We start from the raw sequence: 121,896 nt of genomic DNA, 5'->3' as shown, positions 1-121,896 counted from the left end.
TTGGTTTACATTGCTACAATTTTATTGAAGGTCCTACCTCTTGATTTCTTGATTTTCTGGATCGCTCCTGTCGGGAAGCACCACAGGACTCTTTTTCTACGTTTAAAAGCCAAACAACTATTTTCTATAAAAGATGCTTTTCTTTATGAGAGAAATTTCGGCGAAACAGGTCCGAAATTTCCATGAGTTGGATAAAAGAATGAAGCTCAAATCAGTAGTTACCACGAAAGTGACTCGCATTTCGTTTGGCGTTATGCTGTACTTTCTACTGCTTTATCATTATCTGTTCTTGACATTAACTTTTTGGAGCTGCCAGCTCCAAAGGTACATAAACGCATTCTCCCTCGTGCTTCGGATGATCAAATCTTACCATTAGTTATGTTATTATTATTTTGTTCTTTTTCAATGTTCATTGAGAGTCCTAAAACTTATCATGAAAATATAATTTAATCCTAAAACTTGCACGGTGCAATCAAATTCTAAAACTTGTCAAATTGATGCAATCAAGTCCTTTCATTAACTACATCCAATTTGGCTAACTAAATGCTGACCTGACCTTTTTTTAATATTTTTGCTTTCCTATGAGGCTAAAACGACGTCGTTTTGATCCAAATCTATTTTTTGATATGTTTTATTAAAATTTATTTTTTTTAATTTAAAAAAAAAAAAAAAAAAAAAAAAAAGGGGTAGCGACAGTGTGACGATGGTGAGGGCTACCCTTGCCTCCACTCACCACCGCCAAGAACGGTCGGCGGTGGTGGGATACTGGTCGTTGGGGATCACCGAGCCCTAGCAAAGGGCCGGCAACCCTCGCCGCCTCTAAGGGTGGGCCGTGACCCCCGGCGACGATTTTCCCACCACTACAAACCCTTCCCAGCGACGAGGGCTGCCCCTTGCTGCCTGATCCTTGCTACCGCTTCTTCTTCTTTTTTACATTATTTTAACTACGTCATTGCTATGTAGATGAGAGAAAATATGAAAGAAAAATCACGTCGCCTTCTCCTGTTAGCTAAGCTGGACAAAGTTAATAGAAGGATTCGATTGTACCCATTTAATAAGGTTTAGGACTTGATTATACTTTTTGCAAGTTTTAGAACTCAATTGTACTTTCACGATAACTTCAAGAGCCCGAAATTGGGGGTCGAGTTGTTCACCTCAAGCTCGCTCAATGGTCCTACTCTAAGGCTGCGCCTCCCTAAAGGGAGTGATAGATCTATAGAGGTTCATTAATTCGAAGTGTATTCACCTTCTTGAGACTAATTCAAAATCGTCGTTTTCATTCTTTCTTTCTTTCTTTTTTTTGGTTATTATTCTTTTTTCTTGGTTTCTTAGGGTAAGCTGAAAATTAGTCAAATGGCTAAGATAGGTGACTCCAGATTTCGTGGAACCACGTATAACAGAGAAAAATACAGGAAAAAAGAAAGGAAGAGGCCTCAAATTCCATTTCATCATCTTCTTCTCCTTCCGCTGAGAAAACAAGAACGTTTGGAAGGGAAAAGCAGAGACCGGCAGAGGGGACAGGTCACTTGATTGTGGTCCACCCAGCGATCCAAGCACTCTCTGTGGAACGCGTGGGAGCAGTTGCTCAGCTCTCTGACCTCGTCCCTCTCCTCGATGCCGCTCAGGCACACCGCGCACCCTCCTCCATTGTTGCCCTCTCCTTCGTCAGCTCCGTGCCCGCGTCTTTCCAGGAACCTCGCGTACTCGACGACCGGGACTTGGCTCTTGACCATGGCCGTCAGGGTGTGGACTGGGACTAGGACGGGCGACGCCGACGAGCCGTCCGTGATGAGTATGGTCTTGGGGATTTCTTCTACTTCTTCTTCTTCTTCCTCTTCCTCCTCTCGATCATGCGGTTTGAGGAGACCCAGATGAGCGAGAGCTGTGATGAGCACGAGCTTGAGTTGGCACAGGACATCCATGGCGGCACCACGAAACTCCATAACAATGAGAGAGAGAGAGAGAGAGAGACTAGTGTGAAAGAATGCAAAAGAGCTGCTAACGCACCCTAATCCTTAAAAGGGGTGGTTCGGCTTCTAGAAGCTTTTGAAAAAGAAAAATAGCAGTTTATATGTTTTTTTTTAACTGATACTTTCGGTAAAATAATTTAAAGATTTAATATCATACAAAAATGTTAAACTAGTACACCTATGTCACTTTTGACCAAATCAAATTTCGGATGACAAAAATTTTAAATTAGTATACTCGTGCCAAGTTCATCACAAACTAAATTTTTGTATCACAAAAAATCACAAATCGGTATACCCCGTGCCACATTTGCTCCAAACTAATCTTCATGTCATAAAAAAAAAAAAATTAGTGTGGAGTAAATGCAGCATGGGTATACTAGCTTAGAATTTTTTATGACGTGTTGGGTAAATGTGGCATGAATATAGTTTAGATTTTTACAGTATTGACCGAAGAATCTGTAATGACTTTTATACAGTGCATCTAAATGCTTTGTTCTGCAAAGCTGCCTTATTATATATCTTTAGAAATTTAAACTTATCATTTAAATAAAATGCGTAATTCTGTCATTTTAAAAGTGATTTGAAAAGTATTATTTTCTCTTTTAGATAACAAGACCCGTTAGATAGCTGAATTTTCACATCTCTGTCTAAAAAAATTAGACATATCGATATTAATTTATGAAATCCTTAATTTAACGACCCGGTCCGTTTCACATGAGCTAAGCCCAAAAACAGTACTCGGAAAAACTATACAAATTGATCACCTAATCGGAAAAAAAAAACTGCAATAAATGATCACTATTTAGGGATTGGTGTTGATTTGTGAATCATTCGAAATGATTTCTCCCAACCAACGGATCGCAATTGTGGTAAACAATATAACACCACTTTGGCGCATATGAACGGCTTAATTTAGGTCTTAACGATTCTGTGATTTACTATCTTAATTCTAAAAATCAATTATCATATGCAATCCATTGTCTTCTTCGCTGTAAAGTAACCCCATCTTACCCTTACAGTTCGGCCACTGCCCCACTTGACTATAAGACGAAGCAGGCCTGCTGGACAAATTTGTACGGGGAAGTGTCGGCGACGTCACATGATTTTGTGGGGCTCCGCCTAATTATTCTTTGCTCCTCTCTTCTCAATTTTGATGGCAGTTGATTGATGTGTCGATTTGCGCTCGTCCGTACAGCATAGAGCAGCGTGCGATTGGCGAAGCGGACGAAATCAGGTTAGCTGGGGCGTTGAAACGATGCACGAGGAGCTAAATCCCGGAATTGGTTTTTCGGTTATAGAAGCTTTAAGATTCAATCGTGGAGTCCCATTTGAAAGATGCAAAGGGAATTGATACGTAAAACTTGACTAAACATGTATTCTTAAAAAGTTACCTAAATGCATACATATCAAGATCTCGAGATCGCTTACAAAAGATAAAAAAAAAATTTACAGCATTTCTTGCAAGGACTTGCAAAGCTATCGTACTTGTAAATGTCGTGTCCGTTTTGGCAGAAGGCCAAACCATAAACCCGAAACGATTTGACCTCACCTAAACGCTTGTTGTAAATTCAGTCTTTGCAAACAATATTGAAGAAAGAAACCAAGCATTGCTTCATAATCGCCAATGTGGGGGAACGTTGATCTTTGATGCTCGGTTTGTCCTTGGAGAGAGAGAGAGACTACTTTGTCCTTCTTCAGAAGTAGCATCTCCCAAACAGATCGTGGCAAGTGGCAAGTGGCAAGTGGCGCGTGGGGGTTTCCAGAAGGAAACTTTCATTGGATTTCGCACTTCGCTTCCCCATGTTACGAGGTTGCAACCAAATAGCTGTCCGAGGCAACTTTCCAGTTCCACAAAAGCCACCTGGTCGAAGGATCAATCAATATAGAAATCGACAATTTTCCCGAGCGCAAGAGGAAATCCAGTGCACATGTAATTTGCACTGGGATGATTCTGCCAATCGCATTGCAAGAGTTCGGTCGATGGAGCAAATGAAGATTGACTGAGATCACGTAAGATGAAGAGTCCAAAAAAAGATTAATTCATATCTTGTTTCCAAGGAATCGAGATCCGAATAGAATCAGCATTCCTCTCTTTTTCTGGATGAAGTCTCCTATTTTTTTTTTAATCTTCATATGCACCACCTGCTGTCGCGGAAGATTAAAGAGTGTCTAGAAACATACGCTCCTGGCTGAAATGGGACTTGCCATGGTAGCAAAGCACCGGCCAATGACCTCGTACGTACCGAAGAACACGGCGTAGACAACCGACCAATTGTTTGGTATTTGGGCCCATTTTCGAGCACCGGCCGTACGCATGATTGTGGAGAGAAGCAAACTTGGTCGTGGGTGCCATTGGGCCTGGCAAAGCAGGCCTACTCGAAAAGCTCGTCCACATTATCACAAGCATGAAGCTTGTCGAACCCAGCACGAGGAACAAAAACCTTGGTAACGATTAGTGTGAATGAATATCTCGTCGGCTAAGCATTTCATCGAACAGTTGACATACGCAATGCAGCCCACCCCCAGTAGCACAATCTTGGATCGAGCAAAGGAAACAGAAGGACAATTCATGGAAATCAAATGGGGAACAAACCACAGTAACTACATATCAACAGCAGTAATAACATTGAGAAAGCACGTTGACACCGTCATTGTACCCAAAGAAAAGTAACTGCGATTCCTAAAACACTGCATCTGATTTTAACATAACACTAGCAACAACCCAGCTAACAAATCAATCCGCCGTAACTTCACTAGACCTTCAACACATCACAGAAACCTACCCCACCCTTGTCACTATCGAACCCCGAGAAGACCCCACCCTCAGCCTCCGAACCCGTACAGAGTCCGGCCCTGCCTCTTGAGCGCGTACACCACGTCCATGGCCGTCACCGTCTTCCTCCGGGCGTGCTCGGTGTAGGTCACGGCGTCGCGGATCACGTTCTCCAGGAAGATCTTGAGGACTCCCCGGGTCTCCTCGTAGATCAGACCGCTGATGCGCTTGACGCCTCCCCTGCGAGCAAGCCTCCTGATGGCGGGCTTGGTGATCCCCTGGATGTTGTCCCTCAGCACCTTCCTGTGCCTCTTCGCCCCTCCCTTCCCCAGACCCTTCCCTCCCTTTCCTCTTCCTGACATTTTCTCGGGAAAATTGCTTGAGCTTCTCTCTCTCTCTCTCTCTCTCTCTCTTGGCAATGAATGACCTTGGCGATGGTGATGGAGAGAGAGAGAGATATATATAGTGGACGAGATTTGAATGTTTTCAATTTTGGCGCCTACTTTTTTGGAGGTCTTCCATTGCGCGAAGAGCCAGGAGGGAAAATTGGACCGTCGGATGCTTTTGGTATCAACGGCGGGGAAAGTCGATCCGTGTGCTCGAGACAGAGCTCATCTTGGCCGTTCATTGATGCTACCCGACGGTTCCCGATGGATGAGTCGTGATCTAACGATGCCGTCAAAGTTGTGACTGGCACGAGCCATTAACAGACAAAAAAGAACGAAGTGTGAACGTCAAGTTCTATAATGAATTAAGTAATGAACCACCTAAATTTATGAACAAAAAAAAAAATGAAATACGTCTTAAACATACATTAAATTTTTTCTAATGATAAAGCAAATGTCGATAACAATCAATAATTTAAGTTCCTGACATTGAATAATTGTCCTCGATTTTTATTTTTATTTTTATTTTTATTTTAGAAGAAAATTTTTCATTTTATATGAAAAAATGAGTAAATTACTTCAACATAAAGATGCAAATCCCACATACTCGAAATTTCGCCTCTTGCATTATTGTATTACGCTTGCAATGTATTGACTTAGTAATCTCTCGATCACACTATCAAATCCTCGGTTAAGTTTGCGATCGACTTCAAACTTTACGGAATGGGCATCGTAATTACTCGAGTTGATTAATGGATCGCCGAAAATCTTCACGCAATCGAAAGCGTGCACTGTGTCCGGAAATAGCTCGCTATGTTAATCGAAAGCGTACGCGATTTTTGTATTTGCTTCGTGAGAATTACAATGTGCAATCATGTACCGCTAAGCTATGTCTACCTTTCTATTCGGCTGAATAAAATGGTGCCTGGTTCACTATCCTGACGGCCAGAGGACTTCTCACGGCGTGCAGTCCATCAGTCCAAACCAAGCTTCCAAAGTAGTATCCCGTGTTCACCAGTGCGACCGCACGGACCGTGACGCCGAAGGCCATCTTCTTGGTTTTCCGATTGAACGCCAGGACGTGAGGCTTCACCGTCACTATGGTGCCGGAGGGCGGCTTGATCTCGGCCCAGTATATCGATTCCGGGGGTCCAGTGTTCGTGACGGTTCTGGTTACGGTGATGGAGCTCCTAAGGCTCGGTATGGTTATGGAGGGGAGGTTCACGTCGGTGACGGAGGGTCTTCTTGTAGGGCAATGAGTAGGCTTTTTGGTCAGATGAGAAATCTCGGAGTCATTGTAGCCCATCGCGCATAGGTAAACGATGTAGTCGGGCATGCCCGCATCATAGACTAGACCCGGTTCGGCTGCGGAGTTTGGGTTCGCAATGCCGCCTCCCATGTCGAACGGGTCAGCCAGTTTCAGAGGATTTGCCGAGGCAAATATAGGAAAACCCGATGGATTGTTCCTCCAGGCTGCAAAAGGCTTTCTACATCAGCAATGCTTAATCACTTGAATAGTAGTTGAAATTCCCAAGCACATAGTATTCAGATTGATGAACATCATCTATGTTAATGTCTCTGAACGTGTTAGCTGATGCAATATGCTCATTGATCGCGCCACCGACCAAATAGGCGAAACAGAAACGGAACCGGTTGTAGAGTAAGCAGGAAGAGGAGTTTGGTTGAAGTCGATCTTAGGGAACAGTTTTCGCGATTCATTTTCACTCGGTCGAGTTGGATAAATACCGGTAGTTACGAGGGCCGATCTTAGTGCAGCCGGCGACCAACCCGGGTGAAGTGCTTTCAGGAGTGCCACGATGCCCGCCACATGAGGAGTCGACATAGAAGTTCCAGAGTGCATCGCGTATCCATTGTCCTCCAACGGATCGAAGGGACAAGTGGCGGCCAGGATGTTCACCCCAGGTGCTGCTACATCTGGCTGTGTCACAGAACAGCATCAGAAGCGGATGTTCCATCAATTTGACAGTGCAAAAGAGACTAGTTGATGATTTTTTAGTATTCCATGAAACTTCAAACGAGCTAGAATCAGCACATGCTCCGTGCATTTCATGACAGCAAGATCTCCTAGTTTAGCAAAAACAAACAGATTTTCGCATAAGTCGAACCGTGCCAAATGTGGTAAATAGAAGATCAGGGTATGTTTCCAAGAGTCTCGAACCGCCTTTGCAGAACTCCCATGAGTCGAATGTACCTTGAGAACTTACAAGCTGGGCGGCTGATGACTGAAGGCCACAGTTAGAAACCAGATGTACCTTGAGAACTGCCGGGGAAATAGAGCTCGGCCCTCTGGAAGAGAAAAAGGCAACCTTTGCTTGGACTGCTTTGCCAACAGCAGTTATAGTCCGGCTCAATTTCACCACAGGGAATCTGCATAGGATCCATGAAACAGCCATTCAATTCTGTGAAGTGATATAGCTTCACGTTTTGACAAATTGCGACGTAACAAAGATTGTCACGACATACCTTGCGGAGCGGAAGTATAACAGAATTCGGGTTCCAATCTCATAATCCACCTCGACACATGGGAAGTCGTCGCTGCACGGAGCCAACCCGTCACTCGGATTCTTGGCAACAATAACGCCAACTCCCCTAGACGCCTTCACGGCCTCTGCGGCGATTGTCACTGCGAGCCTACGCGACGTGTAGGTGAAGCACAGGACCACTTTCCCAGCCATCAGTGTTGCATTAGGGGAGAGACGTTCACATACCCTGTGATTAATGCAAGAGAAGATTAGCAGCTTTAGCTTTCTTCGTCCACGGTTATCAATGACAGAATCATCGGACAAGCGTGTACCCTGCCAAAGTAGGGTCGAGAGTTGTGCCTTCCGGATATAGCAAACTCGTAAAACCTATTTCCTTTCCTGTGTATATGGCTTCGCCCTTAGAGAGTAAGAAGCAACTCATCACACATTAGATGCAAAATTCCAAGGATACTTTATCAGCTAACCTCAAATAACAGCACATACCGCTAACGTTTCATTGTTTCCGAGGGTTATGAGAGTATGGAAGGCTCGGTCCATGGTACTTGCTCCGACAGTTAGTATCCACGGCGCTGTGTTCTGCACCGTCTGAGCCGCCGGTCCATCATTAGCGGCTCCACAAACTACAGTTATTCCTCGTGCCACAGCATGGAATGCACCGGTAGCAATACCATCTCGGTCATCCACGTCGGAGAAGAGAGGAATCGCAGTCCCAATAGACAGAGATAGCACGTCGACTCCATCATGAATTGCCTCATCAAATGCTTTCAATATGTCTGCAGACGAGCACTGTCCGCCGAGCACGTTCCAGCACACCTTGTATATCGCTAGCCGGGCACGGGGAGCACCGCCTCTCGCCGTTCCATACCCAATTCCTCTATAACTAACATTGCTCACAAAAGAACCGACGGCAGTGCTGGACGTGTGAGTCCCATGTCCATTGGCATCTCTTGGCGACAAGAACTCTAGGTCTCCCGAGGCATTCAATGGTCTTCCATACTCTGCCAGGAATCCATCCACGAACCAACGAGCCCCGATTATCTTTCTGTTGCAGTGTTTGGCTGGATCAAATTGCTCTGCCGGTTCGCAACCACCTTTCCAGCGTGACGGGATTGGTCCGAGGCCTGCATCATTGAATGCCTTTGACTCTGGCCAAATTCCTGCTACATTGTGTGGAGCATAAAGCTAGTGACATGCTTTAATCATGATATAGAGAAAGAGGGCAAAGATGTAGAGAGAAAATCGACCTGAATCTAGCATGCCTACTATGACTCCATCGCCCATTCTGCTTTTATAAAGGAGACTGGTGGGTGAATGAGAAGGAGAGAGACCAAGGAAATCCCAGCTCCTAGTAGTTTGCAGGCGGAAAAGGGTATTAGGCATGACGCGGACGACCCCTGGGAGCTCTGAAACATTTGCAAATGCCAAAGTATAAGTGCATGAAATGATCTTCAGGTCTAGCAAAAGAATGCAAAGTAATTGTTTACCCCAAAATTAACATGAATATGTCAAAAGATTTTGATGTACCGGCGAGTTCTTGTGCCTGAGACTCAGTAAGCTTCGCAGCAAAACCAGAGAAGCCATGCCTATAGCTGTACAAAATCGATTTGGCGGCTGCTTCCTTGCTGAAGCAGTATGTTTGAGAGAACAGATAAAAAAGCAGACGGACACCAGACCACACCATTAGGAAGTAAGTCACAACGCTTGATTTTGTGTTCATCTTTTTCATGAAATTTTTTGAACTCCCTTTACCTCCCAAGTATCGAAGCAAGCATGTCATGATGGGAATCGGTCTCCAACGTGGGACCGTCTTGCTTTCTCGCTCCAAGGTACACAATATGAACCTGTCCATACATGAGTTGCTCAGAAACAGAATCAAGGAGAAACACTTTAAGATCATGAGATTCACACACATTGCTCTTTGCCTCCACCGTTCTTATAATGCCACGTTGCCCAAGAAGAAAACACGTGACCACCAGCAAATTCCCCAAGTTTCTCATTGCGGCGTCTCGCCAATGCTTTGTAATTTTCACAAACGGATGGAGATGAAGTGAATATCCGGATTGCGAGCTGGATCACTTGCTACTTTAGCAACTACCTAATATAGAAACTCAGATGCATTAGAGAACAATGCAATGCCCACTTTAAGAATCCTTGAAGGCGAGCTTGCAAGTTCAGGCACAAAAGTTGTGCAATCCACACCAAGAACTCAAAAAGATGTGGAAACCAAGTAATGGTCAAGCTAGACAATGACCTCACTCTGGATTTACTACGTTTGCTTTGAGATCAAGCCCATAATATACAGACCCTTCTAAAGGGTGGTTCTTGTTAAAGATGCCACTGATTATACAACAGTAAAGGAAGGAAAGAATATGCAGTGAAACAGCGTTTGGTCCTACAAGGACCTACAAGGTAAAGGTCCCTAAAGTTAAAGGGTCACTTACCTTAAAAGGTGATATTTATGGGGTTTTCTTGGCTTCAAGTATCAGGAGTGAAGGCCAGGACAAAGACTTTTACTGTACGTTTATACTTCGAGTATATCTCCTCAGACAGTAGTCACCTTGAAGTATATGAAGATTAACAGCTAATTGAAGAAAAAAGTGCGTGAAACTAACCCCGAGTCCTACATGTCCCTTCAACTCGATCAGCGCCATCCACCTACCACGCCATCCGTAGAACTAGTCTATCTAATGTAACTTTCGAGACGGTTAATCAACTGAATTTTCAAACGGTGTCATGTATACCGAGTTAAATGTGTAAGCTTTATCAGTCTCTGCTCTTCAGGATATCGGTTCCACAGGCCGGGTTCGGACAGTGATTCAGTATGCCGACATTATGACAGTTTTTGTTAAGAGTTGTTTATATTCTTCAAGATACAACCGTAAAAACAAAATGGTTGTTTACAGAAATAGATATGAGAAGCATACTCCTCCAAATGAGATAGCAGGTAGAAACTTAAAACATCATGCTTAACCACAAGTTTTAGCACATTTTGACGTGGCCCAACCGCGTGGAGGCAAGCCACAAGGAGCAAGTAATTTATCTAGAATCTCCTGATGATGCATTCGAGGAAGATCAACAGAGGCAAGACGTCCAGAACTGCAATGCATTTATGTCTAGCTGGTAAGATCGTCATACACATGAGAGGTTCTCGAACGTTCGCAACTTGCAATATGTTGTAACCCCTTTTTGGCATTTGAGCTCAATAAGGACTGTTGAGAACAGTGTTGAACAGCATCATACGAGTTTTGAGGGGGGGTGGTGGGGGGAGGCGGGGTGAGGAGATTTTGCAGTATCGCACTTGTAAACGTAATTCCATTGACCGACTAACCAAAGATTTTTTCTGCAGCTGCTTCAGAAACAGCATGGAGTTGGACCGTAATTAGTATAAATTTCACATACTGGAAGACCAACACTCCACCTCATTGCTGTCATGTATAGCCTGTTTCTATCTCATTGCATACTTGGCAAATGTGTTCGATAGCCAATCATCCGAAGATGCCTCCTTGGGGACAAGATTGACGCCCCGTACCCACAGTTCCATACTTGTGGAAGACCTTGCCTCGAAGTGAACCTCTCTCCCAGTCTCAGTCACCACCCTAAACAGCAAACCATTCTCATCAGCAGTCTTCTTCCTCCGGTTCTTCTGGAAGCTCCCACTAGGCCCTGCCATGGCCTCCTTACACACCACATTTCTCTTACTAGACGTCCCCCACGTTAACAGGCCCGTTTTCAGCATCCTAACAACCTTCAAATGTGGCGAGCCCCTTCCTTCTCTAGTATGCTTGAGTAGCTCCTCGCCCATGAGCACATGAAATCGAGCCAAATGGTCGAAAATTGCTTCCTCTGCCGCCTTGCTTTTACAGTTTTTCCTAGCAAGTAGGAGCGCTGTCTCACCTCTTTGGTTCAGGATTCCACAGTCAGCCCCGTTTTGTAGTAATAGCTTGCAAACTTGGGCATTCCCTTCCTTCGCCGCAAGCATCAAAGGTGAATGCCCGCTCTCTTCCAAGGAGTTCACAGGATAACCCATCTTCAAGAGCTGGCCAACCGCGGGCAAGTTTCCGGTACGTGCGGCAAAGTGAAGGGCCTGGAACTCTGAGTAGCCCTTCAAAGATTGTGACAAGACCGCATCGAGCAATATCTCTTCGAACCGTACCCTCAAACTGGCATAGGTGTGATGCAGAAGGATTGATGCGACCGTCTGTCCATCCCGGCTCTTGACACTGATGTCAGCACCCGACTCGATGAGGTGGCGAAATACCTCAGTGTGGCCGACCTTTGCAGCAGCCAGGATTGGTGTCAAACCTGAACTGTCGTGCTTATCTATATTGTCCATTGAACTTCGAAGGATTTTCTGCAGAATTTCAACATTTCCATATCCCGAGGCAAAATGGAGCGGCGAGAAGATCTCCACGCTGCTGGAGTATATTTTTTCTCGAGCTGTGATTACTTGACCAAATATATTGGGCAAAGAGGAAGCAAAAGCACTTCTCTTTGCCAAAGATACAGCGCTTTCTCCAGTATTATTGACTAGGCCCAGATTAGCGCCGGCAGTAATTAGTTCAAGGAAGCAGTCTGGTTGATCGAATAGGGCAGCGATCATCAATGCTGTGTTCCCAGATTCGTTCCTTGAGTCAACATCACTTCCGTGCTCAACCAATTGCTTTAAAATGGAAGGGCAACCCCCTCTAGCAGCCAAGTGAATCGGACGAGATTCATGTCCCTTCTCTGTCTTTATGGGGAAGTCGGCGTCAGCTCCGGCCTTAAGGAGCAAGGAAACCGCCTCTTGGTTTTGGCAGAGGATAGCATAGGAAAGAAGGGTTCTTCCTTGTAGTTGGCTTGTGAGGAATGAGTTATCGTGATGAAGCAGGAGCTGTAGGATTTGGCCGGTTGCTTCATAGTATTCAACTGCACACCATGCTTCGTTGTAGGGCTCCCCCAAGCACGCACCAACTCTCAATTCCTCACCAGAGAAGATGTCCCAAGACCAAGCACTGAGCCTAATGTGTCGACCGGTCTTTGCATCTGCCTAAAGGTTGTAGACATGATTAGCTGTTAGAAGACAGCTTTCTCATCAGCACAGAACCGCCAAATTAAGACCTCTAAACTTGAAAAGCAAGCCAAATGGGTTGATGAATATGCACTAAACATGGGAAGGAGCATTCTCCATGTGAGATTGGTGACTTACAATTTCGCATTGAGCATTTGGAAGCAATGACGAGAAACAAAAGATAGGTTACATGAACGAAGACTGACAGTGACAATGTACTCCAGTCCAGCGAAGGCAACGTATATCACCACTATGTCAAGAGAAACACCGACGACAAAAGTATTGCAAATTAAGTAAAATGTTACCTCCAATAGATATTGAACCGTAGGTACTTGCCGGCTCACAATTGCAGCCACTAACGGTGAACAGTCAACATTAGCATGCAATGAAGGCTTCAGGGAGCGCAAGAGAACCCTATCAGTGCAATCAATGTTAACCCCATTCTGTAGGAGAAAGCTCGTCAATTCGTTAGTAACATGTCGTTGAACCCAAATGACTAGTGAGAGTAAATTAATGCATACCTTGATTAAATTAGAAACCACATCAACAAAGCCTCTGCAGCTTGCAGATACAAGTGCATGTTGAGCCACATCAGGTCCAATCATCTCAGAGCATATTAGCAGCTCAGCAGCTTCGGCCTGACCAGATAGGCAAGCTTCCATCAACGCACATTCACATGCCAATTGAGATGCCCCTGCCTTGAGGAGCATGTCGAGGAGAGCACAATGACCTTCGCGAGCAGCGGCAGTGGTTGCATAGCCTCGAAAAAGTTCCACATTAACATCGGCTCCAGCTGACTACAGAAAAAAGACAGATTACAAAGTGGCTCAAGAAGAAAATCTACATGACACAAATTCTCTCCCTGTGAGACCAGGCAGTCACAAAGCAATGATGAAGATGCTTTGCTCATCACTTCACCAAAGTTTCATTGCTCTATTTTTAGTGATCAGAAAATTCTGCTAAAGTGAAAAACCGACCAGCATCTCCAACTATAAAACACTCAGTAGACCTTCAGTATCCAAATGATTCTTAGAGGACATCCATAACGAATGTGCCCTTTCAGTAAAGCAAGCTAGCATTAATTCGATCAGTCTGAAAACTTGTCCTTTTACACATGCTTGCTAGCTCAAATTATTTCTCATCTTATGTTAGCAACGCAAAGAAGCTCAAAAAGAAAAATCATTGAAAGCCCGAATTGGCAAATGAAAACGAATGCCGCATAATCTGCAAGTGAGGACCACACTTTGTCCAACTTCATCCTCAATCTGATGTTTAACTTTCAAAGACAGCAAAAGGCAAGAACTTCTATACGGTTCAGTTCGTAATAGCTACTTTTCCCATATCCATAGTTATGCTCACGCGTTTATGATGACTACCCTGGGATTGTGAGTTGCAGAACAATGTCTATGAACTTGAGGAACAGCGCCAGGGAAAGGAAAATCTCGATAGAACCACAAGCACATACCACACGAACAGTAAAACAAACAAACAGGAGCAGAGCAAGGCAAGGAGAGATTCTGGAAATCTTACCAGGAGCTTCCTCGCAATGTCCAGATGACCAGAGTGAGCAGCCGCAAACAGGGGAGTGACATCGGTCACAAAGTCCCTAACCTCGATCTCCAACTCATCTGCCTCTTCTTCCCTCAGCAAGCTCTCGGTGCACTTCACGCTCAGCCTCACCGTCCCTATGTAGTTCACATCCACAGCCTCACTTTCCAAGCACTCGCTCACAGTCCCGGCATCACCATTCAGCGCAGCCCCTATCAGCCTCTCCGAAACCAATGCGAGCCCGTCTCTATCTCTCGCGCTCACGAATCCGTGCCTCCCCATTTCCGATCTCTCCCTCCCTCCCTCTCTCTCTCTCTCTCTCATGGAAACACCGACTCTTACAAGAAACCCACCACAGAGAACGAAAAAGATCACATCTTTATTGTCGAATCTGGATCAAGATCAGGGGAATAATTAAACGGGGTCAATAGGGTAGTCCAGAAAGTGTCGCGCTTGCTTGTGCATATTTTTGCTGACAACGTATCGTGTATGGCTGCATTATTATATGGTCGCAGCAATTATGACAGCCATTAAATACTCCAACGAGGGAAACAAAAAAAAGAAGATAAATTTATGAATGTAGATTCATTACTCACCGTATGCGAGCTTCCTCCGACGTTCTAATGCAAGAGAAAAGCAAAGAAAGAACTGGGAAACAAAACAAAAGGAAACAAAAAAAGCATTTCTTGACTCGACATGACACGGCTTTTGCATTATCGGAATCTGCGTGTGCGTATGAACTGCATGATTACTTCCATTTTCGGTTCGCATGTCCTAATCCCCGCGTTATCATCCTGTTCAGTCTCGTCTCTTTGCATGGCGGGACCTTTGGGGGGAGCACAAGACGAGAACGGTCAACAATCAGCAGGGCATATTTAGAACGGCAAGTGGAAGTGGTACCCAGCCAAAAAGCCTAAAATAAAAAAAAAAAAAAACTGCATAAAATAAAAATTATAATTTCAAAGTGATACTTCTTTTTTTCGTGTTATGCATAATCATTGGTGAATCGAAAATGAAAAGGAAAGGGAGTTTGAATTTTGACGCCAAAAGGAGGGTGGGTTGAGCATGTCGAGGGATTAGATCGAGGGACGAAAAGTCAAACGAGGTGGTTGTTTGTGATGCGTGGCATTGAGAGAAGAGAAACGACAAGATCGTTTCGGATGTAATCGGATCGAGCAACTAGGAACAGTCGGCAGTAATTTACAAATGCGGATGTAGGAAAAGCTTTTCTCGTTCTTTGGTTCTTCTTTAGTTATTACACCATCACCAAGCTTGAGCGTCCTAACTATTACTACAAGTCTCGCATCTTATAAGCGAGACCTTTGGGATCATACCACGAGAAAGAAAACCCGCCAATGACCACCACCTCATGCGATTACTCAAAAGTGTTTTTTTTTTAAGAGAGTGTGGTCCCCCCAGAGCAGACGAGTCGAGTCGGGTTAGAAGAACTTCTTCTCTTGTAGAAACCCTCGCCAGGCTTGTGATGAGGCTGGCTAGCCCTAGGCAAGTCACCGATGAGGGCCAACCACCCTTGCTATGACCCTGGCAAGCATTGCTAGCCCTTATCAATGAAGGGACGAGCGGACGTTGCCCTAGGGCATGCCCCCCTCACCATAAACCCGCTATCTCCCTCTCTTGATCCTTTTACTTTTCTTAGTTTTCATATTTGTATGTTCAACTTTTTTTATGACATGATAAGGTAAAATGACGTCGTTTTGTATTTGAGAAAGCTCCATTTCCGAGTTAATAGCCACGTAGGATCGAAAAATGATGAGGGAAAAAAAAAGTCATGTGAAACTTTTCGTCTATAAGAATAGACAAACTTAAATGAAGTCCTCAAATGCATCGAAGTTCGCAAATTTAAGTACTTAAGCATAAAAAAAAAAATAAGTTTTAGAACTTTTGATGTTACCATGTCAAAAGGTAATTTTAAGCTACAATTTGGCCTTCAAAGCAAACGAAAATCTCGCCGTGTCACTCGTAATCGCACTTCCCAAAGTAGTGATTAAGCATACATCCGTACGGATGGACTTCTACATTTTACCTTTTGATTTTTGCTTAACCTAAATCTCGCCGCCTACGCACATCGACTATCTTTAAATCGATCCAAAGCTTTCATATCACTCAAATACTAACTTGTAAATTACGTATAAAATTTTCACAATCTCTTGAAATTTCATCCGAAGAAATGAAAAGCGCTCTTTATTTTCCTTTAGTTCCCTTGTTTTAAAGCATTGTACTTTCCAAAATAGTGATTCCACATCACATGACACGAGAATGGTCCGCATGTTAAAAAGTTCTGAAATTTCTCGAATTCGTCAATTAACAAACGTCTCGAGAGCACTCGTTAAGAAAATCCGTTTTCGATATAAGCCCAGTGGAGAGCAAACAAGACATGAACGAGTGGATGTTGGGCTCTTGCAGACTTTTATGGTGGGCTAGACTTTTGACAGGTGTGTTGTTGAGCTTGTGATCCATTCACATAGAGGAGCGGAGAAAGAGGATTTGGGGTGTTTATATGATCTTAATCCAGTGCTTAATCATGATTTATTACAATGATTAGTGAGTCCCGATTGATTTCCCCTCCTTCCTCTTTAGAAGTCTTCTCTAAAAATTCTAAGAATTCCACATCACTTGTGTTGAGTCGTCCTTGGCTCTGGGTCGGATGTCAAATGTCCACGGTCACCCTTTGGGGAGATCAATCTTCATCTCTTGGTCAAAATGGTATTTATTAGGATGACTTAGCTCGAGTCAATATTCATTTTTTTCGCCTTCAAGGAAATCAACAACTTGAATTTCGGCAGGATTGTACAAACACAGACCGAGCCGAGAATTTAAATCGATAACAAGACATGAAAAAATAGAAGCTTTACAACGGGGTTAACGCAACATAAGTTGCGTTGAAATTTACTCGACAGTGAATCCAAAAATCGTGATAGAATTTAATCAAAGGGGCGGATCTGAAAATTAATGTTAAGAAACACGTTGGAATTTAATCGACGAAATCATATCAGAATGTCAAAAGTATCTACCTAACTTTTTTCTTTCTTGTTGATTTTTGTTGGGAGGATTTTCAAATGTGAAATTCATTTCTCCTTTCAACGGTGTTGGGTGGGGGGGACACTTTTGACCCGGGAGGGGAGGGGAGGGGAGGGGAGGGGAGGGGGACCAGCCAAGCGTTTCCTAGGTCAAACTTTTGAAAATAGCGAGAGTCCTTGTGGTCTTAATTTATGCATTCGTTGCATCGCATAGTAAATTCATCTTCAACTTTACTCCTCATATCCTATACTTTTCCAATGCATCGAAAGCCAAAAATATCGTCCAATATCGTTCGTGGTAGGCTAACTAGCTGGCTGCAACGACCTTTTGAGATTGAGGTTGGGGCGAGGTCTACGGCAATACTAGTTGGCCCAAACATATCATCGAGTTACTAGTGAGTAACGAGTCAAGTCGTCTGTCGAGTTACCCATCTCTTTTCTTCTGATGTCGAGTTGAAATCCGAGTGTCTTTAATCGTTTAAATTAAAAGAGAAAGTTTATATTCGAGAATACTTTAGTTGAGCAATGCGTGAGAATTATTTTAAAAATGGTTAAAATTGCAACGTCTCTATAATTGTATAAGCAAGTATAGTATTGTCCGAGCTCAAACTCGAATCAACCCGTGATATTGAAATCGAAAGATAAAATCGGGACTCGCGCTTATGGACACAACCTCAAATCTAATTCGATTTCATATGAGCAAAGTCAGGTCGAACATAAAACGGCAAAACTATACCATATCGTAAGCACTTCGATGCGACTCGACTCGATTTCTAGCTCATCGAGTTTCGCAAAATCACCAAAAGCTAACCCTCTTTCCTCATCTGGACAGGCACGGATGCAGTGGCAATTTTAAAGAGTTCCGCCCGAGTGTGACTCACGAGATAATTAGAAAAAAGAAGTAACACGTGATTTCAGCGTGGGAAAAACAAGCCTTGAGTGCATTCGCTCGTACGTTGACACGTGGCATTCCTGGAGCCAGATTCTCATGGCACGTTTCTTTCATTGTACGGCAAAGAAGCAAGAATGGCGGGCGTACACGTGTTTCCTTCCGCTTCTTGTCTAATCTCTTTTCTTTTTTTTTTTCTTTTTTTTGGTGAACGCCATAAAAGAGCATATAAGTAAATAAATAAAACGGCCAAAAATGGAATTATAAATTTCGGAATGGAAGATTTTAATATATTTGTGAAAATCTCGGGTATTTTCTTATAAAATAAGAAGAAATCTAACTTATTCAAAACGTGAATTTCAAAGGGGTCATTAGGAATTTCAATTCACAATTAAAGGCACGCTTGGCAACGATTCAGCATTAATTTTTTTTTATTCAGTTGCATGGACGAGTTTAGAGAGTCAGAATGCGTTTGATAACCGCACAAAATTTATATTTTTGAAAGAGAAATGGGTTTGGCAACCGCACATTGTTTTTGTTCTCAACAATTTTTGTTCCCAATTTTTCTCGCTTAAGTCAAATAATTACATCTTGTCACTACAAATTCAACTTATATATCATCACTAATAAAATGCATATATATATATATATATATATATATATCATGCATAATCCATAATAAGTCTATTTATGTCGCGGAGTATAAAGACATGTGCAAGATCATAAACTCAATAGGCAATTTGCACTTGAATTTTTGCCACGAATTTGCACTTAAACACTTCTATATTTAAACAAACCCATACCGCACCCAACCCGTATTAATTAAACACTTATATATTTAACCAAAGCATGACATATTTGTTTTTTATAATTTGTTAAGAATGTAATACAAATCTAGAGATTTTTTTTAAATTTATATAAAATTATTTTATAAAATTATTTTTAAAAAATTAATTTTAAATTAAATTATTTGATCATTATAAAAAAATTATTTTTAATTAATAAAAAATTATTTTTCTATTTCTTAAAAAGTATTTTTCATTTAATTTTAATTTCCATTTTATTTTCCTTTTTCTCCGTCGGTCGGCGTATGTCGGCGACGAACAACAAGGGGCGTAACAAAGTGAAAAACACTTTGTTCGTCTTGTTTCTCAAAAGTGATTATGGAACAAAGAATCAACTTTTTTTATTTTTGTTTCTACTTCAAAATTATTTTTGAGAACGGAATCGAAAAATTTTAGGATCGAATTATTTACACTTGTCAAACAAGTTCCTCATCTTTTTTTTTTTTTTCGAGAAATAGAATCAGAGCATCATAGCCGTTGCAAAATATGTCCTAAGTGTTGAAGACTAATTTACAATAGGTCGAATCATCTCTCTTCCCGACTCATGGCGACAGTCCACGGAGGAGTTCTGAATCATGGCCACATTGGGTCATTGGGGGCTATGCTCAATAGTAGCTTTTAATTCTCATCCCTGGCCATATCACGATTGACTTCGGATATAAGGCTTGATCATCGTCTCGGGTGACACGACAATAGCGGCTAACGCGCAAGGTCGCACGAACCGCCCCAAGGGACCGAAGGGGCTTTGGCCACCACAACTATGGGCGAGGGCAGCAGCGGAGTTTGGATGCTGGCGACTGCATGAGGGCGTGCGCGATGGCATAATTGGATTCATGAGAAAGGCTATGTATATTTTGGCCTTTTTGAACAACTTTATCGGATAAAATTTCTTTCGCAACTTAATAAGATCTTCAGACATCCCCATCTTCGATCAAAACAAATAGGTCTGCGCGACGCTAGGCAGTAAAAATGTTTCAAATTCCCTTTCCATTTCCATTTTACGGCTGTCAAAGCAAAAGTAGAGGAATGGCAATCGCATGAACCGAAATCAAAACCGGCCACTGGGGAATTCCAACAAGTCAAACGAACGTGATAAACGAGAGACCGCGGCTTCTTTGACTGATGTCAATTCTTTAATCATAAGGACAGAGGGGGCACCGCCCGCACAATCTCAGGACGGTCACACCACCACCAGATCTTCGCTTTGGCTATGGCTTTTTGTTAAATCTTGAAGGTACGACTTGACCTCAATCTCATCGATGGAACCCCGGCGTCCTGGTCTTCCACGCGTTCATACGAAAGACGCCCGCGCACAGAAAGTCGAGTCGTCTTGAGCAGAAAACCTCCCTCTCCCTCGTGAAAGCCCGGTTTGTAAATTACACGGTTTTCCAAGTTCTGCTGTCAATTCAGGATTTTTTTTTATAATCTTTTTGGTTGGCGATAAAACAAAGATACATATATATAAATATTGCCAAATGGTCGAACTGGTATGGACGAAGCGAGCAACTTCACAAGAAGAACCGGGACCTCAGAATCCTTATCCTTTTCATCTCTTGAAGGATTGAAATACTTCTTCCTCCTCCTCCGCCACTCTTGTGCTGCTCTGCAACACCAAGTTTGATTTTTCCTTTTGGGGGTGTTCTTCGCTTTGTTGGGTTGCTCTCAAAATTTCTTTTTTTTCCCACTTTCTCTCTTGCCCAAATCGAGCAGTTTCATTTCTGTTCATCGGGGACCCTTAATTCTTCTTGGGGTTTTTTTCTTTTTCCATTTTTTGGGGGGTCTGTTATGGCTGTTATTCTGGAGATTCTGAGAGGAGCTACGAGCGGGGCGTTGTTTGGTGAGGCCTTCACGTTGTTGGCTTGTATTGGGATTTCGGTGATTCTTGGGGTTCTAGTTGGATGGTCATGGAGACCCAGATGGGCAAATCCGAGTAGCGAGTTTTTGAACGAAGGCAATAATAATGGCTTGAACCGGACATTTTCAAACCTGTCAGCTTCAGCTTCCACGGTTGTGAGTTCGGCTTTGAGCTTGAATTCGCTAAGATTACAGTTGCCGAGCTGGGTTTCCCGATCCGAGGGGGACATATCGGGAGCGCCGACTTTCTCTGACCCTCCAACTGCCACTTCTGACTTCAGGTTTGTGTTGGGATTTTCTTGTGTTAATCGGGCAATAATGTTAGGCACTAGAAATTTGATTGATGGGCGTCTGTTTATTTCAAGAATACTGACGGATTGGCGCTGCAATCTTTGCATTTGGCAGTTCATCGCAGGGCGAGAGAGAGAAATCGAGCCTCGTGAACGGTGACGATTTGGAGCATCTGTGCCGACTTGTGGAGGTCAAAGATGGAGGGCCTGCATGGATTCAGATGATGAACAGGTCGGTGCCCACCATGAGCTATCAAGCTTGGCGAAGAGATCCTGAGGTATTTTCTCGCTTTTCTTGAACTACCAAGTAATTTTATCTTTCTAGAGGAAATTGGAAATCTGATCTATTTAGAAAATCAGAAACTATTAATTGAACTTTGTTGAGTATTCCCAGATATAGGTAAAAGATGTGGTTGAGTTGGCATTTGAAATGGATGATTTGAGTGTTTGTGTTTCGTTGTTCTGTTCTAGACTGGGCCTCCGCAATACCGGAGTAGGACTGTTTTTGAGGACGCGACACCTGAGATGGTGAGGGACTTCTTCTGGGACGATGAGTCCCGGTTGAAGTGGGATGATATGCTTGTTCACGCTTCGATTTTGGAGGAGTGCCCCACTACCGGAACCATGGTTGTGCAATGGGTCCGTAAGGTGAGGACTGAAAGAGATTGATTTTGCTTTCCTTTTCCCTTGTTTTGGCTCGTGTCGGCTGTGCAGATTTCAGTAGCATCTGCTAATTCGTTCCTTTCTGATTTGTGTTTTGGCGCAGTTCCCGTTCTTCTGTAGTGACAGAGAATACATTATAGGCCGACGGATTTGGGAATCAGGACGATCTTACTATTGTGTGACAAAGGTATGAGAATGTGAGCTCTAGTTAAACTGCTGACAATTCTAGGAAATTGTCCACAGTAGATCGACCATTTTCGTGAGATTGTCGGCACTGGTTTTGCCTTTTTGTTACTATAGAATCGATTGAATCGAGCCCTTCTGTTTTATCTTGGTTGTGAGTACTTGTTAGCCTCTGGATTTCCTTGTTAACGATGAACTTCTTTCTGCATTTTTCAGGGAGTGCCTTGCTCCTCTATTCCTAGGCGAAATAAACCAAGACGTGTAGACCTGTACTACTCAAGTTGGTGCATACGTGCAGGTACTGTTGGACTACTTCCTGAACATGCTGCTCGGTTGTCTTGCTTTGCTTCTACTGTGTGCTTTATATTCAAATTCTTCCACAATGCATCTGTGCATTTAGTTTAGAGCATGTTATTGATGGAAGTTTGTCTGCTGTCGGGCATGTTCGCAGTCGAATCTAGAAGAGGCGATGGCCAGCTAACTGCCTGTGAAGTGTTGCTGTTCCATCATGAGGATATGGGCATACCGTGGGAAATAGCGAAGCTCGGAGTACGCCAAGGCATGTGGGGAGCCGTGAAGAAGATCGACCCTGGTCTGCGCGCATATCAGAAGGAACGAGCCTCGGAGGCTCCACGCTCACTTTGTGCTTTCATGGCTCAGATAAATACTAAAGTCAGCGCAGACTATCTTAGGTCTCTAGAGAGTTCCAGTAAAGAAGGCTCATCAGAGATTGAAGCCCGCGACGATGAGCCTAGGAAACCCTTGGCGAGAAACTTGCCGAAGCTCCTGTTCATGGGAGGGGCCATTGTTCTTGCTTGCACTCTCGACCGGGGCCTTTTGCCCAAGGCCGTTATATTTGGAGTAGCTAGAAGGTTGGGAAATGTTGGGAGGAGATTGTGATTGAAACAGCGCTTAATTCCTCGAACTTGACTCGAGGCCGCTGGTAATTGTGCAGTTTAGCTGAGGGAGGAAACCACCCAACTGGTGTAAATTCCTCTTGAGAGAGTGCGATCTATCGTATTTTTTCCGACTCTTTTTTGATCCATTAGACGGGTTCGGATTAGGCTAAAGAGATCGTATTGTTGTAATATACCTTGAAATAACAAAAACGTCATTACTTTACAGTTACCTTAAGCTTGCATGGGCATAGCTAGACTCTCTCTCTCTCTCTCTCTCTCTCTCTTCAAAAGCCTTCAATCCCTGTTCCACTTGCAATGAGATCTCCAGAAACAATCTGTACGAACGTGGTTTTTGTTGTTCTTTGCCACATCAGTAGTTAGATCTCAGTTCCATTTCAAAGTACTGATATGAACGCCATTAGCCATCCTCCAACAGGTCTTCAAAACACTGATAAGACTTATGAAACCATGTTCGGACAGATCTTCGACATAAACAATGTTCTGGCTTTCTATTTTTGGAGGAAGTCACTCGAGGTAACCGCAGTGGAAGTCACTCAGTTCGCTCAGGAAATGGTTTTATATGATTGTCTCCTCTGAAGAGCCACGTCGTCGTTGCAACGGATCTAAGCAACTTCCAATCGAATTCAGGAAAGCCTAGGCAAAATAGAACAGATGTGCTGGCGATAGTTTGCATCAGGTTTTGCAGTTCGGGGGAATTCCTCAGGAAAGCACCTCGAACACTTGTTGCCAAACCCCCTCAGCAACCAAAGCTTCATCCACAAAACTTGGATGCCGCTCGTGTCTGATTTATCGTGTGAAATACGTAAGATTCTGCAGTTTGTTTAGAAGCAAAGACGTTGCTTCTCTCTTTTGGTCGGCAAGTGCGCATAAGAGTCGGACATCCCAGCAGCAAAGATGGTGTTTGATACGACCTTCTAATGCTAAACAAAAGGACTGTGATTCGAAGGTTGGACAGAGACGACCAGTGGACAACTACACTTGCTACTGATGAACAAAATGATGAATACATTCTTGGTGCTGCAACAACTGCACTTGCTAGGGAGTGTGCTTTTCAGACATCTTGAAAGTTGAACAGAGATGCTTCTTGATCAAACACCCAAAAGCCTTACAAAAGTAGCAATGGAGGATCTTTTTTTCCCTCCAATTTTCCGCTCATAGAATCTTGGAAAATTTTCAAGGTTATAGACAGAGAGGTTTCCTCTCTGTGTGAGTGACAAAACCAGTTGATAAACTCAATTTTTTCTTGTCTTCTTCTTTTGACTGGTGAGGTGAGGATGCCTCAGACTTCAGCACCATTTCGTTGCGCACTCTGCCCAAACTCAATAGAAGAACCAATCTGTATAAAGCTATCTAGAAATGCCTTTGTTTTCAGAAACAAATGAAGGGGTAACGAGAGATTCTTGCTTGGACCTAATCCCGAGGATCAGGCGCCGTCACAACCATTATAACGGTTTGAATTGACTCACTTCATCAAATGGACTTGGCAGAGTCTACGCAAAAGCGTGTTCCCCGTTCTAGACCCATCACAAGTGAAAAATGGAAGCCCCAAATGGTGACAATGGCCAAGAAATGTCTTCATGTGACCTGCCTAGAAGTCATACTACCTGGAATTTAGCCCTCATTCGCCTTGTATGGCATCGCCAGTTTGTCTTTATCCATCTTGTATATTCTGAATTACTACGATAGTTCTTGCTGCATTAACAAAGTTGGCTAGCCAAAAAATCAACCTAAAGAAAGCTAATCAGAGATCAGAAGAAACAAAACTTGAAAGAGAGCTAAAATTGGCACTACAGAGCCATAGATTAGCTTAGAAATAGTAAACTTCTACATGAGAATAAACATTTCTTTGCAAATAAAAAGCCCCACGAAAATAGCAGCAAGTAAAATTACTGAACAAGAAAAACAGAAGCAGAAGATTTCAACTGCAATAACTTAATTATTCTTACATCTCTGGCAACAGTTAAAAATATTCAAAAGATTGCAGTAGTACAGGAAGCTGTACTAGTAGAAAAAAATTATCATGCCATACCCCAACCAGGCAGCTACACCTTGGCGGTTCCTTCAGTAAATTTGGGGTCCTCACATCTGTACCTTCCGTCAGGGCCAATACCGAATCCCTTAGGATCTGCAAACACATTCTCCAATAGCTGGCTTCTGCGTGGGGGAGGGCTCGCGTCCGCAAATTCCACAGCATCTTCCACGAGCTCATCGATTTTCTTGTTGATTGCCTTGAGCTCGGCTTCGCTAGCCAGGTTGCTTTCAATCATGTACTTCTTCAAGGCTGTTATGGGATCCCTTGAAGCATACCTGGCCTTCTCAGCTGACAAAACACAGATCATATCAACCAGCCGTTAGTAAGGAATCCAAAGTCGTGCTCATATTTCATGCAATATGTGAGGGGTTTCTAAATATACATATTGCGAACATAAGAGTTCAAATCAACAACATGCCATGACATGAGCGCTAAAAACCTGGTTGATGTTTCCTAGAGAGACATGATACAGTAAAAGTGTCAGCACAGATCTGACATTCTAGCAGCGAAAACTCACGACTACATACTTCCAACCTACTTCGCTGGACCTTCTCGTGCTGGGCTCAATGTCCAACCATCTATCCTAGCATAGCTAACAAACTATTCCACTCTCCACTTCATCTGCAGAAGCATCCATTTATAGCTGGAATGAAAACTACAGCTTTCTCAAACATCTTTCATAATGTCCCCAGACCATGTGAAGAGCTCTATTCTGGTACATACACTTGTTTGCATGTGCAAGCCAGCAGGCATCTTGTAGCCTCCTCTCTAGAAAGCCAACCACATCCTTTCCTCGGGTTACCCACAAAAGTCAATTCTACTGGCAGGAGGCCAAACCATTTTGCAGATGCCACGTATATGGCACCAAAACATAATCAAAAAGTTGCTTAAAAGGGTACTGAAAACCTCTTCCTGCAACTTTAGATATGAATATTATGCTAAAATCCAATAACAGCGTTAACCTCGGTTGTGACAAGTAAGACAATAAGGACCAGGCATCAGACACCACTACAGCAGTCAAAAGAATCACACCTTTTGCAGCAGTAAGTGCATTAAGAAATTAGCATAACAGCCATAGAGGTTATATTATCATCAGCTCTTATTTATTATGTTCAGCCTCGAAGACTGCTCTACACACTTTCCAACTTATCAAAACCAACAAGCTTCACTCTCCAGCAAAGGTGGTGTTTTGGATGTCAACTAGAAAACATGACTCAAAGGCATCAAACAGTTGCAGAACCACCAGGAAGTGAGGAAGAGATGATTAGTAAAAATTGTAGGTAATTAATGTGTCTAGTCCTAAGTCATTACGCGTATCAAAATTGTTGCTGAACCTGGATCCCCAGGAGGGGTGTTAAGCCTATGGATTGATTCACCAATTAACAGAATTAGTTACTTCCTGCTTAACCATGCTCATTAAATATGCATCTTATGAGATAAGCTGCAAAGTTTGGTCAAGAAGAAACAGATCAGTAACATGTACAACTCTTAAAACACAATGCGCGCAGCAAGGCTGAGTGAGCAACAGAATACCATCACAATCCCATCAATGCATACATATATTCTTCTATCTGGCCTTCCAATCAATCCCAGTAACCTACAGGCATCCATAGGCCCATATACCTTTTCCCTTTTTCATGCTTCATGTAGTCTTGTTTAGCCCCAAAGTCCTAGTCGAACTAACACGTGCATAACTAATATTTATACTTCCGAAAAAGTAGGAAGAGTGACTTCTACTTGAATCATAAAGAGGGAGATATATGATAATTTCTCCTTCCCCTAATGTCCATAGTGTTAGTTGGATTTCTTGATCTGCTGAGCTGAGCATGATATATCTCATCTTAGATCTAATTCCGCAAGATTCTAATAAATGTCAGGCTGTAGACATTTTTTCCCACTCTCTGGAAAGGCTTTGCCAATTGTCAAACTATCATATTAGCTTATTCAGTGACACCATGAGGGCAAGTAACAGAGCACTGTCAAACTGGTTTCGATGCTTTCGAGAGAAGTACCTCATTTAGACAGCAGGACCCTTGAATGGTTATCATGACCGTCTGTTCGATTTTCCGAACTCTCTACGGGACAAAAACACGCACCATATGCTTGAACTAGAGAACCCGCGTTCAGACTCCAACTCAAAACGATGCATCCAAAGATACTATGGGGATTATTACCACATATCAAAGTTATATATGAGGTCAAAGCATAACTCTTTCTTCCAAACTATTGTTTCTTCGTGCAACTTCAGATAACCAATATTTCAACTCCCAAGACTAAAAGAATATCTATGCTCATAGTCAATGCTTCATATGTCTCAAAGAATCAAGCAAATCTCTCCCGAAGTCCTGCATGCATAATCTAGGTAACTCCAAAAGCACTCATCTCAGCGGTTAAGAATGGTTACTATAATTAATGCATGAGATTAAAACGCCAGAAATTTAATATCTTAGAGACATGCACCTAAAAACATGATTTATATCTACAAAGAGAGCCAGTGATTAAAGGAAAGACTGAGCAAAACCAATCAAGAATGACAGTCCAAGTTTGTCTTAAAATGCTCACCAGGGTCACGAAGCTCGTCGGGATCAGCCAAAGAGTGTCCTCTAAACCTGTAAGTTTCGCACTCGACCAGAGTAGGTCCCTCTCCTCTCCTTGCTCTTCCAATGGCCTCCTTTGCCACTTCTCTCACCTTCAACACATCCATCCCATCCACATGCACTCCGGGCATCCCAAATGCAGGACCCTTCTTCCAAATCTGAGGATCAGAAGTAGCTCTCAAATGGGACATACCAATTGCCCACAGATTATTCTCCACAACAAAAATGATAGGCAACTTCCACAGCTGAGCCATGTTCAGGCACTCAAAGAACTGTCCATTGTTAGCAGTCCCATCCCCAAAAAACGCCACGGTAACGTGATCACAGCCCTCTTCCTTCAAGACCTCCCTCTTGTACTTGGACGTGAATGCTGCGCCAGTAGCGATTGGAATCCCCTCACCGATGAAAGCGAATCCACCAATCAAATTATGCTCCTTCGAGAACATGTGCATCGAGCCTCCTTGGCCTCTGCAGCAGCCGGTCTCCTTGCCGAACAGCTCGCTCATCACCTGGCGAGCCGGAACACCCTTGCTGAGCGCGTGAACGTGGTCTCTGTAGGTGCTGACCACGGAATCCTCCTGCTTCAAGAGCTTGATGAAACCGGTCGAAACAGCTTCCTGTCCATTGTAGAGATGGACGAAGCCGAACATTTTGCCCCTGTAGTACATTTGAGCGCACATGTCCTCAAAGGCCCTCCCCAAAACCATGTCCTCGTATAACTCCAATCCCTCTTCCTTCGTGATCAACTGCGAATGACAAAAAGAAGCAAATCAAGGACATACCCACGAACTCTAACCTTCCTATTTAGCATAATCAGGACTCTCTTTCGCGAGTCACACACTAGTGGCAATGCCCGAGATCGAATCTTACCAGGTGGGACCCAGAGGGAGAGGATTTGGGCTGCTTCTCTTTGACGACATTGGAGGCGGCGGCGGCGGCGACGACGGAGGACCGGAGACTGGCCGCGGGGCTCGAGAGGGGATTGAAGCGGAGCTTGGCGGTGGATCCGAGGAAAGCAGAGGAGGAGGAGGAGGGCCTGGCGTTGGAAACAAGGGCGGACTTGTCGCTGACGAAGGAGGCGGAGCGAATCACGTTGATGGAAGAAGAGAGAGAAGCGGCGGACATGGTGACGGGAAGGGAAGGAAGAGAGGAGCAATGCGATCGGCGTGCGAGGTGGGTCTGATCGGACTTCGCAAGAAATGGTGGGGGAGGGTTGGATTTAATAGGAGAAGTGGGAGGAAGAGATGGGTCAGAGTGAGGAAGGAGAGAGAGAAACGAGGAGGGGGGGGCCGAGGGCGGAGAAAACAAGAGGAGGAAGCACAGGAACGACCGCCTGGATCGGCCTCTTTGGCAGTTGGCTCTTTTTGAATGATGGTGATGAGCTGAGGACGATGGCGGATCTTGGAGGGGCTTTTAATAAATTTTCACTCCATGAACATATGCGTTGCGATCGCAGGTGGAGAGGGTGGTTTTTGTTTGTTGGCCAAACCAAAGAAGAAGGTTAAAAGGAGAGATCTTTGGTGTGTTTTGCCTTCTCGTGCTTGGAGATTAAAACGACGGAGGATTGATGGTTGTGATGTATTTTGCTCATTGGAAGGGAAAAAGGAAGGATTGCCATGGACTTTGGGGGGTGAATGCTAGAGATATACTCAAACGGGCGGGCTAAAACCGAGCCGCTGTGAAAGATTTTTCTTTTTTATGCCGAGATGATCGGATCGAATCAAGCCGAGTTGGGGATTTGGGCATAGATTCATTTGATGGTTTGAAAATCTTTGAAAGGTAAGTCGATAGCATAATGTCCTAGCAGACCTAATTAGGTCGAGGCAAGACAAACTCATAAAGCATGGTTGCATTCTAGGGAGAGTGCCAAACTGGGTCCTCAATTCTTAGCTGATATTTAGTTTAGTCGTTAAAACTTTGATTTTAACTTTGAACCAATTTGCCCCTTTCGACCTTGCAGCTCACCTCTTGGAACCCAAAATTGCTAACATGTTACGTGCGTACAGACAAGCCAAACAAAAATTCTGAAAAAAAAAAAAAAGGAGGACGGACCAGAAGAACACGCTATAAATCATCACACAATTCTCACGTCTCATAAAATTTACACCCAAACATCATTATCAAAGTATAGTTTTCAAGAGTTGACGAGGTTGTTAGTGTTGGCTCCTATATTGAGTTGCCTTCCAAAAGTGGTGGCTTCACAATCTACTATTATGCATCTAAACAAGATTTAGATTGTGTTCTTATGCAATATAGTAAAATTGTAACCGATGCCTCTAAACAGTTGAAGCCTCATGAGAAAAACAATTCCACTTATGATCCGGAGTTAGCGGCGATTTTATTTGCCTTGAAAATATAGTGGCACTACTTGTAAGGTGAAGAATGTGAAGTCTTGATTAATCACAAGAATTTGAAAGTGTATTTTTACCAAGAAAAGAACTAAACATGAGACAAAGGAGATGATTAAAACTTTTGAAAGATTATGACATTTCTATTAATTACTATCATTACAATCTAAGTAAGGCAAATATAACAACAGATGTTTTGAGTCGTAAATCTTATGGGAACATGACAGCGCTTCTCATTTCCCATAAGCCTATTCTTGATGATATGAGAAAGTTGGACCTAAAGATGTTGATGCATCAGTTGGGTGCTTGGTTGGCAATCTTTGAGTACAACCAACGTTAATTGGTAAAGTTAAAGCTAATAGAATGACAATCCTTAGTTGGGGAAAACTAGAGAAGGCATAGAAGCGAAAAGACAATCGGATTTTAATATCCATGCAGATGGATCGTTGAAGTTTTGCTGTTGGCTATGTGGTCCCGATGATTCAGAGTTGAAAAAAGAGAAATTTCGTTCTCAATTCAAAGCTCGCAGCACCCGACTCTCGATTCATTTGAGAAGCACTAGGGATACAGGACTTGAGAAGAAGGAGGATATTGGTTTGCCGGCACGTGAAAATTGAACATCGGAAATCATGTGGACAACAACACCCACTTGAAATACCTAAATGGAAGTGGGAAATCATAACTCCTATTTTGAAGCTTATATGGTCGAAAGTGCATGACTCCTGTTTTGGGATGATGTTGATGAAAAAAGACCGACCGATCTCGAGTTTATACGGCTATAAGAAAAGAAAATCCAGTTAATTCCAAAGCAAATGAAAACAGTGCTAAAGCGTCGGAAAAAGTTGATTCGAGTTCTCACTAGTCTCTGCGTTACGCGCATCCGGGCGCAATTACGGCGCTCCGAGAGAGGATTGGTCGGTCAAAATCGCCTTCCGTAACTTCTCGTGCGATTAATGCCAGAACAGAGGGCGGCGAGGTGCCGAAAAGTAGTTGGGCATTCATTCAATCTTTTTGCTTTACGAGTAAAAAGGAGGAGACAGTTTCAAACAGTGATGCGATGCTCAACCGCTCTCTGCAAACGAAGCAGCCAGGCCACAATCCTAAAAAACTTTCAAAACATCATCGATTCCGCCGAAGCAAAATCCATCATATAGCTTCGTATTTCCACTTTAAAAAAAAGGCCGAAACGCATCTCGAGAAGAACAACCAAAGAATCAACAATCATTTCCTCGAAGCTGCAGCAGCAACGCATATAGATCTACTGTACAATCTCCACGGCTATGCCCCCCACCCAAAAAAAAAAAAAAAAAAAAACAGATCACTCCTTCATCACCGTCAATAAGAAACCAGGGTCTCGAAGCTGTTCAGGCCATCCAGCTCCGGCGCAAACCTCGGCGCGCTCCTCCGTCCCCTCTCCACCGGAGGAGGCGGCGGCGGCTTAGCTCCGCGGCTCTTGGTCTCGCTATCAGGGGCGTGCTCGTCGCTGGGAGCGCTCCGTCGGCCCGGACGAGGGACGGAGGCGAAATTGGACCCGACGGCGTGGCCCAAGAACTCCGCGCACAAGGCGTCGAAGGAGCTGAACATCGAATTCATTTGGGTCTCTCTGAATCTGAGAAAAAAATTCGAATTTCCGAGAAAGGATAGAACTTGGTGGGGCGGGATGGATGAAGGATGATTGATGAGGCGAGAGTATGGAGAGGCGTGGGTACAAATTTATAGGAGCGACGGGGCTTTGGGAAAGAGCGGCTGAGGGATGAGGAAGGCTCGTGGTGGTGGGCCCGACGGGCGGCGACCCACTTGCGACATTGCGAGAGCAGAGCCGCCACTTGACACAGTCAAGGCTGTCAAGCGTTGCAGAAAGAGCAGGTGACAGCTTTCGGTTACTTTGTCTGAACCGAAGTGGTTGAACTGAGGAGTTCATCAAGTTGCGCACTCGCGGCTCGGGTTTCAATTGGCTTTGTGCTTTACCAAAGAGCGAATCGAGCCAAAGCCGATACAGTTCAATATTCGAGATTTTTACTCGAGTCGGATAACGGAGGATCGATGCCCGATTCGGAATACCTAGTCAAGTTCGATTCGAACACTCTGTTCGGGATTTGGGATATTGGAGTTCTTGACTCATCCAATTTCCATACCAATTCTCTCTCTGAAACATCATGCCCCAAGACGTATGTCTATGTCTCTTATTACTATTGCGGGTGTCTTATATTAATTGTGGCCGCCCGACGGCCGATTCAACGGATGGGACACTAGATAGAGACCAGACCCGATCACAAGAACTACTACAACGACGACTCTACATGATTCTCGGATCATAATCCACGCCGTTGGCCCACGGCACAAAGAGAGAAGCATCGTCAGAAAGGGTCAGAGGGGCATGAATTTAGGGTAGGATTGAGTCGACAGGCCGACAACCCATTGTCGATGAGGTACGTCTCGAGGGGGTTGTGGTCGACACATGGGTCATAATGCAACATTATGCTCGCTTACTTTATCCGGGAAACATGCATCAGTTCCCCACCAGACAGAAACTCAGGTCATGTGCCGTGTTGCACTTTCTATGCTTTCGCTTGTGCTGGTGCTTGTGCTTGTGGCCTCATAGCCTTTAGACCAACAGAAGATGAGTGGGCATAAATCAGTTGGGACAGTCATGAAAACTTCTTTCAATCTTTGTAGACTTCATTCATGCCGCAATTCCGCCTGAGATCAAAGCAGAATCTTCAATCCATTGATATTCGATTACTCTTATTTATCCTGTTGAACAAAAAAAGAACATCCTTAGCCAATTAGCCTGTTCTTTACGTTTGCAGACGATGGGTTGTGGTTTCAGTGAGATGAAATCAAGTCAACCCAGTATTGTTCTGAGGTTAAGGAGTTTGCTGTTAGTTTCTAGATCTGTCGCGAGTCCCATGCCTTGCCGTCCCGATACCGTGAAAGGAAAATCCGAACCCAGGCTCGTATGTGAGCAGTGCTCGTATTTGACCCAAAACAAGATTCACCGTCCCTGGTTCCACTCGCTGAGATGATAAGTCAATGACGCAAGAAGCTCCGAATTCCAAAGCTTCTCAATTCGCAGCATCTTTCAAGAACCCCATTATGTACCGAGTAGCGAGGACCTTTGCCTTTCCAACACGAAGGTTGCTGCTTGTGTTTCTTCAATTTTCTTTTCAGAACCAGTTAAAGTAGATGAGATATTTTCCTTACATGCTCTGGTTCCTGGCCACACGTTGTTGTTTAATCGAAACCTGCAATCGCATTCATTGCTCCGAGTTCCGACTGCGAATCATGTCTCGCCGGATGAACTCTTTTTGAAAGTTTGCTTCACACTAACGGCTTCAAAGTCAAATGGAATCGATAGTTTCGAAGTCATTTGTCCGATCAAAATGAAAGAAAATTCCTCCCGCTTGTTTATGCCCTTTACTTCCTCAAGCCTACGTTCACTTGGCAAATCCAAAAGATAAATCAACCAAGTTTACTTACTTAATGCAGAGAAAATGATCCACATGCTCATTGTCCAGCCTATAACAGCTCGATCACATACATGGTTCAATGTCAACCGAAGCTAAGGAGAAGCTAATGGCAGGGCCCTAAGAAGTAATCAAAGTAGCAAACCTAAGAGCAATCAAAGCGGAAGAGGAGGAGGAGGAGGAGGAGATAATCTAACAAGAAAGAGGAGGAGATAATCTAACAAGGAAAAGGGTCTCATATACCTTTCGCACACGCCGCAACAAGAGGCAAAGAGAACCGACAAATAGTAGAGGCTTAGACGTGGGCAGTCCCTTCTGTGAATTTGGGGTCCTCGCACCGGTACCTTCCATCGGGGCCTATGCCAAAGCCTTTAGGATCAGCAAACACGTTCTCCAGGAGCTGGCTTCTGGGTGGAAGAGGGCTTGCATCCGCAAAATCCACGGAGTCCTCCATAATCTCATCTATCTTCTTTTCAATGGCTTTTAGCTCAGCTTCACTTGCCAGATTGTTTTCAAGAATGTACTTCTTCAAGGCCACAATGGGATCCCTCGCAGCATAGCGAGCCTTCTCAGCTGACAAATCAAGATAACATAAAAGATATATTAGCCAAGCACATCTGAAGTATGTGATTATATGTCTCACTAGAAGAATAAGAAATTCAAGAGGGTGAACATCACTGATGCATTCTGAAAGTAGCACTGTAGCACAGTTGAGTTTGTCCATGAATACAAAAGTTGTCAATGGCCCAAAAAGCACAAGTACCGGAAGTTCCCCATTGAATCACCGACTAGGCATATCGGATTTTAGAGACAAGCATGTAAAACGATCTTATACACAGCTCAAAAGTATGTTGTCATAAGAGCTCGAATCTCATGCTATTGCATCTTCATCCTAGAATGACCTTTACTTTCCAGTAATAAACAGATTCTTGCCTTTAAAACTCCAACTCGACCAAGCTTCTACCACATTTGATTGCTGACCACTCACTCACCGATGGCACCAAGATAGTGAGAGATATGATGACGGTAATCACACCTTCATATGTAGCCAGGCAACAAGAAAGATACTTTTACTTGTAAGAAGAAAGATGCTAAAAAATGAGCACTTTGTCCTTTGTGGTGGGCTGGTGTAGACCACAAATAAACGTCCTTCAAACTTCTTTGTCTATCTAAGCTTTTTATTCCCCTTGCAAACACACTGAACCTGAACGCATTCACTGTAAACCTCAAGATATTTTCAGTTCTGTTGCTTGCTTGCTATCATTCTTCATATTTTCCAGGATCCCATATTTCCTTGTAACTCAACGACTTCGTGTGTACTCAAATCATTCTGAGGTTATACAACAGGGCTAGGACTTCTCTTTCCAGCAAGTCATATTCTTACTAACTTGCTTAATTTAATCAATTCTATGATCACATCGTATCAAAATTAGTTAAGCAAATCCTTAATGCTCCAGTATCTTATACGACAAAGCATATAGGTACTCATTCCAACATTTTTCCGCTTTTTTCCTCCTTTGGGCCAATGACTCATCCATCCCCATTTTGATGCCTAGTTTTAATTCCTATCACTACTTAACATGATCTCTTGACACATTTCTATGACTAAACTATCAAGATTCCCATTTCGATTTAATGAGTGTCTTCCTATGTTAATTTGCTGACACATTGGTGATCGTATATAATATATACACCAATTTCCCCTCTAAAATAGCCTATCCTTTAAAAGCACTTTCCTGATTTTTCTTCAGCCCTCAAGTTTCACTAGCGCCCTTGGTTCCTAGTCTCTTGAACATCATTGTTTACTAACATACAAATTGAAAAACCAACAACCTAGGATGACTAGCTCAACCTCCTCTCGAAACTTCAGTGATCTTTGCAAGAGAATGTCTTATTTCATGAGGAAGAAACGTACAAGTTCAGGTGAAAGAAATGCCAATGAATGCCATCTTAAAGCAACTATTTGCAACTACTAAATCACAAGACATAGAAACGCTCCAAAGTGCCATGGGGTGACAATTCAGTCTTCCACATGATGCTCATTTAGGCCCTCTTGAAATTATCAATGTTCTCCATGTGACCATATAAGTCTTCCCGACTGAAGATCGATTCCTCATTTTAAGTATTTCGTTTAAACAGAACTTTTACAATCAATTGAGCTCAATGCACTCAGCTAGCTCCACCCTGAGGTGCAAGCTCTGAATGCAGTAATTGTCTCGGCCTTCTTCCCCTCAAATCAATTTATCTGATCTTATTCCATATCCTAATGCTACAATCCGTATGTCCAAGCACTCAGGCTGTGCATACTCAAACATTCTCCGTCTAATAAGTTAGTAAATGCATGCAAGCAAAGTTTAACCTTGATATCTATAATAGTCAGTAATGGCAATTGCAAGTTAAATGTGAGCTGACAATGATAATTGGTATACGACTGAAAGGCTTACCAGGATCACGAAGCTCGTCAGGATCAGCCAAAGAGTGTCCCCTAAATCTGTAAGTTTCACATTCGACCAATGTAGGTCCTTCCCCTCTCCTTGCTCTTCCAATAGCCTCCTTAGCAACCTCCCTCACCTTTAACACATCCATACCATCCACATGGACACCGGGCATTCCAAATGCAGGCCCCTTCTTCCATATCTGCGGATCAGAAGTCGCTCTCAGATGAGACATCCCAATCGCCCACAGATTGTTTTCCACCACAAACACGATAGGCAACTTCCACAATGCGGCCATGTTCAAGCACTCATAGAACTGCCCATTGTTACAGGTCCCGTCCCCGAAGAACGCGACCGTGACATGATCACAGTCGGATTCTTTCAAGACCTCCCTCCTGTACTTTGAGGTGAAAGCAGCACCAGTAGCAATTGGAATCCCTTCGCCAATGAAGGCAAACCCGCCGAGCAAATTGTGCTCTTTGCTGAACATGTGCATAGAGCCACCTTGACCTCTGCAGCAGCCGGTCGTCTTTCCGAACAATTCACTCATCACTGCGCGAGCAGGAACCCCTTTGCTCAGCGCATGGACGTGATCTCTGTAGGTACTAACCACGCAATCTTCTTGCTTCAGAAGCTTGATGAACCCAGTGGATACAGCCTCTTGGCCATTGTAGAGGTGGACGAAGCCAAACATTTTGCCTCTGTAGTACATCTGAGCGCACATATCCTCAAAAGTCCTGCCCAAAACCATGTCCTCGTAGAGCTCCAATCCTTCCTCTTTCGTAATAAGCTGCCCATACCAATAAAAAGGGGAAAAAAAAAGAACTCCAGAAATAAACAAAAACTTAACCAGCTCGATTCGATTATTTACAATTGACATCTGTGATCATCAAATCGCAAGCGCCTTTTTACCAAATCCGAAGACGAGGAAGAACGCTTGAGCTTCTTCTCCTTGACGACATCTGAGACCGCGACGACGGAGGACAATCCGCGACGCCGAGCAGAGCGGGGGCGGATGGACACGGAGAGGGCCCCGAATGGAAGCCTCCCGGCGCACCCGAGGAAATCGGAGGCGAACTTGCTGGAGGCCACAGGAGGACTGTGCTTTTCCCCGGCGAAGGAGCCGGGGCGACGAATCGCGCGAACCGAAGAGAAGGCCGCAGACATTTTTGCGACGAGGGTCGAGTTCAGAAAGAGATTAGGGGATTTGAATCGAAATGTTTGCGTGGAAAGGATCGTTGAAGGCGCGACTGTTGCGAGTGGTTTGAATAGCGCGGAGATTTCGACCACACAAACTAGCTGCTGAAGAAGGAGGAGGAGGAGGAGGAGGAGGAGGAGTTCGGGGATGGAGTTCAGCCTTTCATGGAAGTGGCGTGGAAGCGAGAGAGACGAGACGATGATGACAGGTAAGCGGAGTTATCGGCCACATGGAGGGAGGTCGACAGGAAGTTATTTGCCCAGTGCCTTAAATGCACCAAACCGTGCTTGCCGCCAAGTTAGTTGGCTTCACCGGTTACGAGTTCGAGTCCTATCACGAGCGAATCTGTAAATAATATATGTCGTCTCGTGTTGCCTATCATCTTAGCGGCTTAGAGTGACGGGCTCGCCGAGCCTTAATCTCTTCGGCCGCGCTGCTCACAGCAAGCATTCCTTAATCGGCAACGGAATGAACTTTAATGAGCAGAATAACTTCCTAATCTTATCTGGGGTTACGGGAATTTGTCATCGTCCACGTGCTCTTAATAACTTTCGCGTTGTGTTGTTAATAACTTCGTCGACAAGTTCTCGATTTCTTCAAGTCGTCGACCGTCTTGTTCATTGATTACTTTTGTTTTCACCAAACTATACTCCCGTTTACTAAACGTGTCTATTGTCGATAATGATCCAAAATTGGTCATTTTTCAATGGGAACGCTACTATAGAGCTGATGATGTTGGACATGGCCCGAGAGAGAGAGGCGTCATGGAAATTTATAAGTAATAGGATACGGTTATCAATTGTGTCATATATTCGAAAGACCTACCAAAACAACAAATAATAAATAAAAAAAACTACATGACAACGTACATTTAATACGTGCATATAAACTTTAAGTGTAAAAGTGTTTTAAGCAACGTTGACATGTTTGGTATAACTTCTCCTGAGTAGATTCAGCTGTGAAAGGTGCACCGGCAAGCACAATTAGAGTACATCACAGTCATAGTTGTGCTATAGCTATACCAAACTTGTTATAGATATCTTTGGGAAAATTGTCCAAAATTTCTTAAATCTATTGTACTTTTGTTAATTCAGTCATAAACTTTTTAATTTTGCCAATTAAGTCCAACATATTTTCACGTTTTGCCAATTAAGTCCATCCGGTAAATTTAATAAAAAAATTTATTTTCCTTTTTTTAGGTTGGGCGGTCTCTTGCCAGCCCTAACAAAAAAGAATAGAAAACATAGATTTACAAAAATAAAATAAAATAATTGAAAAATCGAAATACGGTAAAATATTATTAACAATTGTTTATGTCGGCGCCGGCCGGTCAAATGGACTGAATCGACATAATTACAAAAGGTTTAGAATTCAATTAATAAAAAAAAATTAAATCCGAATTGATTCGATTGTAATATATTTATGATGATCTTTGATAATTTTTTCGATTCTTCTCTGCATGCGTGGTCCATCGTATCAAGCTCCGCAAAGCACCACACAGACCCAACCCATTTCATGCTCTGAGGAAGCTCCCAATTGGTGCATGCAGTGTCCTAATCTTCTCATTTGCCAAACTGCATCCTCAAAACTTTTGACGAACTTTATCTTGACGTTGACTGCGATGAACGAAAGGCACAAACTGAGAGGGGTTTCTCAGTTTTACTTCTTAGGCAACACACCACTTGAATTTGGAGAAAAATCAGCAAAAACCCTTTTAACACGAGTAATGAACAGTCAGTCGATCAGCCCCGGCACAGAGTACCGACTATAACAACAAAGCAAACCCGGGTCAGGTCGGGTCGGATATACGGGTGTTGCCACGTGGTTGCGCTTGATCACATCTTAAACTTCCCTCCTTGTGAGGGCGATTCTTGATCAACTCAAATGTCCACCTTCGGACAAGGTATGGCTTTAGACACCCCACATGGAAGACAGGGTGGATCCTTTAGCTAGGGAAGAAGCTGAAGTTTTTAGTAAATTTATCCTACTTTCTGTATGATAGGGAATGTCCCTTCATACTTGAGGTTGACCTCCTTACTAAAAAAAGAAAGAAAGATATTTTTGCAATAGTTGATTTTTTTTTTTACCTTCCTTCCGCTTGGAAATTAAGTTTCATTATTGAGTTTCCCCCTCTACAAATGATGGGGTCCAGCTCTCATAAAAGTTGCCTATGAGATCACATTCCATCGATTTTTAGATTTGAAGCAAGAGCTAGCTTTATTCTCAATATTATACCTCGAAGAGGACTCGAACACTCTGTGGCTCGTCATTACCGAGATGTGGTCTAAAGATGCTCTCTCTTGCTTAGCTATTCCTTGAGTTAAGATGCTACTACTTTTAGATGGTTGGCTATGGTCGAGTCTGCGAGACTTTCTTCTTCTCGAAAAAGCCTCGGTAGTTTGAGTTAATAGAAAAGACGGATTAGCACGCACTAAAGGATAAGCTTATAGACTGAAGTTCTCATCCAAAGTAAGTTTATCGTGTTGATTACATGTCCATCCGTTTCTGACGAAGTAGGCAGCAAAGTTTCGACGGGACCAAAGTTATTGACTTTCATATCAGATCATGTGTACGTGCATCAAGTGTTAACAATTTAATGTGAATCCTTTACACGGAAATTCAACATTAACAAATCTTTGATCTTCATGATTTTTATGATAAGAAGGATGAAGGCATACATTGATTCATAGCAATAACATCAAAGACTATAGGAGACAATGAAGAATTTTGATTTCTCTCCCTTAATTCACTTTACCGCTATTGTTTTATTTGATAGAGAATATATACAACCTTATGTCATCATGACTTATGGGTGGAGAGAGGGCCAGATTTTTTTTTAAGGGTATCAACACGTGTCTCTTCAATAGGCGTATTCCATCAAAGCACATAAGAATTGTATTTTCTAAATTGCGTCTTTTCATTCTGACAACAAAAAAAATTAAGTATTTTCATAGTCAATGCGTTTTTCTTTTTAGTATGATAATAATTGTCAAGCCATTATTAATAACATCACACGGGCCATAATTATAATTCCATCAAGTACACACCAGATCTACGGAATACGGTAACAGCTTCGTAGATGGAGCAACCACCAGGATATCATGTCCTGCCTCGGCTCGCTCGATCGCATCACCGGCTCAAATTCGTGATCAGAGTGAGCGAGTTGCTGGTGAGCTGTCCGGCATCAGCCACGTGGGACTGGGTCGAAGTCTTCAACCGGCCATTCTGCAATCCGACCATGTACCCATCGCAGCAAGTGTACGAGTCCTGCTCCGCAGAGTCGACCCAAGTCTTGGCATTGCTCACATGCCACCGGTAGTACTTGCCTTTCGATTCGGCCGCGCTCTGAATCTCCTTCACCGACTTCGTGAGCAGGTTCACGGCGTCGTCCATGTATTGAAAGCATTCTCTTATAGCTCTGTAATCCGTCACCTTCGGGCCCTTAAACTTGTTCGATCTCACCAAGAGGAGCCTGGTGGACCGAGCCCCGGATAAGCTCTCCGCCAAGGGGGACTGGGCCAATTGCAGCGGGCTCTGCTCGATGGCCGAGGCGTGGGCCGTGAGCGACCGCACGCAGAGCGTGGGGTACCGCACAGCGCTGCACAAGGACTCGACGAAGTTCGTGTCGGCGGAAGGGCTCGCGGTAGCATCAGCAGCAGCAGCCACTGTAACGTGAAAATAAGTGGAGAGGAACGATATCAAGAAAAAGGGCAAGCCTCGCCGTCGATTCAGACCGCCAAAAACTTCGCAGGGTGTTAAGAGGAAGTACAGAAGAGATTAAGGATGAAGATGACAGAACTTAGAAGTTCAATTGTGCATTTATAGCATAATCTCCAATGCCTGCAATTCCCGTAATTATTAAAGTAAGGGGGGTTGTTTTTATCTTTCATTTTTACCCTTTTGGCACGTTTTACCCTACTGCTCCAACGTGGGCGGAAAAAAAAGAAGAGCTTTCGTGAAAAAAACAATACCATTGTCAAAGCAATTTACGACAATGTCCTGCCGACACGAGTGCGGTGGACCAACCTTGGGAGAAGCAATCGGTACCCTTTGATTATGCTAAGCAGTAGCAAAATTGCCGTTGTCGAAATAATCTCTTGCGCCGACATAAAAAGACATACTATTTTAGGCGGCCGGACGAAATCATTGGGAGCAAAAGCTATCAAAGGCCTTAAATTATGTCTATAGTCGTGTATTTATCTTAAATTTTTCTTGCGACATAAAAAATCATAAATTTGTACCTATGTTACACGTTACCCTTCATCAAGGTTCCATTGGATAATTTTTCAGTCAAAACAACGTCGCTTTTATTTCATTTAAGTCACGTGGTCCCCATGTCGACATTATTTGCTTTCCGACGCCCATGTAGATGGATTTTTAACGGTCCTCATTGGCGAAATTTTGAAGGAGAGTAAATGTGTCGTACATGTACAAATATGAGGTTTTTGGTGTCATGAAAAAAAAATTAGGGTAAATGTATCACAGACTCACAGTGGACATAATTTGAACTTTTTGTGACTTTTTCCCTTTCTTAGGTCAACTTTCACAAATTAAACTATAAAACACATTTTCAATGGTGACGCCATTAGCTTTCGAGGCTTCGAGGTCATTAACCAACTCGATCGAGCACTTGGAGTTTGGTTCAAGGTGGGGCTTATGTTTGGACAAGAGAGGGTTGGGAGTTAGGGGTGATCGGTTTCCTAGTGGTCTGGTTCCTATTATAGAATCGAGAACCGGACTAGCTAGTCCCGAAACCAGATCGGATCGGTCCATCTGGTTTTCGGGTGGTCCAATAAAACCATGAATTAGATATGTCCAAAGAAAATGAATCCTCCCTCCAAAGGGAATCTCACATAGTACAAAATCTACTATGGCACTACACGTTCGTTAGTTACTAGGGTTAAGTACAGTATAAGTGCTAAAACTTGTGTATGACACTCATTTTAATGTCAAAACTTTCAAAACGATCACTTAAGTGCCAAATTTTTTTTAAAAACATTAACTTCAATGCCAATTCCGATTTGAAGCATACGCGGCTCGCCGGAAAGTCGATGTGGCTTTTTTATATTAAAAATCGAGGACAACGTGACTCACGGGAGGCCGACTCAAGATTGTGGAGAACAAACGACATTGTTCAAGCTTAATTTGCCCAAACATAAACCCTAAATCCCGAATTGAACCCCAACTTTGAAATCCTAACTGCCCAAACCGAAATTGAGTCCTTATTTTGGTGTACATCCCATAGTTCCAAATGGAGGGAAGGTGCTTCAATAGCAACTCAAATTCGTTTCGACCAATCGAACAGAATCGACGGCGGTCGTTACTCGACGATACACGTAACTCCCGAGGAAGGGTTCGGCTACGCGAGCTATGAATGCATCGGGTCAATCTAAGACCATCGACATGAAATTTCTAGGGTTACGAAGTGTCGGCGGTGCGGGTTTTCTAACCCGGGATCGTGTCGGTGGCGACCGCTTGCGCAGAGCCACGATGAGTGGAGAAGGGTGGCCAAGGCCCTAGAGCTCATCGGGGCTCAAGTGCCGGAGGTGCTTGGCTGACGAATTCCCTGCCGCCGGGATGGTCGTCTTCCAAACGTTAACGACAACTCGGCGGAAGTGAGAGGTGCCGGCAAAGTCCCCCGGTGAGAGGGTAGAGAGTATGAGAGAGGCCAAAAAGGAGTAATTATGAGAGAGGGAAAGGGGGGGGAAGAACTAGGGTTTCAGAACAATTAGTGGGGGTGTTACGGATTGCTCAACACATGTTCATGCGGCTATGAGATGGGTGATATTAATAACGTTATTGGGTGATGGTTATCCAGTTAGAGCGGGGATAAAAGAGGAGTGCTAAGAAGAAAGAGAGATGATTTTGAAGTTGAGAGAGAAAATGGGAGGATCATGCGTATCATGATAATGCTCGCTCCCACTCGGGTTTGTCACGCCTAAAGCCTCATGCGAGGTTCCTCGGGTGTAGTGGCCAAGTGGGAGGGGTCGTCAGAGACGAATTTGAATTTTCCCTTCCCTTCCTTTTTAACGGGCAGAGTCGGACAAAGATATAAAATAGATCCTAAAGCTCGGGGCCCACCTAATATGTCGACTCTATTTATGACACCAACGGCTAAACTCAAATCAAACGTCATTCGCAATTCGGCGGTAGCTATTTAAATATGACGTGAAGTTTATCTTTCTCATCATCGACTTCCTAACTAAAGAAAAAAAATAATTTTTCTTCTTCCCTTCATTCCAGAGAATATTCTCGAATTTTACGTCTCGTAGTTCGGACGAAACATTTTAAAGACTTTAACTCAAGTCCAAATATTTTATAAACGGGTCATATCAAAAACTCTCGGGTCTAAGTAAAAGGAAATGAGTCCCTCCTTTTGTTTTTTATTCGTGGGTTTTTTATTATTATTATTATTTACAAATACACATATAAATTTATTGAAAAAAATTAAATTGTGATATTATTTGACTGAATAGTTGACCCAACTCCTCGTTATTTGAAAAAACCTTTTGCTTCGATTGGTATTTTTTTTTTTATGAAGGGTAAACATGAAATAATAAATTCAGTCTTTAACTAAGATTTCGAATAGCCTATAGGTGAATTCAAATAGATATGTTTCTGACTCTTGCTCGGGGAAGGATGATCAAACAGGAAATTCTTCTTCTCTCACGTGAAGAGGAGGTCTTCCCCGCCCTAGCCCCCATCATTGACCATACGTCGCCCTCACATCCTCTCCCTTATCAACATACCAACCCCGGCTTCCGGTGGGACCACCACTTCCCTCGGCCGTCCAGATCTAAAACGTAGCCAGACCAATCACCGTCGACCGGGTAGTGGGTTTTAACATGCATCGGGATCACGTGAGCTTGCTATATCGTCACCGTCCATCCTAATAGATCCCATAAATCGTACTCGTGCAATCGCGGATTCCGTATTACTACTGCTGATTATTTGCCACCGCCCGAGGATTATTTTTTTTGAAATTAATATTCTGCTTTTTCAGCTCCGTTTTTCCTCGCAAAAATTTGTTACTTTTTCTAAAAACGATAAACTACATCGTTTCGAAATAATTTTCAATGAAAAAAATTTCCGTTAAACATTTTCACGAATGATGAAATATTTTTCGTTCATTCATTTCATCTTCAAGAAAATGCTTTTCAATTTATCCGTTTTAGTAAAAAGCGGTCCACCTACTCAACTTAGCCTCATGCAATCAAGGGATAAAATGCACGAGGAAGATTGCTAAGAATTCACGTACGAGCAAATGATTTTTCGGCTCCACCTCTCCTGTATATGATCACTTGAGCTCGCCTAGGCCGGCATTATTCTAAGAATTAAAAGTAAACTTTTCGAATTGTAAGCAAGCGGGGAAATAACTTTTAGGCCCAATATTATCGAAAATAGATAAGGCAAGTTGCCGCGCATCATCATAATTAATAGTGCCACGAAAAAGAAAGACGATTTTCGAAAAATTATTTTTCAAGAAAATGGTTCGTTTTTCTTTGTTTGGTGACATATGACCGAAAACATTTTCTAGTATTTGATTCTCAATTGGAAAATGTTTTCATTCTCATAACTTTATCTTAGAATTTTTTTTTTAAATTTTCAAATATTTTTTTTCCTTTTTTTCTTCTACCTCGTCGCTCGCCCGGTGAGCTCAAGGCCGAGACTCGTCGAGATCTAGCAAGGCTCGAGCTCATCGGTGAGGTCGAGCCCCGCAGGCCAACACTTGTGGCTGGTCACAGATCGAGGGAAAGAAAAAATATAAATAAAAAGAAGAAGGAAATATAATAAAATTTTAAAATGTAAAAAATGAAATAATAATGAAATATTAAAAAATTTGAGAGAAGCAATTTTGGAAAGTGTTTTCACCTCTTCAGATTGTGAAAGTTTCTTAATTTTATGCATGAGTATTTTCCTTGACCGAAAAGCATTTTAAGTTGACTTGTTATTTTCGACAAATCAAACGGGTGAGAATAATTCTCATAAAATATTTTCACTAAAACAAACACACCCTAAACATAAAAATACTGCCTCTGTAAAAAAAAAAAAAGCTGCGACAAGTTTTTTTTTTTTTTTGGTCGGAAGCTGCGACAAGTTGAAAAATTGATTGATGGCATTTCGTTTTCATCGGGCGTAAAACCGTCCGAGGGTTTGGTCGTAGCTTTGAAATTCCGCCAACCCGCCACTCGCCCGCGTGGCGGTTTGCGTAATAGCGCGCTTTTCCTCCCCTCGGAAGCGGGGCAAGTTGCAGGAGGATACCCGGAACCCAAACCCACATTTAATTCCCGCTAAATCAGGACCCCCGAATCCGGGTCGATCTGCGGCCACGAGAATATATACGTATTTCAGCCACGACGGTTACAAAGAACCCCCATCGCAGAATATAGGAGGAGGAGGAGAAGGGAAGACAAGCTTCGGGTCGGATCCGGCGGCGCTCGTCGGGTTTGGTCCATCTTTTAAGACCTGCGGTCCTCTCTCTTTCTGTGGGAGAGATGGCGAGCGCAATGAAGGCTTCGTGCACCTTGGTGGCGTCCGTGCTGGCGGCGTCGACGGCGGCGATCACCTCCGCCCCGGCAGATCGGAGCCGCTCCCTCTGTTCTCGTCCGAATGGGGTGAGTTCGGGTTTCGATTTCCTTCCGGGTTTTGTTGATTTGGTTATGGAGGCTTAATCTGCCGCATTTGCATTTCCGCCGCGCTAAGCGTCAATTCAATTTGGAGATGCGTTGTTTTGCTCTTTTTTTTTTTTTCCCTGCTTCTTCGTGCGTGATTTTGTTTTCGTTCTTGTTATTTCTGTTGCTGTCATTCGATTGAATCTCTGTGTTTCTATGTCTTCCCCACCTTGAAGCGGTGCGAATCGAAGGCGGTTCTTGATTTGTTCTCTATTCATTGCCCGTGCCTGGACCCTTTTGTTTTGTGCATCGATCTCCGAGAGGGAGGTCGGGCAAAATTCGTAATTTTTCCGCTTATCTCTGACATTTTCCCGTTTGAAACTGCTTGTCTACTGTTCTTCTTTCTCTGCTGCGAATTTTTCCTTCTCCTCGCTGAACCTTTCTGATCTCATTTTGTTAGGGATGCTCTTCGTATTCGCACGAGAAGAAGCTGGTGATGGGGTCGAGCTCGTCTTCGGAGGAGGACAAGCTGTTCGCCCCGAGATTCGACGGCTTGAGGTTCATCGAGACTCTGGTGACTGCACACAGATAAAAACTACCCCCTTCGCAAATCCTATCATCTTCTTCCATTTTTCAAACAACGTTTGAGTTATCAAGGAACCCCATTGTTCGTAAGACGTGATTCCAAAAGAGGAGCTGTTTCGAATTTTTTCCCCCCCTTCCCTCTCCGGGATGCGACGGCCTCTGTCATTTTGGGATCATCGTCTTGCGCTCGGCTTTTTGAATTTTCGATTGACGGTTGTGATGTCAACTTCCAAGAGCGTGAAATGTCGCAGCTTTTTTTTTTTTTTTTTCCGGGTCATCTGTCTCGTGATTGTAACGTGGATGATTCTTTGTTTCGGGAACGAGTGTTGAGATTCTGTTTCTCGCTTTTCCTTTGGTTGGTGATGTTGTCGGTTGGGAATTTGGTGTTTTTTTGGGGTCCACGGGAGGTCTGGTTGCGGGCCGACGTTGGCCACATGAAGATCCTGACTGTTTGGTCGGAGTGGGAGGCCAGGGATGTGCGACTGAAGCTGCTCGATCATTGAAGGAAGAGTGATCAGTTATGGTCCTGAGCTGCGGCTTGATTATGAGAAGCAGAGAAGGTGTGGTCTGGTCTGAATCGAATCGGAACTCGAACTCATAGTTTGAGCTTAAACTTGATTTTGGATTGTATAGCTCGATATGATGATTATGGTTATTTTGGGTCAAGTCCAACAACTCGATGGGGTTCATATCGTACTCGAGCAAGAATCGAATTGAGCTTGAGCAATTGTTGGGATCGAGTTGGGATCGAGCAGCCCGGCGAGAGAACGATCCATTTGCATCCAAGCAATTCGTATTTTTTTCTCGCATTGTGTTTTTAGCGGATTAATCAATTGGTTAGGCGGTGCTTAATTGGGGGAAAGCGAAAGGGAAAGAGAGGGGTTAGACTATGAGTTCTTACTGTACATGAATAATTCGTCTTATTGAGAGGTCGATACAATCAAAATGAAGAAATCCGAGAGACAATATTGAAGAAGTTAATTATCTTAATTGGATATTTGTTGTATTGGAGATAAATTAGAAATTGAATTTTGAGTTCTAATTATTCATTCAACAAAGCGAGAGGTTGGATTAGCATAGCGGTCTGTTTTCAATTTTTTTTTATTTAGTGGAGTTTCCAATTGCTTTCCTAATGCTGTGTCGTGTCGTGTTGTGTGTTCAAGCCGAAATTGGAGAGGCTTTGATTAGGTTTCTCACACGGAATTTTGGCCCCTAATTGACTTATGTATCCTTTATTAGACCGGAAAGTGAAGAACCCTTTTGGGCACATCTTTAATTAGGCAAACAATTCCATCTTATAAAGATATATGTAACACTAATCTTGTTCAGCGCGGCTTGGGGTATTCAAAAAGCCTTAGCGCAGATATATCGAGACACTCTTCTAACATTTCCCGAAACGAAGGTCCGGCCATCCTCGCCTTCGTCATTGGCCATCCGATCTTGCAAAGTCGGAATGCCTGAGAAACATCAAGTGCATTGGATGGATTCTCATCGGTCCGTGTCCCCGACCAAATTCAAAGGGCGGAAGATGGCATCGACGCGCGCCTTACCCTGTGTGCCTCAGACATTCTGTCGCGAGGCTTGGAAAAAACCAGTCCTTGTCTTCAAGTTTTCTAGATGTAGATTATGTGATCCACGATTGTTGTCCTTAAGATGCTTTTGGCCTGTTATGGTGTTCGAGCACGAGATTTTCTTAAACCATTGATCTAACAAGTCGTCCACGGGTATCCAGATATTTGGCGAGCGTTGTGTGCGCATCTGCTCTTGGAGGAGAGGTCTTCATAGCTCCGAATATGGCCATAGGGGCCCCACTCTTCATAAACAAAAAAAATAAAAAAAGTCATACACCTATTGCATTGATATCAAATTCAATCTTAAACATTTTAATTTGGCCAATTTAGTCTAAAGTCTTTTAACAATGGTACCAATTCGGTCAATGTGAAAATCGGCGACATAGATGTCAATAGCTCTACGTGGTACGACCAATGCCGATAATTGTTAAGATTGATGTCTTGTATTCTGCTATCCAAGAGATTATGAGACGGTTCCGAAAGACCCTCCGACAACCGGGACAAGACGGGGTCTCGCTCCCTAGTGATCGAGCGGGGGTCCGGGGGGGCCGCCCCGGTGGGGGTTGTGGGGGCAACGCCCTCGAGCCGCTAGAGGCATTTTATGTTCGATCATAGAAGGATTTATATGGGAAAATTAAATATTTTAGGTTATGTGGACAATTTTGTAATTTGTGCCATGTAGGGTTTCGCTATATAAATTTAGAGCGAAACATGTCTTTAAAGATAGAGAGGGTGCGAGAAAGAGTAGGCAGACATTTTTCTACGTTATTAGTGTAACGTATCTCATCTCTCTATAGGCGAAACATCTCCCTTTACGAACCACGTAAATTTTTGTGTTGTGCGAATTCCCATTACTTTCTTCCACTATTGATAGGATCGAAATTAGATATTCGACAATATTGACATTTTTCTATAAGTTCTTCCTTTATTTTTCTTTCCTCCTCTCTTTCTGCCTACGGGCTAGTCGCCATCACCGGCCCATAGGCCATTCTGTCGCCATCTCGGCCCTCGGCCAGGTTTTAGGAGGGTTTTGATTTGCTCGTGCCGCTACACTTCGATATGCTTCGCTCGACGCTCCGTTGTCCTGTGTACCAGCATCAGAGCCCCCTTTGTTTCTCCGCGGACATAGCACGACGGCTTCAGAACGCGCGGAAACCGAAAGGCGGCGATCGGAATGAAGGATCTCGCGCGACGACCGCCGTCGATTCAGATTCGGGGTTAACAAGCGCAGGATGGGAAATTTTTGTGTCGAGCAAAAGGAAGTTGGGGGCCCATTCGAAAATGGACAACAAAATATCTCCCTAGTGGGCCCCAGATGCATGCCCTCTGACCACACAAATGGTGTCCCATGGGGGTCCCAGAGTTCGGTGAGACTAAGATTGTTGCTGTCGCATGACAATGTGTGGATGTGGGGAAACAGAAAAAAAAAATAAAAAGACGCTCACACCCATAAGAAATTACAGAAGTGACTAACGAATTTTTTGAATAATCATGTTACGTTATTAATGAAAGAAAAATATTAAATATTTTTTTATATAATTCAGAGATAAAATTGAATATATATATACACAAAAAATTTCAGGGATTAAATTAAATAAATTTAAAAAAAATTGAAATTATATTGTACATGAGGCCAGAATGTGTGGATTGTCGTTATCCTCGGGCAAAAGATGCGAGTAATTTACTACCAGACCACTGACGTCTTTGACAGGAAAAAAAAAAAAAGAGCACTGACGTCCAATCATGAAAAATCCCTGCAAAAATCTCAATATTTTAACTCCAGCTAAGGAACAACGTCTGATGAAAACGACGGCGGTCACCCTGGGCTCTCCACCACCGTCCGTCTAATTTCAACATGAAAATCTCGAACGACGGCGACCGTCGCTCGCGGACAAAGCCGTTTCGGTGCTGGATCGCATGCCGACCGAGCGGGCCCCACTTCCCCCAATCGGCCTTGCAATATGGGCCGCTAAAATTGGGAGAACGCCATGTCGCTTTGCAGCCACTTGATCTCTCTCTCTCTGTCAAGGAACAGATCTTCGGCGGGTCAACTCCATCGGGGGCCTCAAGTTGCGCGACCGTATTAGCATGGTTCTACCCCCCTTGGTTCTTAAACCCATATTTTAAAGATTTTCCCTAAAATTTTAAGTAATGTCTTAAAATTTTACAGTGAATTTTACTTTCAATTTCTCATTCTTTTAGTTATTGTATAATTTTTGAACCGTCATTTACACAAACTATTGTTAAGGCATCTCGTTCGAATGACTACTAATGAAGTGTTCGGATTTAACGTATTTTCATCGAATTCGAGCATTTGAATTGTCTCGGTAGAGAGGCAATGCCTTGTTTTGAGGACATTAGATTTGAATACTTATTACATGCACTTTTGATTGATAATATCAGTATGCGAATATATATATATATATATATATATATATATATATATATAAGATAGAATCCATCTATTTCAATAATAGAGTCCATCTTAAAAATGATTGCAGCGCACGTGATTAGCACAAAAAGGCGCGAAGCAAATCCCGAGGCGCCTAGGGAAGGGGACGATCAACGGCCACTCATCTCGCGCCACGTCCACGCGCGCTGTCACGTGGGTTCGGCCTCTACATATACCGGCGCTCCTCCACCCCCAGCGAAGCGACTCAGTGACCGAGTTTCCCTGAAGCTGATCGCGAGTCGCAGCCGAGCAATCCACTGGTCCTCTCTGCTCCGCTCGACCGAGGGAGTCTCCCAACCGCCTCGGCATCTCTCTTCCGATTCCAACTCGTAAGGCTCTCTCTCTCTTTCTCTCTCTCTCTCGAAGCAAGTGAGAGTCGTTAGCTCGATCTTCGACGGTGTCCGTTGAAGATATTTCTATGCTTCTGTCAGCTGCGCGTGTAATGATGCCGTTGATCACGGTGAGCTGTGGAGCGAGTTTTCTGCGCTATTCTCAGCACCTGAGGCTGGATTTCTGGATTATAAGGAGTAGTGCGTTTGAGTTTCAGTGTCTTAGGAGCATTAGTTCCGGAAAAACCTTGCAGTTCGAGCCTCCAGTCTCTGTTTGATCACTCGTCTCGGACTTCTGAATTAGCGATCGACTGATCACCTAGTTCCCTGAGGTCCGAATCTGTTTGCGTTGATTCTTCTTCTTCGCTGGAGTAGTCGACGTCTTCTTGTTTTTCCCATTTCTCCTACGTTCATTTTGGTTCGATAGTCTTCCGATTTCCTTATTGCTCCCTTCGGATCGAATGGGAGGAGAGGAAGATTAGCTTCAACAATTGAACTCTTTAGACCGTTCGTGCGGGGAGATGTTTCGCGAGACACTAGATCACGATCTTATTTAGATGGTGGATGGAGATCGTTCCGTACGTCCCTACTGCATAATTTACTAACATTCGTAGTCTAAATCTGCAATTAGCTTGTCATCTTTCACGGGAGATGTTGGTGTGTGTTGGGAATTTCAGTTCAGAGTTGTATTCGTCTATATCCCGGAATTCTGGAGTTGCTAGGACTATAGTAGTAAATAAATGAACATTGCTTTTACTAACAAAGCCATAATTACCTGAGAATCTCATGTGGTTCTAGCAGAGGTTGAGGTCTTGTGCACCCAAAATTCAACAAGCAATTAGTTAAGCGGCCATTTGTTTGTACTGATGACGGCATACAGGGTAGCTCTTTGATTTTGCAGTAGTTTTCTTTGTACTAATTTTGAACCGACTCTGAATCGTGCGATGACTGTATGGAGCTCTTAACTTGAAAAAGTTGAGAAAGAGAATTTTTTCCTGAATAGAAGCAAAAGTTCCTTCTCAGTTTAGCGAGTCATCCATTGAAGAGTTGAAGAATCTGTTCATTTCCCTATCTCGTATTGTAGATTTCAAAGCAAAAGCAATCGTAATGGCAACCATTGCTGCTGCACACTTTGTATCACGAAGCTCACTGGTGAACTGCCATGGGAACTCGGGAGCAGAAGCTAAAGCGAACTTGGCACAGATAAGCCTGAGGAATGCGTCAATCACCCACAACGGATTAAGATCTGTGAACAAGCTGGATGCTCTCAGATCTCATGCAAAAGCAACCAAGGAGAAAGTTGAGAGAGAACTTAGCAAGGCTAAGAATGACAGTTTGGCTGGAAAAATTGTTTGCAAGAAGGGGATGAACTTGGTTTTTGTGGGAGCTGAGGTGGCTCCTTGGAGCAAAACTGGAGGACTTGGTGATGTTCTTGGTGGTTTGCCACCGGCAATGGCAGTAAGTTGGTCGTCTTCCTTTGCATGTCTTCTTCATGTTTCCTTCTTGATTTGCAGTTATAAACACCACTTCCGACAGTGAGTGTTCAAGTAGTCTTGCCTCCGCTGAAGTGTGTATGACCAATGTTTGCATTATTTTCTATAGGCCAGAGGGCATCGAGTCATGACTGTTTCTCCTCGCTATGATCAATACAAAGATGGGTGGGACACTGGTGTTTTAGTTGAGGTTAGTGGTTTCTTTGTGTCATTGTGAAGGAGTGCACATATACTAATTTATTTCTTCATAATTCTACAGAGGTTGAGCTAAGGAAATATTTGCTCACAGACAAGTCTTCCTGTGCAGATAAAAGTTGGAGACAGAATTGAAACTGTTCGCTTCTTCCACTGCTACAAACGTGGAGTTGATCGTGTATTTGTTGATCACCCAATGTTTCTTGAGAAGGTGCAGATCATCCTGCCGGTTTATTCTCTCGTGCTTGTCTGCAAAGCTACTCTTACAGAATTATGTGATGAAGTAAATTTCTCCCCCTGACTGTTTGATTTGTTAACATCGAAGGTATGGGGCAAGACAGGCTCTAAAGTATATGGGCCACGGGCAGGGCTAGATTACAAGGATAACCAACTTCGCTTTAGCTTGTTGTGCCAGGTGAGTTTTAATTTTTTTGCATGTGATATACTATGGACAAGTTTTTAGCCGTACTATTGGCATATTTAGAAGATATGATTCTTGCTGATTTTGGTGTGCTCAAGTATTTTCCTTCCGAATTGAATGACAGATGGCTCTTGCCTATAAGTTGGAATTGGAATTGTGTAAACCATAGTGAGTGTTAGAGCTTAGTTAAATCTGTTGCAGTCTCTTTTTAGGAAAGTAAACCTAATTAAGACATAAGGTTGTGATAACCTTTCTTTGAGCAGTAAAGTTGTGATAACTTGAGAAGTCCTTTTTTTCCCATGCTTTACCCTGGAAAAAGGTTGCTTAATCCAGACCATTCACTGTAGAAAAGATGAAATTGCCTCGTAATTTGATAGATGTCTGAAGTAACATCTCAATGTCAGTTGATTAAATTGTGTTCTGTTTTCCTTTTTGTAATATACCTTTGTATTGCTTGCAGGCTGCTCTAGAGGCACCTCGGGTTCTGAATTTGAACAACAGCAAAAATTTTGCAGGACCATATGGTAGGAATGTTTTCTCTCATTGTTTTGTCAAAGGTCACTTTTCAGTTCTAATACTGATCGAAAGGTAAATTTTATTGGTGTGTCACGCAGGTGAAGATGTTGTCTTCATGGCCAATGACTGGCATACTGCTCTTCTTCCATGCTACCTCAAAACAATGTACCAATCTCGAGGGCTTTACAAAAATGCCAAGGTAAGTTTTCTTCTATAATACATTGTTTATGACACATATTTTATTAGATGGTCCGGACATGCAGCTGAGTAGATAAACATGATTCCAGGTAGCATTCTGTATCCACAACATTGCGTACCAGGGAAGACATGCCTTTGCCGATTTCTCCCTTCTCAATCTACCTAATGAATATAAGAGTTCTTTTGACTTCATTGATGGGTATGTCGTCTGGGTCTAACGCAACCTTCCATTTTGCAAGAATATTCTAGTACTGTACCCTTAATGTCATCTTTCTGCCGAATCTGTTGGTTTATTATGCAGGCAGCTCAAGCCTGTGAAGGGAAGGAAAATCAACTGGATGAAGGCTGGAATTCTAGAATCACACAGGGTCTTAACTGTGAGTCCGTACTACGCAGAGGAACTTGTTTCTGGTGTTGCAAAGGGTGTGGAACTAGATAACATCATCCGGAGAACTGGCATCACTGGCATTGTCAATGGCATGGATGTTCAAGAATGGAATCCAGCGACTGACAAGTACATAGATATCCACTATGACGAGACAACAGTAAAGTTTCATAACGAGAACGGTGTATTAGTTTTGAAAGACGTAGTTGACACAATCAGATGTCTAACAAATGTCATGTATAGGTTACGGATGCAAAGCCTCTATTGAAGGAAGCTCTTCAAGCAGCTGTCGGTTTGCCTGTCGACAGAAACATCCCTCTGATTGGTTTCATTGGTAGACTGGAAGAGCAGAAGGGATCTGATATCTTAGCGGCAGCAATCCCGAAATTCATCGGGGAGAATGTTCAAGTTGTTGTACTGGTAAGTAAGTTTACTATAAAGCACGAACACACGGTATTTTTTTCCTTTTTTTTCCTTTTACTATAAAACGGGTCTAGTTTAATGCTCTTCTAAAGAACGCAGAAAGCTGATACTTACAGTGAAATATTTTCACTCTCAGGGAACCGGGAAAAAGACTATGGAAAGGCAGCTCGAGGAGCTGGAGATCAAATACCCAAGCAACGCTAGGGGAGTGGCCAAATTCAATGTGCCTCTGGCCCATATGATCATTGCTGGGGCTGATTTCATGTTGCTTCCCAGCAGATTTGAACCTTGTGGTCTCATACAGCTGCAAGCCATGAGATATGGAACGGTAAATCTCGAAGCTCTGTAATGCCCAAGCAAACCAAATTTAACCTACATGACTAGCGATTTGGTAAAAATTTTCTGATTATGCCCTTGAAGTTGATACCTCGTTGAAATAAATCTCAAACCAGGTGCCAATTGTCGCATCAACTGGTGGACTTGTGGACACTGTTAAAGAAGGGTTTACGGGGTTCCAAATGGGAGGTTTCAGTCTCGATGTGAGTAACTCCAACATTGTCAAGGGGAAGAGAGAATCCACTTCTATACTTTTATTCTCCATGTGACCGATGGTCTAGTCACACACTAATTAACACGGGCTATTGTACAGTGTGAAGCTGTCGATCCAGCTGATGTGGTTGCTGTGGCAAGAACAGTCAAGAGAGCACTCGCAACTTATGGCACAGCTGCCCTGAAAGAGATGATCAAAAACTGCATGGCTCAAGACCTTTCGTGGAAGGTGAGTCCAAAATTGCATCACCGAGACACAACTTTGTCCATGAACAGATGAATCAGTGAATCACCCTGATCTCGAGTTGTACTCTAATTTTCACATAGTTTCATTGGGGGCCCGAGAAAATGAGGATTTCCTTTGTCTCTCTCTGGGTGCAGGAACCGGCAAGACTCTGGGAAAATATGGTTCTGAGCCTTGAGGCTGCTGGCAGTGAACCCGGTGTTGAAGGGGAAGAAGTTGCTCCCCTTGCCAAGGAAAACATTGCCACTCCTTGAGTAACCGGGGTAATAGGCGCTCGTTCTTCAAGCGCTGCTAACATGTGTATGTTAAGGCTTTTAACCTGGAGACTTTGATGCGCGAGGTCGGCGTTTGCAGGGTGTGTTGGCCTGACCGACAGTGATGTAAGAAGCTATGCATGAAAAAACAGTGCATATCTGACAGAGGCCAGTACTTACTACTTCTTATTTGGCTGGAAAGGAAATAAGATAAAGCAAGTAAAGATGCCCGCTAGTTCTGTTGAAACGAAGAGGAAAAGATCTAGAGGGAAATGTCTGTGCGTCAATAGAACTATTGCGGATCCCTAATGTGAGTAAAAAGTGTGGTTTCTTATCTTTCTGTATATGCTCTTGTTTCCCCCAAGATGGTTGTTTCCCTTCATGGACTAGTGCCATTGCACGTGCGATGGAAACTGTGATGACTGGGATCGGATCAGGAATTATGTCTAAATTGGCCATTAGATTAGTTGGAGCTGTAACAAAGCCTGATCCGAGCAATTCTATAATGATGCATTTTATCTTTTAGGCAAAGACAGTTCAAAGCATCTTCTCTCTGGAGTCCTCTTCTATGGACGACTCACATAATTGATAAAAATTTCAGTACCTTACCTTGAATAGTGTGCATCATAGCCAGGCGGTACCGCCCAAGCCGACAAACTTTTAGAGATCCCCATTTATTCGTACTGCATTGCATTACAACCCAACCAACCCCCATTCCCCCAGCCCCACACACACACCCACCCCCAAAGAAAACCAACCCAAACTGAACGGCCGAGATCCAACTCTCTCCAATCAGACGATCCAGGGGGAATCAATCGAACCCCAACGGAAGGATTCTCGCAAAACAATCGATCTTTCTTTTTCAATTTTTTTTTGTCGCTTTGCATGAGAGACCCGTTAGCCTCAGCTACTCTCTGTCGTTCCTAATTAACTTCCTATTCTCTCCGACAACGAAAAATGCTTTTCGATTGGAAAGGGGGAAAAATCAAGGCGCGGTGGGGACCCAAACAAAACCCAATCGATCGAAGCTTGTAACTTACGCTGCCCCCAACTCAAGCAAACCCCCCCACTCCTACCCCACCACCCTCGTCATTGGGAACGGCTACCATGTGACAGGAGTCACAAAGAAGCAACCTACCTTTGGGCCCCACCGCCCGGAAAAGAAAACAAAGAACAAACCAACGTCAAAAGCTATACATTTTTCGCTGGGTCTGAAAAAAAAAGAGGAGAGAGTCAAAAGATCGCATTCGATTCCCTTTCGGGGCGAGGCTTTAATAAATCAAGATTTCTAATCATTCTGTTAGAAATCTATTTGATAAAATGATTTTATTTTATTTTTAAATTTTCGAGATTGTTTGGAAATGAGATGAAAAAATTTCTTAATTTTGTTTCAGAAATAAAAATAAAAATTCTTCCCATCGCTCACTCTCTCTCGCCTTACGTTCTCTCTCTCTCTCTCTCTCTCTCTCTCTCTCTCTCACTTATTTTCCTTGTCGCCCGCCGCCAACGACCGTAGAAATTTCATATCGAATTTATGTTAAAAAATAAAAAATTTTGTGTTGTCGTCAACACTACGGGCGAAGCCCTCGAACAAGTCCGGGCAAGGGCCGTAGTCATCAGCCATCCCCCACCCTCGCCTGCCCTTCTCGATGATGGTTGAGGGCGGTGGCGACGAGGGCTTCCCTCTCTCTTTTTAATTGATTTATCTATTGTAATTTAATTTATTTTTTTAAATATAATTCGTATTAAAAATAAATTTAGGCCAAAACGATGTTACTTTAGTCAGAAAAAAGTCGCAACAGCATTTTTTTTGGTCAAATTAAATGGGGTTGGCGGAAGGATTCGATTGAACTAATTTAATAAACTTTAAGACTTAATTATATTTTTTTTTTATAAATTTTAAGATTCAATTATATTTTCTGTTTGTCAAGTTTATTATTATGATAATTATCTTCAACGGCTGATACATTTTGGCACGCAGCCAAACACTGTGGAGGCACAGCGATCACCTCCAACCTTTTACAGCTCATTTTATATGGACTGTTAGCTCCACAGAGAGTGTACTGCTTTCCGCCATTCCTCGCCGGTTGCACACTCCATCTCTGTCGAGCCAGCTCGAGAAGGCCCACCCACCACCAGCCCCCTATCGTCACTCGACTCACTCCCGTCTTGTTTGTTTCCCGCAGCTTGCGTGTTCGCCGCCGCCTTCTGACAGTGACAGTGACCCACTGAGTTACTTCAGTTGGCAAAGCGAGGCGAGGCGCGGCGCGGCGAGTCGAGTCCTCCCAACCACTCTCTCCACTCCACTCCACTCCGCTCCACTCAAACTCAGAGAGAGTCGCACTGCTCCTCCCCTACTCGGCATTGTTTTCGCATAAGGAAGGCTCCTGCATTTTCTCGCGGCGCTGGTTCTCATGGCGTCAGATCGGTGCCTTCCCTATTTCATGCTGCTGATTCTCATTTCAGGTACCCAATGAGCTCGCTCCCGGCTTCTGCTTTGATTGAGCTCTTCAGAATGGCGTCTCGCTGGTTCTCCCGCTTTCTCGGGAAAATGCGGTTTCCTGGAAAAACGAGACATTCTCTTGATACTGCTTCCATTTTTTTTGTCGATCTGTTATAATTCTGCCGTTTTCTCTCTGTTCTCTGAGCAGGGTTCACCTTCGTACCGACGCCGGTCGCGTCGTCGTCCTCCATCGGAATCAACTACGGCCAAATCGCCAACAACCTCCCCTCGCCGGACGACGTCATCCCCCTCGTTAAGTCCGTTGGAGCCACCCGCCTCAAGCTCTACGACGCCGACCCCCGCGTCCTCCGCGCCTTCGCCGGCACTGGCGTGGAGTTCACCATCGGCCTCGGCAACGACTACTTGACCCGGATCCGTGACCCGAACCAGGCCCTCACCTGGCTCAAGTCCAACGTCCAGGCCTACCTCCCTTCCACGAAGATCACCTGCATCACCGTCGGGAACGAGGTGCTGACCTTCAACGACACCTCCCTCACGGCCAACCTCCTACCGGCGATGCAGAGCCTCCAGGGCGCTCTCGCCAAGCTCGGCCTCGACGACCAGGTCACGGTCACGACGCCTCACTCGCTCGCCGTCCTCGAGACCTCGTACCCGCCGTCCTCCGGGGCATTCCGGCGGGACCTCGCCGCGCCCCTGACGGAGATCCTGAAGTTCCAGGCTAGGGCGGGCTCACCGTTCCTGATTAACGCCTACCCGTTCTTCGCCTACAAGGCCAACCCTCGGCAGGTCCCGCTCAATTTCGTGCTCTTTGAGTCGAACCCCGGCGTGGTCGATCCGTCGACAGGGCTGCATTACGACAACATGCTGTTCGCCCAGATTGATGCAGTTCACTCGGCCCTGGCCTCACTGGGGTTTCGGAACCTGACGTTGCACATATCGGAGACCGGGTGGCCATCAAAAGGCGATGCGAATGAGGTCGGCGCGACCCCGGAGAATGCCAGGAAGTATAATGGGAATCTGATGAAGATCATGGCGCAGAAGAATGGGACGCCGTTGAGGCCAAGTGGAGATTTGAACGTCTATGTGTTTGCCCTGTTCAATGAGAACTTGAAGCCTGGGCCGGCTTCAGAGAGGAATTACGGGTTGTTCAAGCCTGATGGGACGCCGGCATATGCGCTTGCGCCGAATGGAAGTGATGCTGGTGGGAATGGGAGGCCTGCCTCAAAATCTGGATCGCCACCGCCGGAGACAGCAACGCCAACACCAGCTTCGACAAGCACGAGCTCTTCCACTGGTTACTTGGCCATTTCTTCGGGCGTGGTGAGTTTGAGCTGTTTCTGGTTGTTGAATGATGATTCAATTTGGCTTTCGAATTCCGACGTTTATAATGCTGCTCCATTATCTATCCTGTTGCTGGTTTTATGTTCGTAAAATTCTGAACTTGATTCGATTTTGCGTTAAGACATGTCCATGGTCATGTTGTGTCGTTATCATATTTGCTCATCAGACATGTACTTTGAGTGATTCCTCATCTGCTGATTGTTATGAATGGTTAGTGTTAGAGGTAGCCAGTTTGAAAGAAGCTTAGATTGCTTCTCCCCCATTTTCGGGTTATTTTAGCGGCTCCAGATAAGATTGGTTTCCTCTTTTCATTTAGCTTGTTCAGTCCAGTCTTCTATTAGTATTTGTAGATCAAAAGGAATGCACAGGGTAATAAGATCATCCAGATTCAATGGTTTTCTTCCTTTGATTTACTTCTTCGAGACTTGGCGGAGCTTCATCTACATTTGGCTGATGATTAACTGCCGTGATCTGATTTCAGGAAAGATGCCATCATAATGGTCGAACTCTCTTGGTCTTGTGCCTGGCTGCAATTAAGCTGCTCTTTTGACGGCAAAACCGAGTTGGGATTAGAAGTGCTGTGGAAGTATCATCAGAATCAGCAGTTTACCAAAAGCAAAAGAATTAAAAAGAAGAATGTCAGACACATCTTTGGCTGATGATACAAGGTGAATTTCTGTTTCCCTTGCTATGCAAGCAACATTGATTTATTTCACTTCGAAACCAATTTTTAGAATCACTAGTTGTGAACGCGATGACGTCAATAATATCTTTCTCCGTCTAAACAGAAAAGAGGAATTCCATCCTTTGCACTACCACAGTCCTGGACATCCTGCATTTGCATCATCATTTCATTCAAAAAGCAGAGTCATTCCGCTGTCCATCAGATCAAGCTTTGCATGGAACTTACCTCGTCAATTTCAAAAGTCAAGACTGCATACGAGCCTTTCTTTGCCTCTAAAACATTGCTCTTGACCACTGAAACATTGCTTTACTCCTTTCTTTGTTTTGCAGGTGTAGAGCTTGATGCAGGATCTTGATCCAGTTTCTAGATGATAGGCATGTTGAGAGTCATATAAGTTTTTGGTAGTTCTATTTTCGCTATCCTATTCACTTGATTATATAGTTAGGGTATGATCGTGCCGTCCCCTTAGAACTTATTGTATCGAACATCGAATAGAGAATTGATTATTTGATGACATGGAGAGCTTTGCATTCGTCGGGCAACTCCCCTGCTAACTTTTTGCGTGATACATTCTTCATTTACCGTTAGTTGAAATTTCTTAATTCTGTCGAATCTGTTTAGCTAGGTGAAGGAATTTGAGGATCAATTGATGTTGGGAAAAAGTACCGAAGCGAAATATGAGACGTTCGACTTCATGTTGAGATCGGAATGTCGAGTTTTTCGGTCTTCGATGCCCCGATGTTGAGACCCGGATTGAGAGCAGTTTTGGCGGTTTAACTGCAAAATGATGGAACTTTTCCTGATCAGAATGAATACCGGAAACAGATGTATTGAGTGTGACTTAGTGGTGCAATCTACCCAGCACTCATTCCTTCTAAGTTGCTATGGGTATGAGAGGAATGACTTCCAATAAAAGCTACTAAGCACGATCATGATGGAAAAATTGTCATGATTTGGTCAATTTTGACATACTTTCTTCACAGTCAACTTCATTGAAAAATGTAGTAGTTCTGTCTCGGACCGGAGTAGATTTTTCATGGTTTGCTTCCCAAGAGAAAGAACAGCACATACAAGAGGGAATTGAAAAACCGAATAATGCCCCGACACGACAAATCTGCAGTAAGTTGTCAACATTTTAAGAAATTTGCCGGTCAAAACGAAACTTGACAAGGGCAGCCCTTTGCCAAATCGGGCGACGGTTGCCCTCACCAGCCCAAGCAAGGGCGATCGACGCCTGCCCAGGCAAGTACGACCATGGCCAGCCTAGGCTTGGCCATCTCTCGCCCGAGACCGGTGGAGGGAAGTAAAAAAAGGCAAAGGAAAACATAAAAAAAAATAAAAGATATTGAAAATAGAATATTATTAAATTTTTATCCACATCAACGTCGGTTGTGCTACGTATTACGTAAGACGACAAAATGTTATGTAAGATGATAAGCATCCACGTCGGCGATTTTGGCCCGATGAAGTCGAGTGGTAAAATATGAAAATGTTTAGGGTTCAATTGACAAAATCAAAAGATTTAGAACTGAATTGGCAAAACCGCAATAGGTTTATGATATTTTGGATAATTATCCCTAAGTTATCTAGATGTTTAGAAATGTGCGGTAGTAAATGGAATCTTGCAATTGTAGTTAGTAACTCTCCGGGTAAAAAAGCAACTTATTATATCAAGGTAGGCTCATTTTTAGGGTAGAAAACTGAAGACCGTGTAAGGAATTTACCAACGGCAACTTCAGTAATAACTAATAAGTTGTCAAGCTGTTTAGAGAATTACACATTGGAAATGAAATCTTGTCGTTGAAGCTAACAATTTACAATTGAAATCAGTAATTTGTCAATGAATGCTCGCTTTTGGAGAAGTAAATTAATGACCAAGCAAGGGATTTACTAACCTCTAATCAAACAGTAAAAGTTACGTACCTGTTTAATTTTTTGACATTGCAATCGAAATCTTACCAATGAAATGAGTAACTTTCAAAAGTAGGCACGATTGTTTTACTTTATCGGTAAGTGATGAACTACTTGTCGGGCCAATTTTAGAATTTTTGCGGCATTCGTTATTCTGCCATTTATACTAGATTATCGGATTTAAAAACAATCCCTATTGAATCTCAGGATACTCTCTCGTTCTCTCTCTCTCTCTCCAATCTCTGCTCTTTTGCCGCCGCTGCCGCCATGCCCGATGTGCTCTCGTGTTGCCAACCTTCATCGAGTCGAAGGCCGGCAGCATCACCGGCAAGAGAGAGAGAGAGAGAATGGATGTACCGAGATAATCTCCGCCGGCAGCAGCAGCCGAACATTTCAAAGAGGACCAAAAGTTACGGATGTAAAGCGCGCGCTAATGGGGTTGACGGCCCCATAAAGAACCAACTCGACAAAAATGTCCTGTGAAGCCGTCATTTTCAATGCCCAATTCTCATCTTTGGAAACCATATTCACATGGATCGAAATGCAAACTATTTACCTTCCCTTTATTTCACGAAAATTAAATTTAAAAAAAAAAATATTTTTTTAAAAATGATCACTCGTATTACTTGAAGTAATTAGTTAATAGATAATATTTTTATTATTGATAACAATTTATGTCAAAACATTTTCATAAATAGTGAAAATATTTTCTCTTTCACACTTGCAAGCGATACGAACAATCATTTTTAGGAAAATGTTTTCCGAATCATTCATTTTTTCATGAAGCAAACGGAGCGTTAACGAGAGGGAATTATGTCATGAATAGGCCTCCATCGGCTATCATCCAAACTTACTAGACGGAAATGAGCACATGTGCGATTTACTTCCCTTCGCAGGACCGTTGGTTGACTCGGCATATCCTTTTCATTTACTAGCACATGCACGATGCGATACGGGGATGTGGCTTTGATCCTACACGAAATTAACAAAATTTCAATTCATGTTAGTCGCGTTTGTGTCGACGCCATGTCGACGCGGCATAGGTTAGAAATTAGAATCCAACCTATAATATCACAAGTGTTTCCTCACAGCCGTACTAATACAATATAAGTGGACATGATCTATTGTAGAGGTTAGACTCGACTGTAAACTCGAGCTTATTGTTGGAGTTAAAAGCGACAAATTGATTTCTCAAATTTGAGCTCCGTTCAAAATCGTCATTCAATGGGCCGGCTCCGTTTGTTTCGCGAAAAATGAATGATTTGAAAAATATTTTTCTTAAAAATGATCGCTTACCTTTTTTGAAATAATTAACAAGTGAAAAATTACATTATCAATAACAATTAATATCTAAACATTATCGTTAATGATTAACAAAATTTTTTCGTTCATTCATTTTTATAACCGAAATCAGACATCATTTTAAAATGTTTTTTTTAAATCACAAATCATTCAATTCTCGTAATAAATGGAGCCTAAAACTTAACTACATTTCATTACCAAAAAGCGTGATATGAAAAGTTAAGCCCAGCTTAAGTGCAAGAACAATGTGTCAATAGTTTTATCATCTTATTTATATTATAGGTTTACAATAAAACGCTCAATTACTCCATTATCCTATTTTTTCGCGCGAGTTTATGCTATTTTCCCTTTCAGAGCTTCCACTCGACCTAAGTTTTTTTTTTTTTTTCCGATTATGGCTTCTTTCATTGCGCGAGTTTTTCTTCTTCTTTTTTCTTTTTTTCCGTTTTGCAACTTTGTCTGAAGAGAAGATCAAGAAAGAAGTGGTTTTTTTTTTTTCCTTCGACTTTGTTTCGATAAGACAATGATATGTTAGAGAAAGTTAGGAAATTCCTTAATGCCTTAATATTATGTCGCGGATTATTCACACGGCATATTTCCTCAAACCATAGTTACATGCTTGAAGTTCGCTTAACAATTCCCCAATTTCCGTTTTGACTCCGAAACTGATTCGGTTCCTGATTCCAAAAATTAGAAACCAACTTTAATAAGGTGGGTTTTGGGTTCTTGATATGGGTTCCGGATGCTTGATCTAGAATCTATCCATGATTGAATCCAATTAGCATTAATAGCCCCGCAGGGCGGGCGGGCTGTGTTTGTTGGGTCCAGGAAAGGAGGATGCAATTGGGGGTCGAATCAATGAATGAGCAAAACGAAAAGACAAAAAATTAAAAAAAAAAAAAAAAAAAAAAAAAAAAAAAACAGAGGAAAATCAATGATTGACTTTGGACAAAATGATGCCAACCTTCTCGAGAATATACCAAACTTCAATCCCATAATCACAAACAACCAACGAATCAACTACCAAAACGCATGCACATTTATAAAAACAAAAAACAAAAAAAAAACATAAATTTAAACGAAATAATCGGTACCTCTTCCAACTTCCACACACATGTCACAAATGTCAACCCTACCCATCATTCAATCAATTGTGGTCGCTGCAATTCCAACCCAAAAAAAAAAAACATTCAAAATTAAAAAAAAAATGCTGCGACCGTCGCCGTCGATTACCGAAAATGCCCTCGCGGGCGGGCGATTTTGTCCTCTCCGTCGCGACGGTGACGGCGGTTCTTAGGCAGGAGCGGTAATAAAAAGTTCAGAAAAGGGCACGAGGTCGCGCAGGCTCGCGTGCCCCTTCCTTAAATGTCCATCACTAACCTCGCGCCACGTGGCACTGGTCATGGTCAATGGTCCGTCGCCGCGTGCCGCGCGCCGTACGAGCGAAATTCATTTTCAGAGGAGGAATTATGGAAATTTCTGTATTTTTCCCCGGATGTACTTGAAGGAAGATCCACTTCTTTTTGTACCAAATCCTCACTGTCCACGATTAATCCCACTCGATCGAAGCTCTTAAATTGGGCCCCCTATTTTTAATTATTGAGGATCGAGACTACTTATTTTTTTAATTAAAACGGACTACGGCTGGATCGTAACGACTCAAAGCTTTCAAATGGGATGCCGTAATTTGCAATAGCTCGTCGGATGAATATTTATATAAGTTGAACCGAATCGCCATGGACAAACAAAAAAACATAAAATAAATAAAATAAACGGCCATGTGCACTATGGAAAGAAGATGGCGTTATCGATTACAGGATTTATCTTGTAGAAGTTAAATGCAGTTTGCGTAGATTGCGAGAGAGTTTACTTATCTTTTTGTGGTTTCGGATTCAAGTCCTGAGGAGAGGACCTAGCTAGTGTGGAGAGGGCCCTAAACATCGCTTGCAATGGTAAACTTGTCAAGGTACTTAAAAAGTTGACCCCGACATCAACCGATTGAACCGGTTGGCTATTTATATTGAGGGGGACTAGCATGGTTACAAACTTGTCCATCTGATGCGAAGAATGTTTTTTTTTTTTTCTTGTAGGGAACGAGTGATGGACATGTTATCAAGTGTCACACGGATCAATATCGACTCATCACCTGTCAAGAAGGATACGAGTCAATGATGGGTTTTCGCATACAATACACGAGCCGATGTCAAGGCCACTGGAAAAAGGTTTAAGAGCAGGCTCAACCATCTCTAATGAATCTTGCTCCGAGTCTATCAAACTCAACTTACACTAGATTAGATAGGAATGGTTAGAATCTTATCTCGATTCCTAAATTATTACGCATAAGAGAATATCCCATGAAGCACCCTAGCAATAAAATCTCTAAGCAAGGGCATTTATCAATAAATTCCGAGAAACTACAAGAAGAGGTATCTTATGCATTTCGCATTGTTATTAAATGACCAAATCACGTGTTTTAATTTCTTTTCTTTTATGATAACGTGAAAAATATTATATTTTTTTAGATATATACCATAATCAGATCACGACGCAAGCAAACTCTTTAATTGTAGGGTGAAGATTGCGATATGATTCTCTCTCGACTATGTAATGAAAACCAGGCTCATAACTCTGCCTAGAATCGTGCCCCATTCGAGAATTCAAATCGAATCAATCCGAAGTTCTCGTAAGAACCTGTTCTTCTTCCTTTTTCTCTCACACAGCCTCATGATCCTAAGCAAATTTTTGTGCAAATTAATGTTCTTTTTTGGCTGTCTTTGATGTTGCTAAGGAGCATCGTATTTACTGTGTGCACGTACATACGGGCGGCAGGAACTCGAGCGTGGGACTGAGCGAGTATCCGTGACCAGAATCCACCAAAAATGTCCCACCATTTCTAATTTTCTAGGACGAGGTGAAGGGAGAAAATTGTTCATGCTCATCCGAAGACGACTCCTTCGGTGCCTTTCGCTCTCGCCATGATCGCCATCGCTGCGAGGAATTAAAGCCCAGCACAGAGTCACACAGAGCTGGCTGACACCAGGATAGGGAAAAAAATAAATCAAGAGGAAAACCCACAAAAAAAAAAACAAAAAAAAAAAAGGAGAAAAATTTCGCGCTGTGTAAGAATCAAGAACTCGCCCTCCTTCTACCCTTTATTTTGTTTCTTAAGTTAATTCGATTCCCGTCGGTCTCCGCTGTTCATTTCATCAGTTTCTCCGTCGCATTCCGCAGGTTCGTCTTCTTTCTTTTCATTTTCCGTTTTCTGGTTTTTGTTGTTAGTGCAGTGTTTTTTAGCAGACGTTTTGACTAAACCAACTCTTTCACTGAGCTGTCTCCTTTTTTTTTTTTTTTTCTTTCATGAATTTCATTGTTGTGATCGTGTTCCGTTTTCTGTGTTCTGGAAATTTTTAGGCTGTAGATTTTTCTGTTTCAGTAGATTATTTGGTGAGTCGAGAATCGTCATCACATGGCTATTGTTGAGAATGGTGGTGGTGTTGATTTGGGTCGAAACCTCGAGAACCCATCGCAGGACTCGTCCCTGCCCAACGATCAGGATCATCCGAAGCAGACCCATCTGCGGTCTCGCATGGATCCGACCCTGAACGGCAACAATGGCCCAATCCTCCGTCCCCACCACCACGATCAGCCGCTCTACCTGAGCCACGGCCACGGCCATCCCCTCATGTCCAACGGGGCCGATCTGCCGCGGAACAACGACGCTGGGGAGGATTTCAAGAGGGACATGAGGGAGCTGCAGGAGCTGTTCTCGAAGCTGAACCCGTTGGCCGAGGAGTTTGTGCCGCCTTCGCACGCTAACAGCGGGTTTAACGGGAGGTTTCATGCTAACAACTTCAACGGCGATGGTCATGGCAGTGTGGTGACAAACGGTGGCAGAAACGGGCAGATGAACGGTGTCGCCGGTCGTCGGGTATGAGTTCTTGCTCTGATGGTTTCATTTTTGTGGGACTGGATTGGTTGTTCTTGTCCTTAATTGGGGTTTTGCAATGTCCTCTGGTCGAAAGAAGAAATATGACGGTTTGAGTAATTTGGTGCATTATTCAGTGTTTTGAGCATGAAAATGGTCACTATAAGTAACCTGGGATGTGGTATTACTAGCAGCCAGATGACTGATTTTGCTGGATTGACATAGAGGAGCAATTCATCTGACCTCCGTGGATGATCCTTTCCAGTCGAGGATAGTGAAATATAGGAGTATCACAATAATGGATGGACATATTCCCCCCAATAACTGCAGAACATGTGAAAGTGCTTTGGTTTTTGAAACATGTGAAAATGTTGTGTGTAGTGTTTCATACTTCATTCCTGTACACAGTCTGGACCTAGACGAGCTGAGGTCTTGTGACTCTTCGAGTCTGGTTCTGGTTGAAATCAAGTTTAACTGTAAATGAAATGGCGATGGATGGCAACTGATGTCAAGCTTTTTGGCGATGGGTGTAATCGCAGAAGAAGAACTTTAATCAAGGGAAACGAAGGATTAATAGCAGGACAAGTATGGCTCAGCGAGAAGAAATAATTCGGAGGACGGTTTACGTGTCTGACATTGACCAACAGGTGTAACTCCATGACTTTTGTTGAAATAACATGTGCTTCCTCCTTTTATCTGTGCACACTGCGCATCTTAGTTGCTGAGTTACATTTTTTTGATGCGGAATGTAGGTCACTGAGGAGCAACTTGCAGGTTTATTTGTCAGCTGTGGGCAGGTTGTGCTGCTATTTTATACTTTTGACTTTGGATTGGCTTTTCTTGACCTATGTTTCTGAATCATTTTTTTCTATGCGAAGGTTGTGGACTGTCGTATTTGTGGTGACCCCAATTCTGTACTTCGCTTTGCTTTTATTGAGTTCACGGATGAAGGTAACGTGTTTAATACTCAGCAGAGTTTAACTGTCTCATGTTGAAAGAGCACAAAAACTTCTTTGTAATTTTTTCTTCATTATTTACTGTTTCATTTACTAATCCAGTAGTTTGGCAATGCAGAAGGTGCAAGGGCTGCTCTCAACTTGTCAGGGACGATGCTTGGATTCTACCCTGTGAGGGTGCTGCCCTCTAAAACAGCTATAGCACCAGTTAACCCGACATTTTTGCCGAGGGTAAACAAGCCTTTTTTAAGTTCTATAAGACTTTTCTATAAGGCTTTGCCCATTTTCTGTCCTACTGCTTGGTGATAATTTCTTGTATCCTTTTGATTGCTGGGATATCAGACTGAGGATGAGCGGGAGATGTGCACACGGACCATATACTGTACAAACATCGATAGGAAGGTGATTGCCTTTGAAATGATCATGGTTTTCTGTTAGTTGCAGGTTGATGGATTGGTTGTTCAATTGTTTTGTTTATTTTGTTTGATTCAGGTTACTCAAGCAGATGTTAAACTATTTTTTGAGTCCGTCTGTGGAGAGGTGTGACCTAATTTAGGCATAAAACAACTTCTCCGTTTTTTGGACACTTTGTGCCTGTGAAATGAGTGACTTGAGGGATTCTGTCTAATGCAGGTTTATCGTTTGAGGCTACTAGGAGACTATCACCATTCTACTCGTATTGCTTTTGTTGAGTTTGTAATGGTGAGATTGCCTCTTCCTCTTAATCGCCAACCTTTTCCTCATCATGCCTTGTATTCTCTTTAGGTCTTTTTCTGTTGGTAATTTATTTTCTTTTAAAAAGGCATCACCATGCTATAAAAGGTAATTTTTCTTTGAGCTCTTGAGAAGTGATGCTAGTAGAGTTACAGAACGCATCTTCCTTTGATTTGGCAGACTTGTAAAACCATGAAGTGCTGTTCTTATGGGAGTATTCTGTAAAGAACCAGAGTTAACTGGAAATTTTTCGGCCTTCTGGTATAGTTTGATAAAATTGGCAAATCATTGTGTGTGCGTGGACTAGTTTTGTGAAGGGGTTAAGATTCTTCTAGGAAAAAACAGTGTCGTACTTCTGTTGATTCGTGATAGCCAGGCTTAGTTGTTTGCCCCTCAAAACACTCACCAGTTGATGAGTTCTTTTAAAGTATACTTGGTTTACTCATGAGCAGCTTGTGACTTTCTTTTGGAGTGGTAGGGAAGGACCTATTTCCACAAATAGTTAGTTGTTGGAAGAAGGGATTATGTACTAAAGAGAGGTAGGAGTCAGCATGAATTGTAAAGTGAGATTGTGAAATGTGTGGCATATAAGAACCGCTTCTTTAGAGGTAGGTGCCCGCAAAAAAGCAACAGGGTAAAGGAAAATAACTCTCCTACTCCTTGTAAGGTAGGTTATCATGTAAAGAGTAGAGAAATGATCTGAGGAAAGAGGTGTTTGTATTTTTGCACTTCAAATATGTTTTCCTATAGGGTTGGTTGATGTTTAAGGTATCTGCCGTCACTGGGCCTTTTGGTGTCATGGGACCTTTCTTGTGTAATTCAGATCGTAGATTTGACTCTGGTTGACCTTTGTGCGCATATGGTCTTGTGACTTTTTCCTCTGTTGAGCCAAAAGATGCACTGGGAGACAACTGAGTTGTGCCGTATATAAAGGTCACAAGTGACACTTGTAAGTAATCCATGGTGAGAGAGATGTGGTTGGGATGAGCAAACAGGTCAAATTAGAGGTTCAAGTCTTGATTTTAATTGAGTCATAACAAGCCAAGGAAAAACTTCTATGTTGACATAAGCAGTCAATCATAATTGAATAATTGGCGGTAACACCAAACCTGATAATTTTAGAGATTCTATGGTAGTTGTGTTTCTCTCCCTCCAAGCAGGTGGGAAAAGTGAAAGGGATGTTAGAAGTGATGATCGCTCTGTAGTTTGTCGAGTGCCTTCAAGATTCAGAGTCTGCTTGTTAGATTCTGCAATTCTCTAATTTTTTTGAGTATACGTGTGTTGAGAACCTGAGTTCTTGTCTGTTGCAGCAAACTTGATATAGATTTTGCGCGTTAAAAGCTAGTAGTTTCTTCACCTTTGAGGGTTTTCTGAATTCAAAATATCCTGTCATTTACTGCTTGCAGTGAAAAATGGAAAAACAAAAGAAGAGCCTTGACCAATGTAGAAGATTTTTAAGTTGTCTACTTGAGGAATATTTGTTATCTGTTCTTTCTAATGGGATCATGATATTCCAGGGGAAACAATGAACTGTCCTTTTTTTTTTTTTTTCTGGAAAACACATTGGTTTTTCCTTCTTGCGGCAAATATATATTTGCTCGTGAGAATAAAGAAATTCCCTTCTTGACACTTGCAAATTTGAAAATTAAATTTCAAGATGGTCACCCAGGCACCAATGAAATATTTCAATTTGATGTATTTCTCCAAATTCCCGTCAATTAGATTTATATGTTTTTTTCTTTTTCCTTTTCATAAATTTTCCCTATAGCATTCCCAAGGAAAAGATCTGTCCCACATGCCAAAAGAACATAGTGACGTTGTGTACACTGATAGGATGTCTTAAGATACCTGCGCTCTTTATAGTGTAGATGCAATAATAACATTGGTGGTTAGCAAATCAATCAGCGATACTTCTTACTTCACAGGATGGGTGTTTGGTAGTTATAATCTAATGCAAATCTAGTTTTCTCGCTCTTTCGGATACCGAAACACTGATGTTAACAACTACCACCACCATTGGACCTTTTACCTTGAAATGGTGCTGATTATGCATTATTGTGCATTGGCTTGCTTGGTTGCATACCATAATTTCAGTAAGATCTTGTAATTTTTACTTTTTGGCCAAGATCCTATGATTAAATTATGACCTTACTTCAAGTTTTCTGCTGCATCTCTTCAGGTCCTCCATTTTATCCCTCTCCACTTTTTGTGGCCATCACTTTTTCCCCCACTTTGAGCATGTTTAATTCTTCTAAACAGTTGGTTCCAAACTTTCTAAAGGAATATACAAACTTTGTTAGGTAGTAGACAACCAACACTTTTTCCCAAGCAAATTTGTCGCAATCATCCTTTGAAATTTGTTCCTCCTTATCTTCTATGGAAATTTTGGTTCCAATTCCTCAGTCACTATTTTGGATATTGAACCATTTTTTAGTATAGACTTCTAGAAATATCTCGAGTTATAGGTTGTTGTCATTCCCAAAAAGATATAAAAACTTCTTCGATACACGCTGTACCATTAATTTTACTTTTCTTGCAGAATGCTTTTGCTGTATCTTGGTTTTGTGAGTCGGCGACTAAGACAGTCTAATGTAACTTCAGGAATTAGACAGAGTTTATGCAACTCAGCTGCATTTGGTAGTACGTATTAAACACTGGGATTCTCTTGGAATTTCCCAATCTTTTTGTGATCTGGCTAAAATTTTCAAATATTGCCTAGATTTTGCCAAATTAGGCTGGTAGGAACTTCTAAGTCTCATTCTTAATGTGGTAGGAATTCCGTTTTACTTTGCAAAATTTCGGTTCAGAGAGAGAGGGAGAGGGAGAGGGAGAGAGGAGGGGGAAGGGGGGCCCGGGGGGGAAGTAGCTGGCACTGACAAGTTCACTGGTAACTGTTACAAAAATCAATCTACTTTTCAGTTTGTTAAGCATAGTCATGCAAGAGCTACTTTCTTCTGGCTCACAGTGCCTGAGACCGTGTTTGGTATGGCTCCATATGTCCTTGTCGATGGTCATATCCTATCGCATAAATAGTACCTTATTCAGCGTTGAATACCAGCCATCAAAACAGACAATTGTTTGTTGTCAGTCAGTAGGATGCATGAGACGGTGAATAACCTTGTAGTTCTAATAGATAAAACAGGATACATTATGATGACAATGATGTCAAAATGGTTATAGAGATCGTCATAAGACCCTCTTTTATAATCAGCAGTTCAAGTCTGCATCACCATCCTCTTCTAATGGGGATGGACTTTTATTTTGGTTGTCACATGGGCTGGAAGCCTGATCATAGAGGTGTTCCAGACAAATCTTCAACTCAAATAAGAGATAGAATTTATATAACCCAGGAAATTATGACCACGGCATTCTGGAAACTGTTGGGCCAGACATAATCGGTCTAATGTAGCCCTGTGCGCAACTTCTCCCACTGGAATAATCTGCTTTTAGGGAAATCCACCTGTAACCATGAAATAGCCTAATAGAATTAGCAAGATTCTTTTTAGGTTTAAGAATTACTCTGTCTCCACCTGCTTTGAAAGTGGAAAAGGAAATTGTTGGCTATATATAGCACATTGATATATGGAAATGTGTCTTGCCATAGAATCAGGGGGAAGGATCAATTGGATTTAGTTGCAGAGATTGGTTTTGAAATAGCTCTGTTCCCTTTTTAGATAACAAGAACTGATTTTCATTTTGATGTTCTTTGTACATGTTGCATTCATTACATGTAAAATCTCTGGCTCCTGAAGTTGTATCTGATATGATGGGGTTTTTCAGAACTTCAATGAGTGGAGGGTAGTGTAGTCAGTGCAGAGCAATTTCTTTTTCCTTTCTTGGTAAACAGGGATTTTATTTATTAATGGATTGGAAAGCTGGCAGCCCATGTAGTTAACACTCACAGAACTTGAAAGTCAATGCCCTGCTGGTCTAAAGCGTTTGCGTACATGTAAACGAGTTTACTGAACATCAATTTGGCCCTTTTTTTTTACCTTTTTGCCCATATCAATTGTTTGCTTTAAAAGAGTTAAGTTTCCTTGTTTCTACCCTTCAAGAGAAATATTTATAGAATATCAACCGGTATTAATATACGTTATCAAGTCAAACTGATGATGTGCCCATTTCACTCTGGGTTTCTCTCGGCATGTGATTGATGGTTCCTGGTAAAATTGAGGGGTATTCCAACTTTAGTTCCTGCCACCAATAATTGGCGTAAGGCGTGTCATGTGGTTTCCTCATTCTGCATCTGATTAGTTAGAAAATATAGTTCCTCATGGTGAAGGAGCAATATCGCTAATGAAATAGTAACGAAGCATGCGTTCATTGGGTCCAGTTGTTGTAATTGAATCGTGAAGAAGTCTTTATTCATGTGTTTCACTTGTGCAGGCTGAAAGTGCTATTGCTGCCCTTAACTGTAGCGGCGTGGTTCTTGGAGCGCTACCCATAAGGTCTGTTGGCTCGCAGATCCCCTTTTGGCACTTGTTCTTTCTCGTACTTATGGACATTTGATTTACTCTCCTCTTGCTCATCATCTTATCTTTGGTATTTTCAGGGTGAGCCCATCGAAAACGCCTGTTCGCCCACGTGCTCCTCGCCTGCCGATGCATTGACCGTTCTCAGCACCTGACTTTGTCACACCATCTGGATATATATTTGAACGCATGATAATCCTTCTTCGATGTAAAAATAGCTCTCCGGCCGTCTGGCTGTTCTCTGTCTTATAGATACCGTTGTCCCGCTTCGACAAGAAAGCTTACTATAGGTGTCCATGTTTTGTTTATTCTCACTTATAGATTAGTTGTTGGATGGAACTTCGAGGCTCTGAGAGATTGATGTTACTAGTTGGTTCATCACTCATCTGGACATGGGACGCTTCTTTTAAGTATAGAATGCTCGCTGAGCACTAGCAGATTCTGACATGTGAAGTGCCTAAACTTGGTCGCATGAACTGACCCTGACAAATCGGTTAGTTTTTGTTGCTTACTTGTTCTTGTTCACGCTTGGTTTTGACTATTATGAGAATATTAGATCGAAACTCTATGTCCAGTTGTCTACTTCGTCGCAAACATGGTCTGATAAATCTGTGTCCTCATTGTGGTTTGTTGCTGCAATAGTGTATTCGCATAGAAGTGGCGTGTGGTAGTGTCATATGGCTTTTGTATTTGCTCTTTCTATCCGTCCATAACCCGGATAGAAAATTTTTATAGTGCTTTCCTTTTGGTTAGGGCTTCGAAACGACGGAGAGCTTCAGCTTGGATTATGATATGACGGACCGGACTAATCCGTCATTGCCTTTGTGACTCAACAAAGCTGCTTTGAGGGTCGCCCCCGTTGTGCATCGGTTGTCGCTGCTCTGCTTGAAAGAGATTTAGTAAGGCCAGCAGCAATGATGCCGGCTCAGGTAACGAGAACCCATCAAGTTCTGATTGACTGAGGATGCACTCCTGTTTTGTGTCTGGGCGAGATGGTTTTCTTAGGAGGAAAACTAGGGCAGTGCCTTCAGGACAGACATAACAAAGCTAAGATTCTTCGTCAAATGATTTAAGACGCTCGACTAGAACGGACTTATTTCGTGCTACTCTTTGACGCGGCACGTTGGGTGATGCCCCATCTTGTCTCTCTCATGTGTTCATCATGCGTCGACTGGCAAGCCGATTTCGGCACGAGCCGGTGGATCATCAGAGGCGCATGAGGTATCTCAGGGACTTGCCTTCCATGAGCAGCCGAAGTGCTTCGTCGATCAAAGGGGCCTTTTTCATGCGTTAATGAACTCACCAGTAAATTTTATCTTTTTGCGTTCCTTTTGCGGTAGTCATAGCAACGAACAGAAACTAGGAAAGAAGAAAAGGAAAGTTTATGATATTCACTATTTCAACTTCGCGTTAATTTGCGCTTGATTTTGGCAAAAGAGAGAAGAAAGACTCTACAACATTGTGCTAATTAATGAACTTTAGAAGAAATAACAAGCTAGCTTATAAAATTGTGTAGTGGTATGTTTAGATCGAAAAAAAAAAAAAAAAAAAAAAAAGGTTACGACAAGAATTACCAAAAAAGTCGTGAATCTATTGTAGTTGTGCCAATTCAGTCCTAAATAATTTTTTTTTTCTATCGATTGAGTTCTAAACTTTTTGCATCCGTGCCAAATTCGGTTCACCCTGGCAATTTTGGCGGAAAATCACTAATAGAGTTGTTTGTCGTCCTTTCGCGGTGCGGCCAACGATGACATGGATAAATTTTGAGTAAAATTTAAATATTTGCTCGATTTATATATTCGTCTTTCTTTTCTTTCTCTTTCTTTTTTTCTTTTTTCTTCCCTTTCCTTCTTCCTCCAATTGGTCTCCGGACCTCAGCAACCGGCCAAAGACAAGGGCTGGCTAGATCCACCTCGCTAGCCTTTGGTGAAGCTCGCGCTCGCCTGCCACTGGTGAGGCTCGACCGGTTAATGGAAAGATCTATGCGCAGATTCGGATAACGATTGCTATTTATGTCACAATTAATGCTAGAGATTTGCATAGTTTTCTGATGAGATATAATATTTCGATGATGCAAGAATTAATTAGTGTTCGGACATTAGACTCCCCCATGTGGGTGCAATTTTCCTATTGACAGCGACCACGATAAGTTTTTGGTGCGACCACTGATTTTAGTCGCCATCGGAATCATTAAATGCAGGGGAAGGGGTTATGGAGAAAAGGATGGGATGCCGACCGATCTATATCGCGAGGATACCGTCTCCTCTCGGGCAATTCGCACGTGATCGGCCGTTGCATAGCACGGCAACCGTTATTTCCATTTAGTTGTCGAGCGTCGTAACGTGGACGAATCACGAAATGGCTATGGTTCGATAGGATATAAATATGGGGACGGTTCATGCTACAAAGTCCGCTTTCCGGGCGATCCCTCTATTCCCCTTCGATAATTGCCTTTCTAATCGCGAATTCGCCACGCCTTAAACCACTCTTTAATCAAGAGATTATTACATGCCACTCTCTCAAGTAGATGCACAATGCGGGAGGACAGGAGGATGAAATCAGAGGTGCATGAGGCATCTCAACGACTTCCCTTCCTTGAGCAGCTGGAACGCTTCGTTGATCTTCTCGAACGGGAGTTCATGCGTTATGAACTCGTCCAAGTTCACCGCCTGCAAAAAAAAAATTGTTTTCCCCGCCCTCCTTCAAATCAGACACGTCATCCAACTTTTGAGATCCAGTCTTTCCTATTTTAATCTTTTTAAAATTGATCTCGCAATATCTTTTTTGGTATATTCAAAAATAGAGGCGAAAACTAGACGGGGTTGCGAGTTTTACCCCGTGCATGCATTCTTCGGCGAAACGAGGGATTTGGGTCTTCCCTTTGAAGCCGCCGAAGACCGAGCCGGTGATCTGTTTTCCGGCGAACAGCTCCATCGGATGCAGCGGCAGCATGTTCGGGCCCGGATGGACTCCCAACAACACGGTCAGCCCCCAACCCTAGCAAAATCAGGCATTGCCCGCGTCGACAACATTATTTACCATACCGAGCTAGAGGCGAAATAGAATATATTACAAAAAGATCGTTACCCTATTCGCATGATAAACAGAGTCAAAGTATCGTAAAAAAATAAGAACATGTACGACATAATGTTCTGTTCGATCTTTACCATCCTGTTTCGCGTATATTAGAAATAAAAAAAAAAATTGTTCCTTTTTTTTAAATTTAATTTATCTTGATACGTACCAATTGGGTGGAGAGGAAGGCCTCGCGCAGGGCGGTCAAGCTGCCGGCGCACTCGAAGCTGTAGTCAACGCCGCCTCCGGTCAACCTCGTGATCTCCTGAGACGCAACCACCACCGTCGATTTCCGACAGTCAACATCACTCATGCCCTCATCTCCGTCGGATCTAATCTACTTTTGTTTTTTTCTTGGGGTGAAGCAGATGGGATGGGATGGGATGATATTCATACCTCATGCGCCGCCGTCTCAAGCTCGTCGGGGTTGACGCACTCGGTGATCCCCAGCGCTCGGGCTTCGGAATGACGAACCACATTATGACGTCATAAATAAGAATAATTCGAAATAATTCTTTTTACATTATTTTATCAATAGCTAATCACATCACTCATCCAATAGAAAACCTCCGCCTGCGTGGGTCAACTTTCCATTTTTCACACATGCCAAAGGAAAGGAATACTTATCGTAGACGCCAATTAGGTCATGCTTTACGTCCTTAATTAATCGCTGGTTAACAATTAATTAATCACCTTTGGCGAATTTAGCGGGGTTGATGTCAACGCCTATTATCTTCGATGCTCCTCTGGCACGTGCTCCGGCTGCAACCTGGGCGTGATCAAAGGGAGGGTCAAAGTGACATTTCCATGGGAATTTCTCGCGGAATTTAAGTTTAACTTCTCCTTCTGGCCAAGATGTTGACTTCTCTTCGTGATCCTAAAGCCCCCCCTCTTCGCCCTAAAGAAAACCTGTTCAAAGAAGCCACAGCACATATGTAACATGTACATACCGCGAGACCCACGGCGCCCAAGCCGAAGACGGCGACGCTCGACCCGGCCTTCACGTCGGCGGTGTTCCATGCGGCTCCGACACCTTCATTTCATAATCGACGACGCGATGTTATATTTTCTAGTAAATGTTATCTTTCCTTATGAATTCAAGGCAAAAAACTTGCAAACTCGTTCCAAAATTGGACAGAAATTTTCTTCCAAAATTATGAGCGTCGTCAACAGTTCAGAACTTGAGAGAGAGAGAGAGAGACCGGTGGAGACGCCACAGCTGAGCAAGGTCATCTTCTGGAGGGGGAAAGTTGGGTCGACTTTGACAACGCAGGAGGACTCGACCACCGTGAACTCGGTGAAGGTGGAGGTGTTGAGGAAGTGGAAGATGGGCTGCCTCGTCTCTTTGGTCCGGAACCTGGACTCGCCGTCGCTGACCATCACCTTCTTCATCGGGTTCACCCCGTAGTCTCTGCACATGTTGGTCCCCTCGCGCTTGCAGTACAAGCACTCGCCGCACTCCCCGTTGAAGATGGGGATCACGTGGTCTCCTTCCTTCATGTCCCTCACTCCCTCCCCCACGCTCTCCACGATCCTGCCAGTGCCAACCAATTCATTTCAAACGGTCAGTCAAATTCAGTCCAATATGAAGGTTGTTTTCAGAGGACGGTCTGTCGGGACGATTTCGCTACCCGGACGCTTCGTGGCCGAAGATCCGTGGATACGCTCTCTGGGATTCATTCTACAAGAGGAGGAGTAAAGGAAGCGTCAGCGCTTTGATATGGCAGAAAACAATGCTCGGCTTGATATGATTACCTCGCCTTTCCAAGCGCTGAGATCCGTGTGGCAAATCGAAGTGAAGAGGACCTTAATCCGGACCTCCATCTTCTGAGGCGGATCCACCAGGATTTCCTCCATCACCAGCGGTTCTCCCGGCCCCCATGCCACGGCGGCTTCATCGGTATAAAAAAAAAAGAAGGAAAAAAGATCGTCAAGGGAAACCTTAGCCACGAAAGTTGGACAAATCCGAAGTGGATGTCTTTGTTACCTTTGCAGGTGATGACCTTCCCAGCTGTGCTGTTCTCCATCCCCGACATCGCTGGCTTCCCTTTCTGTCTGAAATTGCACCAAGAGGCGATCCGATCCCCGTATTTATAGCCAAGAAGACGAGAAAATAGGGGTCCCACCGTGTCTAAAATTATTTCGGATTTCACGAAATAATAATAATAATAATAATGTTCGAGTTATTCGCGATGTGCCCACTTGACCGCCCACACAGTTGAGAAGTTGACAAAGAAACTTGAATGCCCCCCATCGACAACTTGTTTGTCGGCCCTTGTCCTTTCCGTCGCGTTAAATGCCGACGGGTCGGTCAACGAAAATGGGATCATTTCCCTAACATTAATCCTTCATATCTGCGTTGCCAGACACCCCATTCCCGTCGAATTAATTTGAGGGTACTTACCCAATTAATCCTGACCTTATTGTACTGATTTCAATTCAATTTTAAGCCCCTGGCAAAAATTCCGCTACAGTCCCTTTCGAGCAATTACCGTCATTCGGTCTTCTTTGGTCATCTCATGTGACACACTGGCATAGTCAACTTTACTTGAAATGACGTCCTACGTAATTCGTCACATCAGCCATATTTGGCGATAAACGATCGGAAACGCTTTATTGAAATTTCACGTAAAAGTTTATGCCTACATTCCCAAAATTGAAAAATTTAAAGACCGAATCGATATCTATACTAAACTTTAGAGTTGAATTGATAATTTTTTCAATTAATTAAATTCAACGCCCAATCAATTATGCCGAACTGGTCGGTAAATTGGTAATTGAAGCTCTCGCGATCGATGAGGAATGATGTCGCGATTTTTGTAATTTTTTTTTTTTGGGGGCAAATAATGTAGAAAAGAAGAATTCTAGAAGGAATCAATTGTGATTTCTCCATTCTTCAATTTGTTTACAAGGCTATAAGCACACTTATATACATAGAAGAAAACCAACCATAATTGACCTACAAATCGGGGGATATACATAGAAACATGGGATATATATAGAAGTAGTATAAAATAAAAATAACTTTTCCTATTTTTAATCTAATAGACAGCTCACGCCAACAAATAATGTGCCATGGTTATCTTTTTTTTTTTTTTTTGGGAATATATGGCTGTCGTGGAGGCCTATGCGTGATGTCCGATTGAGAAAAGTACGAAGATGACGTGACGTCAGGATGGAAATGGGCCGGGTTAGCTGGTTGAGTTTACTAGTGTCTTCTTGGCTCCACGACCCCCATTTTGGAAATCCTCATTCATGGAACGTCCCGTGTCGTGCGACGATGTCCTTAGCTTGGTGTTTAAGGTTTTACTTCCACGCATCTTCCATCGAAAACCGATATTTCTCTCCACAAACAGCGCGAAAATCGGGCTTCGATGGAATTTTTCGCGACCTTAGTCACCTCAAAACTCGATGCTTCAAACTACCGTCGTATCCCGACGCAACATGCGCGTGAGCACAGCACGGGGCGCCCACCCTGCCTTTTTGGCTTATTTTTCTTCAGGTGAAACGGGAATGACCGCTGCCTTTTATATGATATCGGAAGCGACTAGAGTTATATCGATATTCTCCGTCGACGACTCAAGTCATGTCGCTGTTATGTCCCTACGTGGAATGTGTACTCGGAATTCTCATCTTGGCCAATGCTTACGCACATATCTTACATTAGTCTACCGTTCAATAAAGTGACTCGGTCGATTTACGTTGTTTACAAGCTCTTCCATGACGGGAGTAATTTCCTCGCGCATCGAACGCTTGACGCTTCTAGAACGCAATCAAAAGCTATATATGCTTGTGGGCCTACATAGGATTTGTAGAAGATTAGAAGGGCCTCTTTATGGCCATCGAACGGCCATGATCTTGCCCAGAAAGAATTAGAAAGTCAACTACAGAGTGCTGAAGGCATTGACCCTTCTGTTTAGGAAAGTTAATCTCTCCATTCTTCTGTTTCTGTTTGAAACTTTGGAGAATTGAGACAAGAGATGACATGTTGATGTCTAGAGTAGTCAAAATGTCATTTAGCTTTGATGCATTGAGTACTCGAAGAGCGGAGTCGCGCCGGTCGGTTTGAAAGTTCATCACGGAACGTTGATTCCATCGTCAATGGTTGTAACGGACATGGTCATCCTCAAAAGGGATGGAAATTCGCCGGAAACGGAAGTGCCGGTTGTTGGTCCGATTCCATCTCTCCCGTTTGATTGAGGAAAAAAAATGGGTCTTTTTTTTCTCCTTTTTTCTAAAGTGACGAAAGAATTATATTTCAATCTAAGTCATAATTGTCATTTTTATAGCCGATGGCGATCCAATGATGAAAACAACAACGTAATTAACGCGGCATTATAGAAATCCAACTTAGTTAAAAAGGAAATATTTTTTGAATCGTTTCTTTTTGACGAAATGGAAGATACGGTGTGCCTCTTTTCAGTGGAAGTCGGTGAGGCAAAATACCAAGTGCAAAAGTAAATGTACGGCGAAAGTGTTCCAACCGGATAATGTTTTTGGCAAAAACCTCGGTAGGTACGACAGTCGATATTGATAAATGACCTCCTTTTTTTGGTTGCAGTTGCTCATTAGAGCATCGTGTTGCCGGAAATGTCCGAGGCGAAAGATTTTTCGGCGAAAAAGTATAAAGCTTTCGGATTTAATTTTCTAACGGGTTCTTGTGACTATTTAGGACAAGAAATAAAGAAAATGACAAAAGATAAACAGGAGATAAATATAAAGTGCGACAAAGACAAATGCTGATAAAATAACTTCCAAAGCAAATGATAAATATTTTTTCTTATTGATGATTGATCGGTCTCTAACAAAGAAGAATCGCCTCTGACTATTTATAGCCTAGTACAAGCTGCTTTCGTGCCCCTTATCCCTAAATTCTTAGATTAATTTCGGTGATCGCTCTTTATCTTATAAATGGTTTGGCGATTTTACTTTAATCGCTCCGTATAACCGTCGGCGTAACATACCGAGTACATGGTGTCGCCAACATTTTACTCATTCCGCTGTCGGTTTGCTGTGTTCTCGGGCTACCAAACACGTACTTCCTTACGGGGATTTTATATGACCCAACGTTCTTGTGGGGCTCCGCAACCATCTGAAGCCCCGGCCGCTTTTTGTGTCAAAAAATATTTATTAATTTCGAAACTTAGTTTATAATCAGAGAGATATATACCCAATTTATGGCGTTGTGAAATGATCTCGCACGAAAATTGGGTTACGAGAGAGTGTTCCCAAAGCATATTCATAATCGGTTTAGCGATTCGAGATATGATTTAACGGTTCGTTCGGTCTATTTCTTTCAGCACTCTATAAATGAGGTGCCTAATATTGGGCTAGCAGCACCTGATTTGTTCTTTCTATTGAAGGCGGACACGACAAGTTCTGGTGCAACGCCTAACGTCAAGCGCCATCGAAATCGTCACTTGGAGAAAAGGGTGGGATGCCAAACCATTTATGCCAATTCAATTGCAGCGTTCACCAAGAGGAAGGCTCGAGTCTGAGCTCAGAAACGTATATGCTTGATTGAACCCGCTTTCACTCAAAAACTTAAAATCGTGGGTACCACTCTCTACATCACACTGATTTTCCGATGGAGGAATTTTTTGCACAACTCGCACGCACATCTCGACGTCAAGCACGGTAACCGTTACTTTTGTGATCTAATCCCTTTTTTTTTTAATCAACAATAATCTCGCGTATCTTTTTTGTAAATGCCGAAAAATGGTTAACTACATTTGCAAAATAGGTGTGAAAAATAAATAATTCCTTTGCAAATTAATTTATCTTTCGTAACATAATGTGGACGGAGGAGATGCGTACCAATTGGGTGGAGAGGAAGGCGTCGCGTAGGGCTATCAAGTTCTCGGCGCTTTCGAAGCTGTAGTCAACGCTGCCTCTAGTCAACCTGTTGATCTCATGAGACACAACCATAATCAGGGATGAGCGGTTTCAGAACCTACCCCGCATACCTTGAAACCTAAAACCTATCCCGTCACAGGTTCCATGATCTGTTTCAAGTTCCACATGTATTCTTAATTGAACAATTGCAATAAATCATCACATTTAATGACTAACACCTGCTGCTATAATCCATTGACAACAACTCATATTTAAACACATGAAAAATATGAAACATTAACAAAGTAAAAGTTTCAATGATAAAGTGATTCCGGATTATACACTCATCATCGGACACCACGAAATACTGCAGGATAACGCGAATGCATACACCAAAGAAAAATATAAAAATGTGCTTCGGGTTTCACCCTGCTAGAACTTGAAATCTACTCGTGAAAACATGTTCCTTAATTTTTGGAACCTGAAACCTACCATACTTACCTTGTAACTTGGAACCGACCAGTTCCCACCGATATGATTCTTCAAGTTTTAGATTATACCCTGAAATCATGCTCAACCCTAACCATAGCCATCGATTTCTAGCAGTCAATATCACTCATGCCCTCCTGTCCGTTGGATATACCTACCTTTTTTTTTTTTTTTATCTACCTTGGAATCACGTGGGATTATACCTCATGCGCCGCCGTTTCAAGCTCATTGGGGTTGATGTACTCGGCAATCCCCAGCTCTCGGGCCTCAAATGACGAATTACGTTATGTCGTCATAAATAAGAAAAACGAATAACTCTTATATTTTGACGACCTAATCTAATTATCACTCACTCTGCGTGATCAACTTTTTTTATTTATTTTTCATGCGAAAGAGAGGGTGGCCAATTAGGTCGTGCTTTGCCTCCTTAATTAATTATTAATTAATAAAGAATTAATCACCTTCCACGAAATTAGCAGGGTTGATGTCAACACCTCTTATCTTAGGACGCACATGGTAACATTTTTGCTGTGGAAATCAACTTCCGATCGGAAACCGATTTTTTAACTTCCGGAGAGAAGTAAATTATTTTTACTTCTTTATCAAGTGGCTCCAAAACTATTTCGAGAGCAAAAAAAAAAAAAAATACTTTAGAAATAGAAAATGAAGTTACGTAACCAAACAAATTTCTGCTAAAAAAGTTACGTTACCAAATGAATTTATATTTCATAAGTATTATCATGCGCGCCCTAGATACTCCTCTGGCACATGCTCCGGCTGCAGCCTGCGCACGATCAAAGAGGGGTCAAGTGACATATTCTTGACATTTCTCACGGATTCTGGCCAAGAGGTTGACTTCTCTTCGTGATAGATACTGACCTCCTGATTTATTTTAATTTTTTCATTTAGCCCATGCTTTCTCGAGGTTAAGAGAAGCATATAAACATTGACTTCTTGATATTTTGTTGCTTTTCCAAGTATGTTGTCTAATGTGATCAAAGTACTTAAATCGGACTTATCTTTAATTAAAGTACATAATGCCGACTTGATTTGAACTTGGTTAAAGTCAAAACTTTACATTCACATGCACTGGTCTTAATCACCCTAAACTCTGTTGTTATTGCTTGTTTGGATATGAAAAATTATCAAAAAAGTCCTAAATCTATTGTAATTACGCCAATTTAGCCCTAAACTTTTTTTGGCTAGCTGAGTTATAAAATTTTTGCAATTATTTTAATTCAATCCACTATAGAATATTGCGTGGATTCCATACTTACTAAGGGAAAGCCAGACTTGTCAAAGACGTACTTCGGCGATTGATGGTGCCTCCAGGGTCCAACCCAACGGCTCATTTGAATACCGTGAATAACTAAGGAAAGTCAAGATTTGTGTCAGCAATTGATCATGTCTCTACCAACGGCTCTTTGAATCATTTGAAGATCCTCAAACGTTCAATCCGAAGTCTTTATAAAAGGGGTTCAAAGCAAGCTGGGAAACCGAAGTGTGAAGTGAAGAAGTGTGCGACATCAATAACACAAAAACTTCTGCTGCTATCACTGCTCATATACAGAATTTTTCCGTCACTTGTAACTTGAGAGCCGAGAGGTGTGCAAGTGTGTAAGCTGCGAGTGTTGAGTTGTGATGGAGTGATCTTGATCTGCCAAGTTTCAGGGGAGAAATGACTCGAGCTTCATTGTAACCTATCTTGGAGATTACCGGCAGAACCAGTCTTATCGGTGGGCTGCTGGCATGGAAGCGTGGACGCGGGCTTGACATGAGCCGTGCCACTTTAAATTCTGTTTGCAATCTCTCCTGTCTCCTTATTACTGTTTAGCCTCAACTATTAGTGTCGGAGCGGGTTGCTCAGCGTTTTCAAGTGTAGTATTTCGAGAGCGTGAAGATCCTTCATGGCTAACATTATCGGTGCGTGTCCTGTTTTAGGTCAATCCACCACACGACCACCTTATTTTGATGGAACTAACTACAGCTACTGGAAATGAGGGATGAGAGCGTTCCTCAGATCAAGAGATCTAGCCATGTGGGATGTTGTTCAGCACGGTGTAAATGGACCTCAAGCAGCAAGAACCCGTAACTGCACCTGCCCCAGCAACATCTGAGGACTCTACTGATCAAACCGCAACCTTAACAATTACACCGTTTGAATCCTCCAGAAGACAGGCTTTAGATGCCAAAGCTTTTCATGCTTTATATTGTGCTTTATCTCCTTCGGAGTTTAATTGTGTTTCTTCATGCACCACGGCCAAAGAAATTTGGGATAGGCTTCAAGCCACCTATGAAGGAACCGATAGAGTCCGAGAAACCAAGATGAGCGTACTACTTGGAAAGTATGAAACTTTTAAGATGAAGTCGGACGAAACAATCACCCAGATGTGTAGGAGATGTGTAGGTATCACAAATGGCCTTGCAAATCATGCTAAAGTATACACAGATGGGGAGCACGTGAGCAAGCTGTTGAGAGCCCTTCCGAGAGAGTGGAATCATGTGAAGACAGCAATCCAACCAACACTCTGAATTCGGCAAAGATCAATGGATGAATTGTGATAGGAAGCTGAACATCAGGATGAAGAAAGCAGCTACTACAAAGCTAAGAAATCAGTCATTTGATATGAATGCGGAAGACCCCAGTCACATCAAACCGGAGTGCCCTCCAGGAAAAGAAAAAAAAAAGGTAAGTTTCAAAAGGAAAAGGAAAAGGAAAGTGTAACTTGGAGCGACACAGAATGCGAGTCAAATGATGAAGAACAAGCGAGGAAGAGCGTGCGATCAAAAACTCATAGAAAAATTCTGCTGCTGCCACTGCTCACGTACAGAATTGAGAGGTGTGCAAGTGTGCAAGCTGATAAGAGTGATCTACCAAGTTTCGGGGGACAGCTTTCCAAATTGTACTTACAGGCTCCGTAACTCCACCAGATCAAAACTCATGCTATGTTAAAGTTGGAAAGCGAGGATTTCATTTTTGTAGTGTTTTAAGTAGTTTGTGTTAATTGTCTTGTATTTCGATGTTGGATAGTGTTGTTGGCGACCGGTGGAGGAAAAAAGAAACAAAAGGAAACAAAGAAAAGGAAAATTAAGAAAATTTTAATTTTAAAAAAAATTACGAAAAAAATTCACATCAACGTCAACATCAACTGTGTCATTTAATAAGACCGATGTAGATTGGATTGCCATGATAACGATTTCTAGCCTAACTAAATGAATTACATTGAAAATTTGTTAAGAAGACAAAATGGTAAAGTTTATAATTAAATCGACGCCCATTTTTGGACAATGCTTGTAAATCACTTCATCGGCGAGTATCGGTGAATGAAACTTTGCCCCTTTGATGGTGAGTAGGGCCTCCTAAAGTTACTCGGAGTGGACAATGTCGTGATTTTGGATGCGAGATCTACCACATTCAAATCAAGCGCTTAACCATTCACCGATTAGAGATGATCAATCAACAATGATTACTAGAAGTAGAATCTAAATCGATGATAATAGGTCGACCTTATGCTATAATCAATATGCAAGCTTTCTAAATGTGTTGCTCTTATGCACTCAAATCAACATAGTCTGAGAGTCGTAACACGGAACCTTCGAACAAAACCTAAAATGAACAAGACAGATCCAAAGTGGGAGAATCTCCAAAGGGACCGAAGTTGGCTTAATGAACTAAAGAAGTGCTCGACCAAAAAAAAAATTTGTTAAACTTTAGTGCTTCATTATTTTTTTTTTTAAGAATGCAACCACCACTTTATCACAACAAATAAAAAAAATCACCATCGTGTTATGTGCAGTTGGACCGCTTCCACGGTGTGAGTGGAGAATATTTTGCACCATCATTATTGGTAGATGAATTATATATGCTCTAACAAAAGTTGGTCTCATTAGAAATTTCCTTTTCCCTTTCCTACCCTAAGATTTTTAATTGGTTCATTAATTAATTGACTAATTATTCATTTATGTGGGCTAGGTTAGAGCAAGCAAGCTTCAAAGAAGAATCCCACCGACGATATCTCTTGTTTTCCCTCTCCCTCTAGAAATTCTTCCCCCCCACCCAGCGCCCTCCGAAATCATAGTGTTTATGCACACACAAGGGACAAAGAAGAACATCATTGCAATAACTTCTCTCTTGAGCATATTCTAAGTGATCAACATGAAGAATCGCCTCTTCGGGGGCTTAGGAGAGGCGTCAAGGTGGTGGCGCCCAACGGCAGCGTCATGGAGTTCTATACCCCGATCGCCGTCCGATCCCTAGAGGACGAGTTACAGGGCTGCGGCATTTTCGGCACGCATGATCTCTTCTGGAATCCGCTCCCGCCCCCACGAGGAGCTGGTGGTAGGAGAATCGTAGTGCTTGATCCCCTACGGTGAAAATGATAACAAGACACGAGATCGTAAATTGTTGTTAGGTAGTGAAGCCGTGAGAGAAGGCCATGTCCGGGCAAATGGCGTACTGACGCCGTCCGTCCCGCCGTACCGGATGTCACTGGATTACCAAGGCATGTTGAAGAGGTCGTGCATTGATGTCTTGGCTAGGGATAGTGGCAAGAGCAACAATGGCATTTGGAAGGTGAAACTCGTGATTAGTCCGAAAGGAGCTGATCGAGAGCATTAGAGCCGTGCGGGAATGATCCAGCAACCGGCGGGTTCTCCGATCAGTGGAGCCTCCCAAGCAGTGCAGCAGGAGTGGTTCCTCTTAAGACTGAAGGCAAAGTGGATGTTAAGTTTGGAATTCCAGGTCTTATTAAACTTTTTTTTTTCCCTTAATTTGATGTTCTGCTTGTACTCTAATATTAATTTAAGTTCATTTATTTTTGGGGTTAACTAAAGGCATACGAGGCGCTTTGGAACCCAATCGGTCGAAACTGGGACAATCTCAAGTTGACAAGTTAGCCTAAACATGCGTATTGGGTCATTCATTAAATTCACATGTCAAGATGGGCTCATGATTACGGGAAGGCCCAGCACAGCATAGACCTACTGGATTGAGCTTCGCATGCTGGACCGCAGCTAGACATGCTTGTTCCTAAAGCTAAATTACTTAATTAATGGACTAATTTTTCTGGATTATTTCAGCCTTATCACTCTTATGTTTGATTGAGGCCCAAAGGCGGGGCGAAACCCTAAATTACAAGGCGGGGCGAAACCCTAAATTACAAAACAATTGTTCGTGATACAAACGCACCCATCCGATCTCCTAAGATTCAACAGCGAGGTATGCTGAGATACTGTGCGTGACCAAGAAGAGGTGGTGCTACAGTGGTCCCGAGCTTCAATGTGCCGAGGGGCTCCGTCGGTGGGAATGACAGAAGGGCATGGCAGAGCTCCATATGTGAGAGACTGACCTGAACTAATGGGGGGGCGGCGTCATCCAACTAGGACGGCCAATGCTCAGATGGAGGAGCATCTTTTAGATTTGCCGTTGTAAGATTTTGAGAAACAATGCCTGACCCAAGCTGTAACGTTCTTCCAAGTATCAAGGCAATTCTACCCGACCCGTCCCATTAGCACCACCTCCAATTATGTTCCCTTCCATTTTCCATTCAATGGCTTATGGCTAGTATTGGTTGTTTGCTTCTATCTCCAACAATGAAACTTTTATTCCCTTCGCATGGTCCATAGTTATAAATGGAACAGCCCTAAAGCGGAATTAGATTGCTTTGCAAGAAAACAATTTTGGATCTGGATAAAACCTTCGAGAATTGGAGGTGAACGCTAATATATCAGCAGACAGGTAGCACCAGCGCAACATGAATCATAACGCTGGCGCTGTTTAACACTGACTGAAATCTATGCTTCGGAAACTTGAATCATCCCTCATCTTTTCATTACAGGGAGATCACCATTAGGAAGCAACGCCCCAAAAAATCACAAGTCAATTGCACAACTGATGCATCAAGCACTTGCAATTTGAAAATGGCACACATCCACCCAAAGACAATCTTGCGACCAAATAGGACTAACGAGTCGCAGGTCGCAAACATCTTGGGATCGGCATTGAAATCCGCTATACGCTTTCGTTGAGGTTCTTCCACAGAGACGCAACGCCCGTCGACAGCGACGCGTATTCATGCATCTAAAAGAACAAAAGCATGAAATGAGGGAAGATTGGGGTTGGGAACGAAGATCTATACTTCATTTCTTTTGATTCCTTCTCGCAACATCGATCAAAAAAGCAGAGAAACACCGAACATGAAACCACAACGTCACCATAACCATAAACCACGACACCGGACCCAGCTAAGCCCTCACATCACAAAAGCCAACTTAAAAAACCAAAGCAGCACCGACAAACTCAGTTCCTCCAGTCGCCGCCGGAGTCACCGCCGCCCCTGGAGTACCTGGCGCCGCCGCCGCCACCGTATCCACCATCGCCGTAGCTGCGGTCACGGCCTCCGCCGTAGCCCCCGCTGCTGCGGTTGTAGCCTCCACCTCCTTCACGGCGGCCACCTCCGTACCCGCCTCCACCGCCACCACCGCGGCTGAAGCCACCGCCACCGCCGGAACGAGACTGGGCCTCGTTGACGGTGATGTTCCTCCCATCGAGGTTCTGGCCGTTCATGCCCTCGATCGCGTCCCTCATCGACTTCTCGTTGCCGAAGGTGACGAACCCGAAGCCGCGGGACCTCCCGGTCTCGCGATCGTTGATGATCTGGAAAGGATTAACAACAAAAAGATCAGATCTGGACCAAAACGCGTCGGGGAAGAGGGAAAATAGCTGTGTTATCGATCGATCTTCCGTCTCTGGTGAAAAGATGAAGATAGACGTACCGATTCGAGTCACAGTAACAAAAATTTTCAAGAGTAAGGCAGAGAACATAGTATCAAGTAACACAAACAGATCAGATCAGATCGGATCGGCATTCGATTCGGATCGCCGTCAGATCTGGATCTCCTGCTGCGACAAACGGACCTTCGAGTCAATGATGTCACCGAACTGGCTGAAGGCCCTCTCGAGGGACTGGTCGTCGGTGGCCCACGCAAGACCGCCGACGAAGCACCTATACTCAACCTCAGCGGAAGCCATTGAAACACGGAAACTAGAGAGGGGGAAGAGAAGGAGAGCGGCTACTTCTAGGGTTTACACAACTCCGAGAAAAGATCAGTGAATGAACGTCGAGGGGGAGGCTAGTATTTATAGCGGCTATGGCGGAGGGTGCGCACTGCGCATAGTGTGGTTCACATGCAAACCATGGTTAGTCTTATGTGGTCGTTTGGATGTGGATGTCTGGATAGTTGGGTCTAGGGATAAGTCAAATCCTGGGGTAATACTTTCCAACGTGGATACGTTTCAGATTAGCCTATCCTGTCAAGCCTGACTCTCAATTTTTGAAAATGGAGACCGACAAATTATTGATGATAGATGCCGAGGATGTTCAAGATTTGACATTACCCAATTCTAGGAGATGCCCACGTCATGAAATTCAGCTAGAATCAGTTCCGGCTTGGTCCGGGTCCGTTCGATTTTACTAGGGCAATTCTTGAGTATAATTGGACAGGTCAAGTTAGTTCCAAAAATTTAAAACTAAAAATCAGATTGGTTCTCATGATTCCCGAATTGAACGGAACGAATGCTCATCCCGACAAATCATAGTTGCCATAAGAAGCATAGGAGGATTGAAACGTGTCAAACTAATCTCAATCCATAAATAAGACAACTCATTCTCCGTTAAATACCTATCAATTAGACAATTGATAGATGGCAAAATATAGATGGTCTTCTCTTTAATTCAGATAAAACATAATTGATTTAGTTTGTCCAAGAAATATCTCGACAACACTTTGAAAAGTAAACTCATAAAATTCTTTAATGGGTAAAATGAGTCAATTAATGGAACAATTCATGGTTAACAGTAAAAAAAAAATTACATGAAAGTAAATGTGCTGGCTTGATAGAAGTAGAAAAACAACTTAACGAGAAATTTACCAAATTTGGCCCTATGCAATTAAAGGAAAGAAGATAACACAGGAAGAGATTTTCTAAATTTCGAAAAGGATGATTATAGAGAATTAGTTAGGAAGATATTTATCAGAACGTGTGGATGTGGCATGGATCTTTATGTACATATTCTTGAATTAGCGTGAATAGGAATATGCTCCCAATATGGAATTTGAAAGTTGATTTTATATATGATAAAGATAGAGATACTATTTTGAGAAACGAATATTCCTTTAAAATGCTAACTCAAATCCACGTGGAATTCAACATTTTTTTTTTTACATCGGCAGACATAAGGGAAATTGATCTTGGCATGGTGTGTCCAATTTCTAGACGTTGACATTCAACTAAAGTTGCAAAATTTCGATCATATATCAAGAATAAATAACCTAATTAAGTGAAATCTTCCTTTTTCATTCGTTAAATGACCTTATTCGCAAGTCAGTCAACATATGGGGACTTCAAAAATGAATTCACATTCTTCTAATGACCTATCTATAGTCCTAAAATTCACTGGTAATCGCCAAAAATGACTGGCATAATGGATTGTAATGAGCGCGATCCATAGCTTACATCTTTTCTCGATCGGGGTCCGCCGTTAAAGGCGGTCGACGTGGTAGTTAAGAATTGAGTAAAATGTCTAACAAGTCATAAACATATTGTATGACCGTCAATTTAGTTCTCAATCTTTTAACTGTGTTGATTTAGTCGTAAACTTTTTAATGATTTCCCAATTAACTCTTAAACATTTTAGCTGTGCGAATTTAGTTCTAAACCTTTTAATAATTTGTCAATCCATTCATAAATATTTTGGCGATTTGTCAATGTGGTCCTTTCGGCCAATTAGCCAAATAATAAGTTTATGACTAAATTGGTAAGACGTTAAAAAAAATTAAGACTAAATGGACAGAAGTAAAAAGTGTATGACTAAATCGGCATAATTAAAAAGATTTAAGATTGAATTAGCCGCCGTACAATAATTTCGTAGTTTTTTTGGACATTTGTCTCGGTTGAGAACTAGTCTCGGCAGTCTCTTGTTTTGCAACCTAAATGTCCATCAGATTCATATTAGGTAGTCTGGGACTGCCATGTCATCGTGCTTCAGTGAACCATTCGGAACGCGACACGCGTCAAGAGCCGGGCCGAAGCCGTCCCCGGGCGAGGCTTGGCTTGTCCCTAAACCTGGATTGCTTGGCGAGCGCCAGCGAGGGCGAGGCGGAGACCGAGTTGACCAGGCTTTCCCTGCAAGGGCGCCGACCTAACCGCGGTTCGGAGAAAATTGGTCAGGTGGGCCCGGGGGTCACGTGACCCTACAGGGGTCGATGGACCGGCACAATCGGGGGCCAAGATATTTTACTTCGGTCATTGAAAATATCTGGACAGCACAATTACGTATGTGCCCCTCGTGTTGGGTTCCTTCATTGGAAGAGTGCGCCACGAGGGTTTACGAGGAGCTCTTTCCAAGGACGTTGCAGAACGGGCCTAACCCCTATACATCAGACGGCCGTTGAACAAAAAAAAAAAAAATAATAATAAATATCGTAAAGTTTAAAGGTTTCGAGGGTTTACCAAAATTTTAATACCGGAGTTAGGAGAAAAATAAGGAATTACGATTTTTTTTTTTATCGACCTAAGGTGGATCGTGGGAGGGATGTTGACGTAACGGTTCATGAATTTTGATTCAATATGCAATACGCTTTCTGTACTTTTAATTCGTACAGTGTTATTATTGAACTTTAGCCCCAATGTGCAATGCGATTCCTAAATTTTCAATCTGTTCAATGTGGCTATTTGAACTTTTGAACATGTTCAACCTAATCCGTGAAAGTTTTCAAAAAAAAAAAAGCGTAATCCGTGAACGATATGAAAATATTCAATATTGTCATTCAATCAATTGAAGTTTAGGGAGGAGATTGAGCATTTCCATATAATTCATGGGCTAAATTTATCATGTACACATAATTCAAGGACAACATTAAACATTTCATATGTTTCGTAGACTAAATTGAATACGTGCCAAGAGTTCGAGGACCACATTAAATAAGTTGAAAGTTCATTTACCGCATCGCATATTGGGCTACAATATAGCCAATTTGAACAGATTATAAGTTTAGAAATCGTATGGCATATCGGGGATAAAATTCAGAGACCATTTAAGTCATTTTTCCGATCGTAGAATAGTCCTTTTTTTTTTTCTCCGCATATCAAGAGGGAGAAAATTGGGAAATTTTTTATGTATCCTCCCATCTTATTTGATGGAAATTAAATGGTGGGCTCAAACTCAAAGGGATTCCATCTTTTCCGTCCCTCTCCCTTTTTCTTTATTAGTCTTGTCCAAATAAGGAAATCACAAAAAGAGGAAAAAAGCAAAAAAGCTGGCCCCAAACAAAATCATTACTCTCCACTAATCTCCATTGCCTTCGATCCGAACGCCACATAAAAGGAAAAGGAAATTTTCAGAACCTCCAACCTATACCAATTCACTCCGTCATTTTTTCAAAACCGACGACTTTTTTTTTATTTTTTATTTTTATCATGGTCAATTTGCAAATTTCCGTTTCAAAATGCACAATTTGCATCCTCAAACAAAACTCCAAAATTTAAGAGACTTAGCACGCCCGTTCTCCAAATGAAAAGTCACAAGAGAACCCATCCTCCACCAATCCGCCAACTCTCCGGTCTGGGATAGCTGTCTTCGCCGCTCGCCCATTACTCATCGATGCTCTGCTCGTTGCCGTTGTGCCGACCAACACTTCATCGACCATCATATATATATATATATATGATGGGTGTGCGAGCGAGTTTTAAAACGTAAATTTTCAGAAGGGATGATAAAATTATATCTATTAAAGTGTCTATTGCATGAATTTATTCATAAGCTATTGATATACAAATGGAGTCGTCACCCACCACCGTTTATTGCATGATTTGGAAGGGAAATCTGCAATAAAAAAATTTTAGTTTCTCGGAGAAACTAAAATAATAACCCTTCACTTTTCTTTCACCACCGTCTGCCGCCACCTACCACCACCACCCGCCGACAACCACCGCCAACCTCTATCACCCACTACCACCCTTCGTCAACGGCCTCAATTGCCGCCGATCGCCATCGCCCACCGCCGTGACCACTACCGACCGTCGCCGCCCACGCCCAACCTTCGCTGCCGCCCACAAACGACCTTTGCCGCCGTCCACAGCCGACCTTCGCCGCCGCCAACCACTGCTCTCGGTCATCCACCGCGGGCCGCCGCCGACCACTGCCCACGCCATCGCCCCCTACCGGCCGTGAACTTCGTCGCCCGTAGGCGCCACCCCCCGCCAACCCCGTCGCCGCCAACCACCACCACCCTCCATTGGTCGCCGATCGCCGCCGACCACCACCGAGCCACGCCGGCCGCCGCGGGTGTAAAAAATAAATAATAATTTTTATTTTTAAATAGTAAATAATAATTTCTAGAGTATAAATTTTCAACTATCGTCGAAGGAACTTTTGTTCTAGGATCAGAAATTTTATGTCATTATCAAACACATTTTTTTTGCTCAAAAATTCATCTAGAAATAGAAATTGAAAAATCTATTTCTGGAATAAAATGGTTGTCATACACCACCTTAGTTCCTAGCATTGTGCGAAGCATAGGCTAATCGATGTAGGAGCAAGCTCCGACGACTTACCCCAATGCTTAGGACGTTACTATACGACCCTACCCGGCAAACCAATGTTGACATAAAGTATACTCTCCTCACTGCCACCTCTCAATTGCCAATCAAATCTTTTTCTTCTCTAATAGCGGTGAACACACACAAATTGCTTTACGTCTAAGGGATCTCGAGGTCCGAACGATGTCCCGCACTAATCGGTTTAAGGACTTACTTAGTACTAATCCACGTCTCCATAATTGTGCCCTTCAAATGATTAAAAATTTCATTTGAGAATGGGGGTTAATCGAGAGATCCAACGAGAGAGCTTTCGCAACCCAGCGAGGGAGCCGAGAGATTGCCAGAGAATGCTTCGCCAGGGGGTCACACGCACGTCCGATCCGGGGCAATGGGACGCTGACGTGATCTTGCCTAGGTTCTGGCAACCCCCGTCGGATTTGGCATGGGATCGTGCGACATCGTCCGACGATGAACGAGTCGTGTTGACGATGGCGGCTTTGCCTAAGGGCGATGCGACCCTAACGAGCAAGTCGCACCAACCCCAACAGGCAATATCTCAACCAGCAGCATCTCACCTCAACCGTCGCCTCGTGTCGTGCCACCCCACCACCCCATTGCCTGGAATCTCGTGACTTCCGCCACGAGAGGACCGGGTGAGGGTCTCGAAGCTTATGCAGGCTTGCGGACGGTATGCTCCTTTTTATTTTAATTTGATTTTTTCTCGTTTTAACTTGCCGTGCGAATAAAGATTTTGCTAGTGCTTTGTCAAACATTATTTGCTTTCAATAGAACCCTTTTGAGTCAAGCCAGCTCTTAGATGCAAAGTCTTAAAGTCAAAGTATTAATTACCAAACTCACTCAACTACTCCCACTTCCAAGCTTTTCTTTCTTGTAATAAAGAACTTTTTCCTGTGTTTTTTTAGGTTTAATTCGTTAAAAAATCCTAAATTAGTACACTTGTGACAAATTTATCCAAAATTATTTTTTTAATCATAAAAAATCTCAAAATAATACACCCGTAATAATTTTATCCCAAACCGATACATCCGTGATAAATTTATCCTCCGTTAGTTTTTGTTAAATCTAATCTTTAAAGTGCTAAGTTATATGACATGTAGCAATTGACAGATGTACTAACTTAAGATTTTTACCCTCTGTTTATCACATTTGTATCAATTTAAAATTTTTGTGGTATTAACTCAATTTAATGTAGGGAAAATCTGTTATAGGTGTACTGGTTTAGGATTTTTAATGGTCAAAAAAATTTGTTTAGGATAAATATGTCACGTGTATACCGGTTTAGGATTTTTGGTGGTCCAAAAAATAGTTTGGGGTAAATTTATCATAACTATATCAGTTTAAGATTTTTCGTGATAAAAAAAAATCAATTTGAGATTTTTTACGGTATTAACCATTTTTTTTATTCTTGTTAAGCGATTGTCTATTTTTTTTCTTTTTATGTCCTTTTTTTTTTTGGTCAAAATTGTTATGTACTTGACAATGTTTGACACGACAGAATATGGTGTAAACATAGTACATTTCCGCGTATTATTCTAGAGTACAATTTGAACTCAACACGAAATTATCGTACTTCGATTTGCATGTATATATTATGTACATGCACTGACAATTTTGTTGACATCAAATTACTAAAGTGTGTCCCATAGTTATTGTATTGGTATCAAAAATCGTATTGGCTAATGCTCCGCGTACATTTGGTATTATTTGAAATTATCCGTGTATTTTCAAACTCATCATGCAAAACGGCAGCGATTTTGTTATCGCCAGAAGTAAAGCTACTGCTTCCAACTAGTAGATTTTCATTCTGAACAAATATTTTTTCGAACTTCTCCCACATTAGAAAATTTTTGTTCAAAAGATTAAAGAAAAAAGTACCTGCTTAATGTATGTCCATTCATCTCCCTAATAGAGAGAAAAAGTAGTACGTATGTTTTAAGATTAGTTAAGACAAACGACAAATAAAATGAATTCATCACATAGTTAGTATTTTCTCCTCATTAGATGTTTATTGAAAAATTCTCAGTGATCCAACCATTGAATTAGACAAATCTTGCTCAAATGATTGTATGTCGCTCTTCTCATCATGCAATTTCACACAGGAAGACGGACCCCTTGAGATCCTCCAATAAACAACAACAGGTGAAAGAGATCTGTCCTGTTCTTATTGGTGTCTGATTTCCCAAAGAGTGGAGCAACAATTGCATCGCTATTTTATCCCGAGCGTTTCAGCTTGTACCTCGAGCTCTTTCCTGTGCCTAAAAAAAGAAGATAAGAGATCGGTAAACGACACCATAACTGTGGACTTTTAACCCAGCGACTTTGGCAGTTATCGTAGCGAAAAGGGGCGTGAAATACGGAATTGTGCTGAACCACCGAATTTCGGAATTGGGGTTGTTTTAAGTAGCTGTCTTCAGCTCAGGTATGGTGGCGGCCTCTGCGTACACCGGGTGAAGCGAGTGGCCATCCTTTGGAATGATGTGCACCCACTTGCGGCCGCTGAGCTTGTGCTGCTCAAACTGCACCAGCCCTTCTTTCATTGCAAAGAGGGTGTGATCTTTCCCAATTCCAACGTAGTTCCCGGGGTGGAACCTGGTGCCCCGCTGTCGAACAATGATGTTTCCTGGTATAACTCTCTACAGAGTTATCAAAAACAAAATGTCATCACAGGCAGAATAAGAATGATTGGCCAGATTCACTTCTTTTACCACTGGCTTTTTCAGACACATTTCGCTTCTTCCATTTCCTATGGTGGTCCTGCAATTGCTGAATCAGTAGTCACTTACCTCTCCACCAAACTTCTTCACTCCAAGATTCTTCGGTTTTGAGTCTCTTCCGTTCTTTGTTGATCCAGCCGACTTCTTAGTGGCCCAACGCCTGAACAGCAAACTCAATCCTCCGCCAGATGCATCTTAAGCCAATAGAAGAAATTAACTTGATTAGCATCTCATAAGACCTCTGCAAGAGAGAGAGAGAGACAGAGAGAGACGGAGGAGGAGGAGGAAGAAGGGGGCAGGGGGGGTGGTTGGTTTTGTTTTGGGGGTGGGATATCTACCACTGGCACTGTTATAAATTGGGATGCTGGTGGTAAGCTCTTTGATGCTAACTCTCCTACAAAATGATGTTGCGAAGCTCATAGTCTTGATCCCCACACAGTTTCAATTGAACCCAGAAGTTCCTGCAACAGCATGAAAATGTCAACTGACAAATGTTGATTAACCTAATATTCCCCAAAAGGAGGAAAAAAGAAAAAAGAGACAGAAATTACGTATGATACCAACTTTTTCTGATAAACAATATTACTGGACAATTGACACATCATCTTTTATGCTCTCTCTTGTATTAAAATATATAAGTTTGCAAAATTGTCCATGGTAACCATAAATTATTATTTTCAAATATCATGAATTCAATATGGAACATAGAAAACTTCTCACAAATAATACTTTTTTGTTTGACTTAACCCAAACAAATGCTATTTATCATTTGAATGTCACATTTACTCCCTTTTTTTGCCCTTTCTAAGAATACATTTATTTTTGTAGAAAATAAATAATTTGATAAATATTTTCATACAAATGATCGCTTGTGTAGCTTGGAAAAATTAGCAATTAAAAATATTTTTATTATTGGCAACAATTTATGTCTAATATTTTCTTGGGTGATGAGGTTCTTTTTTTTTTGGGTTTTTTTTTAAAGATTTTAGGGTTCGGGTCTAGTGTCTACTGAATGAACCCGGTTCATCCAACATCACAGTAAACATGCATGACAATATAGCCTAACATGAAACATGACTCAGAAGTAAAACTAGGGCAAAAATACCAAAAGATGTCATGCACGTCAATTATTCGATGAAATGCCACATCTCCAATAACATCACTACCAAGCAACCATGGACATCCAGCACTCATGACCTATGTCTTGCTTGCGGAAATGATGCCTAAACATGCCAATATTATAAGGAAATTAATTACATGCTAAAACATCTTCATGAGCAATTAATTAAGGCAACGGTTAAATGGGACCAAGCTTCCTCTGTTAAACAATCAATAAGGGACGTTCAGCAAGTATCAACAAACACAGCCCACGATTTGCAAAAAAAAAAAAAAATGATACAGAGCATACTAAAATGATGCAAAAGTCGATATATTACCATGAGCAAGCGAAATAACACTCAAGTGAGAATAGTGTTCCTTTAATTCACGCTCAGCCTAGACTGACCAGTGAGCATGAGGTCATACCCAAAGTACGAATGGCACAAGGAATAGTGGGGAATCAACATGAAGTTAACATCGTATCGACCGAATGCATTTCTATGCTCAAGTACATGCCTATGTCAGGCAAAAACTTGTTAACAAAGCTAAACACTCTTCAATTAAAGCATGAACAGTCTTGACCAGTAAGGTTTCACATTGAATTCCACATATCCAAGACATGAAAATTCAATAATTCAACCAGAAATTGACATGGAGTTAACGGGAAGCTTTCCTTCATGAACGTATATAAGACACATACATGCAAGGATTTGGCCACAAAAAAAAAAAAAAAAAAAAATAGAAATGATGAAACAAGCACGGTTCATTCCTATATTAGTATACAGCTTTATATTACCAAATTGACGTGCAAACCAAGCCAAATTGCCTTCATTAAGATCAAAATCAAATCTGGACAGCATACACCTTCATCATTTTTAACATATTTAAGGCCTGGAGATTCAGATTCCACATAATGCCTCCCTACATGAACGTACATGGGTGGACGATCAAAGTAACATACAAAGGAAACCCAACATACATCATGTGAGTAAAAAATGATTATGAGCAGCAGTACACGTAAAGTACACTTTGTATTTCAATGCCACAAATCCCATATTCAAGCAATTGTATATACAAGAGGGGTCCTTAGCATTGATACAAGCATGGATGAATATCACCTATTCATACAAGTCACCTAAGATGGCATGAATGAGCAAAGCCAATTCGGGGTCCTAAACAAGTGATCTCGGCTCAAAGTAATGAATGAGACAAAACATAGGTACTTTCCTCCAATGAACAAGAAGTACAAATTGACCTATTAAGGGTGAATTTCGGCTGAGCATTATAAAGAAATATCTACAAATCAAATTGCAACATACTAAGTGAAATTGATATGCATAGAGGAAAACCATAACATGTGCAGTGATATTGAAGAAAGACTTTTAGTCCTAGTGATGAGCACAAGCATGAGTAAACACAATGTGACTAAAGATAAGGTAGAAATCGGCCATTAACATTAAAATTCATGGAGCGCACAGCAGCCGTTCGAAAAAATGCCACATCCAGACATATTCAACTCATATGCACACGCACACGCACAACAAAGACAGAAAGCCTATTCATTAACACACATTCTAAGCAACTCAGATAGTCTATTTACGCACAGAGGGACATTGAACATGAACATAACGCACATATGGAGGCTATTCATTCAATACACAGTGTTAACTGCACTCGCACACACATATATAGGACATTCAGAAAGAAGCAGCAAATATAACCTCAAATGGCTACTAAATCGCTCATGGAAAGAATGTAATGTCTTACAAACTGAATTACACTAGAACTATCTGTACAATACCCGGTCAGGAATATCGTCGAACAGGTTGCAATCATCAAATTTTCTCTCCGAGTCAGCTGTTCACATTTACAAGCATCACAACTGATTCGAGAGACGTGCCGAACTCGGAATTAACATAGAATCGCGAATCTCACTACAATGCAAGCCACTCAGAGGCGTCCACAGTTCCATTTCAGTTCGTCCTAGATGATCGGACAATTCGAAGCCAGCTCTGGAAATAAGCCATAGCAGTTCAAGTTTGAAGGCTCTAGCGCGCTAGGCCCGAGTTACAAACACACACTTCGTTAACAAATGAGATGGAAACGCCACGAAACATGTTCACGGGATCACGGCCGGGGAAACAAAGAAACAATCCTAATACGAACTAAACTCAGGGGTCAACACACTTGAATCTCTGAAAGCTAAATCTGTATAATACAAAGTGCGGTTTCCGATTCATGGGATCGTGGATTGAAGTCGTGAGTGAGGTCGCGACGTGCGTTCCTACTGCGACTAAATTCGGAATCCTCGGTTTTGTAACGAGAAAGCAAAACAGAGAGACTCACCTTGTCTAACCGGCAAAAAAAGCACCGCCGAGAACGAAGATTAAGGAGCGTCGATGAGCCAGAAGCTGAGAAACTGACAGGCACGGCTGAGCTACGATGGAGATTGAGGATGAAGATGAACTGGACGCGACGGAGGAGAACCGGCCTGATGGTGCTTGCGGCGGAGCTCCTGAAAGGGATGAAAAAGGACGTTTTGAGGAAAATAATAGACTTTGGACTAGAGTGCAAGGTGCTCTATGAATTATTATTAATTTGTTCAATATAAGGTACATTATTGATAAATTTTAGCCTCGATATCTAAAAAAATCTTCAACTTTAATATTTATGATAATTATATCCAAAACCTTTTTTATCTTATAAAAGCCCTCAAACTTTTATTTTTATCCTAATTCTACCACAAACTTTCACTTTTGTCTCAATTGTATCGGATTAGTACAAAAAAAAAACCCCGAACTTTAGTGTATGTCCCAATTATATTCAAATTTTTTTATCTCATAAAAAATCTCTAACTTTCAACTTTTATTTTTGTCCCAATTCTATCACCGTGAGCCTTCCTTCCATAATCTACATTAGTTAATCGTACGTGACATTTCCGCATTGTTAACAAATTACGCTTCAGCAAAGCCGACATGAAAAAAATCCTTAAACTTCTTTTCTGTTGTTTGTTTTCTTTACATATTTTCGGGAGATAAAGAGTCACTCAAGACGGCACGTTTCGTATTCTCTTTAGCACTCAACAATTCGAAAAATGGCTAGACATGGAGATATTTGGACGAACGATTTTAAAATCTCGTCGTCCCCGAAACCTACTGTTTCTAAATTTCGAAGATTCGTTGGTAAGTTCGGCGAGAAAATTCGAGCCACGTAAGATTAACTAACATTGATTATGAATGAAAGACCGACAGTGGTAGAATTGAGATAAAAAAAAAGTTGGGATTTTTTATGAGACAAAAAAAGTTTCGGATATACTTGGGACAGATGCTAAAATTGTGAGTGTTTTTGGATATCGGGAGGGTAGAATTGAGATAAAAATAAAAATTGAGAGTTTTTTTATAAGACAAAAAGAGTTTTAAATATAATTATTATAAATGGTAAAGTTGGAAGTTTTTTTAGATATTAGGCCTAAATTTTCAATGCGATTGCCCATGCGACAAATCAAATGTTTATTTGATGGCATGAATTATTATAGACAAGTCAATATATCTATTTTTTTTTATTTCATTCATTTTAAAAGGAAATGAAATTAGAGTGTTAACATGGCCGCCGTTATTTCATGATGTGAATGGAAGAAAGAATGATATTAAACAATTCTATATAATATAGGGACTAAATTGTATATTTATAAGTACTTTAGAGATCACATTGCACATTAAGTTAAAGTTAAAAAATCATTCATGTCATTTTTCCTTTTCCTTTGAAATGATGAAAGTATCCTTCCAGTTATTGTTGTTGTAAGCGAATTCATGAGAGAAGGAAATGGGGAAACAAAAATAGCAGTCGGACCGGAGAATGCTAGCTATCTTATCAACAACCCGCTCATGAAGAGAAAAGATCTAGAGTTTTTGTAGGACCTTCTAGAACAATAAGGGCTATTTTTTTTTTTCGAGCTTCTTAACTGAATCGAATACAAAATATGCACCTTACGACATTATAGATCGATACTCGACTAGTTGACTCGATAGATACATTATAGATTAAGACTCGGCCAAGGAACTCGATATGTAGATTGATCTCGACAGGGTTTAGCTAGAGCCACTTGAATGAACACACCCTCTCGCTGGTGGTAGGGATGATTCACGTCCAAACTAGCTGGAATGACGACCTTCCCTAGAGCCTACAGAGCCCAAAATAGCTGAGCCCATTGGGAATTCGTCCATTAACCCCCCCAAAAAAAAAGTGATAAAGCCCATCCCAATGGAAGTGAATACAAAGCCCGGCCCCTATCTCTAACCGGACGTTTATCCATTGCTAATCGACGTTGGAGTTCACCGTCGGCCATCTTTGATCGTCTACGGCCGCTATGGGATCTTGTGGTGGATTTGGTTCGGCATTTGAAATGATCTTTGGAGAAATACAAATGCTTTCAACTTAATGGGGTTTAGAAAAATGCTAATTGCGTTTGGTAAAATCTCATTTGAAAATAGGCTTTGAGTTGAGTGGTGTTTGGTAAAAACAACAATCCAATGGGGCTTTGAATGCAGTTTTTTAATTTCGATTAAATAAATTACCCATTACCGGACCGTCGAAGAAGATAAACAATAAAAAGGGGGCAAAATCAAAAATATTGGGAATTGATGAGGTTAGTATTGGACGGAAAAAAATCTCTTAGCATTTGGCCAAATGTTGAAAGCCCAATGCTGGCCCTTACCAAGATTGGGCTTTCGGCTTTCTCAAGGTCAACATTTGATCAAATGTTGGCTCAAGCTGAACCAAATGCTTCAGCATTCTCCCAATGGTCTTTGGGGCCTGAAAGCCCTTTGAGAATGTTGAGCCAAATCCACCGTCCTTGAAGTTGCATTAGAATCCTCGGTGCAACAAACCGCGAATGTTGGGTAGGATTGGCCAACGTGATTTTTATTTATAATCAATCAAAGTTGTTTATTTTGTTAGGATTTTATTAGGGGTGTCAACGATCCGGGTCTCGGCCCGGCCCGAGCAGGCCCAAAACTGAACAGTACCAAGCTCGACGGGGCACAACCAGGGCCGAGTAGGATTCCGGTTTGGTTCTTTTTTTCTTCTTTTTTTGGAATTAAAATCAATTAACAAACCCATCAAATGAAAGAATATAAAAAAAATAAAAATAAATTAAATTAAAAAGAAAACATTGGTCTTAAAAAAAGTTAGGCGGTGGGCCGGCCCGGCCCGATCGGGCCCGAAAATTAAGTGAATTTTTGGGCCGGGCTTTTTTGACACCCTTGTATTTTATTGTTATAGCCCTAGATTATAGGAATTTTTTTTTAGCTATCCCGTTGGTATCAATGGTCTATTTTATGCTCTGTTGTCATCAGATTAAACAAAGTAAGCAAGCAGGGAAGACTCTTTCTAAAGCGGCCAAATCTCGCCTGAAGTTCTTCCGCCAGACTTGATATTCACGGGAAGCACTGCTCGCTTGACAGTAGTTCGTGACTGGTAACGGCGCTTTCAAGGTAAAGTTCCAATGGTCATCTATAGTAAAAAATGAGGTTGGAAGGTTGAGACGCCGACTATGTTCAAATCCTATGAAAGCAAGTTGCTATAAATACTTCGAGTTCACTGTGGGGTTGTTGGTATTAACATGAAGACGAGCCATTGTTAAGTCCCTGCATTTAAATCACTCGATTGAAACGCCCAGCACATGTTCGATGAAATTACTTTGAAATCTGATCATGGGGTAATGTCTATTTCCGTCGAGTCTGAAGACGTAAATGTGGTTTGCATATTTTTACTTGGCATATTGGTCGCTAAGTATGATTTTGCGGCATCTTACTCGATAGCTCTGAGTATTCTCTGCCTTTGTTCTATTTCCGGACTTGCTTCGTCGCTGTTGTTGTCAATGGCTATTTACGGAGAACAAATGAATTCGGATTGCTGGGTTATTCTTTGATCCATTGAGGCGTTCACGCTGGTTTGTTTCTGTCTTCTTCGGTTACTGGTGCCTGTGAATGCTTCAAGTCTCGAGGTTGAGTCTGTTTCGATGGCTGGAATTCGGTCACCGTAAATGGTTAGGTGACTGCCGTAACATACATACGGCCGACGAAAGTACTCCGGTGATTGGCCGGTGGCGTCGATTGCTGACTTTGAGTCGAATGAAGATTCGAGTTCGTCTGAAGAAGACGACGTGGTGAAGAGAGCGAAACGGAAAACAGAGGAAAAAGAAATAAAGGAGAATAGGAGGAAACGGAAATAAAATTAATACTAATAATAAAAAAAAAGTGGATTGAACATCAATGAGGCCGGGCCGGGAGTGTAGGGCTTGAGTTTAATTTGGGCTTATTTTTTAAAAGGCAACCCGGACCTCTAGGGTCCGGGTGAGACCCGCACATTCGAACCGGGTCCCCCGACCCGATCCGAATTCCAATTTTAAGAATAAAAAAAATGAAGATAAAAAATTAGGAAATAAAATAAAAAAATAAGAGATGAAAAAATCCAAAAATTTTACAAATTATATTTTGATTAGTTTTATTAGATTTTGAGTGTTAATTCCAATTTAGAATTAGTTTTAGATTTTACTAGAAAAGCATTCACATAATTTAGGGTTAAGCTCTCCATTGGACAATCCTCCTCATTAGTAGGGACCCTCCTCCTTTTCGGCCATTCGACAATACTCCTTTATTTTTTTTTTTATAGGAACCCTCCTTATTTTGCAAGGACCCTCCCTTATTTTCAGCCATTGAAAAATGAAGAGCCGTTTTCAAGTAGTATTCGATCGATTATGTATCTCAAGGTTAGGCACTGGTGAGCACATTGAGCTATCTTTGTACCCTATCGAGGTAAGAAACCACGGCATCAGAGGCAAAAATTTATTAGTAGCATACTCAATCAAACAGGTGATCATTCTCTAAAAGTTGGAAGCTTACTCTAGTCCGCATCGAGCAAATTCAAGTGGAAAAGCAACTATGCAAACCATTAATCTGAACAAGTATGGTTTAGCTTGTGCCATCGTGAGTTCTATGACATCCATTTTGCTCGACATCCATTTTGGCTTACTATAACCAGTGGCTAGGGGGACTCACGGCGGCCGGCAAACTATGAGCAACATTGGGGTTGTTAGTTGGGACTATTCAATGAGCAACGTATGAGTTTGTGTTTGTGTGCATGGGAGATTTTCTCATGGGATGAGATGTTCCGTTGCGTAGTAAATCTCAACGTTTTGTTTTGTACATGACTGGTTTTTGACAGTTAAGCTCTGCAATGAACAATCCTCCTCATTTGTAGTGATCTTCCTTATCTTCGGCCATTCAACAATCTTCCTTACTTGTAGTCAGGGCATTGAACAATCCTCCATTTTTTTTGTAGGAACTCTCCTTATTTTATGGGGACCCTCCATTATGTTGTATAGATCCAATCTCTACTTCTCGAAATCGAAATGGAAAAACCTTGATATGTACACCCTTCTCATTGTCCTCCCCATCGCGTCCTTCTCCGAAATCTTCCTCTTCTTCACCTTCTCAAGCCACCCCATGTACCGGTTCGCCTTGTTCCAGCAATCCGCCGCCGTTTTCTGAATTTTGGTCATCCTTATAACCTTTAAGGATTTAGAGAGTGAAAGTGCGACATCGTTTTTAGACAACCCAACCATATGGACTCGTACAACGTGGTTTAGGATGTCCACGTGGACTATTTTATAAAAAATGCCAACTCATATTAAAATTTTAGTTATTAGAGCCACATAATAGTTTTGCTCGGAATTTCTAGCTGGATGCACTTAATTGAGCTGGCAAAAACTTTTCAAACTAAAGTGAGTACCCTACAAAACTTTGGCACTTTTGGTGTTTTTATCCCAACGAAAAAGTCATATTTAAAACATATTTGTTGCATAAAACTGAATCAGGCAATTATTATTACCCTTTTGATATTTGAAATGGCGAAGTATTTTGTAATAATTTGAAATTATTATTTCTGAATAGTTGAAAAATATTTTGTGAATTGAATTGCGAAAGGTTATTTGTATTGTTTGTGCATATAGCTCATGAAAAAAAAAATTCTAATTAATGAATTAAATTGCCAAAGGATATGTGTTCTATTTTGTGAAATGTATTTTGATTTATGAGATGTATTCTAAATTGGATTTGTGGGTTACTTAGGAGTCGTCATGTTTAGACCCAATTGAGAACTTGAATTTGCATACTATTTTCCGGACAACCTTTTAGGCTAACCCATCGACTAATGTAGGTGGTGAAGACCTAGCCGAGGATCTTGATGGCATTTGTGTGGGGCTTTAAACATGATCATAGTTGGATATTGAGCACTAAATTGATCAATAGGATGTACCATTAATATTTGTTCTGGTATTGTGGAGTGAATGAGTATTTTTGACACGTAATTCCCAAGGTGGAACTGAGTACCTCGCTTTTGAAAAATTGCGTTTCCTGTTGTCTATCTGTAGAGTTATCAAAAAGAAACTATCACGCATGGGATTCGTTATTTCATTTATGTTCGTCCGCGCTTGGCTTTCATTTAAGGCGTTGAAGACAAATGGGCATGTGTTCACACGTGACTTTGTGATCTTCAATAGAATAAAAAAGTAAAAAAGAAGATGGACAACATAGATAAAGGGAGGGAGGGACTGCATGACTCATAAATGGAGCTCTCCCTTTTTGCAGCAAATTGTTTGACTTTGAAGAAAGTTGTCGAACAACAAATCTAAGAAGAGATTTGCTCGGCCATCAAACATGGAAAACCCTACGTAACGTTGTCTTTCGTGGACTATCTTCATCTACTCACATGTTACAATAAATATGGAGACTCTTTGGAGAATAAATAATAATATACGAAGGGGTCCTTGGTTCTTTATAAAGGGAAGAAAACGAGCGAAAGAGAAGGTGCGTCAAGTTCCATTAGGTGGCCGAGAGAAGAGAGGGTTCTTGTCACGAGAGTTTTGTTGTTGTAATTATACCCGTTAGCGATTTAGCTAGTTAAATTCTTGTCGGTAGAATTTGTTTAATTCCTTGAGTGAGATCTCACTAAGAATTGTGAGAGGTTAAACACTGTGTGAGTTATTGGGTATAATTAGGGGGTTGGAAAATACCGACAATGTGTTTCAGCACTCGACTGATTGTAATCTCTGTTGTATTGCTTGTTTCTATAGTAGAATTCCGTCTTGCTCTCTCCGTAAACGTAGTTTCTGAAATTTGAACCGAATCACGTAAATTTAATGTCCGATTTTCTTTCCTCTTCCTTCTAACTATTTTATCGATTCGCTTATCCATTTATCCTCGACAATTGGTATCAAAGCCGGTGTTTGACCGATTTTAAGTGAATCGGTAATGATGGAAGAAGTAAAGGTGAGAATCAACCGACTTGATCAGAAAGATTTTGCTTTCTAAAAAATGTAGATTGATGATTACTAGTACCAGAAAAATTGCTTTTACCTCTGCCTGGGGAGAAATTGGATTCAATGAAAAAATGATAAATGGGAATTGCTAGATAGACAAGTGTCGCGACCTAAAAATCGACTTTTTCAATTTTAGGTTAATGGATTACCAGATTAATTAATTAAATTAACTAACCTAGCTCGAACTCTTCCAAGTTCTATCAAATCGTGACTTAAGGTTCAAGCGATTATTTTGTAAAGTATTTTTATATTGTGGAGCCGCCACTAATCATGTCCTGGTAGGTTGATTAGAAACCTAAATAAAATAGCGGGATAAAACTCTTTTATTTTAGCAAACCGGAGATCTTAAGTTCGGGACTTGATTACACTAATTTTTCAATTAATATCCTTTCGGTACCAATTTCTTGAAAAATGTTCGGTTTGGCAATTTTGATTAATTCTGACTTAAAATTCAAAGGTGCAATTTTTGGGTTTTCTTTTTATGATTTTTTTTTTTGTATTTTGGACTAATTTTTAAAATTAAAAATTAATGAAAAATGAGGGTGAATTGGTTCAAGATTAACTTATAATTCTCAGATTTAACTTTCATTAATTCCCAAAATTTCAAGAAAATCTCTTAACCCTAAGCCTACATCTTTTAAAAGTTGAAATGGATTCGAAAAAGATTTTATTTGCTGAATGTAATCCAGAAGATAGGATTTTTATCTTTCTAAAAATGATAAGACGTGGTTTTTAAGAAATCATATCTTCCTAATCTTTTTTTTCTTTTCTTTGATTTTCCGACACGAAATTTAAAGACATGATACAAGAATTTTTATTTTTTTTAATTTTCTCATTTTTTTTTTGTGATTTTTAGTTTTTATGGGTGAATTTAAATTAAAGTTGCAAATCTTTTAATGAAAGATAATCACCGCTATTTCTTTCGAATTAATTTTCGATCTAAAGCTTGATAGATCGATCCTAAAATTCGAAATACCCGCTAGGAAAATAATTTCATCTAAAGACTGATAGATAGACTTATTCCTATGTATGCGGTTGCGGATGAGGAAATTTCTAATTGATCACATTTTGAAATATTTTGATATCTTGAGTATATTCAGAAAGATTTTTGGATTATCACAAGATTATCACAAAGATCTCAAAATATTTACGATGAATCATAATTTTTCAAATATATTCAAAATCCAAATTTAAACATGCAATCTTTCTAATTAGGCAAGTGACATGTTGCAATATTTTCAAGGATATCCAAGTCGGATGTGTAGTATTTAATTTTCGATGCGCAATCTTCCAAATTTGACAATCAAATATTGTATTATCCTAAATCAAGCAACAAAATCTTTAAGATATGCAATGAAATGCACACAATTCATGCAAAATAGGCAACGAGGATATTCTAAAATATAGAATAGGACACTGTACCTAATCCTCGAGATATGCTCTTTCCTTTTTGAACTTGCGCGAAATCTTACGGATCAAACTTCAACTCTTTCGGACCGACTCAAGAAGGGTGGACTTGGGAATCAGCAACTTGTGGTACGGCCACAACGATAGGACTTCTTGGACCTTGCAATGATGGCTCTCAATTTGACTGGTGGGATCGTGGCTGAAATTCCCGCATTGCAACTTTTATCAAGTCCGAAATTTCTGCACTGAACTAGTAACAAAAGATTGTCCAAAACAAGGCTGTTTATGAATGCAAACAGCAGTGAAATTGAAGCCAAACAGTAGCTATAACGTCCTCAAAACAGTGGCAAAAAATCCTCCAAGCGATGGGCAAAAACTGCATTGAATAGCTAGTAAGAACCACTTAAACCAGTGCTGTTTTGGGCACAAAACAGCTGCAAAAACAGCTTGAATAGCAGCAGAACATTCCCTACATAGCAGTGATTTTGTCCTTGAAAGAAAACAGCAGAAGATTGGACCAAATCACGACCAAATTGTGCGCCGTGCGCTGATTTGCAACCAAACAGTCCCCGATCAACAAGGTAACGTGACTGGTCCACAGCAAGGAAAATCGCCTTGAGCAGTGGCCTAAAATAGCGCCAAACGACCGCTTGGATCAAACGGACAGCATCGGGAAAGAGCAGAAGCGCCAGAGGATGCATGGTGTCAAGGACTGAGCCGAATCCACACGCGGCCTCAGAGGGATCTACTAAGAGCAACACGTGAAATTAGGTAGTTGGGTGCAGCACCAATTGGACGGATGATGCCTCGGCACAACTTCAATGTGTGGAAACCCTCCCCTCTTTACAGTTGTCAATGAGACCTATTTATGGACTGTTTTGTGTGCCTTCCAAGTGATGAGCAGATTGCTTTTCTCGAAAGGAAATCGTCCATAAATCATGCAGAAATCTTCTGTTTCTTTATTTCTTTCTCTTACTTGTCTTTCAATCCATGATTGAGAAAGATACATAACATATGCTCACCAAATAAGCTGAGTATAATCTGCTTGGTGTCTCGTATTTTCCTTTTCGTAAATATTGCCCGAAAATCATGCCTCAATTCTTTCCTCTTAATGTTGATGGAATTTCACTCAATTTTTTGGCTCGATGCATTGCTTTTTCCTTTTAACAAATAAGGAAAAACACTCTTAGAATGATGGCTGATCTCCTTCGTTTTTCGTGTAGGAGGAGATTGGGCTTTAAGAATTAAAATTTTGCACAATTCCCTTTATTTCCACTTTTGACTATGAAAATATTCTCCCCACGCACAACCCAACCATGTCCTTTTCTTGGCCTTGATAATAAAATATGGACTATGGTTAATACGAGCAAAAGCTTGATGCGATTCTCGACTATCTGCGGATATCAATTCTCAATTTACTAAGTCTAATTAATTCTATTAAACTTAGAAATCGCACGTTTAAATCCATCCACCATTGGTCCAATAAATAAAAGAAAATGCAAAGCATGACTTGATGAAAAATAAAATATGAATGTTAAGTTTATTTTTTTATTTAGAACTAAAATTAGTTCTAATTTTTATGCAGAAAATGACTAAAAAGAAAAATCAAAATTTAGGTATCAACAACAAATGATGGATGTTATTCGACTAACGCTTCGCGTTTAGCATCGTGAAGGAGATAACAACTGCGAGACTAATGAAAGCCCGGTCGAACATGTGCGAGACACCCTTTGCAATCAATATTTCATTTAAAGATGAGCGAAAGTACATCGGTTGCTGAACATATCAATGAATTCAATGTGGTAGTTAATCAATTGAGTTCAGTTGAGATTAATCTTGAATATGAGGTATGTGCATTGATTCTATTATCCTCATTGCTTGATAGTTGGAATACTATTGCTATTGTTGTTAGTAATTTCTCCGGGTCAAAAAGCTTAACGTATGACAAGATTTGCGATTTGATTATGAGTGAAGACATTCGTAGAAAAGAATATGATGTATCCGCACCTATTGCTTTAGTAGATGAGAGTACGGGAAGAACTAATACTCGTGTTGGTAAGAGTAGTATGTATATAAATATACCTAGTCAATCTAGGACTGGTAGAGCTGTTTATTAGAACTATGGCAAGCATGAGTATCTTAGAAGAAATTGTCTTAAGCTGAAAGATGAAAAGGGTATGGGAGTTAAATTTACGGATGATATCGCAACCGTTGCTGAAAATAATTCTGATAGTGTTGATTGTGTCTTATTTGTTACTGATGATGCGTTATTTGATGGATAGATTATTGATTTGGGTTATTCATTTCACGGTACACAAAAAAGGGCATGATTTATCACTTATTAGTGCACCGGTAGTGGTAAAATCCAGTTAGAGAACAAATGTTGAATGCGATGTTGTGGGTGTTGGTGATGCTAAAATCAAAATGCATTATGTTATTGTGAGGACATTGATCGGAGTAAGACACGTTCCAAAATTGAAAAAGAACTTAATTTTCCTGGGTGCCCTAGATTCAATTGGATGCAGGTATTCTTCACAAGGTGGAATTTTGAAAGTTGCTCAAGGTGTCCTGGTGATAATGAAAGGAATTAAGCACGATGGCTTGTATGAACTTCAAGGTAAGACACTAACAGATTTCGCCCTGGAGACATCGGATGCATTTGTTCCAAATTCTAATGACTGCTCAAGAAAGACCCGAGTGTTAGTGTTGATGCGCAAGTTTGACGTTGTTAGGTACGCGCGGTTGAGAGCTTTGATCGAAATGGAAACTGATGAGTCGATCAATCATGTGTTTGAGTGCTCGAGTGATTATAATCTCCGTTGTATCGCTTGTTTTTGTAATGTAATTCTGTGCTGCTCTTTTCGTGGACGTAGGTTTCGATATTCGGACTGAATTACATAAATTCGATGTCTAATTTCCTTTCCTCTTCCTTCAGACTATTTTGTCGATTCGCTTGCCCCTCTATTCTCGATAATTCATAACTCACCACTTGCCGCTGCCGCCTCTTCCTTCCTCTTCCTCTTTCCCTTTCTCTCTTCACCTCACGACTCTCTCATTCTCTCCGTCTCGTTCATTGCTTACCTCACGACTCTCTCTCACTCTTTCTGTCTCCCGTTTGTTGCCTTCTAGTCAACACAAGGCTTGCGTCTGTTCACTTTATTTATTTATTTATATTTTTGTAGTTTCATCTCGGACAAAATTCTTCATTGAGAGTTAAGTGCCTCGAGAAATTTTCCTTTTTGATTGGTAATTGGAAAAATCCGATTCATTTGTTAAGGTACCCAAAACTTGATTTCGAATTGAGATAAAAAATAACAAAAGATTCAGTAGTAGCAAATATAAGTTGAGTCTTTTTTATTAGCAACTATTGATGATGCATTATATGGGCCGGTGTGACATTATTTTTATGATGGACAATCTTCTTTGAGATGCAGGAAAAAATAAGTTTATCCCTCTATTCTCTAACTACTAGTCTAAGCTTTTGTAATTATCAATTGCATTTGCATGTTCAATTGTACACTTCTTATGATATATATTTGCGGACTCGTCCAAGTTCAGAATATTATCAAGGCTCAGTAATCTATTTAACGGGGCCACAAAAGTGCGACCACATCTCATGTTTCGTGCGATTTCCCACTATTGATTTGGTCAAGTCACTAACACCATGGCGTGACCATCTTATGTTCTTTCCTTTTTTAGTGTACGATGATGTTATCGACCGCATGCTCTCTGATTATTCACCGATATATATTGTCATCTTTATGATTGTATGAAAATCGCTCCCTCCGCCAGTATCGTCGAATGAACCTTTGCTCATCTTATGGTAAGTGTGGCCTCCTAAAGTTACTCTGAGTGGATGATGTAAGAATTTCATAATGAATTCATTTGGCATGATGGATAAAAGATAAGCTCGTGTCGTTCTTCGTCAATATTTAATCTTTCAAATTCATTGTTCGTGCACTCAAATTAACATGGTTTGGGAATCGTTATATGCATGCTTAGGATTCTTATTAGGGGTAATTAGTTACACCGGGGGTAAGTTACAAGTCCGGAACCTAAAACCCACCCTATCAAGGTCGGCCGTCAAATTTTGGAATTAGGTGCCCATTTCGTTGACCCTGAACTGGTCGAGGCTTTTACTCTATTTCATTAATTTATATGTACAATATACACGTGTTGACGTGAATTTTTTTTTTTGCTTGAGGATACTATGTCAAACGTATTCAATTTCAATAAATATTATTTATTCTAATAGAAAAAAAAAACCAACTTAGAGTTAGGAGTAAACCGATTCAAATCTAGTTCAATTCCAAGTTCTTCCCCGAATTTGGCCTTGCATGTTCTATGTTCTAGATTCTCGAGTCTAATCGGCCGGTTTCCCTTTTTAGACCCGGGAACTAGACCGGTCCCCTTGTGAACCGATCTCGAATTGATTGTATTATGCGGGTTCGGGCCACTTCCCGAGTTGGCTTAGTTGCTCACCTCCAATTCTCATTATTGTCCAATCTTATTTTCCTTTTTTGTAAATTTATATACTATGAAGCACCGACACGCATAGACAGTGTGCGTGTCGGTGTCGGATGTGTTTTGGACATCGACACGCATTCGCCCGCTCGGACATGAGTTCAATGTGCGGACACATTGCCGACACGTGTGTCGGAAAAAAAATAAAATAAAAGGTGGTGACACTCGCACTTTGAAGCCCTAAATAGTAAGCCACTATGGAAGCCTTTCCACTAAAAAAATTATTTATATCGCCCTTCAACTTAGCCTAGTCAAGAGAGCTAAGCATCCATGTCTCACCCACGTCATTTTGAAAAGCCATCATACTTGCTATCCTTATTAGGCAGCCGATGTGAGACTTTTTCCTTCAACTTGTAAATCTCTAGATTTCATCCCTGGCTTCTTAAAGAGACTTCATGAGAATAAAAGCATTAAAGCGAACCTGAGATTCCACAGCTGCTTTCTCGGCCTGCATCCTACTTCTCTCGGCAGCCTTAGCTTTCTTCAGTTGTCGGTTAACTTCAGAGAGCAATGCTCTCATAATCATCAGCTCCATCGGCCCCATCGAATGTACATTTTTTAGGAACTCGCTTGCTCTTGCGAACTGACTCACTACTGCTAGAAGAGTCCGCCTTCCCCATGTCGTGTGTCGTGTGTCGGTACCGAACTCAAAACCTAAAGAACAAGACAGATCCAAAACTGGAGAATCATCATGATGCGTCACAAGTTTCCATGCCACAGCCGCTCAAAAGGGACCAAAGCTTGTTTAAAGAACTAAAGAGAAAAGTGATGTTTCTCAGCTTCTCGACTGTTCCAATTTCTTTGACTGGACCCCTCCACAAAGTACTTCACGCCAATATCTTTAGATCTTCCCATTCATATTTGGCCCCGACATAAATGAACCAAAACATAAAACTTTAGTGCTCCATTATTGTTTTTTTTAAAAAAAAAATACAACCATCGCTTTGTCACACCAAATAAAAGACATCACTGTCATGTCATGAACAGTTGGACCACTTCCACAGTGTGAGTGGACCATAAAACTTTGAACTAAAATTTAATACATAAATTATGTATGCTCTTACAAAAGTTGGTCCCACTAGCAATTTTCTTTGCCCTTTCCTAGTGTAATTTATTTCTTTATGTGGGCAAAGTTAGAGCGAGGAAGCTTTAAAGAAGAATCCCACCGACGATATTTTCTTGTTTCCCTTCTCCCTCCATGAAATTTCCCCCCTTCCTTAGCACCTTCCCCAGACCATACTGTATATGCATACGAAAGGAGGAAAGAAGAACGCCGTCGCCATATTCTCTCTCTTGAAGATATACTGAGTGATCGGTATGGGGAATTGCCTCTTTGGAGGCTTCGGAGAGGCTAATCAAGAGCTCGTCAAGGTGGTGGCGCCCAACGGCGGGGTCTTGGAGTTTTATGCCCCGATCGCCGTCCGATCCATCGCCGAAGAGTTCCCGGGCCACGGTGTCTTCTGTGCGCACGGCCTCTTCTGGATTCCGCTCCCTCTCCACGAGGAGCTGGTGGTTGGCGAGTCCTACTACTTGCTCCCCTACGGCGATGGCGAAGGTAGCAATTCGCGCCGAGGTCACAAATTGTTGCTAGGTAATGAGGTCGTGAGAGAAGGCCATGTCAGGTCCAATAGCATACCGACGTCACTGGTCGCGCCGTACCGGATGTCGCTCGATAACCAAGGCATGTTGAGGAGGTCGTACACCGAGGTCTTCTTTAGGGATAGCGGCAAGAGCAACGATGGGTTTTGGAAGGTGAAGCTTGTGATTTGTCCGGAGCAGTTGCTCGAGATATTATCGCAAGAGTGCCGGACGCAGGAGCTGATCGAGAGCGTTAGAGCCGTGGTAAAGTGCGGGAACGGCCCGGCATCCGGCGGGTTTTCCGACCAGTGGAGCCTCCCAAGCAGTGCCGGTGGGAGTGGCTCCTCTAAGACTGAAGGCCTGTTGGATATCTAGTTGGAATTGTAGGTTTCAGACTGTGCCTTTTCATTTATTTTGTTTTATGTCTTGCTTGTACTCTATACTAATATAGTAATTCTAGTTAAAATTTTCCTTTTTCCGTATACTGAGGGCATAGGAAGCGCTTCAAAACACAATCAGTCGATCTAATGCATGTAATGTTCCCTATTTTACGTGTACCGGACAATTGTCGAGTCTTACAATCGGACCAAAATCAAATTAAACAAGATGGACGTAATTTTGGATCAAGGACTGGGCAATTCTATCATTCTATGGTGTTTCTTAACTGACTAGGGGAATTCAGCTAAGCCCTTAGGTAGGAAGAAAAACAAGGGAAGGGAGTCTTCGATGTATGGGAAACGATGCACTAGGGGTGTCGAACCGAACCAAAAAAATCGAACCGAATCGAAATCGAACCGAAATTTCATGCATTTTTGGTTTGATTCGATTTTTTATTCGAATAATGAAAAAATGACCTATTTTTTCTTTCGATTCGATTTATTTTGCTTCGTTCGGTAACCGAACTATAACATTTCACCCGAAATTTGATCTTTCCACGACCTCAACGTTTTCTCGTCACTCTAACGTTTAACTTCTCTCTCCTCTCTCTCTCTCTCTCTCTCTCTCTCTCTATTGTCCTCCACGTTTTCTTCTCACTTTGACATTTATCACTCTGACATTTAATCTTCTCTCTCCTCTCTCTGTTGTCCCGTTATCTTTAAAAATTTCAGACTTCGCTTTTACAGCCCAATCCAAAGCTTCACATCCGAAGGCGAAGCGTCGTAGAATACCGGCAAGATCTCCTTATTCCCCTTCGATCTCACCGCGCAGTCCACCATGCGCGTGACCTCGCGGATGTACCACAAGCTCGACCCGTAGTCCCCGGAGAAGATGGGCACATAGATCTTGGACACGTCGAGTGCCTACATGAGCTGGCCTCTGGTCTCCCTGCCGACACGTAGCTCCTCGTCATCTTAGTAGACGCGATTTCTAGCCCGAGCATGTGAAAGAAGAGTTATACATCATCGTGGAACGACATAGTACGTTCAGGTTGAACTTGAACCCCATTGCAATCACTGTTGAATTCCGTCTTTGCTTCGGATCCAAAAGAAGAAGAAAACCGAAAATCCAAACCAAACCGTACCATACCAAACCGAATTTTAGGTTCGGTTTGTATTTGGTTCGAATAACAATTCGGTTTGGTTTAATTATTTGACCTATTGTTTCGGTTCGGTTTTCCTAAAAAACCGAACCAAACCAAACCAAACCGTTGACACCTCTACGATGCACAGGGGAACTCAAGATCTGGATTAAGTGGGCATTTTAAGTCAAATTTGGGACAGTCTCAAATTGAATTGGGTCAATTAATCAAATTCTTTTCGTTAAAAAAATAATAATAATTAAATTCTCATTTTTTTTTTCGGTTCTCCTATTCCTTGCATTACTCATTTTAAAATTGGGCTAATGATTATGGGAAGGCCCATTGCAGCAGGCCTATTGGATTGAGAATTCATGCTGGACCTCAGCTAAACATGCTTATTGCTACAGCGGAAGTGCTTGATTAATGGACTCTGGATCATTTCAGGCTAATCACTCTGTGTTTGATTGAGGCCTAAAGGGCCCACGCCCATTAGATCCCGCAAGAGGGGACGATGCCCTCAATTACAAGACCATGTGGGTTGCAAAAACGCACCTATCTCATCTTCTTAGACTGTGTTTGGTTGTTCGGATACGAATTGAAATAGGATACGATAAGGTGAGATTAAAAATTTTCCAAAATTGTGGGATGCACCTAGGACTGGATCGAAAATTCCATTCTTGAGCCCGTCGTGATATCCAACAAATTCAGCAAAATCCCGTTTCCGGACACCTCCCGAAAGGCCTCTTCGATCTCTTTGCACCCTGAGATTTGTGCGGGGGCTGCCATCACGTCTTCCGCCAATCCAACCCTCCCATCCTTCGGGATAAGTCTAAACAGTGGAGCCACGATGCAAGTTCGATCACGATGGATAGATTGAGTGTATAAAGAGGCCTTAAAGGCGAGTTGGGTCTCTTGATGATTAATCAGGGTGTAAATGATAGTGCGCTTAGCATCGATGACCGGGTGATAGGAGCTGATGGTGAGGGGGCTATGGAGGGTGACGGTGGGAGGTGGAGGCAGACTGAATGGCGGTGTTGGGGGCCGAGGCGGGCCATGGTGGCACAGGGCGTCGAGGGTTATATTCAGACAATATCCAAACTTCCTATTGCTCAAATACCGAATACCAGGAAGGGCAAAAGTTATCTTGGGTTTCCGCCCGCTCGCCGATCACATGATATATACGGAACCAAGACTCTTCTTACGATCATCGCGTGTCACGTCAATAGACAAGCCTAGTCAACGTCCACTGCTAAAGGAAGAAGCAGGACGACGACAGCAGTGCAGAGAAAAAATCGTCAGAAACCGTCGTCACCGACGTACGATCTCTTCTAGTTCTAGACCTAATCAGTAGACGTGCCTAGAAGTAAAACCACTCCCGAGACCCTAAAGTCAAAAAGCCAAGGGCAATGCGTTCGTTCGGATCTCCAGCCCCATACATCGACAGAGATCTCGTAACTACTGCTGCAGCTGCACCCATGTCAATCTCAGGACGGACGACGTTCGTGTTTTGATTCCGCCAGCTTTACTGAACATCTCAAGGTAAAGAAAAGAGAAAAGAAGAAAGTAAAAAAAAACACACACCACAAGGCGAAGTAAATGATTAACCAATAATTGCACAATGGACAGGCACCTTTCTTTCCCCTCCCCACCTGATAAAGTGGCTTTGTGGAGATTCTGTTTGGAGAAAAAAAGAAACCACAGCTGGATTGACAGAAGAAGCTTCATCTGATTAATTTCGCGGTTAAATCATCTTTATCTCTAACTTTAATTGATTCTTCTTGATTGGTAAAGATGGGGCCATTACACACCCTTAGCTATGGACAGTGGACACTGAAGATCTTGGACGTACCAACAGGGGGATCCTTCTTTCCATTCTGGCCAACTTTAGTAGGGATGATGGGTTTGGTTTTCAGACACATCGATACAATACCATGGAGAGAATGTATTTGAAAACGGGTGTGAAAACGTTCCCGATTTCGGCCGGCCAAGTTTGGCAAAAATTTCGGGAGGAGAAATGATGTGTGCCCCCGATACCATTTGTCGGATTGACACGATTGAAACCCGAGGTGGGGAGACCGCAAAGAGAGTCTAAGTCCAAACCTACCAAAATATCTAGTTCGACCCACATTCCTTCGAAAGCTTGAGCCAATGATTAACTGCATCCTCGATGCTAGGCTTCTTTCACTTAACACCCTCGTACGTGCAACTTAAACACTAGTTGGTCAAACGCCTAGCGACAAAACTCCGCGTGTCTCATTCAATTTCCATCCGATATTGTCAAGGTTGTTTGCTCCTATCTGCACTAAGAATCTCATCCCCCCATTCCATGATCTGTGGTAAAGAGGTATTAGCCCTAAAGTGAAATAGATCGCTTTGCCCTAATCATCTTTGGCGCTTGTATTTTTCGATACTTAGCTTAAACAGACTCACTGTTTTGCGATTGGCATTAGTTTTTTTATTTTGTACAAAGACACGAGATTTGCGCATGCAAGCATTCTAACCATACTATGAGAAAATCACCCTTTTACGGTACGCTCGGCCCCACACGAATCTAAGCAGGGATATTACATTTGATATGGAAACTAAGAAGACATTAAGTACGTCGGAAAATCACCAAAGTCCATCAAAACAATATTTAGAAATACTGCTTAGTTTGAAGTATCTCAGACTCGATTTTCAATGAACGGTATCTTGCAATCACTTCAAAAAACGTGCAATCCGTGCCTAGAAACCAAAGAAAGGCTCGTCCGGTGACATCAACTTGAAGCCCATCTGAGGATATGATGGTCACGATAAAAGTACTGTATAATCTCCCCTGCCCAAAGAGGAACAGCTTCTGTTTCTCTTTTCCACGATTTCTAGCTATGAGGTCTTTATCTCTGAACTACATTCTCTGACTTTGCTGGCGAACCAGAATATTAAATTTACAAGACGTGTTGCTGCACTCAGCTAAATACATTAAAAATTAGGATTTGGTCATGTCATTGCCCTAGAAAACTAGAGACACGAAAATTTGGGGTTCTATCAAGTCATGCATGCATGAGCTGTAAAGAAAGGCATCAGTGCTCCTCATATACGGCGAAAACCGGATGGCGGAGCAATCTCCAGTCAACAACATGATGCACGATTTTCATGTTCAAAACAGTATACAGGAAGAAATCTCGACGAATTTTCAAATCGTAGGAGACTCGGCATGCAGGCTTCTTCTACCAAGTGTTGCTGACTATTCAAATATTTCCCACGCAGTTATTTTGAATTATGCACGAGAGATTCCCTGTCATCGTCCAAAGTCAGAGATCAACAAAGCTCTAGATCTGTTGCGAGATTCTGAGTTTCTTTCTTTGTACTGCCACGCGGTCTCATTTAATGTGAAAAGCCTTCGAGCTCAATTATTTAGTCGAGACATTGGAGTGATTGATTCAGAAAAAGGATGCCACAGGACTATTGATAGATTCTTTCGACATGCAGATCATTATTGTCCGCGGGGAGGCGGGAGCATGGAATCTTTGAGAAATGATGAAACAAGCACAGTGGACAAGCATTGTAAAAGTTTTGGAAAGGGTTCTTCCAAGATTATGGACCGAGTTGTAAATTGGAGAAAACTTTGCACTCTCTTTCTTGGAGACTTACCTTTGGGAGCGTCTCTTTTATGTAAATGAAGTCCTTGTATTCTGAACGATTGTAATAAATCATCACCTTTAATGATCACAACTTGTTGCTATAATCCACTGATCACAGGTGATATTTAGACACGAGAATAAATATGAAACATTAACAAAGTAAAAGTATCACTTATAAATATCGTTGGAAATGGAAGTTCATGCTAATGATTTTAGGTTACACGCTCATCATTGGACGTTATGGAATACCGTAGCATCACGTGAATACATATATACCGTAGCATCACACGAATACATATACCAAGAATAACACAAAACCTCGTTACGGGTTCTAGGTACTTAGAACCTCCCGAAACCTACCCGTCCGAACAAGTTTTACAATTTTTAGAACCTGGAATCTACCCTACATACATTGTAACCTAGAATAGGACATGTTCTCCACAAGTTTGGTTCTAGGTTCCTGGTTCTACCTTGGAACCATGCTCATTCTACTATTCTCAATATATTAGATGAGGGACTGTCACTTTAATTACGGGATTGGTGGGTTGTCGATGAATGCCAAACATCCCAGCGGCAATAAAGAAAAAAAATACAAAATTACGACAATACCAGACTAATTTGGAGCCATCTTGAACTACTCAAGCGAGTATGAGGTCAAGTCGAGCTATTTGGATTTAACCTCGTCAATACCAAGCACGACATGCTCACCGCTCAATGTGTTCAACTTAAGTTTCAAACATCGAATAGATAGGTTGATTCGGCTCAATCACATTCTTAGACTTTTGTACTCTAGTAATTACCCATTATATATTAGATGAGGGACCGTCACATTCAACACGAGATTAGTCGGTTGTCAATGAATGTTGAACACCCTGACAACATAAAAGACAAAAGAGAGCCATCTCGAACTACTCAAGCAAGTATAAGGTCAAGTCAAGCTAATTGAATTCAAGCTCATCAATACCAAGCACGACATGCTCACCACTCAATGTGTTCAAGTTGAGTTCCAAACATCGAATATATTGGTCGAATCGAGCTCAAGTTTGGGACTTTGTCGAGTCGATTCAGCTCTATGATATTCCTAGACTTGTGTACTTCAGTAATTGCCCGTTATATATTAGATATGTCACATTAACTACGGGTTTAGTGGGTTGTCGATGAATGGCGATCACCCCCACGGTAATAAAGAAAAAAGAGAAAAGTACGACAATACCAAACTCATTCGGAGCCATCTCGAGCTACTCAAGCGAGTGTTAGGTCAAGTCGAGCTAATTGAGTTGAAGCTCGTCAATACCAAGCACGACCTCACCACTCAATGTGTTCAAGTTAAGTTCCAAACATCGAATATATTTGTTGAATCGAGCTCAATTTTGGGACTTTGCCGCGTCGATTTGGCTCAATCACATTCCTAGGCTTATGTACTTCAGTGATTACCCGTTATGTATTAGATGAGGGCCTGTCACATTCAACACATGATTAGACGGCTATCGGTGAATGTCGAACACCCTGACGACATAAAAGACAAAAGAGAGAAGTATGACAATACCAAACTAATTAGGAGCCATCTCGAACTACTCAAGCGAATATTAGGTCAAGTCAAGCTAATTGAGTTCAAGCTCGCCAATAACAAGCACGGCATGCTCGTCACTCAATGTGTTTGAGTTAAATTTCAAACATCGAATATATTGGTCGAGTAGAGCTCAAGTTTGGGACTTTGTTGGGTCGATTTGGCTTGATCATAGTCCTAGATTTGTGTGCTCCAGTAATTACTCGCTGTATATCAGATCACGGACTGTCACATTCAACACGCGATTAGTCGGCTGTCGATGAAGGCCAAACACCTAGACGACATAAAAGACAAAAGGAGAGAAGTGGTCGTACTCCAACTTCTGGGGTGGTAAAGTATTCCTAGTAATTGTTGGTCCCAATATCGATGGAATGTGTGCAAAAGGGCAGAATAATTTCGCTTTTAACTTTGGGCAAGACTTGCTTGTGATGCAGCAGTAAATATTCCTCTTATGGTTGGGATGTGTGCAAAAGAGGAAGATAAATTT

The 121,896-nt window shown here is 42.0% G+C and overlaps 15 protein-coding genes, 1 non-coding gene and 1 pseudogene across 23 annotated transcripts; 6 read left to right on the top strand and 11 right to left on the bottom strand.

Moving 5' to 3' along the window:
• Positions 1-1,407: 1,407 nt before the first annotated feature.
• Positions 1,408-1,979, bottom strand: LOC115747978 (E3 ubiquitin-protein ligase RHA1B-like). The gene has a single exon (XM_030684329.2). It carries the CDS (start codon positions 1,941-1,943, stop codon positions 1,449-1,451), a length of 495 nt encoding a protein of 164 aa, XP_030540189.1. The 5' UTR covers positions 1,944-1,979; the 3' UTR covers positions 1,408-1,448.
• A 2,589-nt stretch (positions 1,980-4,568) lies between these two features.
• LOC115747979 (histone H4) lies at positions 4,569-5,177 on the bottom strand. Its single transcript, XM_030684330.2, has one exon. It carries the CDS (start codon positions 5,103-5,105, stop codon positions 4,794-4,796), a length of 312 nt encoding a protein of 103 aa, XP_030540190.2. The 5' UTR covers positions 5,106-5,177; the 3' UTR covers positions 4,569-4,793.
• Positions 5,178-5,945: 768 nt separating this feature from the next.
• Positions 5,946-9,929, bottom strand: LOC115747975 (subtilisin-like protease SBT3.5). 2 transcript variants are annotated; one of them, XM_030684322.2, is made up of 10 exons: positions 9,544-9,929; positions 9,383-9,474; positions 9,158-9,255; positions 8,878-9,036; positions 8,117-8,790; positions 7,945-8,030; positions 7,614-7,859; positions 7,403-7,517; positions 6,876-7,068; positions 5,946-6,602 (listed from the first exon to the last, which is right to left on the bottom strand). In XM_030684322.2, exons 1-10 carry the CDS (start codon positions 9,628-9,630, stop codon positions 6,031-6,033), a joined length of 2,322 nt encoding a protein of 773 aa, XP_030540182.1. In that variant the 5' UTR covers positions 9,631-9,929; the 3' UTR covers positions 5,946-6,030. The 2 variants fall into 2 exon arrangements, with proteins under 2 accessions (XP_030540182.1, XP_030540183.1); XM_030684323.2 differs by lacking the exon at positions 9,544-9,929 and having other exon boundaries at positions 9,118-9,471.
• An 829-nt stretch (positions 9,930-10,758) lies between these two features.
• LOC125312439 (putative ankyrin repeat protein RF_0381) lies at positions 10,759-14,943 on the bottom strand. 2 transcript variants are annotated; one of them, XM_030684321.2, is made up of 5 exons: positions 14,825-14,943; positions 14,211-14,619; positions 13,202-13,477; positions 12,986-13,123; positions 10,759-12,659 (listed from the first exon to the last, which is right to left on the bottom strand). In XM_030684321.2, the coding sequence occupies exons 2-5, from the start codon at positions 14,550-14,552 to the stop codon at positions 11,079-11,081; spliced, it is 2,337 nt and encodes a 778-aa protein (XP_030540181.1). In that variant the 5' UTR covers positions 14,553-14,619; positions 14,825-14,943; the 3' UTR covers positions 10,759-11,078. The 2 variants fall into 2 exon arrangements, with proteins under 2 accessions (XP_030540181.1, XP_030540184.1); XM_030684324.2 differs by lacking the exon at positions 14,825-14,943 and having other exon boundaries at positions 13,202-13,473; positions 14,211-14,338.
• A 5,555-nt stretch (positions 14,944-20,498) lies between these two features.
• LOC115747977 lies at positions 20,499-23,118 on the top strand. The gene is made up of 6 exons (XM_030684327.2): positions 20,499-21,135; positions 21,260-21,422; positions 21,616-21,792; positions 21,911-21,994; positions 22,207-22,288; positions 22,442-23,118. The coding sequence occupies exons 1-6, from the start codon at positions 20,786-20,788 to the stop codon at positions 22,888-22,890; spliced, it is 1,305 nt and encodes a 434-aa protein (XP_030540187.1). The 5' UTR covers positions 20,499-20,785; the 3' UTR covers positions 22,891-23,118.
• Positions 23,119-24,811: 1,693 nt separating this feature from the next.
• LOC115747963 (pyruvate dehydrogenase E1 component subunit alpha-3, chloroplastic-like) lies at positions 24,812-29,045 on the bottom strand. The gene is made up of 3 exons (XM_030684297.2): positions 28,410-29,045; positions 27,505-28,285; positions 24,812-25,230 (listed from the first exon to the last, which is right to left on the bottom strand). The coding sequence occupies exons 1-3, from the start codon at positions 28,662-28,664 to the stop codon at positions 24,953-24,955; spliced, it is 1,314 nt and encodes a 437-aa protein (XP_030540157.2). The 5' UTR covers positions 28,665-29,045; the 3' UTR covers positions 24,812-24,952.
• Positions 29,046-33,345: 4,300 nt separating this feature from the next.
• Positions 33,346-36,988, bottom strand: LOC115747961 (pyruvate dehydrogenase E1 component subunit alpha-3, chloroplastic-like). 2 transcript variants are annotated; one of them, XR_007197761.1, is made up of 4 exons: positions 36,702-36,988; positions 35,799-36,579; positions 33,553-33,927; positions 33,346-33,515 (listed from the first exon to the last, which is right to left on the bottom strand). XR_007197761.1 is itself a non-coding variant. In XM_030684296.2 (3 exons), exons 1-3 carry the CDS (start codon positions 36,954-36,956, stop codon positions 33,650-33,652), a joined length of 1,314 nt encoding a protein of 437 aa, XP_030540156.1. In that variant the 5' UTR covers positions 36,957-36,988; the 3' UTR covers positions 33,346-33,649. The 2 variants fall into 2 exon arrangements, 1 of the variants encoding a protein (XP_030540156.1); XM_030684296.2 differs by having other exon boundaries at positions 33,346-33,927.
• A 3,128-nt stretch (positions 36,989-40,116) lies between these two features.
• LOC115747991 (pectinesterase inhibitor 11-like) lies at positions 40,117-41,251 on the bottom strand. Its single transcript, XM_030684342.1, has 2 exons — positions 41,245-41,251; positions 40,117-40,652 (listed from the first exon to the last, which is right to left on the bottom strand). The coding sequence occupies exons 1-2, from the start codon at positions 41,249-41,251 to the stop codon at positions 40,117-40,119; spliced, it is 543 nt and encodes a 180-aa protein (XP_030540202.1).
• A 9,132-nt stretch (positions 41,252-50,383) lies between these two features.
• On the top strand, positions 50,384-55,548 carry LOC115748047 (granule-bound starch synthase 1, chloroplastic/amyloplastic). 2 transcript variants are annotated; one of them, XM_030684416.2, is made up of 14 exons: positions 50,384-50,536; positions 51,621-51,994; positions 52,139-52,219; positions 52,337-52,435; positions 52,550-52,639; positions 53,106-53,169; positions 53,260-53,360; positions 53,449-53,558; positions 53,661-53,904; positions 53,988-54,164; positions 54,304-54,495; positions 54,620-54,706; positions 54,817-54,945; positions 55,098-55,548. In XM_030684416.2, the coding sequence occupies exons 2-14, from the start codon at positions 51,644-51,646 to the stop codon at positions 55,212-55,214; spliced, it is 1,842 nt and encodes a 613-aa protein (XP_030540276.1). In that variant the 5' UTR covers positions 50,384-50,536; positions 51,621-51,643; the 3' UTR covers positions 55,215-55,548. The 2 variants fall into 2 exon arrangements, with proteins under 2 accessions (XP_030540276.1, XP_048132206.1); XM_048276249.1 differs by lacking the exon at positions 50,384-50,536 and adding an exon at positions 50,684-50,868.
• A 1,972-nt stretch (positions 55,549-57,520) lies between these two features.
• On the top strand, positions 57,521-60,220 carry LOC115748048 (glucan endo-1,3-beta-glucosidase 11-like). Of its 2 annotated transcripts, none has more exons than XM_048276226.1 (4): positions 57,521-57,680; positions 57,866-58,998; positions 59,501-59,657; positions 60,034-60,220. In XM_048276226.1, exons 1-3 carry the CDS (start codon positions 57,629-57,631, stop codon positions 59,567-59,569), a joined length of 1,254 nt encoding a protein of 417 aa, XP_048132183.1. In that variant the 5' UTR covers positions 57,521-57,628; the 3' UTR covers positions 59,570-59,657; positions 60,034-60,220. The 2 variants fall into 2 exon arrangements, with proteins under 2 accessions (XP_048132183.1, XP_048132182.1); XM_048276225.1 differs by having other exon boundaries at positions 59,501-59,687.
• A 5,707-nt stretch (positions 60,221-65,927) lies between these two features.
• Positions 65,928-73,495, top strand: LOC115748049 (polyadenylate-binding protein-interacting protein 11). 3 transcript variants are annotated; one of them, XM_048276081.1, is made up of 11 exons: positions 65,931-66,148; positions 66,447-66,845; positions 67,382-67,489; positions 67,595-67,639; positions 67,721-67,793; positions 67,917-68,029; positions 68,141-68,200; positions 68,291-68,338; positions 68,432-68,500; positions 72,899-72,960; positions 73,065-73,495. In XM_048276081.1, the coding sequence occupies exons 2-11, from the start codon at positions 66,504-66,506 to the stop codon at positions 73,120-73,122; spliced, it is 978 nt and encodes a 325-aa protein (XP_048132038.1). In that variant the 5' UTR covers positions 65,931-66,148; positions 66,447-66,503; the 3' UTR covers positions 73,123-73,495. The 3 variants fall into 3 exon arrangements, with proteins under 3 accessions (XP_030540282.1, XP_048132038.1, XP_030540280.1); XM_030684420.2 differs by having other exon boundaries at positions 65,933-66,148; positions 66,329-66,845; XM_030684422.2 differs by lacking the exon at positions 68,291-68,338 and having other exon boundaries at positions 65,928-66,148; positions 66,329-66,845.
• A 1,960-nt stretch (positions 73,496-75,455) lies between these two features.
• Positions 75,456-78,121, bottom strand: LOC115748032 (alcohol dehydrogenase-like 4). The gene is made up of 10 exons (XM_030684400.2): positions 78,047-78,121; positions 77,815-77,951; positions 77,691-77,740; positions 77,262-77,593; positions 77,010-77,092; positions 76,753-76,828; positions 76,456-76,517; positions 76,229-76,324; positions 75,820-75,981; positions 75,456-75,653 (listed from the first exon to the last, which is right to left on the bottom strand). Exons 1-10 carry the CDS (start codon positions 78,093-78,095, stop codon positions 75,543-75,545), a joined length of 1,158 nt encoding a protein of 385 aa, XP_030540260.1. The 5' UTR covers positions 78,096-78,121; the 3' UTR covers positions 75,456-75,542.
• An 8,418-nt stretch (positions 78,122-86,539) lies between these two features.
• Positions 86,540-87,001, top strand: LOC115747990 (annotated as a pseudogene).
• Positions 87,002-88,102: 1,101 nt separating this feature from the next.
• On the bottom strand, positions 88,103-88,243 carry LOC115748074. The gene has a single exon (XR_004016190.1). It is a non-coding gene; the product is annotated as a small nucleolar RNA snoR137 (small nucleolar RNA).
• A 257-nt stretch (positions 88,244-88,500) lies between these two features.
• Positions 88,501-89,504, bottom strand: LOC115748030 (glycine-rich RNA-binding protein blt801-like). The gene is made up of 2 exons (XM_030684397.2): positions 89,300-89,504; positions 88,501-89,038 (listed from the first exon to the last, which is right to left on the bottom strand). Exons 1-2 carry the CDS (start codon positions 89,411-89,413, stop codon positions 88,682-88,684), a joined length of 471 nt encoding a protein of 156 aa, XP_030540257.1. The 5' UTR covers positions 89,414-89,504; the 3' UTR covers positions 88,501-88,681.
• A 6,467-nt stretch (positions 89,505-95,971) lies between these two features.
• Positions 95,972-100,344, bottom strand: LOC115748031 (50S ribosomal protein L27-like). The gene is made up of 4 exons (XM_030684399.2): positions 100,162-100,344; positions 97,056-97,178; positions 96,787-96,911; positions 95,972-96,636 (listed from the first exon to the last, which is right to left on the bottom strand). Exons 2-4 carry the CDS (start codon positions 97,135-97,137, stop codon positions 96,400-96,402), a joined length of 444 nt encoding a protein of 147 aa, XP_030540259.1. The 5' UTR covers positions 97,138-97,178; positions 100,162-100,344; the 3' UTR covers positions 95,972-96,399.
• A 13,969-nt stretch (positions 100,345-114,313) lies between these two features.
• LOC115748037 lies at positions 114,314-115,231 on the top strand. The gene is made up of 2 exons (XM_030684405.2): positions 114,314-115,083; positions 115,169-115,231. The coding sequence occupies exon 1, from the start codon at positions 114,443-114,445 to the stop codon at positions 115,076-115,078; it is 636 nt and encodes a 211-aa protein (XP_030540265.1). The 5' UTR covers positions 114,314-114,442; the 3' UTR covers positions 115,079-115,083; positions 115,169-115,231.
• The last annotated feature ends 6,665 nt before the right edge of the window (positions 115,232-121,896 follow it).

This window comes from Rhodamnia argentea, chromosome 3 (assembly GCF_020921035.1).
Source record: "Rhodamnia argentea isolate NSW1041297 chromosome 3, ASM2092103v1, whole genome shotgun sequence".
In the NCBI taxonomy this organism is placed as follows: Eukaryota; Viridiplantae; Streptophyta; class Magnoliopsida; order Myrtales; family Myrtaceae; genus Rhodamnia; species Rhodamnia argentea.
The sequence above is the reverse complement of the archived record's forward strand: the minus strand, read 5'-3'. Positions and strand labels throughout refer to the sequence as shown.

Coding starts and splice junctions, on each gene's coding strand:
- LOC115748047 (XM_030684416.2), top strand. CDS start 51,644: ATGGCAACCATTGCTGCTGCACACTTTGTATCACGAAGCTCACTGGTG. Junction 53,361..53,448: donor GGCTTTACAAAAATGCCAAG/GTAAGTTTTCTT, acceptor ACATGATTCCAG/GTAGCATTCTGTATCCACAA. Junction 53,905..53,987: donor TCCACTATGACGAGACAACA/GTAAAGTTTCAT, acceptor TGTCATGTATAG/GTTACGGATGCAAAGCCTCT.
- LOC115747963 (XM_030684297.2), bottom strand. CDS start 28,664: ATGTCCGCCGCTTCTCTCTCTTCTTCCATCAACGTGATTCGCTCCGCC. Junction 28,286..28,409: donor CTCCCTCTGGGTCCCACCTG/GTAAGATTCGAT, acceptor TGTCATTCGCAG/TTGATCACGAAGGAAGAGGG. Junction 25,231..27,504: donor CGACGAGCTTCGTGACCCTG/GTGAGCATTTTA, acceptor GTGTTTTGTCAG/CTGAGAAGGCCAGGTATGCT.
- LOC115748037 (XM_030684405.2), top strand. CDS start 114,443: ATGGGGAATTGCCTCTTTGGAGGCTTCGGAGAGGCTAATCAAGAGCTC.
- LOC115747977 (XM_030684327.2), top strand. CDS start 20,786: ATGGCTGTTATTCTGGAGATTCTGAGAGGAGCTACGAGCGGGGCGTTG. Junction 21,136..21,259: donor ACTGCCACTTCTGACTTCAG/GTTTGTGTTGGG, acceptor TGCATTTGGCAG/TTCATCGCAGGGCGAGAGAG. Junction 21,423..21,615: donor CTTGGCGAAGAGATCCTGAG/GTATTTTCTCGC, acceptor GTTCTGTTCTAG/ACTGGGCCTCCGCAATACCG.
- LOC115748031 (XM_030684399.2), bottom strand. CDS start 97,137: ATGAGCTTCGCAACATCATTTTGTAGGAGAGTTAGCATCAAAGAGCTT. Junction 96,912..97,055: donor AATTTATAACAGTGCCAGTG/GTAGATATCCCA, acceptor TATTGGCTTAAG/ATGCATCTGGCGGAGGATTG. Junction 96,637..96,786: donor TGAAGAAGTTTGGTGGAGAG/GTAAGTGACTAC, acceptor ATAACTCTGTAG/AGAGTTATACCAGGAAACAT.
- LOC115747961 (XM_030684296.2), bottom strand. CDS start 36,956: ATGTCTGCGGCCTTCTCTTCGGTTCGCGCGATTCGTCGCCCCGGCTCC. Junction 36,580..36,701: donor CTTCCTCGTCTTCGGATTTG/GTAAAAAGGCGC, acceptor TGGTATGGGCAG/CTTATTACGAAAGAGGAAGG. Junction 33,928..35,798: donor TGACGAGCTTCGTGATCCTG/GTAAGCCTTTCA, acceptor TTGATTTGTCAG/CTGAGAAGGCTCGCTATGCT.
- LOC115747979 (XM_030684330.2), bottom strand. CDS start 5,105: ATGTCAGGAAGAGGAAAGGGAGGGAAGGGTCTGGGGAAGGGAGGGGCG.
- LOC115748030 (XM_030684397.2), bottom strand. CDS start 89,413: ATGGCTTCCGCTGAGGTTGAGTATAGGTGCTTCGTCGGCGGTCTTGCG. Junction 89,039..89,299: donor GTGACATCATTGACTCGAAG/GTCCGTTTGTCG, acceptor AATCCTTTCCAG/ATCATCAACGATCGCGAGAC.
- LOC115747975 (XM_030684322.2), bottom strand. CDS start 9,630: ATGAGAAACTTGGGGAATTTGCTGGTGGTCACGTGTTTTCTTCTTGGG. Junction 9,037..9,157: donor TCAGGCACAAGAACTCGCCG/GTACATCAAAAT, acceptor CAAATGTTTCAG/AGCTCCCAGGGGTCGTCCGC. Junction 7,860..7,944: donor CTCGACCCTACTTTGGCAGG/GTACACGCTTGT, acceptor CATTAATCACAG/GGTATGTGAACGTCTCTCCC.
- LOC115748048 (XM_048276226.1), top strand. CDS start 57,629: ATGGCGTCAGATCGGTGCCTTCCCTATTTCATGCTGCTGATTCTCATT. Junction 57,681..57,865: donor GCTGCTGATTCTCATTTCAG/GTACCCAATGAG, acceptor TTCTCTGAGCAG/GGTTCACCTTCGTACCGACG. Junction 58,999..59,500: donor TGGCCATTTCTTCGGGCGTG/GTGAGTTTGAGC, acceptor ATCTGATTTCAG/GAAAGATGCCATCATAATGG.
- LOC115748032 (XM_030684400.2), bottom strand. CDS start 78,095: ATGTCGGGGATGGAGAACAGCACAGCTGGGAAGGTCATCACCTGCAAA. Junction 77,594..77,690: donor TTCGGCCACGAAGCGTCCGG/GTAGCGAAATCG, acceptor TGGCACTGGCAG/GATCGTGGAGAGCGTGGGGG. Junction 75,982..76,228: donor CCTTCCTCTCCACCCAATTG/GTACGTATCAAG, acceptor TGATTTTGCTAG/GGTTGGGGGCTGACCGTGTT.
- LOC125312439 (XM_030684321.2), bottom strand. CDS start 14,552: ATGAGAGAGAGAGAGAGAGAGGGAGGGAGGGAGAGATCGGAAATGGGG. Junction 13,478..14,210: donor ACATTGCGAGGAAGCTCCTG/GTAAGATTTCCA, acceptor TTTTTTCTGTAG/TCAGCTGGAGCCGATGTTAA. Junction 13,124..13,201: donor TGGTTTCTAATTTAATCAAG/GTATGCATTAAT, acceptor TTTCTCCTACAG/AATGGGGTTAACATTGATTG.
- LOC115748049 (XM_030684420.2), top strand. CDS start 66,384: ATGGCTATTGTTGAGAATGGTGGTGGTGTTGATTTGGGTCGAAACCTC. Junction 66,846..67,381: donor ACGGTGTCGCCGGTCGTCGG/GTATGAGTTCTT, acceptor GTGTAATCGCAG/AAGAAGAACTTTAATCAAGG. Junction 68,201..68,290: donor GTACAAACATCGATAGGAAG/GTGATTGCCTTT, acceptor TGTTTGATTCAG/GTTACTCAAGCAGATGTTAA.
- LOC115747978 (XM_030684329.2), bottom strand. CDS start 1,943: ATGGAGTTTCGTGGTGCCGCCATGGATGTCCTGTGCCAACTCAAGCTC.